The sequence below is a fragment of the Scatophagus argus genome, chromosome 4 (assembly GCF_020382885.2).
Source record: "Scatophagus argus isolate fScaArg1 chromosome 4, fScaArg1.pri, whole genome shotgun sequence".
NCBI classification, from domain to species: domain Eukaryota; kingdom Metazoa; phylum Chordata; class Actinopteri; family Scatophagidae; genus Scatophagus; species Scatophagus argus.
The window spans coordinates 11595036-11702806 of record NC_058496.1 but is presented as its reverse complement, the minus strand read 5'-3'; the positions used below and the strand labels follow the sequence as shown (position 1 = coordinate 11702806).

Genomic DNA, 107771 nt, shown 5'->3' with positions numbered 1-107771 from the left:
CATATCCAAATGAATTTGGACATCCTCTGACTTTCCCTATGGCACCACCATGAAGCTGAGGTTTGAGGTTTAAGAGGAAAGTCAACTGTTATGACATTTGGTAGACACATTCCTCTGCCCCACAGGATCAATTTGAATCACTTAAACTTTTTTTAATCTGGTGTCATCATCACTTCAGATATTTTGTACTTTGGTTTATGACTAAATATGTGCAAAGCTAATTACATTCCAGTCAACCTGACATTGTAATTGTGAAAAATCATGTTAATATTGTTACACTCAGCATGTCAGCAATACAGACATTAGCACTTTGCTCAAAGCACCATAAGTGCAGCCTTGCAGCGCAGCTAGCATGGCTGTAGTCTCTAGTCTTTCCCAAGTCCCAGTCAGTTCACTTCCCTCCCCTTCTCCGAGTACTTGCAGGCCATTTTTCATATTTTTGCAGTTACTATTCTGCAGCCTCCCTCCCGTGACTTTTTCAAGGGTTACTTCCAAACTGGTCACACTTTGCATGTCAAGGATACCACCTGTACAACCCAGCAGTATATGCTAACTAGAACTGCACTGCTGCTAAAATACTTTAAAAAACATTATAGATAGGATTGTTTTCAGTTTAATTCATCATGAAATCAGGAAAGGAAAAAGACAGGCTGATATTTTGGCTGATTGCTGCACTTTATTGAAGGCTTTGGAAAAAGCAACAAGGATTATATCCCATCAAAATGTAACCAAACTTTTAATTCAAAACCATCTCTCTACTGTGCGTTGTGTTCTAAACTTCATTATTACCATCATTAACAGAATACGAGTACAGAAATCCTCTACTGTTAGACTAGTTAAGAAACGAACATAATAGTAAGAAAGGTCTATTGAGTTTCAAGGATAAGGCTGAAAGCATAAGGCTGTAATTCTGACTGCTACTCAACTCTATCACAGTGTCAAAGGAGCTAATGTCAGGATTATCTCCGTCCCAGGGAGTTTGACCAACATAATGAGAGCAAATAAAACCATATTAATCCATAAGTGCCAGAAGCATAGACTTTAAAAGCAGGGTGACCCAGAGAAAATCTGTCATTTTTTCCCCTCTACAGGAGTTTCAAACTGCAACCAAAAAAAAAAAAAGATTCTGATGAAACAGATCCAATGCCAATTGTATAAATGTATTTCATTAACTATTAAAGCCAAAATTCAATTATTTTTTAACTTATTAATTCCAAATACTAAATAATTCAAATAATAGTCAAAATAATTAATCCTTCCAGGAAAACCTGCAAAAAAAAGTTCTTCTGCCAAAGAATGAATATCAAAACTTCATTTTTACCACTAAAACAACTGGCGAAAAACTGGCAGAGCAGTTACATGAAACAATGTATTTGACTCATAAAGCCACGGCGGCTTCACATGTGTGACTTCTTGGGTCAGAATTCATCCAGTTTTATGCCTTATCCAAATGGAAACGTAATGTCAGCTTAGTGTTTTGCAGTTAGTATTTTGTGAAAGGTAGCAGTGAGACATGAAATACATCAAATACTCAAGATGAGGGTCTTAATGCAGCCTAAGCCCAATTTGCCACAATCCTGCTGACCTGCTCCAAGGCCTTCTACCACTGTGTTAACATACAATGAAGTAAGAAAAAGATGAAAACATGTTAAACAGTTTTTGGTTATTAAAGTGCTCCGACACACCATCAAATAGCAGCAGTATGTATATACATATAAATGTGGTTCAGCACTCAACCATTTAAAAATCACCAATTTTACAACCAAGAAACAAAAATCCCTCAAACTCAAATCAAAAAGAAAGAAAAACACTTTCTGCTTCTCTCAGTAGTTTCTTCAACTTCATCTCTGGTTATGACAAAATTATTATTCTTTTTAAAAATGGAAGAGAAATTAACACAAAATAAAAAAAAAAAACAACAACTAAAAAGTAAAATATTATCATGCAGAATATCATCCATACTGTACTTTACATACATACAAAATTACATGTCTTTTTTTCTCTTTTTAAGAATAGATTCTGTAAACACTGCTTTAGGTCCTTTAGGTATGGTTTATCCACAATTCTGCTACAATCTGTATGTTTTTGTCTGTAGAAAATAGTCCAAGGCTTCTGCTCTGGCACCTGCAGATTATTTTTTTTTCTTTTATACGCCTCTAGCCCCTCAACTTTCCTACCATTTGTCCAATTTTCTACCCGTTCCACGTTGAAACCACAGAAAGAGAAGAAACTAGAAGAACTGAGTGGAAGCTCTAGACTGGTGATGCTTTTATGTGGGTCTTTTAAAAAACGTGAAGTACATTTTTTTTTAAATACCCACATGGACCCCATCTTGATACAAAAGGATCCAGATGAAAGAGAAAGGTACAAGGGGTGTTAGATGAAGACAGTAGACAAGGCTAAGTCTGAATATTGATAAGGCATAGCATGGGTAGAGGTTGGGAAGGTTTGGATTAGGAGTCCACACGTCGGGCAGATTGTTAGCCTTTTTCAGTACATTTTCAAAAATGTGGGAGAGGGTGTTACTAGGAAAGGTTTAAGGTCGTGAAGGATTGTGTATGTGATTCAGAGTCCCTGGAGGAACTCCTGGAGCTGCCTGACAAGCTCTGTGTCCACCGTCTCCATCAGGACCGCGAAGCCTTGGTCCCCCATTAGGGCCTGCTGTGCTTTTAGCTTCTCATAGACAAACTGCTGGAGGGAAACACTGTGCACTGGGTCCTCGAGGGCCAACTGCAGAGGGGTAAAGAAAACGGAAAAAATTACAGTTAGGATGCCATCTGAGCAAGTGAATCCAACTCTGACCATTGGCTACAAAAGATAGAAAATTCACTGAGAGCAGACTGCTCTTATTCTCGCATGCACTGTTGAAATAAAATACTTTTCTTTAATAGCAAATACAGGAACGTTCAGCATTTTGGCAGCAACTAAAGGTTTGATTCTCCTCGCATAAGTCTGCACTGTTGTGGCAAATATGGATTTAGGGATTTCTGTTTCTCCCATTCTTCTCTACAGATTTGCTCAAATTCTTCAAGTTGGAACGTAAGTCTGGTTTTGACTTGGTCAGTATGGAATTGAACAGTTTTGTAACCATTTCATTAAAATCTGACATTTAAAAGTCTTGGATCAACTGGCACCAATTTCAAAGTGACCAGCTCTGGTTGCTGTGCTGGTATGGAAGTACTAATTATAGATTATGTCTTTACTTAATGCTCTATTTCTTAAAATGTACAGAATTTGCTTGTTTGACTTCAACTTTTCAAACTGGAGCACAAAAACAGATGAGTGCATGCATTTCTTGATGAAATAATTGCTAAGAAAAAGATACACTTAAAAGCAATTCATAGTAAATGACAGCCTCAGCTACGTAAAGCAAGTTCATACAGAGGTGCATTATCCAAGCAACAGTTATTAAGTAGTAGTAAGATAAGTCATGAATAATTCTTAACCCTGTCAAATGTAGCTAAAACACTCAGCAGTAACGCATTCACACTGCTCCAGAGACACGTATGACAAAAAGGGAAGGAAAAAGCAACTCAGACATGTTTTCCACTCCATTTCATACAACTAACTTGCGCTAGAACAACCACGGCCATTCATCTTATGCAGAAGGCTGCACAGGAAAAATAATCCTTGACAACAGAGTAAAAAAGCAAAGAAAAGCTGCATGGCTGACGAGAGCAGACACATTTCTATGGGCAAGAACACGGTCATTTATTTTCTGTGGAGTGAAGCAAGGGTAGAGGCAAACATAACGGCACAGAAAAGTCTGAGGGCCTGCACAGTTTGCAAGTAAACTAGAGGGGAATACGAGAGCAATCAAAACTTTTAAACAGCGTATCTATCTTTTGAAACAATCTGTTGTGTCAATCAGTTACGTACTTTGTAAACACTGAATGCTTTTAGGATGTTATTTGTATAGAGTATGAGTATTTGTATGCGTGTGTGTGCACCTGCAGGGTTGCTGCTTGGTTCTGGCTCTCTCATTTGAATTAGATTTCCCTGCAGATTAATTATCGTCATCATGTGATGTTGCCTGACCCTCCTCCTACAACCTTTTGAAAGCAGGTCAGTGAACTGAACGCGAACACAAACTCTCTCAGTGACTGAATTCCCTCTATAATTTATCATACACAAACATCACATTTGGGTAGGCTTTGCACGCTTCCTCATGCTGTCACAAAACCTGCAAACCCTAAAGCAAAAAAACCCAAATCAAAACAAAACCAAAAAAAAAAACAACTTTGGGTCCTGCGAGAAGCAGGATATCGTAATGACAACTCTTGGTCTCAAGCCAATCACTGGAAAGAATACTTGTCATGCTAATTAGTTCTTTGTCATTATAGCGCAATCAAACTAGTCAAGAGTGGCTGTTGGAGAGCGGCTTAATGGAAAAGCTGTCTTCTAACCTGCATAATTACATCCAGCACAAGGACCTGTTAGAGGAGTGTGTATGACTGTTTAGGACGGTATCCTCTATTCCCTTGTGTGTTTGTGTCTGTGTCTATGTAATCCTGGTACAAATAACCCAAAGTGTGTGTGTGTGCAAGATTGTGTGAGTGTGTTGGGAGCAAAATATCAAGGTCTTTGTAAGCATTTCTTAATCTATGATCCTCTTAAATATCTGATGTAATGGGGGAAAAACAATGATTCACATCTGCATAAATCCCAATAAATAACCTATTAGTCTCTGAATTAATGAAGAAAATGGCAGTTAGGCTCAGTGTTTAACATCTCAGCAACAATGTGTCCAATTAAAGGGGACATCATACTGAATAACCTACTACACATTGCCTAAGAAATAAACCAATAAAAGGATGAGATGGAAAAAAAACATATGCAAGTATATGACAGTGTGCATTGATGAGCACTTCTAAGAATGTTTAGAATAATACAAGATACAAAATACAAGGGATGAAAAGACAGTTCAGTTGAGAGGAACAGCAGAATGTTAACAGGATGTTACGGGTAGACAAGAGCTTAAAGACAGAATGTTTAAAGCAGCCAATAACAGAGCACTTGGCTCAGAAACACGGCTCCGATACAAACAAATCTAATGGGTGGAAGCTACTAATATCAACAACAAGCATGATCCATTGTAATCCAGAGGAAGATCAGAAGAGGAAAGAGAACATGGCAGGAGGAGGTGAGGATGTTTGATTGCTAGGCAAGGGAGAAAGGTGAAAAGTCATGTAAAGAAACTGGTGACAAGGAAACACAAACAGACCAAGAGAAAGAAGTCCTGGTTCACACGAAGAGATGCTAGCAGGAACTGACACGATGACGCAGGCCGCAACCTAAAGAAAGTGTCTGATGAAAGAGAGGGGACGTGGAACCCAGAGGACAGGCAATCACATTGTTTGTCTCGTTCGGGACTGAGAGGGGGGGAAAAGAGAGAAGTGGGCAACATGAGAGGACGCAGAGAATGATGACAAGGGACTTGAAAGCTCTCATCTCTCATACAATCCCTGGACTGCTGCCGACCTTTTCCAAAGCAAACAGAGACAAGTCCCAATGTCATGACTGTAAAAACACGAGTTGTTTAATACCGGTCTGCGCCAGGGATTTTAAACATCTCCCATTCACAACACTCACACAAGCAGTGCGCGCACACACACACACACACACACACTCTCTCTCTCTCTCTAAATGACAGGCCCACACAAACCCAAAGGCAAGCACATTCACATTAAAAACCAGCTACATATCACTTCTGTTGCATTAGGAAATCTGGGATTAACCAGCGGACACACATTCACTGATTATCAATTCACTGAATTAACACCAGCAGGCCTACTACCAGCGCTCATCATTTTCTCACCACACTAGGCTACACTCTTCAGTGGAAAAGCACATTTGTAGCAGCAGCGGACCTTAAAGGAAGTCAAGTCAGGTAGGGAAGTGCTAACTGGAGTTAATGATGAAACAACTTTCCAGCCTTTATCTCACATCCTGTGGCGCCTTGTTCTGACTGCAAACACACAAACACAGCACTTGGGTGTGTGAACACATAAGCTTAGGGATGATGTAATGAGCTCTGAGGCTTTATGATGAACTGAAGTGTAAACTAAGAACTGCATTGAGTAAGGGGATGTTAATGTCATTCAGAGGATCGGACCGCAGGCAGATGTTAATTTCATCAGATAATTTACGTCAATGACAGTCATCGCCACTTAGTCGCTCCTAGAAAATGCTGACTACACTTAAAAGCTTTTAAATTTGACTCAAATGATCATCTTGTTCAAGACAAATGATTCTCAACCCATGACACAATGGCTTCATATCTACGTAAGACAATTATAATCAGAGTGCTGCTTGAAAAAGCAAAATGTCATTTTTTTATATTTTGATGTATCAACTGAGCGGCTGTGCAGCTGGAAAGAATCTGTTCCAGTGGCGTTGAAGGACGAGTTGCTACTATGATTGTCACTCAAATGATTTTAAACATGTTTGATATTTACAACTTCAACGTACAAGCAAACATCACATAAGTGAATGGAAAGAAAGAAGAAAAAAAAATTCTCCTTTCACCAAGTCATCCAGTAATTCACCTGTATCTGTCTGACTTCCACACATGTTGTGGAATTAGCAAAACAAACAGTTCTTGATGAAAGTCCACCTCTGTTTTGATAAAAGAACATGCAAGAATTTGTTTCTTGATGTATTTAAGTGGGTGTGAGGTGAGACTAAAATAGCATAATAACTATAATAGTATAATATCTAACCTATATAGAGAAAAGTATTGGGGCTACTGATGATTACACCTACATTCTAAATAAAGAGACAACTATGCAGGTATGTAACAGCTTCCACTCTTCTGGGAAGGTTTTTCACAAAGTAGCTGTGAGAATTTCTGCCCATTCATGCAGTAGAGCATTTGTGAGGCCAGATGCTAAAAGGCCTGGCCCACAATCTCCGTTCCAGTTCACCCCAAAGGTGTTGGATGGGGTTTAGGTCAGGGCTCTGTGTGGGCCGGTCAAGTTCTTTCACACCAAACTCATCCAACCATGTCTTTATGGAGCTTTGCTTTGTGCAGTGGGACACAGACATGCTGGAATAGAAAAGGGCCTTCACCAAACTGTTGCTACAAAATTTGAAGCATAGCATTGTCCAAAATGTCTTGGTATGCTGAAACATTAATATTTCCTTTCCCTGGGAAATCAAGGGGCCTTGTCAAGCTCCTGCAATACGGCCTCATGTCTGGATACTTTTGTCTATATAGTGTATGTATAGTAGCATTCCTGTCACTCAGTGGATTTTCTTTATATTTACTCAGTTGCTGTGTATTTGATTTCTGTGTAGTTGGTCTGATGTTATTTCTCAAAACATTTAGATTAACTGTAGACAACATCCAAAGCACCAATCAAATGTGGTCAGTCATGTTTCTAAGAGCTAGAACCCGGGCTGTCTAGGTTTTCTATTTATGTCTTGTAAATGGACTTGTCTCTCTCAAGCACAAATCAATTAATCAATTGTGTAATTGAATGACAGTGTGACCCATAATACCTGCTGCTGTCATGCATGGATGCCATGGAAACCATGGTGTCTACACAGTCATTTCTCCAGTGTCACTCGACATAGAACAGATACTGGGTCAGGTGCGTTCAGTTTCTCTTCACAGGGCATGAGGTTGCTCTGATCAGTTCATTCTTTTAGAGATCTCATGTAAGGTTAATGTGGATGTAAGGTCTGATGCAAGGTTAATGTGTTGAAATTATACGTTCACAAATACATCTGCAACAGCTCTACTGCATACTGAATATATCTCTTGTTGGAATTTTTCTTCTAGGTTGAAAAGCAGGTATGTGCATATTTCATTTAATTTGTTTTGGTGTACAGGCTCTTATAAAAACATGAGACCTATAAAAATCCTGCAGAGCTAAAATTTCTGTCGGACTAAAAATTCTATAAAAAGTCATTAAAACAGGAACTCTTCATCCAGAAATGACAATTCAGCCATCATCTAAATTGGGTGAAGCTTCTTAGTCACTAACAGCATTTCTGGAACTTCTCTGCCGAAGATGGGTACTCGCTACTACATTTAGTCTAGCAGCATAAGTGGTTTTGGCTTTTAAAAAGATGTAAATGATGACCTTCAAATTAATTTGGGATCTTGGGCATTCTGGAGACTTGGACCGGATGAGCTGCATGGAGCCATATTACATTTTCTATTTATTTATTTTTAAAGCTTTCAAACTAGGAGAATGTTGTGACACTATTTTGATGTAAAACTCAAGAAATGTTTTGTAGACAAAACGAAACAAACAATAATAATAAAAAAAAAACACCTAAAAAAACCCTGCAAAAACAGCTGGCCACCCAGAAAGCATTAAAAGCATTCTCTGTAAGTCACTTCCCTTTCCAGCAAAAGTATGTTTCCAAGATAAATTATCTTGGCAAGAGGTCCTGTCCTGACACTTACCTTAATATAGGAACCAGAGAGACAAAAAATGATATTGTGTGTTGCATAACGGATGTTAGATATCCCATCTGAATACAAATATACATTTTAAAGTTTTGGATTGTCCGGATAAGGAGACAGAAGATAAATCTGGGAGGGGGGGATCCATGAGGACAAGATAAAGGCAACAGAAATATAAAGGAAGACGTAGAGGTGCGATCAACAAAGAGAAGAAAGTGGAGTGAAAATGACCAAGCAATGAACTGAAAACAAAAGCAATCAGCATGAAGATAAGGACAACCAGCCAGATGGTGCACAATCCAAATATTCCTGTTAAGGCAAAAGGAAAGTGAAGAGGTCAGTGAAGGCTTGAGGAAGGAGAGAAATGAAGTGATGATAAAAGGCAAGAACAGAGGGACAGTGACATGCCCCCCTGCTGTGGCTGACTGATAAAGAAGCACTGGTCCTCATGCCTCAGAGAATGAGGAAGACAAATGAGGGGAAGGATGAAAAGAAGAGTGAGACAAATCAGAGGTTTGGTAGTTGCCCAGTGAGCAGATGATGGGGACAGAGATATATATGTGTGTATGTATGTATATATATGTGTGTGTGTGTGTGTGTGTGTGGTGTAAATGTGACAATGATGATGATCGCCCACCACAGTTACCTCATGCAAAATGCCCATTAAAACAATTACAAGGAATCATAAAAAAGCCTCAAGTTAATACTGACATCTCTATATGATCTACATAAGAAAACAAGACCTGCATAGTTACTCCCGATGCCTTCATTCCTCGTGAACTCAGTTATTTCAAAAGAAAGGAGGAGGCAGTTCTTCTATCGACATTTTTTTTTTACTTTCTATTTTCTATTCTATCTATTTTCTGGATATGATATATATATTGCAAGATGTGGTTCTACATAAACATGAATGAACGACATAAATGAACGACTGTGGATGATGTTCTACAGTAAAAGATGACTTATAAAGTAAAATTTGATGTTGGTCTTGCTACTGAACTATATCTTTCTGAATTTTTCTGAGGATATAACTTTAATTACAAAATTCTGTAGATTTAGCATTCTCAACAAGATCATTATTAACAAGCAACAAATCTGTTAGTAGCAGTTCTGTTGGTGAACTATCAATGATTGGTTTGGCAGAAGCAAAGGACGTAGCAACCGTAACGATAGAGTGGGCTACAGCAGCTAGGAGTGTGGTAGAGCCTAATCAGGGTAGTTGTGCAAACTGCTGTCATGAGGAGGGACAGTTTTACAAATCCATGCTAGTAATAAGCAATGTAGCCTTGAACTCAATTTACTTGCAGGCTAAGTGTGTTCAATCGTCTGCAAATTAAACCTATTGGCGCCAAATGGCCTGAGAAGAATCCAGCATGAGCACAGGCTCTGAAATGATCACACTGATCTCGATGTCCCCTCTACAGTTCAAAACTGTGCTGGTTTGACTTACAACAGAGCCTTATTCAATATTTTTACTGTGGTTACACCTGTTTTTTGGTTGGAAGTGGCTTGTCCAAAGAGAAGGCTTAGTGTACTTTCAGGAGTTGGGTTTATCTGAGCAGCAGACCTCCACTGTTGTCCTATTGTTTCCTCATGACCATGAATATGAGCAGTGTAATTCATCTTGAGCCAATCCCACACACACCATCGCCCACAAGAGATATTGATATCTACACCACCATGTTTACTCCTGGTTTGAGTAATATTTGCTAAAAACTACAATGTAGACCTTTTTGAAAACCATTCAGCCATTTTAAAACTGCATACACTCATGCTCATACACTCACACACCAGTTTTATATCTTATGTATAGTTCATTTTGCTCTATTCTGACTGTGTGATCACCAGTGTTATAAAGGAATATTGTATGCAAAGGATTGCTCAAAAGCATGTATGCCAGCATTTGGGAGAGTGTGGCTAATGGACATTATGCATGAGAACAACAGCCTGTGTATTTGTGTAGGCGTTGGCAGAACTGAACTGGCCTGGTGGGAACAGGCTAATATCAGCTTTCTACTGTTGTCCCTACATACAATGCCCCAACTGCAGAACATCTGCATATTTTTACAAACACATTTATATAAATTTGTTATTTCTTTATGTATTTGTATGTATTGTATAAGAATGTACACACAAGGTTGCGTGAGTGCGTGCTTATCCTCATATCTCTTAAATTTTAAATGTGAAAGGTCACACAAACATCTCCAGCCTGATATTTCATCCTAATGTTGCTCTTAAAGCATAATTTCATTTTCAGGATGATCATAAAAAAACTCTGATCCCTCATTATTCACGTTCAGTTGGAGAACAAATCAAATCCAACAGTGTCTTGCTGATCACGGACTCTCCAAACTCCCTCTGGAGGTCCTCAAAATATCTCTAATCTGGAACCTAGCCGCCATGTGGAGGGAATTCATTTCAGGCACTCCGTAATCTCATTCTTTTGGTCACATCCAAAGCTCATGCCGATAAAAAGTCAATGTAAAGTCAAACTCAGTGCAAAGCGTATTTGTGCAATTTGAAAATAGTCAGTTTCGGGAGAAAAAGTTGCGCACATCGCCAGGTTTCACAGAGCATTGTGTGGGGAGGACTGAGTGAAGCAGAGGGACGGAGTCTCTGCTCAACTACTGAGACCCCGGAAGGTCTGGGAACAGATCTGCTGGCAGAGCTATGGCTTTTGGGGAATAAACTGTTCTGATCTAGAGCTGTTTACAAGCGGGAGGAGAGCTCAGAGTTGACTTTTTTTTAAACTTACGGAATTAAAAAGTTAATTTATCTTCCCTTTCATTGTCTGTAGCAGACAACTATAGTATAATATTCTGTAATTAGTCTCTCTTTGTACTACTGACTGGAGGGGCAGCGTTCCTTGGAGAGTGTTTAAGTGTTGCTGGACCGCCATGCCCAGCCTGCTATTTGTACAACCCAGACTTAGGTAAAAAAAAAAAAAAAAAAAAGCGTATGTGTGAAACTAACTATTATACAATTTCAGTGCAGTCTCCAAGATGACATGATGACAACTGATGACAATTCAGAGTCACAGAAGACTTGATACAACTGTTTTCACAGGCCAAGTAGTGCTACCTCTAAACTACCCGTAAACTGATCCTACTCTGCGAAATTGACAGATTTCCACTTATAATTACTCTTAATTACAATAAGCATCACTATGACTGCATTACATGGCTTCCAAATAGGCCCAATTATAACTCAGATTAACATGACTGAGTCCATGATTATTTAAATGACCATAATTTCAACTAATTTGACGACACGGACGTGTTTTTGGAGATTAAATTTTGTGTATGTGAATGAGTCTCAGTGGGTTATTAAGATTGAAAGGAATATGCGTTTTCCTATTTAAATAAGACAAGTAGAGAGGGAGAGCAAGATGAGAGAGGAACAGGTTTAAATGTACACTGGGTGGTGGTAGGGAGTAGTTCCGGGGACCTTACCCCAACACTATGAACACACTTAAGAGCCACGCAGAACAGGAGGCAACAACTGCAGGACTGCCAATGCTCCTGCATACACTACCAGCTGCTGGGCCTTAAGCAGTAAATTAATACCAGGATAAAAAAAAAAAACTGTGTTTTAATTCCCTCTCTGGTTGAATGTTTCCAATTTGCTGCCTAACTATCTTTCTCCTGAATCACTCACCTCACCTTTGAAAAAAGAAGGCCAAAAGAAACACCCCTTAAAAGACAGTAGGACATACATCAGCAACAACACCAATAATTCTGTGATTGGTTACAAGGAAACATAGAACAAGTAAACGCACAGATGGAGGCAACAGATCAAAGCTTCAAACAAGTAAGACTAAGCTCAATAACGACCCGAGTCTATCAAAACACCCTTTCACATCTTCCAATCCCCTGCTCTCAACCCACATAGTAGTAACGATACACAGCACAAGAGCAGATATTTAACAATGCTTCAAAAACACTTTGACAGTGTGGATTATTTGAATGCATGAACAATATGTTCAAATATATTCACATTAGCGTGGACATGACCAAATAGAAACCAACCCACTGTGAGACAGAACAGTCAACTGAGAGATAAGGTCATGTTCATTTGTCAGCATTATTTTATTCAGGAATGAAGATTAAGCAGCCATACAGAAAATGGACAGCACCATTAAATGGTCATCAAGAAAGACGCAAGTGGAATTTAAAAAGTACAAGACAGGAGAGGTCAGAGCAACTGTGACAGGGAAACAAGGGCGAGAACAGAAAGAGAGAGATTATGATTAACTGTCATGCCCAAACACAGACCTCTCTCCTTTCATGAGTTTTCATTAGTTTATGATCTCTTGACTTAGAGGGAGGATTAGAACTTGATTGCAGTCATTTTCCTCATCAAATGAGGCGGAATAAATTGTAATACCCTAATTAGTATTGTAGTAGAGGGCGTAAATGTAAGGGCCCTTCAGCAGTCTGTCATAAGAGTGTGTATTACCAAATGCTTAAATGCATGCATGCAGACAAATACACACAAAATACTTATAAAAACATGAAAGAAATTTACTGTATGTCTTGTTTCATTTTCATCAATCACTTGTGCACATGTTGTTTGTTTGGGGCAGGATTGATACAGTTTTATTTCTTATCTGTCATTTCCTATCATCATCAAATTCTAGTGCCTAACCGCATGTTATGCAGCACATTAAAGTTTCTAATGTGTTCATTTATGTTCTTTGGTGTCAAGAGCTCCCAAAGAAATAACCGATTCTAAGTAGTATTAGTACTGCAAATAGACTGCATGTTATCAATACTGACTAACAGGCAGAGACAGTACAAAAGAGAAACATCATGTAAAGCAAGGATTTAGGGTTGATTACTGTGGGACTGTTGTCATACACTTTTTAAAGGACTTAACAAACTTACCAAGCGCACAGAGAGAAAAACCCAAATAAACTACCCCAAATGAGCAAGGTGCGAATGCACCCTTCAACAAGTTTTTTTATTTCTTACATGCAAACCCTCACAGCACTCTAGTGGATTGAGAGATTGGCTGTGACTTGGAGGACTCTTGCAACAGGGGGTTTGAGTGATAAGCCGGGTCCAAACAGTGATACGCAACATCCTGTCTGAAATCTGCTGGGCCATCTGGCAGGCACTGACAGACCAATTTATGCATTTGTAAAAAGGGGTTCAGGAGTGGAAGGATGCAGTCATCAGCTTTTGCAAAACTTCTTAAAATGCCATAGTTAAAAAAAGAAAAGGTTGTTTTTTTTACTACAAAGAAACTCTTCTTTGTTAAATGTTGTTAAACAAATGCAACAAAAACTTTAAATTGAAGATCAGTAATGATTTGAGTGAGTGTAATGCCGTTTATGAAACACTGGATGAACCATCTTGTTGCTAAATTAATTCATTTTAATTTCTAATCTGGGATTTTTAAGTTTTGCAAACATTAAATATTCACAAAATAAGACAAATTTAATGAGTGACATCTTAATTTTTTCTGAGTATTTTTTTTTTTTTTAGATTTATTTTAATACTGTTAATACCGCCATTGGGGGGTGTGCAGTTGTAGAGCTTTGCATGAATAACTTTCTAATTCTTGAATCAACATCATGAAATGTATGATTTTATTTGGAATACTTAGTTATGCAATGCAATTTATTTTATTAATTAGTTTTAAAATAATGATGTGCTATGACATGTAGCGCATATGAAGTTCATTCAAATCAAGCCCAGTCAAAAGGGTGCCTCAATGTTTCATTTAATTAACTTTTAGCACCTCTTGAAAATACAGAATTTTAAACATCCTTTTAAATGTATTATCAGTCAATTGTTCACAATGACCACAAAATGTAGAACCAATACTGTTCTTTCTCTTCAAAAAAAAAAAAGCTACACACTGAATTTCCATGAGGGCTTGTTACCTTCTGGAAAAGCATGCTGAGCACTTAGTGGGAGATGCTGATTTGTTTTGGCTATTGAAGCAATGAGTGCTATCTGTTCCCCTTCTTAGAGTTGCCTGCAGTTACAAGCCAAAAAGCCGAGAAAAGTTAAAAAGTGTCAACAAAGTCAAAGAAGAAGACTTTGTTTATCTTTCATGCATTATGAGGAAAGAAATGCACTCAATGTCTTTGTGAGTTTTACAGAAAATAGTTCAAACAATGCATTACATAAACATAACTTTCATTCCAAGAAAACTCCACACGGTACCTTTAAAGTGTTGGCTGTTTGTGATGTTGATGTTTGTGATGTTTTCACTACAGTAACATCAGCAGGGTTTGTTCTTTCTGATTTGAATCTATACTTGAAAATAGATTTTTTTATTCATTTAAACTGTGACAAATGGTAGACATTTGATAGTGTTTAAAACGAAACTTACTGATATTACTATTCAATTGGTGCTTTCAGACCAATTCCCTTCCCTTGACAATGCCACCAAGATATCATCTTTGTTACATGATAAGGTCATTTCCTAGAGAGACTATTGCTGCATTTGTTAGTCTTATATAAATGAGATAGCTTAGTAAAACACCACTTAATGATACAAACAGAAATTCCATCCACCACTCACAAGACTTTGGTACAACATTTCTACAGTTACAGTTTCACAAGTTCACGAGTCAGTCCTGGAAACATCTGAACAACTAGTGCATAAATAAGCACAATTTCTGAGGACCACTTGAGGTCAGCGATAAATTGCACTGGGGATTCCACAGCATTGGTGAATAAAACAAACATTTCATAAGACTATCACTGCTTTGATTTTAGTGAAACATATTGTGAAGCGTGCATCATACTGTGCTCAGACAGGGCTGCGTAAAATACATCCCCGGTGCCTCTCACCACTACAAAACAACTAATAAAACAGGAGTAGTTTTTCAGCTCTCTAAGCAACCAATCAAAATCAAAGAGACTGGTGCAGAATGAATAGGCTTCACGTTGTTAATTAAGATGCATTGTGATCAATTTAACAACTGAATTATCAGACCAAAGACAAATTATTTTTATTACCTGAATCAGCGTAATCAACTCCCAATAAATCCAAAGAGCCAGGTGAAAAAATGAAACATACTTTGGCCGCATCATCATCTGATCTGCACAGCTGCCACATTAACATGAAGACAGGCAGCTAACATTCCCTGAGGTAGATGCTTTAGATTTTAACACCAGACTGCTCTTTACAACATCAAGTTGAAGTCTTGTTAAGATGCCAATGAGTTGAGCTGAGTTAAATGATCTTAATGATCTCAGTGTACTTGGAACAAGCAGAGACCCTGTATTCACGTGCTCATCAGATGGTCCCATTTTCTGAGATATGAAATTGTTCTTCAAACTTTGGTGTGTTCAAGAACTTTTAAGTTCTGAAATGCAAAGAACATGGACAATGTAAAAAGATGTGCTCTAGTGTTTCTGTTTTTCTTGGGGTTATTATTTTTTCTTTTTTTTTTTGCTGTGAGCACTGACAGTTTATGAGATGTTTCAAAATAAAATCAAAATATCTACTGTTAAAAAGTTCTTTATGATCATGAAGAAAAAAAAAAAAACCTCATGGTTGCGAAAATGTAACACATAGGATTGGACAATACCTCCTTCTACCTTTCTCCCAGTGACATTAAGCTGAAGACTGCTTGCTTTTCATACTTGTAAATTTACAGTAAACCAATCTGTATTTCTTGACATGCCATCTGACATTCTTGACATCTCAATTCAAATAAATAAAACATGAAAAATATGGGTCAACAAGTTCTTGCAAGCACTTTATTTTGCATAATATTGCCATCCCTTTACAGGGGAATTAAATCTAACTCTACTGATAAAGCTGCCAGGCCAGCCTTTATAATTGAGATAAAAGCCTCCAGGTCCGCTCATGACATAAACAACATATATGAGTAAGCCTACTAACATGCTTGACACATTGTGGTTAAGTTTTGGTTAATTCAGGAACATTCAACTCCCCCTGCACTCTCTTGGACGAATGGCTGTCGAGCTGAGAAGCGACACAGATGGAAACTAATTTTGATAGCTCTGTACGCCTTAGGCAGCACAAAGGCAAATCTTTACATCTCACACTGCAAAATAACACTGTCACAGAGGTCTGTTATTCAAGAAAACCAAATTATACTGACACTGATGGTCTCCTTGAGACTAGGAGCAATAATAAAGCAAGAATGGCAAGTCTTCATTCCTAATGCTTTGTGTGGCCCAGAGTGAATTGATAACACGCTGAAACTCATTTCCTATAAATATATACCTCTAGGGGACCTCTGAAGTCAGTTTGATTGTTCATTAAAATGAAATAATGAAAATGTGCTGAATGACAAAAACAATTTCATGATTAATCGGTAGTTCATCAAAGCATCAAAAAGCATTTTCGGTTCACTCTGAGCAATGAGAGCCCCTGGGTATTAATGTAGAACTATCATTTAGTATCATTTTCGTAGAAACGTACATTCAACTGATTTGTTGTTTAAGGCAAATAAATCATAGCTTATTGCTAATCTACACAAAATAATGTAAATGAAGGGACAATTTCATTACTAACTAATAAGTGTGGAAGAAAATTCCCTGAGCAATAACAGCCACGGGACAACAAAGTAATAGTAGAATTCTTTATCTTCCTCTTCTCAAATTTTAAAGCATACACATTTAATGGGATGCCCTTTCAAAGACCCATTCAATCTGCAAATGTTTTACTGGAGGAATTTTATTGGAATTTTACTTAAATCCTATTTGGGAAAGGCAGGCAAATATTGCCCATGCTTCACTCTCCATGCTGGAATTGGGTACTGCTTAAATTACAGCAATTCTGATTCTTCTCAAAACTTTGTTGATATTTTTTATATTTAAGACGAAAAAGTACAATATGTTGAAAACACTATATATCCACTATATTTTCTAAAGATTTAAGCTGTCAGAACAGGTAATTCATCATCAAGTATTTTAAGTTAAGTTTAAGTTAAGTTTCTAAATATGAATATAGCATTTATATACCAAAATAACAATAAATACTGTATTCTTGTACCATAACACGGTGAATTCTTCCTCTGGGAGACCAACTTCCTTTTTTTGTGTGTTATTTAGACAGAAAAAAAGGTCTACAATATCAACATGTGTCAACACATAAATAGCATGCAGTGCATTCACAAAGAAGATTAAACAATCTTAGTCTCCAAATACACTCATTCCTGTATCTCTGTTTTTCTAAGTTATAGGCTGAGCTGCAGCCAACTTCTGCTACTTTCAGAATTACCATATGTTCAGTATAAATATGTGATTTTTGTAAAATTCAAAACTGACAAGATCACTTTTAAATCTGCAAACAACTGTTTTAACTGTGAGCCTAATGTTTATTATACTATCACATGTACCCACTATTACCAATACCAATCGCAGAAAAATGCAATTCAGAAAACCAACTCATTAGCCTAATTGTCTGGAACAAAAAAGCTCAGTCACACATGCTGAGCAAATGCTATAAATGACTAAACCAAGCATTCTAAATTGAAACTGGTTCAACAAAAAACAGTACACCAAATGGGACTTAAAATGAAAATATGCAGCTGTGACGCCGCAATACAGCTGTGATACAATAAATCATAAGAAGCAATGTGTCTGATAAAGTTTAATGCCAAGACTTGGTCCTACAGTGTGACTGTAGCTTCTTGGACAAAGAGCCACGTATTTAGTGTTTTGTCAAAGGTCAGTGGAAAAGAAAACAGAAAGGGGTTACAATTACAAATTTACAGGTGTGAACTATGGAGAAACTGGTGGTGGCCTCCAAATATTCATTTTATCTGTAAAACTACTCACCCAAATAAAATCATATTTTTTAAAGCAGATTTGAGGCAACTGGAACTTCAAGGCCTATGAACTATACCACAAAATGCTGTGTATGGCGCTGGGTTGGGCATGGGAAGTGTCAAAGGTATAAGGGTGGACCCTGTCACCAAATGATGACTTTAGATTGAATGGATAATTCTGCAATTATTTATATCAACATCAACATAGTGATTCCTTAACAAATGCTGTTGATGTGCTATTGACAAAGGCCCTTGCTGGCTATAAATAGTCAAAGGGGCAGACTATTGCATGAACGGAGTTCTGGATAATTTGCAGGGTTTTTAGGTATGCACCAGTAGCACTTTGAGCCCTCACCAACATGTCTTTCTAGGCACAAAAAAACATAACAGTTAAGTCTGAGGCAGTAAATTATTTAAATATCGTGTTGTCAACAGTTCACACTTTTCTTTTAAAAGACTAGACAGGAAAAAGTTTCTGAAATGAAATTAAAATAAATCACAGCAAGGTCTGATTACCTCAGCAAAGCAGAACACTATTTGGACGACTGCCTGCTGTAATTTTTCTGTGGTTTCCTCGTCCCAATTTTTGACATTGTGATAGGACTGTACGAGAAGTTTTGAAGGCCAATCTCTCAATACTACTGCTAAGAAAAGAAAAGGCAACCTAAAACTATTTGCGTGGCTGCAGAAAATACCACCAAAGGTGTGAAGAACATTTCTGTTTATTTATTATTGCTTGAGTCAAATCTCCCCATTCAATCAGATGAGACCTGCCTTCTAGCTTACACGAAAGTAAACCATAATGTAGTACAATAGCTTGAATTTGGCCCATATCAGGCCTCTATGACTATTCAACGATCACGTTGAGCAACCCGCCCCCTCATTATACCCCATTTTTCTCACACAATTGCATGTAATGGGACACCTTTATCTTCTGTTTTTTATGTGGGAGACTAATCAGTCATTGGCAACTACTCACACAAATGCTGCACAATAACCTGTATATGTGTTGCGCATGCACATTAGTGCGTGGAGAGAGAGAGAGAGAAGGTTCGAGTGGGTGTGTGCCACAACAGCACAACAGACAGAGCCCGCGTCATTAGTAACCAGTGGAGAAGTCTTTGATGTCGCCTATCCTTCTTCTTGTTTGATGGTGCTGGCCTTGTAGATGAAGCACAAGAATCAAATGATGCATTATGTACCGAGGCCCAAACACAGCATCAGTTAGCCTAGTCTAGCTGCCTGGAACACTCAGATCAAAGTGAGGGACCCTTACAAATCCCAGACAAGACAGAGTGGAACAGTCAACAGCTTCCAAAACACAAAACAAACTCTCCCTTCATGCGCAGAGAAACATGACAAGTCAAATTTAGGAACAAATCAGACGATGGCAGCAGTGATGAGGCAGGGGCTATAAACCTCACAGCTCAAACTCAAGATAACCTCTGAGGAGAACGACAGATCAAGAAGAACACTGAGCTATTCATAACATCCTAAAATAAATCAAAGTCAAATAATTAAACAATCATTTACACATTTTATGTTTTCCTTCATTTTTGTTTTATCATACTCCGTTGCAGGTTTGATTTGCATGAATGTGCAGTGACAGACGAGATAAACACACCTCGTACCTTGTCCTGTTAGTCACATCTGACAATATCAGTCTCTTCCACCGCACAGGTGTACAATGAATGTGTTTGTGTGAAAGAATGATTTCATTTAGATTGTTATAATCAATGACGCATGAGCATCAGCATAGGCTGAATTTGCCTAATATTAACATTTTCGCTTTCTTGCAAAATAAATGCTGTCTTTATGAGCCTGTATCAGTATGAACAGTCTCCTGCCTGAGCAGCTGATTACACAAACTCAACATATAATAAGAAAGACATTCAAACAAAAACCACATTTAACTAAAACACTTGGTTTAATTTCTTAACTTTCAGGTAACTATACAATGAGCGTAATCAACATCATGGAATCATGGTAAAAAGAAAATTTATACAGTCAGGACTTTTAAGGACACAGTCAACAGGGGTGCTTACACAAATGTGCACTCACACACACACCTGAATGTTTGACAAGTGCTAGAGAGACACACCGACACCACATAAATTTCAGGCTTTCAAACTTAGCAGTTAGGTGCCACTTCCTGCACCTGCGATAACAGCTGAATCACCTTGTCACTTCTGGGTTTGGAACCAAAAGGATGCTTTACCCTCTGCATAATATTTTACAAGACCTTTGATAACATCTTTTGTTCGATTCAGAGGTTTCACTTGGATTGCAAATGAACAGGGAGACATTTCATATTGGACAGTGAAGTAGTTATACAATCAAACAGCTTTTAGTATGTGTAAAGACATAGTCTTGCAAACATTTTTAGTTTCCATTTTCGGAATAATCGACACCTGCACTATCCAAAACACACCGCATTTTCCGGACTATAAGCCACTATTTTTTTCCCATGCCTTAACAACAATGGGGCTAATCTGTAGATTTTTACGGGCTAACGGCCTCCAGGGGGGTGATCTAAGCAGAAAGCGCAATGGCGAGACAGACAGATGAAAGAGGTGATGCGAAGAGGAAGACGCTAGTTTTAAGCGTAACTTTTAACAGTCATTTTGCATGTCATGCACACACGCTCATCATGGAAAACACTGGAAGAAATGCATATGACGCAGCTTTTAAGTTAAAAGCGAACTGGCTGTCCAAGAAGGAAATAGAGCTGCTGCACCTAAGCTTGGCGTAAATGAATCAATGGTGAGACGTTGGAGACGGCAGCGTGAAGGTATGAGGCAATGCAAAAAGACGACAAAAGCTTTCAGAGGTAATAAAAGGACACCTCGGCTTATAGTCAAGTGCGGCCTGTATATGTACAAATATTTTTATTTATTTATTTATTTATTTTTTTTAAAAGGAGGTAGGATTTAGTCTTTGGAGCTAATGGTAGCTCAGCAGCTTAAAGAGGCTGAGACATTTTTTGTGTTGTACGCAAATAATATCAATACTTACAAGCATTATGAGGAGAGATGGTGTCAGACATGATCAAGTCAACACATGGGAAATTAAAAACAGCACTATTTAAAGCTTAACAAGATATTCAAAGCTGATGAACACTAACACTAACCTGTGACTACACATATATACACCGGAGCTGTAACACAGGGACCATAGATGTCCTGATGACTGTCAAAGCTCCACCAGACTCCCTGTCTTTCCAGCAGAGATACAGTGAGTCTGACACTAGCTCCTTATGGCTGTTAGCTCTGGCTAACTCTAGTTCTTGTTTACTGTCCATGCTAGACTGAGCAGTGGCCGGTGTCTCCCCGTGTCCCCATGACTCACACGTGACGTGTAGTGCATATAAATTAAGAAAAGAGCTGCCAACTGTTTCAATTAGTGATTGTCAGTCATCATTAGCTTGAATATTGTCATACATGACTCACTGGTAATTTGTCCCCATTACCAGAATGTCAATCTGTCATCAATAAATACAGCCAATGTCAGTTTTGACTGTTCAGCAAATTATTTTTTAATTAAATAATGTCTAGTGTGATGCTTATTTACGTATTGTCTTAAATGAGAGCTAAATTAACTAATAAAGATATCTTATCAATTCCTGTCATCTCTCCTTCAGCACCTTAACAAGGCCCAAAAATATCATCACAAATTTTAAATAAAATACTTTACCTACTTATGGACTAATACATTAACGTCGTTTAATGCATCAGCCACTGAAATCCTAGTACCACGCCTATATTATTTCTTTAGTATTTTTAATATCAGCATGAAAATAATTTAGGATAAATCTTTATCATAAGACTGCTCACTGACACATGCAACACTTTTTAACCAGTAAAAATAACAATTACAAATTGTTCATTAAGTTTGAAGCACCAAAGGGGCAAAGTCCTACTGCGAGGACTGAAATTGTTTTTAGCACAGCCACTGATGTGTAACAAACATTTGTCTCACCATATGTAAAATTTACCAAAATGAACACAGACAATCTTTGGATACTAGAAATTTACATTTCAGATGATGTTCATATCAATCAGTGAGCCAACAAGGATATTCAATATCATCCTGTAATCTGGATTGTACACAAACCTTTTTCTATTTCACTAAATGTTTCATCAAACCTGCAGTACTTGCACACGCAATGTTGTTGCTTCAACTTGTGAGGAGGTGTGCAGTATCCTTGGCTCCTCAGGAACGCAACCATAAGTCACTTTGGCTGGAGATACAAAGATCAAAAGTACTAGTTTCCAACAATGTGGCAATTTATCTCTGAAACTTGCCATTTCCACCTTTAATTATGAGCATTTTAAGAGCCTGAACCCGCAAATTTCGGCTTGCGGCTATATTTTTCTTTTTGCCTTTGCAGCACAAAAGATCTTGAAAACTATTAGTTTCTAACCAAGTCAGCAAAAAGAGTATCGCTTTTTCTAGGGTCCAATTTAATTCAAAGTACATACATATGCAATGAGACGTATTTGCACCTTTGAAAGTTGGAAATCACTGCCTTTCAAGATTGTGAACCTGCACCTTTAATATCCAAATTGGAGTCATTTCATAGAAAAGTTGTGAGCTGTAGTACAGTCACTGTCATCTTTAAAGCAAATTACCTGGGCCAGTGTCTCATGAGAGAAGCCAGACGAGGTAATAACCACCAGTGGAGAAAGGGTCCCAGGGGTCAAACTGGACACATAAGTCAGGGGAAAAAGACACTAAAATAAAAGAGCTACTACATGAATTTTAAACTACTGAAAACTACTGTGTGTTATATGAGGACCAATGATCATGGGAATATCTTTTCCATGTATTCGCTCTATGCATCATTCGTGCCATTTTGTCTTGCTGAATTAGATTTTGCTGCTTCTTTGCAGACACCTGCAATCTTGCATAATCATACAAATATTACCTGCAGGCAGAGACTGTGATGAGACTGCCTGATGAGAGGAGGCAACACAAATAGAAAGAGAGGAGGTAAGATAAGGACAAATCAGGGGAACATACCAGAATATACCAGAAAGTAGAAGGAAGGTGGAAAGTATGGGTGTGGCATTGAAAAATTGTCTTTTAAGGAAGTGAAGCGTCCATATTTGTTTGTTGCCAAGCCAGATATATCAGGGCTTTCAGAGGAATCAGTTTTCCCAGTCTTAATTAAGACCTGGACGTCGTTACTTAAAAGTCATAAACTGAGAATTACCGGTCAGATCAGGCCAGCCCCGCTCAGCTTGAAGTTTGTGCTCTGTTTTTCAAAGTAAATTTCACATTCACAGCAATACAGACAGGAAGTAAGTACTCCACAGTGCAATGCATTATTCACATGCACTGTATATAAAAGGGGAAAAACTCAAACATAGAGTAGTCGCAGCTCAGTCAGGGAATCGTGACTATCCACACACCTTCTTTGCTTCTAAGACCAGTGATGTGCATGAAGGTGAATCCAGCAATATCTATTTGATACTGCTTCACCATTCCCCACTCACTCAAACTTCTTCATTCCCAGAGAGGTGACATTTTACATCTCAAGTGCCAGTTTTCCTACCTGCTGCCTGATTGGCAATGCAGCAGACTCTGACACATAACCATGCAGATGGTGGACATACATGGCAGCTTCTGATGAAAGTCTGCTCAAGAAAAGCTGCTTGCCACTCAGTGCAAGGACACTTATCAGTTAAGCAATGTGGATGTGACTGCTTGGAATTCCAGCACAAAATTTCAGCTGGTTTTGATTGATTCATCACTGATGTGCAGGGTCCATTGTCTGAATATATTCAAGGTGACGGGACAGTTTGAGGTCTGTATTTACTATGACAAAGTGCTCATAGCCTTTCATTGGCTCTTTCAGACTAACACAAACGTACCATACACATAAATACTTTTACAAAGACATGCACACACCCACCAAAAAGAGAAGGCGTAAGGGAGCCAAAGTGGAGTCAGGAAATTTTCGAAAATTCCAAGAGTTTCCTTCCTCATTAACTTTCTCCTCAAACTGAAAACGGTTTCTCATGGGCACACCCGTCACAGGCACACGTGCATTCATGCACGTCACCAAAGCACACACACACACACACGCCCACACACGCATTAAGAAGCAGAAAGAGGTGCGACTTTAAGTCTCCTCTTTTCTATTCCCTAGAGCAAAAAGTCAAGGTCTGGGCTGAGGTGATAAGTGCACTGGGATACCGCCCAGCAAATACACACATACTCAACACACAGAGGAAAAGTCACACAAAGTCACACTAGAAAGTAAATACAGCTGTATATCTCCATTCAAATACCAACGAAATTAAATTTGTGTGTAAATGTAATGTTGCTCAGGCACTCATTGAGGGAAGATAGCTCACGGACCGACACCAGCATCATAATTAAACAGTACTTTTAAAATGTAAAGCAGTGTTTCATTTCTGAGCTTCCACAGCATGACAGAGTAGCAGAGGAATGCATCTTCATACCGAATGCATGCTCAGGCATACATGCATCACTGTACTGTTTAATTGGTATACATCCCCCACCTGGGGACTATTTATAGGTACTCAACATCCACGCTTACCTTAAGTGACTTGAAGCATGCCACAATGACACGTGTGTATACAGAGGCTGCAGTTAAAAGTGATTATGTGAAGTGCAGCATGAAAAGCTGTAGGAGCTACTGAAGCTGAAAGGTGGCTCTAAATTGGTGCGTGACTAACAAGTGTATGAAGTGACCACCTTTCTCTGTGCTTACTGGAGGAATACATCGTTTTTTTTTTTCTAAATCATGTCATTTATTTTCATTGAGTGTTTTTATCTTGTAACATGAGTGCCCATGTAACAAAATAGATACGACAAGGGGAAATAACTGCTGTTGTGATCACAGGAGTGACAGAAAGACACTTCAGTTAAATGAACAGAAAGCACCACATTATTGAAGCCATTTGTGTAAAATCTAAAATGCGGGTAGAACAAGAGGAAGAATTTAGCAATTTCAGCATCAGATCTTTACTGTGGGTATATTTGACTGACCAGTTTCTTCCTCTTGTCCTGCTCAGTTGGTGGCTCTTCATCATCACTCAGCTTGGGCTCCTCAAAGTGGCTCATCAGCATGCAGCTGTGAACACAATAATACTGTACTCAATATTAATAACCACACATAAACCTGCACAGCAGGAGACAATTTCAACACAGACGCACAAAAAAGGCTGAACCCTCTGGCACTGTAGTGCACAGCTCTGTTTGGTATTCATATTGGTTCATCTGCACGCAGAGAGAATTACGAGCAAAACCTTTGTGCTCAGTCCAAAGTCTGTGTATGGTCTTTTATTTCCTTTGTCCTTGTTACTTAATTCTTATTGTGAGTCAAGATAAGCTAGTGGGGCCTTGAATGTCATGTTTTGTGACTTTGTCCAGCAGCATTTGATAGCTTGTGATCACATATTTTAACTAAATTTTACCCAAACTCTGACTAGTGACATTCAAATTCACATTTTTTTATAAAATGCAATTTAGTAACTACATGCCTTTAAGGCAACTACAACTAATATTTTTAGAACCATGTACCAAATAACAACAAGAAAATGAGCTGGAGAACGGTCACGTCAGTGTGAAGCTCCGCTCAGCTGTACAGTTTCCGCTTGCAACTACATGTACTGTTTTGGATTTCTCTCTCTCTCACTAATCTTATATCCGGGTTTTTGGACATTGCTACAGCAGCCAACTGCAAAGTGGAAAAACACCAAATGGCAAACAGACACAGTTAGAGACTAGCTAGTTCTAATATTGGAGTAGAATGAACTTAAATTTTAACTACAAAATTTCTCATTCCTACTTATCTTCCCTTTAGTGTTAGCTATCAGTTCCTTGATATTGGTCCTGTACAATGAATTTACTACTACTATTATTTTACTTTATGGCAGTCAAGTGACAAGTGATTGATCTTCTACAATAACACAAAAGTACCACTCTGAGTTGGCGTGCCAGCTGGCATATTTTTTGACTTTCATTTTTTATTCCACACCATGCAAGATCAATTCCAAAGCACTTAGGAAGAAAAAGGTAAAGTCTGTTTATTTGAAACTTCACTTAATTCATAAATACAGGAAGATTACAATACCCAGTGCTGTCTGTCTCAGTTGATTGCATCTGCAAACAGCTGAAACGTGAATCCAAGTTACCTGTTAGCAAGGCTGATAAAAAACTAGCAAATTAACATTTACACTAACCTCTATACCAATCTTTTCAGTTCAGACACGTCTTGGGAGAGTGCATTTTTGACAGCAGAGGAAAAGTGTCTGCATGTAGGTTAATATCAGCTAAGAAAAAGTGAGCATCACACTGCTAAGACAGAGGGCCAGAAGGGAGAGTGTTGGAGCACATTCAAGGCCGTCGGGGGCTGTGGACAGTGTCTCCTTCCACAGTGAGCAAAAGTTTTCTGGCCAATTTCACAGGTCATCATTTTTCAAGAGAAATGGGTCCTGTCCCACACTTCCACTCTGCCTCCTTCATCACACTGTCATGATCAGTGAGTAACGGATTGCTTTTGTATCATTATTTATAAAACTTTTTTGAGAGGTTTGTGTTTGATAAATTCAAGCTTCAGCAGCACATCTTCAAATAAAATGACGTGCAAGTAGTTTCATGTAGTAACACGTATTTTGACTCTTAGTCATCATACACAAGCTTATGTTCAATTACAAATGGAGAAAACAATGACTGGAATCATTTATAAGTATTAATGCCTTATTTGTTTTCAATTAGAAAAAAATATATGCAGACTTACTCTTTGAAGGTGCCTGTTTCTGGATCTTCTGTCATTACGTCATGCAGCGCCTCGACACAGATGTTGATGATGCCACAAAACTTGTCCTGGATCACACTGATAACACAGAGAGCACATGCTCATTACTCAGTATATCACCAGCTGTGTGTCTGTGTGTGCCTGTACATGGAGAGAGATAAGTATTTGTCCAAAAATGGTCATCGAGAGCAACAACAACACAGTGCAACGGTCCAGGTTAAATCTTGGCAACGCTGTGAGTGATAAATTGTCTGTCAAAAAAAAACATATGGCCATCCATAGAAAAGGGCATCTATGCCATCCATCACTTCATAGCACATATTTCCAGATCGTCCTTTCCTTATGTATCTTGCCATCAACATTTCACCTGTAGCTTTTGGATTAAAGAAACATGGTGAGAACATTATAACAGAGTACAAAAAGAGAGAAAGGCAGAGGGTAATAATAATAATAACAGTAATAATAATAATGATAACAATAACAAACTATCATGCAGTTAACAATGCAATGAAAACCCCTCTCTACCTTTAAAACGTTCCTGTTGCACTGATCATCTTATACAATAAAGGTGATTTTCCTGTTGTAAAGGAAGTTTAACTGTCTTGAAGCACACAGTCAAGTGTGAAAAATAAAAATCAATGAGGCTTATTGTCTTAACACACAGCCTTGTGGGCTTACACTCTTTAATTTTCATCACAGCAACCGTGGTTGCTTCCAGTAGACTCTAGGCTTAGTGAACCTGAGATCTTTGAACAAAACCCGTCACCATAGCTCGGAGACAAGCAGCAGTCATTGATGAATTATTTGAGTCATTCTTTGAACACGTTGGAAAGGAAGTAGGTCTTCCCATGTTGATCGGAATAAAAAGCAGGAAGGGAAAATAATACAAAGACACAAAGAAGAAGCATGTGTGGGTGTGGGCACTGATGCATCAAAGGTTCTGTCAGTTCAAGTACTTGGTTAGGTAGACCCCAGGCAAAGCTGCATAAAGCTTACTGAGCATAAAGTCTGGCAAAAAAATGGAAAATCAGTGCATGACAGACACATACCCAGCCAGCTGATATAGACCTGTCTCTTCCTTCGTATGTGTGGAACCACTACTAAGTATCTGCTCATACTGTAAATATTGCTGTCAAGACTCAAATAATGTAAAAGCTGAGCAACAGCAAAATGGGAATGCAACCTAGGCAGCATACATTACAGAACTACAATCCGATTTTCTACACTGACACGCAAGAAAATTTATCCAGCCTACCAAAAAACTTCCATGCATGCATACACACTCACATAACCAAATATATATTCATATAAAAGTAGAAAAAGCGGTACTGTATATTTAAGGGCAATGAAATGGTGAGTAATTCTTGATTTGAAAAAGAATGGAAAACTGAATTTTAAACAGTTGTTCCTTTCAGTCAGTAACATTTCACTACTAATATTCTGGGACAGTAAAATGCATCACTGAACTCCTCTGCCACATATTTCTTAATAACAGCCTCAAATTGGCAGCCACGGCAAAAACTGGATGCTGGCATCACATTAAAGATTCTTTATCACACATTGAAACATGTCTGTCAATTCTAATTCTATCCAGCCCAACACCTCTCCAGTGATTACTTTCTAATGGCTGACTAGTGCTGCTGCTTCGTGTCTGCCATTCAAATCAGCCTAAGTGAAAACATGAGCTGAAAGCTGACGAACTACTTCCAAAAACTAACTAGTCGCAGCCACAAAGCCTTTTTCAGAAGCGTGTCTCTGTGTCGTCCTCACTCCATAAACAAAAGGAGGCTGCAGGGAGGCAGTGACCAGCGAAGGCTGCCTTCGAAATGACACTTTCAGGGTGATTTTTTTCCCTGCGCAACATTAACTGAAAACCAAGAACTAATTTTTGTTTTTCAGCAATTACATTTTGAATCATATTAGATTGGGCTTTTTTTCTGTCTCTGGTAAAGTATTTTATCCTTATAAAAGCAATTCCACACACTGGATATGTTCCAGTTGACCTTGTTGCAAATGCATTTCAAATAAGCATCACTGATTACACTTGATGCTGTTCAGCATCATTGATTTGGATCATTAGATCATTGGATCATCAGTAGACTTTAAATAGCACATGCATAACTCAGGCCAGAACTAGATGGCATAAAACATCTTCAATTTTGCTGCAACTGCTGCATTAGCAAATTAAAAATATAAGGTATGCAATTAAAATCAATTCCAGTGATTACATTAGTTAATATTCTGATGGCAGCACTGGAAAATGATCCATATGCACAAACATTTAAGAATTCAAAGACTATATATATTAGATAAATATATGTGCAAATAAATAAAAAAACAAACTTAAAACCAGGAAAGTGTGTCATCTCCAAATAGAAAAGATACAATATACAATGGTACAAGATACAATGGTATACAAAAAGAGAAAAGCACACATACAGTATTCATGGCATGGATGAAAGCCAGCCAAATGCTACATTTTATTCTTTATGGGCTGCCTGATGCTGTTTAATTACAATCTATGTTTGTAGTCATCCAGTGCTACATAAAAGCAGAAGCCAACAGAGCAAATCAAATATCTAAATTAAACGAATCGAACCCTTTCATGAGACTTTATCTATGCAAGCAGAATATTTGAGCTCACTGCACATAATGTGACAGGTTTGGGAGGATACTGCTATAACCATGATTACACAAAATCTGACAACAGCAGAACCAGGAAAGAAAAATGTGCATATTAATTTATAAAGGTCCTTGTTGAAACTGACATTGAAAATGTCAGTGTGCAACTGCCATCGAAAAGCAAACTGTCAGATGATGATGAACTGCTGATGATGAACTGGCACTACAAAAAGAAAAAAGTAGTCTTTGGTGAGAATGACCTCATGGCAGTGCATGCTAAATATGGAAAGAACTTTAGTGCCCTTAGATTCCAAAAGTTTCATAAAGTAAGAAGCAGATCTTATCAAAGGACAAACAGGACATTGCGGTGTTAAAAGACTGAAACCCATCGGTTAGCAAAAAAGCTGCTGACGGACTGTATGAAAATCAGTATCTAAAAAGAAAAGTGACATTTGCAAATGACTATAACAAGCTTAACTGACACTCATGAACAACAATGCAATCATCTCAAAACAGCAAAGAAGTGATTTTCACTGTCAGCACCGACGCTATACTAAGTTACATGATGCTAGGGATACACACACCACTTGTTTTCTCACCAAGTACAAGTACTTACAAGTACTAACATTTGGTTACTTGCCAGTACAGAGTACCGACACCAATATTCTCACTGACACTGAACAAAGTATTTGATTATGGAAAACAGCGGTCACTAACTGCATGGGGCCAGGATTCTTCTAAGTGGTGTGGGGCTGGACAAATAAAAACACATATCACTTTATGCCTTAAAGCAAATTCCCAGTGGTGTGTCCTACTGTTCAACTAAGTGCATAATACTGGTTTAAATTCTCTCTTTAGACCAATGGCACATTTAAGTTTTTAGAAAGAGAATTACAGCGTTTTTACAAAAAAGTACAGTGTATAGATAGAGCGTCACACGGTGCAATGACAATCAAAACATGGATGCTTCATGAATTATGGTTGTTGAATAACGGCCAGGAAAGTGTTGTTGCAGAGCATTATGGGAGTCATATCAAAGGGAGATGACCTTTTACGTTTTGGATATAAAATGTCATCACTTCATTTTATCCTACTAAAAACATGCGTGCAAGACTTTGGAATAATTAGTGTGAATTTCTGAGTTAGGGCCCAAAATGTGTTGTGTGCCCACAAAATCTGATCAGTTCTCTCAAGGTGTTGCTGAGAAATCATGCTCTCAAGAATAGGACAGATAGCTTGAAAACATAATGCCTTCTGTCATGGCTGTCACCAGTGCACAGGCATTAATAAAAGACTAATATTAAGGGAAAATACGGAGCTCTTTTTATTTCAGTTATGACTGTATGTGAGAAAGTTGATTTGCTATGCAGCACTTAACCAGTCGAGGCTGTCGTAATCAATTGCTGTTGGAGACAAAGGATGGGGGCGTAACAAAGGATTTCATGCCTGTCTACATCTCTGATTACCATATCTGGTTTGCAGAAAACTGGGTTTCCCAAAATCTTGATAAAAAGCTGCTTCACCATACAGTGAAATGGGACATCACAACACAAAAGAAGTTTAGCATTAAACTCCAGAGTAACTCTCCCTTGAACCATGCCAAGAGAAGTTTGACAGTTTGAAAACTCTTTCGATGGCAAGTGAGGAACATATTTTGTTTAAGTTTCGCTACACAGCCTTGAGGTGTGATGAATGAATGATCTTATAAACGGTTGGTTTAACTTTGGTATTTGATCAAGTGCACAGTGTAATGTTTTTACATCCTGTAGAACTTTGAACAACACTTTTTAAACAGCTGCATTTTGAGCTAAACAAATTATATATGAAATTAAGCCACTGAATTTAATATCAACATCCTGTATAGATTCAGAGGGCCGATGGGTCCCACTTGCATGCTCAAGTTACAAATTTTTGGTACGGAAAGTAAGTGTTTTGGTGGAAATTCTCTGGTACCGCAGGAACAGCAATGTTTCTAATTCTCACGAGATAAATAAGCAATTACAGCTCCAAAAACAAGCCCAAAATCAATTATAGTCTTTTACGGCCAGAAAAAGGCGCATGATTAAAATGAAAGATAAGATAAGATAACATAGGCCTTGATTAGTCCTGCACTGGGGAAATTCACATAAAACCAGAAATTTGAAAATCAAAAAGATAACTCATTTATATTAGTGTCAGTGGTTACTCGTGTTTTTTAGGGTGATGCTGACAACTTGGAAAACATTATGCAGATTTACAATTTAGCCTGACAGAAAATGTCAGTGTTGGATTACTCACAACCTGGTGGGTTAACAAGTGGTGTGCACAGGCAGAAAATTAACAGCCTGATTTAAAGTCAACAAATCAGACTAGTCAATATTATTGGTATAAATTAAAGGCAAATCAACACTGATAATGGCTATAAAAATGCCCTCATTCTAAAAAAACTCATGAGAAAGGTATAGTAAACACAGTAAAGCAATAGCACTGCATTCAAATGTATCAGAAAACTATTATTACAATTATTTCTTAACCAAAAATGTCTGTTTAACATATGTATCTACAATAAACACACTGGCTCGTACTGTGTTCTTTTCGTCTAAAATTGAGAGAATATTGGGACTGAACTCATAACTGTGCTCATTAGAGAACAGTGAGATATGGGACTTTACCCTACGGACAGCAGTGCAATAAGAGTGAGGAGGGGGTGGGATAGGTCCATGTGGGAATACGTGGGAGGTTGAATTACAATGCAGCACTGAGAGTATTCATAAGGTTATGAGCAGTCTCTGTCAAGAGACCATAAATGACTCTTGAACTCCACACTGGGCCTTCAAGTTCAGAAACAGAAGTGCTAAATTAGACAGAATATATACCCATATAACGTGTTTGTGTGGTCGTTGTAAGTGTCCCCATTCTGTTTGGCATGAACTTGTCTCTCTCATAATATACTGTACACTCCATAAGCATCAAGTAAAGCATGTCTGGAAACCCCTCTACCTCCACATGCCTATGCTGTGCGTGTACATGGGTGCTGTGCTGCTGCCACGTTGTTGAATTTGCGCACCACATCGGTTGTCAGTGAGAAAACATCAAGCAATGCAGGATAACTTCCACAGCTATGGTACATACAGGTAAACAAAAGCTGAATAAATCATTTGTCTTCACTATCCCCTTCTTTGCCCTTCTGTCAGCAGAGACCAGACAGGGTGAATACTACCCACTTTTCACCAGTTCAAAGCCCCATCTGCACATAAATGAATGATGAATGCTTCTCACCTGTTGTCAGATGGTAGCAGGGAAAGCAGAGCCAGCGATGACAGCTTCCTCCTCTCAGGCTGAGTGATGTTATCCATGCGGTCGACCCACATCTCTATCACACTGCCCAACAACTGGTCCATCTGATGAGGAGACACACACACACAGATGATGAGAAAAGAGGAATAGAAAAGAAGTAGAAGAGAGAAGGGAGGTTAATATAGAGAAAGAAAGAGGAGATAAACAGAGAAGCAATACAATATAGAAAGAGGATGAGAAAGAGTGGCTTAAACAGTGTCTGACAACTCAAAACACAAAACCTGATGTCTATCAGTGTCATAAAAGTCAGCGAGACTGACCTTCCCTACTTGTTATGGCTCATTTACCTCCCTGCCATGTCTTCTATCAACAAAAAGGATGATCAAGAGACATCTTGGAGAGACATCTCTAGGCCTTTCGTTTATTTAGATTAGACAGTAATGTCAAAAGAAGGCAAAATCAATTTTGCTTTGAACTCGACAAAAAACAACATTGTCTAAGTTTCACAGCAGCTGGGGACAACTCAGCTTTAGGGCCTGAGGATGTTACCATTTGCACTTCCTTGGCTCATTACTTTTAGCCTCGCTCAGAATGATTCCCTTTTAACAGGCACTTTGCAGTTATGTCTCTCACAAACATAAACCAGTGACAGAACCTGTGCTGAGAAAACAGAAACGAAGGGCAGACAGCAAGTCTCACCTTCTGGCTGCACTCAGAGGCCATTTGAGTGAGCAGAGAGGAGAAGAAACTAGAGTTCTGGAGCAGCACACGGCCCATGATTCCCAGATAGGTGGACATCACGACTGGATATCTCTGTACACCAACAAACACACACACAGTGAATACACAATCACACACGTGATTGTAGAGAAATAACCACACACTTTTACACAAAGTAAAGGACATAAAGCATGATAAGTGAAAAGACAGAGTAGAGTTTTTGGTGCTGTTGCTTCAGCAAAGCATCTTTCATTCCCTGTCTGCAAGCCCCTCCAGCCCTTGCTGCATGTTGTATGTATTAACTTAAAAATATACCAAACATTCTCTGGGGGTAGCATGCTCCTAACCCCCTGAATGTGTCCGAGGTCCATCCACGACGGTCTCATAAAACCCAGTGGTAAACACTGATTACGGGTCCCTGTACTGGATATAATCGCAGTCCAGATCTGTTAAAGAATCTAAGGCAAAACTCACCTCACCGTCCAAAATACCCCTGAAGACAGCTGGCAGCAGCGGCTGGAACATGTGGGCTCCAAGTATGGGGCTAACCTTTAAAGCGATCTCTACCACCTGCCAGGACACAGGGAGAGGGAGGATGAGGGACGGTATTCAGAAACAGGGTGTAAGGAAAAGTAGCAAGGAGACACAGACGAACAGACAAATAGCACCTTTGGGTCAAAGAATTGTGCAAAAACAGAGACAGGAAGTGTCCGACAATGGATGATGTAGACATTTCAAAGGAGGACACATGGAAGTGAAAGGGGGTTGGTACAGCACACAGTATGAAACCATGAACTGTTTAAAAGCTTCCCTTAAATGAGGGTAGCTAATGCCCTCTTGTAAAGGCCCCCTTTAATCTGAACCGTGCCCAGCTCTGCCAGCAGCCCTCTCCTGCACAGCTTCCCGAGTCTGTAAACCCGGGATCACCTTTGCATTGCCATCATAGACAATACTTTCAAATGAAGGCACAGCTGTTACCGAGCTAACCCCATTTACTTTTCCAACACCAGACAAGACCTCAGACGCTGAGGCAAGTATTAACAGATACACAAAATTTACCCATGGCTATAGGTTATGGTTGACCTTGAAGTCCTTTTAGGCCAGCTGATATCACAACTTCCTTTAAGCCCTGTGTGTTTCCTCTGATGAAAAAAAATACCTGAGTTGTACAACATATCTAAATAAATAAGGCCAAGAAACCTTATCTGGCAGGACAAGGCCTAGGCTTCTGATGAAAGGACTGCAGCACAAATCCAGACCAACATGATGATCTAACACTAACATTAAAAATGGCATTTTCACAAATTAATGCCTCAAATAAGAATATTTTCCTCAAAGGTCAGCAACCAAACATGAAGCACTGAGACAGACAGTGAAATGCTATATCTGTCTATATCACGCATATGAACTTTTCAAAGAAACGCATTCTGATTACTCTGATCCCTCTGTCCTCAGTGTGGTGAGCTACTGTGTATTCATGTTCTGTAGGTTGGCAGATTTATTGTCTGCTGGCTCTCCTTTCCTCAGCACAAAGGATTAGCAGGAGCCAAATGTGCAGCAAAGACACTGAGCGTTATTAAGCAAAAGCTCTGTGGTCCTATGGCCATTCTGAGTACATATACTGTTCAAGCAGTGCAGACAGCACAAACACAGTCTGCTGCAAAAGACAGCAAACGCAGATGCACAAGTGCACACTGATATGTGCACACATACAAGTCTGAGAGTAAACCAAGAGAAATGACAAACCTACAAACATGGCAGGGCTAAATATCATTTTGAATTACTATACAAAATTGGGAATTGCTAATCACAGAAAGGCCCTAGAACTATACTCTGAGGGACTCCACCGACATAGTGATTCTCTCAGATTTATAGCATCACCCCTGCTTTTAAGGTACGAACCAACTGGGGATATTAGATATCATGACCTAAATATCTAATCTATCTGTAAGTATTTATGACACAGTCTCACATCAAAGCTGATATCAGTGCTTAGATGACAGACATTTAGTACCTTTGTCAGGGCAGTTTTGGTGTTATAGTAGCCTGTTGGAGGCACCCTCTAAGACACTTCTCAAGTAATTAATTAGAAGTTAGAATATCAAGGGTCCTACTGAATCATAATCTGGTGTCAATTCACAAGCCATCTGTTTACGTTTGTGTATCCGTGTATCTAGTGCTCTATGCCACTGTTGCTGCACCTTTTACTTATTGGGTCACACAGACAAAACAATCACTGTGTTGGAACTTGAGGAGGGTGGGGGAATTAACCATGAAATAAGAGAGGCAGAGAATAAACAGAAGTAATACAGTTGTGTGCATGAGAGAGAAGGAAAAGAGAGACAGTACCTTAAGCACTTGGACCTGCCCTTCGTTCGTGATGTCTTTCAGCAAATCACAGAAGGAGCGACACAATGATTCTGCATAATTCTGTGAAAAAAATAAAATAAGCAAGTAATCAAAAAAAGGGGAATTTCCAAACAAAGTATGTGGATTTCTGTTCGTGTGCAAGTGTGCATATGTCTCACCTGCAGGAACTCTGTGGCAGACAAGTATATGTAGGCATTAACGATCTGAAAGCAAGTTCGCAGGTTCTCGGAGCTCAACTCTGGAACAGAAAAACAAAAGAAAACTGTTCAATTTATGAATGCTGGCGGGGACAATAAAAAAAAAGGCAGGCTGAGTAGGAGGACAAAGACACTTATTGACAAATGATACCGCATTTACTTAGCATTTCATTCTGGACAAATCGTCCTACTGGCCTTGCTTACCGAGAATCATTAAATAAATAAACATGTGTTTCACTAATGGAAATCCTATTTATCCACTCAACTAACTCATAACTGTATAATAATGCATTAAAAACTTTAACATGCACTGCATATCAAATGACTTTTAGTTTTGGTATAGAACAAACTTAACCTGGAGAAACTCACAACTAAAAGTAAATACTGTCATGTCCAGGAAAATACCATCAAAGACAAATACTGATACTTTAATCTGTAGCAGGTGCTTCTGATGTATTATTAAAACATCCCTTTGAGGGTATCTGGTTTTGCTCTCGCATGTTGAAAGAAATTTCAACTGGCAAAAAAAGAGAAAACGCTTGATGAACTTTTTAGCAACGAGTCCCTTCAACACATCCAAGACCCACGAATGCACAGTGCAGTAATCACTTTATGAATGGCTACTTGTAATAATGAGAGTTCATGAGGACCTATTCAAAAGAAATACAAGCTAAATTATTAAGCCTGCTGTTGCCTCTGCAACATCATTATCCCAGAATTAAATATATTCTAGTTTGTGTCTGATGTTTGTCTGACCTTTGCTGTCTAAGTTCACACTAATGAAGACAGAGTGAAGCCTTATATCAGTACTGGATGAGATGAGACCTGTGGATTTGCTTTATATACAACATCTAAGAAAGCTGTTGAGGTATTTTGTCCAGGTATGGCGATGTATTAAGAGGGTTAAATGCCCTCAACACTCAGGACCATTTGCAGACAATTACACACTGGAAGCTTGAGTTCAAAGACATGACCTTTTTTAAGTGTGTGAGTCCTCAGTCAGCGCACTACCACAGTGCTAACTGTTAATGGCCTTGTGATCCATGGAGCGGAGTGAAAACTCGCACTGACAAGATCAGTTGTGCAACAGATTTAGTCCGGACACTGAGTAAACAAACAAAGCCACACAGAAATAGGAAGTGAAAAGACAAACTCCATCTCACTCTGTTTCTCACAATCTAACGATGTGTGTGTCTGAGAGACAGAGAGACAAAAAGAAAATTTGAAGATGGACTGACGCACGTAAAGCTTTGCAAGTTATTCCAAAACTTATTAATAACCTCGTAAAGCTGATTTTTCACTTACTGACATACAAGCCCGAAAGGCATACAATCCATAACAGCACACAGTATGAAACTATGAACTGTTTAAAAGCTTCCCTTAAATGAGGGTAGCTCATGTAATCTTGTAAAGGCCCCCTTTAATCTGAACCGTGCCCAGCTCTGCCAGAGTTTCAGGAGACAACAGTGGTTGTCCATCCACTCTGTCCTCCCCACAGAAACACTCCAAAGCCACTGCAACACGAACAACTTTTCTGCTCACTTTGAAGATTTTCAGCTTGCAATACACCCAAGTTGGATGTGAGTACAAATGTGCCATGCAAAAAATATGCTTCATGTTTGTGAACATGAGGAAATATAACAGACATTATGACAAGAGAGTTTTAAAATACCGGACTTCAACAGAGGTCCCTGCGAAAAAAAACGAAAACTTACAAAGAATATAGGTGTGACAGTAACAAAATGGTAATACACCTTAAAACCTGGAATATGCACAGCACTTGAAAATATCTTGGCAAATACCTACACGAGATACAAAGACAGGTGAGAGGACAGGAAGAAGAGTGGGGACTGAGTGGCACTTCCTCTGCTAGACAGACAGATGGGAACTAAAAGACTCACACACACCTGCAAACCAACACAGCATCTATACATACAAGGGTAACATCTGCATAAATAGTTTGAAAGTAATAAGGGCTAACTGTAGCTCACTAACACCTAGAGCAGTTGTTTACTTCATATAAATTTTCAGGGAAGAATTTTAACACCCAGGATAGCAGTGCAGAAACACAGAGGCCAGATAATGTGCATGTATAGACCTATGAATACACACACGTACACAACATTATTTTAATGGTGAGTAAAGAAAGAGGATTACAGGAATGGGATATATACACACATAATTATGTTTTGCTTTTTCTCTTTCTCTGTAATAATGGGTACTTCACAAGTGATGGAAAAGTTAGTTTGCTCCCATGTGCCTGTAGACTGAGTCTCTCTCCATCTTGCTTGCTCTCTCAATGCCTTAAACTTTCTAAATCTGAGTTTCTCATAACACCTTCTTATAGACACAGCATGTCCTCATCAAAGTTTTCATGGGAGATGGTTAGAGGTCAGTGGTAAATAGCAATACAGGAGGTTCAGTCTGACCACGCTGGTTCATACAGGAGACATCAATGCCAATGTTTGCAATATGTTTTCTCTGGCCATCTGCTAGCCACAGTAAGTTAATGAAGATAATGTATGCTGCCACCTGTTTTCTGTGCAGGTACCTAATGTACTCCAAGGGCCTGTTTAGTCAGCATATCAGTCTGCATGAATATACAATACTCCAAACAAAACATGGAGAAACATTATGCTGAACGCATGCAGTGTGCAATGATTAAGGATGCAATCAATGACTGTTTTATCTCAATTACTGATTTAATAATAATCAATTAAAAATCAGTTGTTGGAGGGATAAAATTTCAGAAAATGGTGGAAAATGCTGATCAGTTATACCCAAAGCCAAAGATCACATCCACATATGTCTTGTTATGCCAACAAGTCAGACATAATCTGTCAGTTTACTAGAAAATATTAAACTGAAAATATTCACATTTAAGAAGCTGAAATCAGAAAATTTTGATTTTTTTTCTTCCTGAAAAAAATACTCAATAATCAGTGTTTCCATACATTGGCAATACAACTTATCAAAATAGTTGCCAATTAATTTAATAGTTAACAACTAATCAATTAATTGTTGAAGTTCTAGCGATGATGTGAGCGCAGTTCAAGAGAAGACAATAATTGTTTTCAAAACCAAATTTGACGGTCACAAGAAGTCAAAGTGACATCAAATGTGCGGCAAAGCCCTTCTCCTCCTGTTTATTTTCTGCTGTCATAATGTGCACTACCCTGTAGCATGGGTACTGGAACGTAGAGCATCATGAGGAAACGGATGAAAGCTCCACTATAACAAATGCTGTCCTGTGGTCAGGTCAGAACATTCATTCTTCCACAGGATAAAGCAAAGGCAACAGATTGCTTAACAGTGGGTGATCACAGACACACAGTGTCATCTGACAAGGAAAGCACAGCAGGTCTGCAGTGCTGCAGAGGAGGCGAACGAACGACCATGGCTCTTGTGTAGGCTGACAGCACAATCGCTCCTAATGACCCTAAAGCGGAATATATACAAACTGGGAAGAAAGACTGAGTGAGTACAACTTCTTCTTAAAATTTAGAGGCAGCATAATCAGCACCTGGAGTGCATTTACATATTTTTTTCTTCTCTCATTTAATATGACCAGAGGTATGTACCAAGCCACCATTGTTTTAACTTGACTTTGTTTACTGTGAAATAAAGCATAAAAAAAATCACTTAGACCAGGATGAGACATTTTTTTCAGAGTGTCACTTCCAAGTACTCCTGTATTAGGACTTTGAGGTGTCCTCTGTCACTTTAATGCAGTTTTGCAGAGTATCTCACTAACATACTGTACTGCTCCATATGTCTCTCAAAGTGACAGAGTTTAAGTTAGTAATACAAAGAATTAACTCCTGGGTGGGAAATTGTCATTTAATAGAGGGTGCAACCTCAAGGATGTATTTAGGCCATATATTCCAATCCACTCAAAAGGGACCGAGATCCTTTTTGTTGACAGTATCGACAGCAAGATACTTCTAAGTGATTGACTATTGAGGCAAATCTGAATTCTCCATACTAAAAAAGCATGAGAGCAAAAAGCAGAAGCTGACCACAGTATGAGTACGGTAACCTGAAAAACTCATTCACACTGTGATGAAAATCTGCCCTGAGCCTCACTGTGTAACTGAAACAAATCGAGAGACTACATGAGGAGGCGGCTTTAAAGCACCAGTGGCTTCCAGCTGGTGGCATATACCTGAGCAGCTTTCACAGCAACACTCCAGCGACTGCTTATCAGCATCTCATATCATTGCTCTGAGCCGAGATGCCACCAACAGGACTCCACAAGCCAAGAATGACACAAATGTTGAAGGAACGTCATGAGGGAGCTCCGAGCCCGCTCCTCGAATACAGAAAGAAGGCAACTACAGTTCAGACAGCAGTGAAACTATATGAGCCTGTACTGACAAAGGGATAAAAAAGTAAATCTTGAATGAAAACCTCACACTAGAAGCTGTTATATGAAGAATGGCATTTGAGCTGTTACATAGCTACAGTAACTTTGACAATAAAATAGGGTTTTACCAGCAGTGATCTTTCCCCAGAGGATGAAATAATATTTGTAAAAATATTTTGGGGCTGGGGGAGGGGTGGCAAGGCAAACGAATAAAGCATGCACTTGGAGACAACACATCCGGAGCACAAAGACAAACCAGTTAATTTCTTCAAAAAAAAAAAAATTATTTCACTTGCTTGCTGTAGTTTATATATGATTTAAATGCTTTTTACTTATTGTTTCTTACTTCTTTCATTTTCCCTTCAACAAATGACATTGCAGGTATCCCTGGTTAGAGACAGTCTGGTTATTATTCCACTCTCACTCTCATCTTGAATATGGTAAAATAGGCATTGCTAGTGTAAATACTTCACAGGAAATTAAATAGGGAAACATGTGACCTTTAGTCCACACTGGAAACTTTTACTTGTTTTCACTGCGTACTATGTACCACGTATTTTGTGAATACGTAGGATTGGTCTTAATTCTCCCCCCAACACACAAGTTGATTTGTGTGTAGCAGTGAAAATAAGGAATCTTAATCCTTCATTCAGACCATAAAGAGAACAAAGCACGCACACATGCACGCACGCACGCACGCATGCACACACACACTAAAGGAGAATGCGAACACCAATATACAGAAATACACAAACAGAGTAATTTGACAGACTGACCTTAAAACTAAGTGAAAATTTCTCAGAGGTTAAACATAAAGGCCAAGAATAAATTGAGGACAAGAATGAATGAAAACAAAGTGTAGAATCAAGCAAGGCAATTACTCAAAAGTTTACTATACCTGGCAGAGCAACTGCAGGCCAAATACATCTAGCTGTTTCTTTCTAGAAGTGGTACACATATAAGACAAGTAAGGCTTGTTTAGCAACTGCCAATCAATCCGGGAATACTACGACTGCATAAACTGAAATCCTCTAACTGTGGACAAAGCCTCATAGGTCAACCCTTACAGACACAGGCCATGTGCCTGTGAAAATAGTGTCAAATATTTTATCACATGTCAGGGAGGCAACATTACTTTCAGCACTTCTTAATCTTGTATCTGCAAGTTACGCATGGACTACTTGCTTTGATTCCAAAGGCAAGAGGGAGCTAAATACATGTTTTTGACAGCTTTCCAATCTCTGGCCCTCCATAACACAACAACCACAACTGTTGCCACTACCTGCCTTGCTGATAAGCTGCACACATACTGTAGCAATATCCTCTGAAGGAGAGTTTGGTATGAATAGCAATACAAGAGGAAGCAGGGGTACAAGCATTCATATAAAGAGGTAAAAATGAATTGGATTCTCATTCTGGGCTTGCGGTAGGTCAGGCAGCTCAGAGCACTGAGGCCCGGACTTGATAAGACTTTCATCATCTGCCTCCCTCACTACTGCAAATGAACACCAGGCTCCCAAGTGTCCATATATGAATACAAACGGCCGGACAAAATAACACTGCATCTGGTTATTGGATGTAAATTCACTTCCATTTCCACGCACTTTTTCTGTGTGACACTAACACGACAATGGGGACAACAGGGAGGTGGCTGTGACGCGACTCAACTCAACTTCTGCATCGCTTGTCTCTTTTCTGTAGCAATGTAATGTCCTGACAAATGCAAGTCTTACCATTGCTGTTCCAGAGTGTCTACCGGACTCTGTGTTGCAACCAGTCTCCTTTTCACAAGTGAACTATAGTAAATAAACTGTAATAAAAATTTAAATCCTACACTGGTATGCTGGATTTTTAAATTCCCTTCAAAATATGCACTCAATATCCAAAACGGTAAACAGGATGGAAAAAAAGTGTATAATATAAAGCAAACCATTACAATACCACTTTCATAATGAACAACTTACAGGTAAATAAGCATCAATAAAATGTAAGACACACTCAAAATAAGTCTAAATCAGAACAGGCTGCTTTGCCAGATCAATACTATAAAAGCAATTACATTTTCACAAAGACAAGACAAGTGAGGACACAACCACCTCCTCCACATCCATCCACACACAAACACCATCTTGTGCTATAATCAAACAGTCACAAAACCAGCTGCTGAAGCACTGATTAAACTTTAGTCAGTACATCCTTCATAGCCCTTGGCTGCACAATCCGCTTCGGCTATCAACATTAACACAAAAAAAGCCTCACATCTGACTGTGATAACGTCCTCTGATGTGTCTATAATGGTTGTTGGGGACACTGCTATAATTTGGTCATCTCCCAACCCAATTGCTTTGCAGTATGTGATGGGGTTGACAATGTTAGCTAAGAAAGGAAGGAAAGTGACAGCCAAAAAAAGCAATGCCAAAATCTGTGCCAGTGTTTGATGGGGACATTCAAGCCAGCCAGCTACAAAGAGTTCAAGCCGAGTACAGCGTGAAGGTATGCGTTTTAACAGCTATAAAATATATATACACATTAATTGCATTCCATTAATACATTAGAAAATAGAAATCTGATAAATGTAATCTGAAACCTGAAGAAAACTTGCACAGGATACCCTTGAGAGTGAAGTCAAAATATATTTTATTTCAGAATGCCAATGACAGCTAGGTTATTAAAGCTAAATTCCTTAAAGCTTTTAGGAGTAAACAAGTACTCCTGCAGCTCTATGGAGACAGCTTACTTTGCCAGGGTTTACTGTGCACAAAAGACTTGCAGCAAAAACATAAAAACACAACGTGGCCAACAGGAGCCTCAGCTACAGCTGCAAGACAAGAGGCCAACTCCCTTAGGTGGTAAGTGACAAAGCCTTTGGAAAGTTATGGACAAGTAATCAAGATTGTGAGAAAAACTCAGCAGGGGATTCAATGAAGTGCCAAAAATAAACTATATATGCTGTCACCTCACACATATAGTGTGAGGTGACAGCAATGATTAGAAACCTCAAAGCACCTTGATGAGAAAAAATCTGAAATCTCACTTTAGTTGATTCAATATCAGCTTGCGGCAAAACTGGTAAAAAAAAATATATATATATATATCAAGATTTACACCGAAAAAAGTATACAATGGATTATTATGAGATGAAATTAAATATTAAACCTTTCTTCCGTGTCAAATATGGTATGTTCAACCAGTTATAACTCACAGTCAGAAGCCTGTGATGAAAAGGTTGTCCTCTGATGGGGAAGTCCAGATGGATCAATGAATGCAACATTAACTGGGCAGGTCACTGTGGGACCCCATTCTGAGGACTGATAGTGATTTCTTCCCACAGCGTTCACAGCAAAAGATGAGGCTGAAAGTTCTCTCAATACTGTATCATTGATCTTTGTGGAATGGTCAGACATCTCTCTGGCTGTGCCATCCAGTAACTGAACAGATAGGATTTTCATTAAGCAATGGTTTGCACATCCTAATTTTGTTCTCTTATTACTTTAAAGTCACTTTAGCAAGACGATGTTGCAACTGATTATTCTCATTTATCTTACAATGTAGAGAGGAAGATTATTTGTATGGAAATGATTGGTCAAAAATTAATCAACTGTTTTGATAATCGGTCAACATTTAAATCAAGCATTTAGGGGTTCCAGGTTCTTAAATGTGCAGATTTATTCATTTTGTTATATTTTACATCTTTGTGAACTGGTTATCTTTTTTTTTTTTTCTATTTGGGCTGTTGGTCGGACAAAACAAGCTATTTGAAGGTATCATGGCAGATTTCTTGAAATTATGAAGGATGTAACCATTTTTATGAAACTTTATGGACAACACAACAAAAACTGTATAACTATATTCGAATCTCCTGTGTTTATAAGAATATTTTAGCAGGTTTAGTAAGAAACTCCTAATGTTTTCTGATATTTATTTTCCCATTGTTGTGTTAATTTGGGTCTGCTGCGCTTTGCTTTTAAAGCAAATTCAACATTGCCTCAATCTGTTTCAGACTGTGGCCCTCTAGCAGCTCATTAACCATTAGGCCTTCCTCTCCCTGGAAGACTCGTACTGTGAAAAAGTAAGAAAAGTTGAGTTTCTTAACAATGAAGAAAAACAGCAAAGAAATACAAAATGGCATTTAAATGAATGGATACTTTAGCTCTACACCTGCTCACATTAGTCGGTGTAATGCCAACAAGGACAAATTTGCCTTCTTCCTCCCCATCACCGTGAGTCAGTGCGCCACACTCAGCTGAAATGTGTCCGAGTTCAGAGCATGGTGGCTGTGATACAGAGCACAGTGCTAGTCTAACAATTTAGGCAAGGCAAGGCTCTTGACATTCTAATTAGGGAATTTGCTGCTCCCGTTTAGCAGTGATGGAGCGGGGCTCTTTATCAGGCAGACCAGGCCACGCACCTGGCAAGCTGCGACACCATACAGAGCCAGACTCTTTCAATGGCCCACATCCCTCCGCTGCTCTACGCGGACTAAATGAATGAACCACCGAATGTTCTGGTGGAAATCAGCCAAAGATGATGACTGACCAGAGTCTGACGAAACAGACAACAGCCAAGTTAAGTGACTCTGTAAAATTATTCTTAATTTATGTGAAGAAATGTTTAAGTGTTGACAGTGAAACGTATCTCCACCTATTTTTGTGTTTACAGTGTTAAAAGGACACCGTGCTGATTTGTTCTTACCTGAGACCATACCTCAGAGTTTTCATCTTTCATCACAGCAGCTTTGGATTCTTCCCTCTAACGCTTGCACTGACAACCATAACATTCAGTGCAATTAATGTGCATTGAATGTGTACATAAAGCCTTAAGAAAAAGGTGCTTTTCAAAAACAACTTGAGAGACAAAACCAGGCAGAAGGAGCAGGGAGTACTAAGTGCTGAGAAGTGGATGCAATGCTAAAAGGGACAACTGGTCTAAACAAGTGGAAGATAGAGAAGCTATTAATGACAATAAAAACAAACGTACTAGAGTTTATTAAGTATGAGAATAAGGGCTTGGGTTCATTCTATGTCAGATCTCAGATTGGTCGTGATACAACCAAAACAGATTCCGTGTTTGAGTTATCTTCTCATATGCTGTTTGCATGGCCAATAGGGGAAAAAAACAGATGAAAACAAAATGTAACGTTTACTATCTGCAATGTGATAAAAACGATAACAACCACGAAACAGAACCAAAAAATGCTCCCTCAGTTCTCTCATACAACTCGTATGGCGGAAGTAGTTGATGATGTGCCGACTAAGACTGCAGATTACATAACATTAAGGAGCTTAATAGATTTTAGGCACAGAAGCAAATTAAAATAAGCGAAAGTGACAAGATTTAAGGTTGACATGATATTGACAAACAGTATTACACTAAGTAAGCATGACGGAAGTACAGCATCAGAGCATGCGCAACATGTTCAAGTACTGGAAGGTGTTGCTGTGAATAGTGCTTAATAGGGGTTCATGAACATACAAAATCATACTTGTATAAAAAAGTAAAACGAGGGAGAATGGGACAAAATATCTCCGCCATGCATTTACCTGTCATTTTGTGCTTTTCTGCTTTACTAATGGAATGCTCTTAGCCTGTACCTTCAGACGCGTGAAAGCTTTTTCCTTTTCTTTACTTTAATGTGTCTTTCACAGCCAAAGAAAACAGAACTCATCTCCACTGAACCAGATATTGAAAGGGGAGAGGAATGTGACAAGTCTCTATAGTAAACACAGAAAATGATAATAATAGTAGGCAAAATGAGGTCACAAAATGAGCCTGTTTCCATGATGTTATGTAGACCACGATGGATGTGGGCACAACAGGAAATCATCCACACAGACAGCAATATTCTGTCTCTGTTCCCAGGTTTGATGAGAAATACTGTGTGACAGTCATACCACATTTGGCTGCTGTTTGATCACTGAGAGAAAACACAGGTTACATACGTCAACATATTTCAAGTACCAGTTAAGTTCATTATCAATTAATCTATTGGTTATTTTCTCAGTAACTCATTTGTTTTGTCATGACACAGACATCACGTCTTGTCTTGTATAGTCAAAAGCCCAAAGACATCCAGTTTACTATAATGTAAGACAAAGACAAGGTAAGTGCCCCCTGTTTGAGAAGTTGGTATAAATGATTTCATTTCTTCTTGCAAGATTACTTTCACAACTAATAAATTATCTAATAGCTGCCATTTAATTTCTGAACAATTGTTCCTGCATCTGTGTTTTGTATCAGACGTGTGAGATAAATGGTGCAGGCAAATCTTCAGCTGAAGTCATATTTTCTATATATTCTTCCATCCAGGATTCTGTGCTTTCACCCCCATCTGTCAACCACTAACCCTAGATGATCTTCTCCATCCACGCGTTGCCATCTTTAATTTCCCTCAATCCAACTGTTCATTTTCCCGGTTCTTCAGTCTTAAGCCCTTGTTCCAATTTTACATTCCCTCTCTACTTCCTTTGATTTACCATTAAAACAGCCATTGACAGCAGTAATATGGTAACAGCTGATCACCGAGCACTAATTATATGACAGATCTTCAATCATGTTGAAGCAATGAGGTGCGACAGTCTCTCAGTTCTGCTGTCAGACGAGTCTATACGAGTTATTCACGTTAAACGTTAACTCTTTTATTTTTAGTCGTCCTAGGTTCAGCTAAAATTTTATAAAAATACCACAGTACTTTTTGCCAGAACAGGGTTTCAGTGCGTCTTTTTGCAAAGGTTTCTTGGCTGCAGCTTGTTTTTGTCACCTTCCAGCCCCCCTCTGTGTAATAGTCTGTGACTGGTCTAAAACTTAACATGACTGGATGCGCCGCTTTGTAAAAGCTTGTTTGACTTGGTTTACCTTTTCGGCTCAGCACAACTAAAAAGAGCCTCTATCATCTTTCCATCCAACCACGTTCAAGGTCCTCAGAGCACATCTTATATACAACATAATGATATACATCAGATATATAATACACAAAATATGTTATGCTACTTCTTTATTAATTTTCCTGTTGTCACTTTTTAAAATCATCCATTTTCATCCACCACCTCCGTTGTTACATTTCAGCAGTCTATCCCCTTCTGCTTCATCCTCTTTAAATCCTTGCTCCTCCATTTCATTGACCTACAACCATCTTCCTGAATCCTTTGCTCTTTTGTGTCTCATAAATTCCCTACGTACACTATATGTGATCAAATGCTCCAGCAGGCCAATCAGGCTACATGAGTGTTCATATTAGTCTGACTCACTCATTATGTGTAGAAGCACCAAATGAATACTGTTCCCCATCACAGTGAAGGCCACACACATTCACACCTCTATACACTTCGGCAAGTGTCCCAATGCTCCAGGCCTGTGATAAATCATCCAGCCAGCTTCATTCAATCTGCCACCACTCACAGCTGCCTGCAGACACGGAGCAGTGGCCCTGATGCCTTGAGGCTACTGCAAAGCCACAACTGTGATCTTTACAAGCTACAGTTAGAAGTGACAAAAACATTCTTTCCTCACTTCTCTGCACATTATTTGATCATACAGTGCTGGTTTGCTATTTCAAATTGTGTGTTTTTCCCATCACACAGACGGTTTTCATATGAAATATTTTCTGTGTCTCTTAACAACCTTCTGTGTCTTCTAAAGCTCCCAGACACTCAAAAACATGTCATTATTACACAGGACATAAATTCATTACATTTATTCATCCATTCTCAGCCTTTTATAACTGACCTGAATTGTTCTAACTTTGTTTTGTGTCGTTTTAACTTCTCTGTACAGCACCTTGAATGTATCCCAGTGCATGGAACATGCTTTTTTTTAAATAAAAATGTGTTTCCTTACCACTAATTCAGTTTCTATGATAATGCAAAATGCAATAAAGCACACACAAGTACAAACACACGCACGCGCACACACACAGCCAGAGAGACCATCAAAGAAATCTCATGCATGCTCACCCATTAAAGCTGACATGTTCTGGAAAATTCTGAGCAGCTCTGGAGTGATGGCTGGGCTGTTCTCCAAAGTCACTAACCTGCATGATGAGAGGGAGGGAGGAGAGCAGGAAGAAGGGAAAGTGAAGAAAAAAAAAGAGGAAGACAGAATCAAGAAGGGAGTGGGGGGAATCATGAGAAAGGAGTACAGAGGACATAGATTAGAGGTGGCAAAAGTAAATGGGAGCAGAAATACAGCAAGAAAAATTGTAGAGACAGACACAAAAAAATGGCAAAGTGGGTGTAAAAGGGAAAAAGGATACGTTACATAAATCTGTTCATCTACTGTACATGAAAATATGACAACATGAATCCTCCAGACCTCCTCCTCCTCATCTTTACTCACATGGCAGTGTATTGTTCAAGTAATTTATTCATTAAGATTTACTGACATGCTCGAAGCTATTTTAGGTGTGTGTATGTAAACTGGCAACCTTTCTGAAGTGGTAGATTCAATGCTTAAAGGAAACTCTCAGTAACCAAAACCCCCAGGGCAAATGTAGGTGGAGAATGAGACATAAATGATGGATTGATGCATGCTCTACAAACAAACAGAAAAAAAGTGGGAAAGTCAAATAGTGAAAGGAAAACCAGCTGATAAAAGATAAAAGCAAAAGAAAATAACAGACTTTGCAAACAACACAAACAAATATTTAGGATGTGGTTGATTCTCAGGCAGGATGAAAGACAGCAGAGAGACACTGGACTGTGGCTTTGTGCTTCAAGCTTATATCCTGAACACTGAGGCTCTCCACATACAGAAGGAGATTAAGGAGGGAGGGAGGGGAAAAAAAGCAAAGATATGATGGAAAAGGAACAAAAGGTAACCTGAAAAATTCTTTTCTGTGGAATCAAACCTTTTGTGAATGTAAAGCATTTGCAAAAACAAGTGCACTGTTAGGCAGCAGATTTTTGAGAAAGTGGCCTGTGTCCAAAATAACAACATAAAAGGAAAGATTAAGCCACGTAATTTATCAACCGCTTCAATGCTCACCTAGTGGTTGTCTTTGAAAAAGCAAATAAAAACAAGATGTCACAGTGTCCCTGTTCACCACTACTACTGCAAAGTGTTTGCATTTGGTTTTCAATAAGTCAGTAAATGAGGCTGATGACTAATATGACTATAAAGGACCCATGAGTGATTTCAGTAACAGAAAAAAAAGGAAGACAGAGACATAAAGACAGCTATGGTCGTTGTATGGATGTGTAGGTGCGTATGTGAGTGTGAGCTGAAGTGAGAGGGACGAAATGAGATCACCAAGCGCTTCATAAGCTTCATAAGCACCTGCCTCGGGGAGTTTGGGTTGGTTTTTTTTTTTTCATAACTTACAAATGTGTAGCTTATATGCATAAGAAATGTGAATGCTTATACCAAAGCTCCAGTCCATCCTCCAGCAAATACACATGTGGCGGCTGGGAAACGTCTGTGCTCAGCTGGATTACAGGAAGAAGGAAAGGGTAAAGATTCTTACTCTCTGCCCCCAGGCCCTGTGAGAACAGAAGATACAGAAAGTCAACAATAAATTGGAAAAGTCTGACAGAGAAAGCAGACAGGAGAGGTTTTAAGGACAGTACTTGATGACAGACTCATAGAAAACTTCAATATACTACTGTTCTGACTTATCTCCTTCCCATCAATTCACACTTTTGTCCCCATGCTCACTTGCCCACGCTGCCCCACTTTCACTAATAAGGAGGTGTTATCAACAGCGGCTTTTTGTACTCAAATGACTTATATTTGGCTGCAAAATGCAAGAGATGTTTAAAGATTTATAAAAGAAGTTACTTTTATGGCTTTTTTTCCCCACAGCATGGACCCTTCTACTTCAACAGGCTGAGAAAACTGCAGACTCTGACTCACTGTCCACGTAGTGATCATACACATTTCAATCAAGTGACATATGGTTGAGTAGGACATGATGGAACTCTTGTTTAGGAGGAATTGCTCTTCAAAGGGTAAAGCACGAACCCATTTGTTATACGTCAACATGCATTGGACATGAGTGTGTGTATGCTGTAAGAGGAAGAAGTGTAAAACGAGCAGCTGCGCAGTGTATCATCTTGAAACATTTCAGCTGCATTCGTCTGGTTGCATTGAGAGTGACCATTTGTAATTCTGATTCTGCATTATTTTGAAATTGTTGAACAGAACACAATTCTCTCTTATTGCCCATACTGTTGCTCCATCTCTGATGTGTGCCAGTGAGTTCCAGCTCTGTTGGTGAATTTAGTTTGCAATGAGGTTGTATTATTCTTTATTGTTATTATTATTATCTTTATTATATTATATGTCTGTAATATTTACATAATATGGACAGACCATATGGTAATATGAAGTATACTTTTTGTAATTAATTTGAAAATGACTTTAGAACTCTAGATCAACCACACTTTTATCCCTTTTTTAAAGTCAGCATTATACTGCGTATGTTAAAATCAAAATTAGTATGTGGTTACACGACTTGCAACTCCAAACCCCTTCAGCTATGTACCTTCAGTGCCTCCCACGGTTTGCCAGATGTGTACTTGTGTTACTTTCTCAGACGCAGTGCGTCTCCATCACCGAACATTTCATTTCCCACAGTGAAGTAATACAGAAGCAGCAACGTGGGGGTCCAAATCTTTCTGCAGGCTGAGAGAAACAGCATCTTTGCTTTAGGGGATTAGAGCCTTTTATCTCAGGCTGTTTTATTCACTTCACTTAGTGTTAATCCCAATTGATAATCAGGCAAATGATTAAAAATAAAATATTAAATAAGTTGCCCTGCAAATGCTACCGCACCCGACACTGCTGTTTCGATCTGTGGCTTAAACCTTGCGTAATTATGTCAGCAAGAGAATCTAAAGTGAGCATAAGTTGGAAAGACAGAGTGTCTTCCCAGGTTGATTTATCCGGTGAAACCATGTCTCATCAAGTTCAGGCAGGTGAAGGCAAAGTAGAAAAAAGGTCTGACCCAGGTCTCCATTGCAGACATTTTGGATCTCAGCCTCAGTGACATGTGGCTGGGCAAGTATAGGCACACTTATTGCCAGATCCACTGAAAAGCACCACCTGTCAACTCCAGAACACAGTAATTTGACTCAATGAAAGATAAATGTAAGAAACTTTAAATGAGGAAAAATGTAAAAAATTATCAACACTTTGTTGTTTTACAGCCAGTAGCTGAATGACATTTCTTTTTAAGTGGTTGATATTTATTGGAGTTTATTTGTGACACAAAGACGTGAAGTGGTTTGGATGTCAAGTGTGAAACACACACACACTAAAGCACACGAGAAAAACAGCAGTTGTAATGTTCATTGCCAGTAGGTGGCGAGGGTATTACAAGTAGGGAGCCATTGCTTTTTTTGCAGAGGTAACGTTTGCTAGGCTATACCTGCAGTTCTAAAGTCCTGCTGCTGCATTCCTGAAGAAGATACAATTTGGCATGTGTACAACTCATCCAAGCAACTTCCCTTCTGTGCAGTTTACAACCTGTTACACGCATGTGAATTTGTGGGGTAATTAAATCCCAGTTAAACATGACACTTCAGAACACAAATACACTTCAATGTTTCACATTTTCATCTTAACCTACACACACCATACCTGGACCAGGTGGATGAGTGTAGTGAGTATGGCACATCGGAGCATGTTGTGCTCCTCAGACTGCTTCCAGAGCAGGGGCAGGTACTGGACCAGGCAGCCCACGTATGGCCGGATCTGAAGCAGGAAAAAAAAATGACAACTGACATGCAAAGCAAATAACACTGAATTTCAGCCTGCATTATCCACAGCAGCCAATATGTTTAAATACTATCAAACTTGCGTCAGTCTACTGTGGATAATGCAGAGCATAAATGGCTTATTTCGGCATCAGTGAAAGGGAAGATGGTGTTCTCTAAGTTGTTCCCGTCTCTCTGTATGTCTCTCCAGATACTCTTCATTTGGCATTGAGAGGGCATTAACATTGAATATACAGGATAAAAGAAACATGTGCAAGTACACAATTAGTAGCAACGCTTCCCCTCAGATCCTTGTGTTTGATTTTTTCCAGCAGCACATTCAGAGCCAAATCCCAAATCCCTCTTCACCTCTGTCAACCCCAATAAGCTGTTTCAAAACATGCTTCAATGGAACAGCTATGTGATGAAAATATGAGACAGGTAGTTGAAAGTACAGAATATAAAGTATGAGAGTGACAGTAAAAATCAGAACTCCCCTGAGGTGATCCATCGACAGTCTGCTTATCGAAACCAATTTGGCCAATGCGTGATTTGAATGAGTGTAAATACACAGCAGCAGCAACAATCAGAGCTGCATTATTGTGTAGTTTGACTTACAAGCCTGTTATATTATACTTGATGTGGATGGTTTGTCTGTGGAAAAGCAAATTAAAACAAGATGTCACGGTGCACCCATTTACCATAGTGTCTGTATTTGGTTCCCATATAAGTATCAGTAAATAAGGCTGATGACTATGACAACAAAAGGACTCAAAAGTGATTTGAGTGACAGGGAAAAGGGGAAAAGATAACGACAAACACAGCTGTAGTCAAAGTATGGATGTGTAGGTGCAAACGTTAGTGCTCTGAAGTGCAGGGGAGGAAATGAGATCACCAAGGGCTTCATAATTGACTGCCTTGGGGAGTTTTTCCTCTCTTACTTATAATAAATGTGTAGTGTATATGCACGTGAACAAGTCAGTAGGTGACATGACCCCCTTCTGAGGAGCCAGCTGACCAAAGTGTGGAGAATATAAAAATGAATTTTCATAGAAAAACGTGACACACGTGCGTACAGCTATCCCAACTTCAAAACAGCTTTTTCAAAATACATATATTTGATAAAAAAAGGGCTTTATATATTATTAATCTCTGTATCCTGACTTATGTATTACCTAACTGTCTTTACTTTACTTTTTTTTTTTTTTTATTTAAACAGTATGAAAATTTGAATGGTCAGACACCAGATGGATGCCATCACTCTCAGTCCTGTGTGAAATTGGAAAATGTGATGGCACACTGTGTAATTTAGGTGCAGTTGCTGTGCAGCCAGCCAACTCTAAGACATCCGTTAAATTGTAGACCTCAAAAAGTTTTCTGCCATTTTCGTGTGCTGACTTGTGCTCACCCTTAGGATTCCCTATAGCGGCTATGTGACTGGGCTGTAGACACCACACTGGGATTTTTTTGCTCGATTACACCTTTATCAAAAAAAAAAGCTGGCTAGCAGTAGAAAAAACAGCATAACGTACAGGCCTGAGGATAAAGATAAAAAATGAGAAACCCCTGCACCCTCCTCCACCAAAAAAAAAAGAAAAACAGTCTGGGATGACTGATAAAAGAAGAAAGAACTTAAATCTCATCACATCTGTCATCATGTTCATTTCAACTCAAGCTAAACTTGTGGTTGGATTGTCTAGTTTACTCAGCTGCTGCCACTCTGAAAGGGGTTGGAATATTAATGGGACTTCCACTAAGTGTAGATGTTTAGCCAGGGCCTGGGTCTGACTGGAGCAGACTTAACCAGACTGACAGTTCACAGGGATGAAAGCCATCTCTGTGATAGATTTAAGTCAAGGGATCATTTAAGTGAAAAAAGTGCTTAACACAGATCTGAAAAGAGCCTGAGGGGGTTGAGAAGAAGGTCAATTTTTTAAGAGTTCACAGTTAAGTGGATTAGAACGACTTATTGGATGCTCAGGAAAAAAATAAATAAATAAATAAAATCCATATGGCCACAAAAGTACTGCACTGACAGAGGGGAGACTGTGCCATCATGGTAAATGAGAAAAGACATGAGAACAAGGGCTGCCTTAGGTCTTGTGGTTTACAAAAAACTCAAGAACTGGACTCGCAGTCACTTCTGTCAGTGCCAATATGTCAAAATGTAAAAACAAAATCTATCTCTCCTTGGGGACAGATGGTTGTTTTACCTAGAGCAGGGTGACAGGTGTTTTCTATATCTGTATAATGTTTTTTAACGGCTTTTTGACATGTCCCCTGCAGAATTCGAGTTAATGACTAAAATTTGTGCAGCAATACAGACGTAGTTTGACTCCACTTCACTTTATATATTGTAGAAAAAGCAACATGTGACCTACATTTCTAAGCACTTCTTTGTTTGATGTCTCAAATCTCACCTGGATGTTGACTCTCTCAATGACACAGGAGATGACATGGAGGACCTGCATTTTGGTGTCGCATTCGGTCACCTGCTGCAACAACTGGAAGAGCAGCCCGAATATAGACTCGAGGTACTAAACAAACAGAGGAGAATTTAAGAGTCAGAACAGGTGGGTAATGTACAAGTGAAAATCATTTATTCATTTTTATTTTATACATCAGTGAATTAAAAGCGTATGCATGAATTTCAGCATTAGTGCTACATGTACTCACTGGGAGGAACTGCTCTGTCCGGAACTCAAAGTCATCAACAGGTGGTTATGAGTTAAGGAGGAAATCAACTGTGCATAGAACAGGTACACATAGTGAAGCTTAGGATATATACTTATCCTATAGACAGACAGACAGATAAGTATAGGATATTGAGCTTCAGGGTTGTAGCTGTCTCAATCCGCACCTATAGGGGAACAAAGATAAACAGAGTTTACTGTAGACATTAGGGATCATGATTTTACCCGAGTGCATATGAATCATTAGCAAATCAAAGCTGCACAGAGAAGACATGCTGACTTCATAAGGAACTAAGTGAAAAGAAAAGAGAGAGCAAAAGAAACATGGAAACAGATGAACATGAGCAGAAGAAGAATGCCACAGCTGCACGTGCAGCAATACGACCAAACACAAAAACTGTAATTACATGAACACTCAGCACAAGTGTGCACCTGGAGCAAATCAGCTAAATACAAGCTGTCTATTGTTATAAAAAGAAGCATTCCCTTCACTCTTAGAGACTAAAGCAGTGTAATCTAGCAGTGTCAGAGTGATGGAGGTGGAAATACCCACCAGGGAGAAAGTGATCAGATAGAGGAGATTAAAGAAGGTAAACGAGTGAAGAGAAAGACGAGGGACTGAGAACTCAATTACAGCCGATCCTTGCTCTCACCAATTTCACAACACATCTGAAGTACAAAAGGCATGAGTCTCTACGGGAGGACAACTGAGGGTGGGTGGGTTGGTTGAGTGCATGTGTGTGTGCGTGTGTGTGTGTGAGAGAAGAGTTGCAAACAAATGTCTACAGTACTCAATCTAAGAAAGGTCTTTTTCAAGCTTTTTCATGTAATTTTAGTCCAAATAGTTTATCGGTATTATAGTGGTCAAAAGAATTTGTGATAACAATATTATCACAATATCAGCTGAAAGCATCCAGTCATATCCTGGTCTTTCCAATAGGTATGTTTATTCCTTGCCACAAGAGTCAGGACACAAGAAAAGAGTTTGGGAGGCTTTTTGTAACAAGTTCATTTGAATAACCCACTGCAGATTCACAATTGCTATTTTTTATTATATTTTTGCATAGCATAACCCATTCTGCTATAAATAATACTGCCTGGAAAAACAAATCATCTAAATACTTGTTTTCTTTATGTGCATATATTCACATCTATTAAACATGAGAAAGCCTAGCAGCTAGCTTATACTTATGTTATTTTGAAGGAGAGCATATCTGCAAAGAAAATGTGTTTGTTAATAAATTATTTATTTTTCAGTACATAAATGTTTAATATATCCATATTTGCAGCTTAGTCTCTTGAAACACACAAGTCATCTCCATTAAAGCTGGAGCTTCACTGTTTGGACTCTACTTAACTTATTTTGCACCATGATTATATTTAGACATCAAACCAAAGCAAAAGCTCAGTAGTACCACAGTTCATTGGCTGGTGCGTTTTTCCAAATTTTAAAGTGACTTATTTAAATAAGTGGCAAGTTTTCAATAAACTTTCCACAAAAAAAAAAGAAAAAAAAAATACAAATTACCACATCTTTAGCACAGACCTGTCATCGCTGCAGCAAAGTTACTGATATCAGATTTAAACTCAATGATGACATTTGTACTTTTTTTGGGTAGTTATGAATAGTTTGTGTTTATGAAGCACTGAAAAGCAAACAACCTCCAAGGCTGCCATGATAATATTCATCTAAAATAAGCAATACAGTTATAATCATGATTATTTTTGTCATGAGTGTATGAAATCAATATTTAACATGCGCAACAACAGCACTGATTTCCCTTATGATGGCTCAATATACAACATAACAAACAGACAAGTAAAACAGCATCTTCGTTTCCATGGAATCAAGCATCCATTACATGGATGAAATTAGTTGCATAATCCACCTCGAATGATGATTTAATCTGTGTAACCTTTATATTAACAGGGTGTTGCTTAAGTAATGTCTCAGACAAAGTTTTATCTTCTCTCCAAAAAGAAGAGAATAAAAGAAAATTTCCAATTCATTCAGAAAGACGTGGAAGGATATTTCACTGCCATTATGAACCTACATAGGTTTAAACTGACAAAACGGCTCCGTTCACAAGAATTTTAATCATATCAACATGAAGAGAAGCAAAAACACTGAAACAAGATGTGGAATTACTTGAAGCAAATATTCAAGATGAACTTGGATTTAGAGTTCAAATGATCCATCCCGTGTCTGCAAGATTATAAAATACAGATTCACATTCTAGTAATGCTGCATTCACTACATTAACAAAGGCAGCATGTTATTAAATGAGGTCCATCATGTACCATCAGCACGGGCCCTCAAACAGTAATGAAAGAAATTATATTTCAATCCCATAGTAAAGTGTAGAATAGATTACTTGACATAGTACTCAGATGGGTCACATCAAAGGTGCAACACATAATGCTACAGTGATTCAGCCATCAATATTTAGTTTCAAACTGTCTTAAAAAAACCGCAGTGGAATAAATAAATGCCAGGTTTTACCTCAACCCGAAATAAACTTTAATACAAACGGCATCTGCTAAAACAGACCAGGAGTGGCTCAAAAAATTCATAATGGCTTCAGACGCCACCAGTCAGGAAATAAACAAGTATTATCTGTAAATTAGTATTTGAGCAGATAAACAATAATTTGCAAAAATTCTACAGCCAGCTTATCTCATATCACTGGAATGGGAGAGCTTTCTTATCATAGGCTTTTTGGAAGAGAAAAGATTAATGATTTCTTTTTTCGATTTACTTGTCACTATCAGATAATTTATTATCTATTATTACACTGACTGTAAAAGTTACTCTAACAATGAGGAGAAATAGCCTGATGTAGTATGAGTATCTGAGACAAATTCCGATTCCAATTTCATGTTTCCACATCCTCTTCTTGATTACAGGATGTGATCTTCAATTCCAGTATTAACTTGCGGTCCAAAACTGATGTCTGTTACGATACTGCATTTACTGTACAGTAACGAAAAACATGATTGAGTGGGCTTATAATCATGAGGTACAAATCCATATTTAACATGACTAAAAGCCTCCCAGCAGTCGAGGAAAAGTGAGCGGAAATGGGGACAAACTGTTGACTGAAACATCACAGCTTGACATAATCAAAGCTGGCTTAAGAGCAAATTCTAGAAAATGTTATTACCTCCCACTGGGAATGCAAATGGCCTGAAGTCAGAAGGAGTTAAACTTGCCACCAAGATTATTTTTAGCCTTCACTCAAGAGTCTGTGAGTAAGTATCATAGAATAATGCAGCTGTAGAGGCGAATGTACTAGAGGAAATGAGGATTCAGTTCATAAATGCTACTGATAGATGCCAATGTTACTGTTGATATGTGTTTGCAACACATGCAAAGCTCCCACAGAGTGTAAAAGTACCACAAAAATCTGTCTATTGGAGATATCTGCATTCTTCAAAGGAACCACAAATATAGATATATTAGCATCTAACTGCTCAACTAAAATAAGTAAAATCAGTCTCCATAAATCATCAAATAAAATCTAAAATTAAACCATTTCTGTCATCCACTTTTGTAACCACCCTGCAAAGGAGCAGGATGGCTACAAAAACAAGAATAAACAAAACAAAACACTTGCAGCAATAGCATTAGGAATTTGTGTTCTCTCTTCCACTCAACTAGTTTTAAACAGCTTTTGACATTAACTGATCTCATTCAAGACACGTAAATTAAAACCAAAACCCATTTAGCCCAGATGTAGTCAAATGCCAGTTTTGGTAAAAATAAAACTCTACTCCCTCAACAGTTTTTCTGATAAGACAACATTAACGAAGAAATCATTATTTCTGCCACTTCTCTCCTCACCTGTCATGGTATTACATTTCCTAGATTTTAAAAAAAGGAACCTCAGAAGACAATAAAGCAAGCCTAAGTGGGTGAGCTGACGTATGATCATAGGAGCAAATCAATAAGTCGCTCTTGTCCATTACTACTTTAAATGAAGTACAGAGACCAAAAAAACCTGTTAGCCTCTTATCCATCTGAACAACAAGGACCACAGAATAGCAGATATTGATAACCAACTGGACTGATTGATAGAAAGTTTTAACCATTAGGCCATGCAAAGTTTATGATCAATAATTAATTCTGCCCAAGAGGCTCTAATTGTCCCAGACAATATTGATCAGGTCCGTATGATTGGTGATCTGCTCAGTGAACTAAAAGCAAGCTTGTGTGAAGAAAGACCACTGAAAATCTATGAGCCGTTATTCCCCTCATAAAACTTCAGTTCTAGATCCAGATCATAAAAACTGATTTTACATATTACAACTCTAATTGTGACTGACTGGTTTGGTAGTAGATCATATGAAACCAATGAAAAATGTATTTTTTTTTTTAATAATCACCATTTGTGGCTTCAGTAGGGAGGAAATAAAATTAAGGTGAAATGGAAAATCAAGCGATGATATAAGCCTACATTTAAATAAGCTCAATAAGAAAAATTAAGTCATATTCATTGAGCTATCGAATTTGCAATGTCGAATGTATATAACACTACATAAATCCATATGACCTGACACAGGCAGTGCTGTTAACAAACGAGGAAATGTTCTAAGTTTTATTCATGTTATGTTTAGTTGTGTTCACAGGCTTGTTTCCTCTCTCTCTGATTCTGTTGGTAATTATAACAGGTGTAACACACTATTACTTTGAGCACAATTAGATTTCTCTGGGTTTGAAAGTTACTGACAACAAAATAAATCTCAAATGCATTATTTAATGTGGAAATGCCCCTTATTATGTCTTAAAAGAAAGGACACAAGTTTACTGTATTATTAGAGCATGGTGTTTGTGTGGGCTCTGGATTACATGTATCATACACTGTTTATACTATATATTAACACGTTTTTGAAAGTTTCCCCTGACAAGATGCCAAGATGGATTATGAAGTGAGGGAGGTCATAAAACATAGGTACACCTTTGGGTTCAATCCAATGGCAAGATTATGCTGAATTGGACTGTAAATAATGCATTGAATCTTTCACATTCCTTCATATAAATTCTGCTGAAAGAAAACACATCAATCAAGCCCATGGTTCATGAGGCAAGAAGCCCAAGGATAGCGAAATGCAATTTGAATTGAGGATGACTATGGCATAATAATACCCACTTTCCACAAATAGGATCACACAGGGGTTTATTAAGGTCATGGCTGAATGAAAATGTCAATGAATAAATAAATGGTTTGGATTTTTAGTTTTGACTATTCAAGCAAATTATCTGTTCTAAAAAAGAGGGGGGGGGGGGCTCTCCAATTGTGGAGAATCAGTTGACAAATCCTTCCAACTGTGCTGGGTTTTGTGTGCAGAAAATGGCAGCATAACAGCTGAGGCCCCCTGATGTGGGCAATTAGTGGGCTAGTAGACCGGTATATATTTAGGAGCTATTTCTAGAGCAAAGCATATGTGCACCACACTGGTCCAGTAGGTGTCACCTTGGTGCTTTGCGGCACTTGCAGTATGAACTGTCACTCTGCAGTCAAGCCTTGCTGGACAGAGAAGCACAACTAACATTTGAGTACTATGGCAGGCGATTGCTGCGTTGTTATATTGGTGTAATGTTTGATTCTATGGAGATTTATGGGCACTTGTTGTTGAGTCTTGCCTGTAACAGGTTAAATGGCAAGCAGTAAATACTGCTAGACACTGCAAAGTGTTGCTATGGCAAGCATGTCAATCATAAGCCTGTCTATGCAGCCCTCATTCGCTTTAAGTGTTGGGTTAGCTGCAACAGTACACGTTTAAATTACATATTAACAAAACTTGAAATTGAAATGTCATGTTTTCCTAGTCAGTTGTTGCTTAAAGAAATGATCATCCATTACTAACGTTAACAAAGCCAATTTACCGTCTAATATGTTACTGAAGAATGTGGCTCTTACAATATACGCAGTAGATTCTGGACAATGTTTAATCTTATAAATTAATTTGCACTTGTGAGTGAGTGTTTTCTCACTTTTAGACTATTTTAAACTTTCTGCTTAAATGTCAGAGCAATCAGTCATTAGGATCGTCATGAATCTAGGATCTATCATGTAGCTGACTGTGCACTAACAGCCCAATTCAGTCATTATGAGCCCAATGTTTTCTGGGAAAGCTGACAATCCAGTCATAACTGGCAATTTACTGGGAAAAAACCAACAAACAAAAAAAAACAAATTGAAAAGCCACAGCTGCCTCACCACCAAATCAGGATCTTGCATGAGGCTCAGGATGACCTCGTACAGTAAAGGTCGAAGATCAGATTTGAACTTGACAGAGATCCACTGTCCTATTAGCCAGATGACTCGTCGGCGGATCAACTTGTACCTGGAGAGAAGAGGAGAGGAGTTAGTTATGATGGCACAGATGTGCTTTAACAAACTTCTTGTATGCATCATCAATTTAGAAAACTAAACCATTTTAACTCCACAATGTAGCTATAATACTAATACTCAAAAACAACTGGGCCAGCTATGGAAATGATGGAATCTCAGCTTGCTTACGGCTCATACTGAAGAGGTTTTATCACTAGCTTACATATGGAGGAGACTGCAGTATAATTTGTGCTATGAGGAAGAGAGACCTTATCATTGTTTCTCTATTGCGCATATCCAACTCCAAGACTAATTTAACCCATAATCTGGTTGTTCATTTTAGCGTGCATATGTATGCCTCCAGATTCCAGTTTTCACAAAGTTTTATGCATGAAAATAATAACTCAACCCAAGAGACAAAGAGCTAGGTGTAGAAAGAGTTGTGTTGTGTGCGTCTTTGTTTAGATGAATGCATGCGAGCAAAGCCTGGGAGACACAGTGACCAGTGACAGAAAAACTAATTAAAGGAAATAGCCTAGTTCAAAAATGATGTGTGAAAGAGTGATCACAAATCCACATGGGCTGAACTGTGTGTGATATGAATTAAAATGTCTGGTGTTTTGTGTCCCAAATGTGAGGCGCTGCATGTTGAAAACTGATGGTTTTTCAACAGTTGAATTGGGTGGGCAAGAAGTGTCCCTCAGCATCTGCCCTTGTTTGTATCTGAAGCAGAAAGTGTGTCTGAGGACCGCCTTGACAGAGATGAGCTGATGGCGGGATGGAGGAATGGAGAGAAGAGAGGATAAAGGATGGGGGGTGACACTCTTGTTGGCTCCTTGTCAAATATCCACAGGGAGCCAGAGACCACAGTCTGGACCAATAGCCAGAAGATACTAAACAACAGCATGACTCAGGACTTGGATATGGCAAACGACACTGCATGTGTCTGTGTGTGCATACGGGTGTGCAAGAAAAAAGGAAAAAGAGCTTGCTTGTACAAATAAGCACAAGAGCTGGTTTCTGTGTTTTGTTTTGATACGTTGTTTAATTGATTTCTCAGGTCATTTCAAATAAATGTTAGCCAAAGGAATTTCAAAAACTAAAACTGAGCCCGAGGATTAGCATAACTAACAACATTAAGCTAAATACAGTTTGGACCTGATTTCTCATCACCTTAAAAGCACAAGATGGCACTTCGATGCTCCTGAGCTAAACTGCTCAGAGGCAGTGATGCAAGGAAGGAGAATGAACTGGCATCCAATTACTTCTAAAGGCAAACAAAAGCAGCCAGACCAATCTGATTTTCTACAAGCTTTTATGGAGGCAGAAACATATGGGATGGTTCCAACATGATAGGGTAGGTACAGCAGTGCCAATGGACAATGGCCATGGGCTTATTCCCAAAGCTCTCTCTGTATTCAGGTTCCAAGCACCAGCTTGGCACCAAAATACTGGCACTCAGATAACAAGCTGGTGACATCAAGAATAAATAATCAAATTACAGATGATTATCTGTTGTCCCAACAATGCTCATATGTTTTAAATCTACAGGAAAATTATGCTTTTTCTGGTGTATTTTTCAAGACAAATTAAAAAATACTTAAGTTCTTTTTCATGCACAGTGCAGCAAACAGCCATTGGCAAATATGTTAAAGATTTCATGCTAGGTTAGAAATAAATCAATCAATAAATAAATAAAAAAAATAAATCCTGACAACTGTCACATTTTTTTTCTGATGTTAAAATCCATATGCTGATTATTACTCACTCGTGGCATCTGCTGAAGTGACTAAAAGATTAGTGTTCCCAACTCTGTATGCAATGTAAGAGTGGCACACATGTCTGTGACTGACAAATACAGATTATCTGCTTCAGCTGGGGAGACTACAGCTGGTAGTGTTTATTATTACAGTGCTGGAAAGGTAGAAGAAAAGGATGGAAAGGCAGATGGACACACAGGTCGACAGGGGCATTTGTCCATCAGTCAAAGGTTAGATATGACTCATCTGCACCAAACCCGCTCATCTTTGTGGCAAAATCAAGGAAAATCCAGGTGGACAAAATATGAACCAAAAGAAAAGCAAAATCCTAATTACCGTAGCTGATAATCGAGTTACAACCTCATTACTGTATGCCTCTACACACTGGCCAAGATATCAAAACACCAAAACTGTTTGTTTAGAATAGGATTTTTGCTTGGGATCAAAGGGCGGTACAGACCTGGTATAAAGTTTTAATGACCAGAGGGATATTTATACTACTTTCTGAACTCCTCCTCAACAGTAATTGTCAGTTTATTCAATGCTATTGACTTAATGGTGTCCACAACAGGTGAAAGATCTTGCGAGTCAAGGTGGGAGCAAATGCAAACGAGTTACAACGAAGCAAGTCTAACTAAGAGGATAACCACCAACCAAACATCTTTTATGATCACACAAACTGACTGGAAGCCCTTAAACCCAGAAGCGATCCATTTAGCTAGCCAGCTTGTATACACTAAGCAATGAAGTCTTTCATCTCATGACCCAAACATTTTACTGAATGAACATGCCAAGTATGTGAGGAGTATGAAACCAATAAAAATCTATCCATGGTGGCAAATAGTAATAAGGAAAAATTCAAGATCCCTAAAGCGCAGAATCATTTTACAGCATCTATTGGCCACGTAGAAGAGGGACTGAGTTTTCCCACTAAATTCCACACAAAAGGTCAAGACAAACAGGTAATGTCAAAATGCCAGTGTTTCTATGCTGGCAGTCTGACAGCCAAACGAACACACTCTGTATCTGTATCTCACCATTTTGTCTAGGTGACACAAAAGGCTCCCTCCGGCTATTCTGAGACATCAGTTAATACTGAGGGTGTGGGTCGCTGTGTCATGCGTTTTGTATGTGTGCATGTGTGTGTATATGTGCTCAAAGATGACTTGCTGTCATCTCTGTGCTCTAAGACATGACAACTCATCACAGGTATGACAGCTGTTTTGATTAAGGCAGAGAGAAGTGTGAGTACTGAAGTGAAGTGCCTAAGAATGTTTGTGTAATCATCATGCCAAATGTGACAGCCAACTTTACTGATGGCCCAAGGCTCAGCCACAGGTCTAAGTCACACAAAATAATTTTGCGAACAGATATGGTTATTAATATTTAGTCTGCTGCATATGAAGTGGCACCTACGGACTTATGTATGGCTCAAAGATAAATCAGTGAAACTTAAAAGAGGCATAATGACACCAATGAAGTGCAGTGGGGAAAAGATTACCAAACCCGTAAGCTAGGCTTGAACAGTTTCAAGGTCGCCATTTTTGCGAGCAAAAGTTCTTTGGTTTACATCCCTTCGCGTTAGATACGGTGCAGGAAGAGAGACACACCATGAAAAAATGGACCGTACAAAAGAGACAGGCAATATTCCGTATTGAGACAAGCTGGACCCTGTTCCAAAGGCTCGGGTACATCGAAAAAATTTGTAAAATCAGTGGAATCGATCTATATGAGCACATGCAGTGATATTTATCTGGGTTTGCACACTGTGCCTCATTTGCAGTGATATTTATCTGTTTGCACACAGTCTTTTGTCTGCTGGCACCTTATTTGCACTGTTACTGGAACTTTAACAGTGTCACTGCACTGCACAAGAGTGTTTGTAATAAACTGAAAAGACTTTAAAACAAAAAGTGTTCAGACATTATTGCTTGAGTAAATGGCTCACAGAGGACTTCTTATGGCTGAATTAAAGTAGCTGGAATATAGTTTCATATATTGCCACTGAACTACAATATTTATTAACACCATCAGGCATAGTTTTTATTAACTTTCTTTGTAAAGTGTGGGCCTGGTGTTTGTCGCCATGTGAGCAAGTAGCAGGTGAGATTTTCCTGCACCTGACATATCAATGACATGTTAAGGATGAATAGAAATAAGCAGACCAAGATCAGCAGCCATTCATTTTATTTTCAGAAAACACAAACACCAACACCAGTCTGAAAATGCCCTAAACACGCCAATATGTCTCGGGTGACTGCGTTGAAAGTGATGTTTGGTCGTCTCACGGCTACTATCCAGGCCAATCGGCATCTCCTTGTTAGCTCACAGATCCAAGGTCCTCGGCTTTGTTTGGAAATGAGAAAATTTGCACCCCATCGCCCCATCGTTTTTTTTTTACCAAAGCGATCATGTGAATGTTTGTGGCAGTTAACGACACAGCATGTTCTAACTTGTTAAAACAAAACAATACAAGAGCAGCGCCACGTATGCAGCCGGTGTAAACAAACTTTTCAGTTGTCCGTAAAGCGCACAATGCATTGCGGTTTTCCCACTCCGTCACATCACCTTTTCGAGCCCTATTAAGAACTCACAAAGTTCTGATTATTCAATACCATCAAAAAACACACAGGCTCCTCTTTCTATTAAATGATTCAGATATCCTGATGTAGTGCACACCACCAGTAGACGTCTGTCTCTATTGATGGCGCTAAGCAGAGAAAAATGCTATTTCCCCAAAAAAACAGAAAAGTAAGTTTTCAGTGGCCATCGTTTAAAAAGTAGGTTATTTTACAGAAACAAGCAAGCATGGGTTGATACTAAAAGCCACTTGACTGTAAACTGCATCATCACCTCTTTTAGCTTCTCTCTACTTCTTGCAAAGGCTGTAAGGTGAGTACCATCAGACACAGAATGATGCACGTTTGCAGTGCATGCTGGTTCACAATTTATTTACATGCTGCAATACATCGCTTATGGCCCAAAAAAAAAGCTTAAAATCTTAGTTGATATCATGTATCTGCAACTCTGATTCCGTATTATTTAAAAGTTTTATTGAAACCGTGAACAGAGTATCGTGCAATGCTTTTGTCATTTGTTGAAAAAGCATAGCTACAAGAGAAAACTGAATTTACCACCTGTAGCAATAGTGCCTGATTGTTGCTGGGGAGAAGTGAGCTCTTGCAACACAGAAAAAAAAAATCACAAAATGTCCCAGGAATTGATTGAAAACCAGGATTTATGAGCATAATCAGGATCAATGAAATCTAAATGATACTGTACCCCAGGGAAACACTATGGTAATTGACATAGACAAATTGGAGGCTGAGAGGTAGGAGAAATTCCTGCAGGTGTGGGAGCAGGTGGGTGTAGACTTGATCTTGTACAACCCCAGAGACTGTCAAGGACAAAATCAATTTATCTTCTCTAATGACACTGGTTTCCCAATAAAAAAGGACTTTTCCTCTAGCTCTCTTTTTTTAAAACAGTAAGCTATAAACTGAGGCAGGTAGCGCAGCATGATGTAGAAATGCGCAGTAATAAAGGTGCACCAAGCAAGTGTGTTAGCCAGAAAATCTTCTCTGAATGTGGCTTGTCAGACAGCAACCTGTTAAACAAGAGCCACAGCCTTACAGCAACAGCAACCACTCATTAGCTGTCCTGCTAATACAAAATGAACACCCATCTTGTCTGGCACCTTAATTTATTTCACAAGCCACTACACAAACATTCATGAAGGAAAGTTGCACCACTAACATCTGCAGACTGGATGGAAAATCTCCAACAGCATGTACACAGACCCGCAAATATCTCTTTGGTCAGATTAGACGCTGGTGTTGTCCTTACTTTTCAATATCATAAACAAACTGTAGCCTATCTATGACATGTAGGCTAGAACTCAAGCTTTTCTACTTTGTGTCTGCATATAATGTCTGCATGGCCAGCTTTGATACCAAGAAGAGACAGGTCCCTTGTTGAGTCACTGCCACAAAGCGTGAGAGCTCTTTCAAACGTGGATTGAGAGTGTTATTGAGAACGCAGCACTCAAAATATATACGCATGTGTGTGCAGATGACGTTTGGATGCATACCTACACAATTTGCACATTGTTATATCTCAGTTCTATTCATGCACCTCCATCATAGGATTAGGAATGACTGATATCCCTAACTATTGTATATTTGTCTTTAGTGAATTATTAGTGAATTCAGTTTGTTCAAATACAAAAAAAAAAAAATCACGTGAAACGAAGTATGTAAAATCAAAAGTAAAATAGAAGTTGCAAAGTGTGGAGGTGAAGTGGACATAAAAGACAAAAAAAAACAACAACAAAGCAATAAAGGACCCAGGCTCAAAGTGGAGGGTTATTCACACCTGCACTGCGTGGGAGAAAAGCCAAAGTGACATCAGCACGTCTGCACTCTGACGTCAGCGCCAACCTGAGTGGCCGACCTTTTGAGTGCTGCGTGCTTTCCGTTTTGATTGTCTTGGGGGCTGTGTGTGCAGGGCACTTCTTTGTTCTTCATATCACCCCCACCACCTCACCTCTGACTGCCTTCTTTCCCATCACTTTTCCAGTGTATACTTCAGCTCACTGTTTATTGTTACTGCATTTGTCTGTCTGTGGAGTTTGAAGTTTGCTTGTTAAATGTTTTTCTGGTTAAACATGTTACAGTGCTGTTGTTGTGACATGACTGCTGCTTGCAGAATGATGAATGCCATGTGGTTGTTAATGTGCCTATGACAGACTCTAAGTATCATCTGTAGCATCAGCGGGCTACTCATGAGCCTTCTGGCATGCATTGACTGTACTGCCGATTCTAATCAATAACTGAACAGAGGTTAATAGTCAATTAGCTTGAGTCACACTGAAAATGTGTGAGATCTGTGGAATCAAGCAGACACCACTCGTTAAACAAACAGCAAGAGTCAAGCTTCACTACCACTGTTTCAAGACCGATGAGACAAAAAATGTAACAGTCGAGAGTCATCATCTTTCAGCAACGGACTGCACTGGCTGCACACCAAAAGGTTAGAGAAAATTACTGAAGACCCGTACAGTACAATGCAACTGGAATTAATAGAGGTTAAAACACTGGGAGGTGTTATGTATGCAATCCGACTGCAGTTGAGCTCTTCTATGCTGGTTTCAGCAAAAATGCAGAATTAGAAAAAAGCTTCAAGGACGTATTTGTATTAGATGTTCACGTTATTTTGCCAACCTAGGGCTGGTATTTTTTCTTAAGCGAGAAGCATTTTAAGATTCTGTGTATTTTCCAACATTGTAAAATATAAAATACCATAACAAATTAAATAAACCTGTGACAGTTTCAAAAGAGATGCAACATTTCTAACAAGATACCTGTGATGGTTGACTTGCAGCTCTCCAAGAAGCTGATTCTTGAACCACTGGTCGAAGTCCACATTGTCAAACAGCTCATAGGCTGCCAGTCCCACTGCGTTATATACTGCAAACAAAATAACCACAAACCACAGTCAGAAAGTGAAGTAGACAAAAAAACCTTAAGTACTCTAAGTTAGGATACACCAAAATGTTTTAAAAAAATGCCTTATGTTTCTGAAATGAGCTGAACAACACTAAAACCTGAGTCATACAAGGTCACTGGCTACATTTAAAGGAAAAATCATTGTAGTTTGTTAGTACAGGACATTCTTGTTTATAAGTCTAGTACATTCAATCACAATACAAAATACTTGATAGTTCCTTTTTGATTTCAGTGTTTAAAATTCACTTGTTTCATGTGGGTTGAACTTTTAAACCCGGTCTCTCCAGTGCAGCTTAACAGTGACAAACTCACAACTGTAGAATGTAATTTGTAAAGAAATCGTGACGAGAAAAAGCTGTAACTTGGACTGCATTGTTGGATAAATGGCTGGGAGGTAACAAACATATTCTAACTGAGGTCAAAACTATTTTCTCTCATGCTTGCCATATATGAAGGGAGGCGGTCACCTGTATTAACAGAGTGGTACGCCAACAATCTAACAGCATCATAAATGATATTTCCACAATCATAACCACATTTATCAAAAAAATCTATTTTGGCTGTTAGCCTTTCCTGCTCAGCTGGCAGACCTTAGTCTGGGAGCACAGGAGATGTTTGTTTTCTTCCCGGGACAAAGTCGATTCTTGCTTTCTTCACATCACTTGGGAACTTTATTTTGGCCTTGAGAAGCTGGAGCCTTAATTTACTGACAAACTGTAAACTGCACTGTTCATTAAACTAAACCACCAACTTTATGCTTTCTCTTTCCTCCCACTTTGCCTCATTCATCTGTATTTTCTTGCCGCAAGCCCCCGCTCACTTGCTCAACCACACATTGAAAACACTATAAGGTGCAGATCCATTTCACATTTTAATTAGTACGTTGATTATCACATCATGTGCTGTTGTTTATAGTGTTTGTTGTTATTGACACAGTTAAGCCTCCCTCTGAGGTATAGTAATTTATTGTTTACAACATTATTATATTTTTTTTGACTGCCCAAAATGAGATGTTGATAAATTTTCAATTGTGTTTTTTCATAGTCACAAAAAGGCATCTCAGACAGCTAATGTTGCAATAAAATATACTTACTCAGTTTTAATGTTGAATATTTCAGAGAGAATAAGCAAATGCTGCTGCCAGTGCATACAATTAAAAATAGTGAGACTGATAGAGGCAATGAAAAAAGTAAAATACTGCAGCAAGAGTGGTGCATACTTGACTGAATGCCAGGCAGGAACATTTGTCAGCTATAAAAAGGATCTAAGCATGTGGTTCTTGATTTTGTCTCAAATGTGGTTGTTGGTCGTTAAGTATTACATATGACTAATAGCACTTAAGACAGATCAATGTGCCTGTTCCAGTCTTGAGCTCACTACAGCAAGCTCAGGCACATAATGTTGGGTTTGGAGCTCTGAAAAATACTGGGATCTCTTTTTACAGCAGTGTAATTAAGGCCTCGGTCAATAATTGTACCAGGATCATTATAATTACTGACTTATTTATTTTCTTGAAAATAAATAAATAAGCACATGCTGTTATCAAGCTCCCCCCTTGGTTCTTCAACTAGCTCCCACAGCCACAATTATCAGTCACTGTTGCAACCGCAGCACAGCTTCATCATCCAGTGATGTCTGCTGTTTTATCAACACTGTCAACAGACCACTGAGATCTCAACGGGCATCCAGCTTTAACAGAGGCCCTCTTAGCAGTCAGTTCCCACTCTCTGTGATTTAGCTGTGTATGCCATAAAGCACCAGAGTGGCAGCCCTGAGCTGCCAAACAGCTATAAATACTAAAGAGATGTACAGAGAGGAAAAACAAGAGGGTATAAGAAAGACAAAAGAGGGGAGAAAAAAAGATGTCCATGAACTTGATAGAGCAGCATATCAAGAATGGATCACATCATAAAAATGGACTGAATCTATAAGTTGAATTATCATTTTCACGTGATTATGTATGTGACTTTGTATCTTAGCATAAAATGATTTTTATGCATCCTCTATGTCTCAAGTTAGCCAGCTCTCCTATGAGTCCAGAACAGATCAGTCTTTCCGCAGTTATTTAACTAACATTATTTGACGCCTATGACTCACCTGCATCTTTCATTAACAACTGAACAGGGTCTTCCACGTTGGTTGGACCTACAAAAACAGAAACATACTCTGGATGTAACAGACTGCATTTGGAAGAAAGGTGTGATAGCAATGTGCATGCAGCTAAAGCAAATGCAACTAAAGCATTTTTCAAAGCTAACAGAAAATCAGTGGGGTTTAATAGACCCAGTGATCATATCATAACACGGCTGCAGAGTTTAAGAGACCTCCACTGTATCCGTCTTGTTGCAGTTATTTTACTGGTCCATACTTTCTCTCTCTATTAATCATTGTTGCGTGTTCAGGTCTCAAAATCAATAGCTGCCTCCCTTCAACCATAGAATTACCCCATCTGGAGTCTTCCTTGCTCTGTCCGAACCCATTTCCACTCTGTCACTTGAAAACGAAAGCAGCTTGGGAGACAGGCCTGAATCAGACCCTGTAATCTGTCTGTTTGAGCAACGATGCAGCTAATTCAGCAACAGATCAAGAACTATATACCAGCACCACCCGGAGACCTGGGGCAGTGTGGCGTGAGTATATACATAGTTGACTTACTCAGGAATTGAGAGTGGTTGTAATGTCACATCGGAGAAAGTGAAAGTGACGTCAAGCCTACAGATTGCATGCTACACACACGGTGCCTACAAAGGGCCAAATGAGCAAACGCGCATCCTTTGCTTGTTTTGTGGCATACAAAATAAGTATCACTTAGTATGAGTCAGGGCTACAGAGATGATGAAGAGATCTGAAGCCCGTTTTGTGTTATTAAGACATAATATATATGCAGTGAAAGGCAACTGTATCTATAGCTTTAAAACACAAAGGCAATTAAAAGCGCTTTGCATAAGGTGAATAAATGCATTAAGAAAACAGAAAAATACATCTTTATGATATCACTGGGATGGACAAATATGAGACATTTCAGCATAATACAAGAAAAAACAACAGCACCACAAACAGCCCCCAGAATGACCATAGAAGTGAATCCTAATGGTTGAAACAAAAAGTGAACTTTCTTAACCTCAGAAAGTTTGAAGACTTATTTATTGTAGAAATATAAGCCTGTACACACCATGGATGTTTTTTCATGTGACGAATTCGCTCATCAGTAATTTTACTATTACTTACTTTACTATTGTTTGTGTCATGAGTTTATTCATTTTTTGTTATTTTATTTATTCATTTATTTATTTATTTGGAACAAGGTTGAATTTCTCAACTTTCGATGAGAACTACCTTTGGATTGGAAACAGTTGTGACAGAGGTCCAGTCCAGAATGATGCAGAGCAATTCTCAGTTTCTTTCTAGCCTTCCTCAAATGTACACAAAATCTCCTTCTTTTGCTGAATCTTTCATTTTTTTCTGAAGAAAGCGGCGGTGCAAATATATTTGAACCTTTTATTGAACAAGTGTTGCGACTGTCACAAATTCACATCGCTGCCAGTAAGAGCAGTTCTGATTTCATGTCATGACTCAGAAAATGAGCTGAAGATAAGCCACTGCCAGCTAACCAGACGCTGTCACAGAGACGGGATCCCTGAGGACCACTAACTATTTTATGATGCTGCAATACAACATGCGGTTCTGTCACTACATAAAACACTGTCTTGAATTCTTAAAAATAGAAGAGGCCCTAAAAATATTTTGTGAGTAATGTTATAGTAATTCCATGACATTGAAATCTTTTCATTTTTTGTCTGTGTTGTAACTGTTGCAAATTCACACTGCTGCCAATACAAATAATTTTTGCTAAGTATTTCACACTTTCAGGTTGGTATTCATTACACCCCTGGTGTGTAAAGACCTTTTAGAAAACAAATGTTTTAGCTAGATGTACCCTATAAACTGAGTGCTTAAGGTGAGGGGGGGAGGGTAATTATGGTGAAAGATAGCTGATTGATGAGTCTCGCTAGCTGGGAATGATACTCAGCAATCAGTCATCAGAATCGCTTATCCCAGCCTTAAAAGATTTGCTAAAAAAAAAACGAGCAGACTCTGCTTTACACATGTAAGAAAATTTCAATTGACATTCAACTGACCCTGAAGATTCTGAACCATGTCCAGTAGCACTGGTGTCAGTGTCTGGCTGTAGTTGTGGAAGATATCCAGGAACAATACTTCTGTACAAGGCTAAATAGAGGAAAAGAGCAGACGAGACAAACAGTTAGTGTAAGTTACAACAATCATTCATTTCTCTCAGTTTCATTGCTCTCCGTATTCTTAGCAGCTTGCTGTGGTTTTGCTTGGCACTCAATGGTGGAGAGAGGAAATATCAGATGAACAAATGACATCAGTGAACACTCTCTATGAACACAAAGAAAAATGTATACAAAGAGGCATATGCACAAATACACTACACGAACAAATGACTTGAGCTCCTGGTCAATAAAAAGTCAATGTGAAACTGTCAGGGGATTTCCGTGTTTGTGTGTGTTCAAATAGAGACATGGTAGTCCACCTACCCTGAGCAGTTTATTGGCTTTAGCTGTCACAAAAAAAATCAATATTAAATAAAGGTGTAAATCTCAAAACATGGGCTAAGCCAGTTCTTCAATACGCGCTCTGTGCTTCAGCATGTGATATGTCAAGGTATGTAGATTTGACCTTTCTGTTTGGTGGCAAGAGGTTAAAGGTCAGATGACACGTCTGAAAAGTCAATCCAGCACAAAAGCCTTTTGTTTTATAGAGAGGAGGTAAAACTGACAGGTGAAGGTAATCTATAGTCAGCCATTAGTATTGATGAGCATGGCAGAATAAATAGATAGTGACATTAGATCTATGAACCGTCCTGTGCACCACAATGCACTACTATGGAGGTCATAAAAGGGTGTGTGGAAAAGTTCCTGAAGTAAGCTATACATGCACGAGCAGGAGTGTGTGTGTGTGTATTAAGATGCTATGATAGTACTAAATATAAGCTATAATTAGCCTCTGTAACCTTCGCAGTTAGCCTTGTTTGCACTGAGCCGCAGAGGTTGTGACCTGAATGTTCTCAAATATGCAGCCTCAGGAACAGTGATCATTTCCACATTATACACCACTCATATCATGATCATAATTTAAAAAATGATGTGAGAAAGCAACAGTAAAACTGTTTAAAACTCTTATGCCACAACAATTTTGAATAAAATCCGTTAATTGGGCGGTGGTGGTGTCAACACTGTTAACACTGCTTTAAATTATTAAGATCTTTTACAACAAGATCTTGAGGTTCGATGAGCAAAAGCTTTACTTTACTTCAAAGAAACAGCAGAGCAGACGTTTGTCATCTGAAGTGATGAAAGTAAGTAAATGGGGCTGAACACGAAGAGGTAAGGGAAGATAAATAAGGGAAAGACAAAAATAATAAGACATTGGATAAGAGATTACGTAATGACTCCAAAAATTGTAAGTGACTGCCAGCTAACTAGACGCAGCCACAGAGAGAGGATTCCTGGGGGGCATTGACTGCTTTATGATGCTGCAACGCACACAATCTGCCTGCTGTGCCAACACACAAAACACTAGTTTGAATTCTTGAAAATACAGCACACACTAAAAATATTTATGACAAGTAATATTATAGCAACTCCATAAAACAAAAATCTTCTGCTTTAATCTACATGTTTACGGGTTGTTTATGGAGGCATCAGATTTTTAGGAGAGAAGTTTTAACTCTTCTAACTGCTCTCCTGCACGCTGTCAAGCAGAGGACATCAGCGTGGACACGTTATGGTAACTGTTTTGTGGGAATGGTCAAGGGCTGCATGTACAACTCATCATCATCATCCCCCCCCCCCCCAAAAAAAGATCATGAAAATTAAATAATATTTCTTCGTGTGTGTCCGTGTCTTTACTTACGCGCAGACTGTATTTCCAAGAGTCCCCACCTGTTTCCTCAACAGCTGGGAGAGAGAAGAGCACATGTTATAATGCCTGATACACAAAATAAAATGCTTTGCTGCTTTACATGAGCAGACAATGACGTTAATCTCAGTGTGCAGATATTCACATACAAATCATAATTGAAGAAATCACTATAAGGGATATTACTTATGTGTTCAAAGCCCAACATAACAGCATGAATTTAAAGGAACATCAATACATCAATTCAAAAAAAAAAAAATATACAGTGAAGCCTGGACCCAAACTGACTTCATGAACTGTACAGCTGAACTTCCTAAGAACGTGTCTGTTCACTCTGCCAGTTAGCAGGTCCAGATTAGCCTAGACATTTGGATTCAGCCTGTGTGTCTGGGGATGTGCTATTACCAAAGCTCTCGGGATCCTCTTCCCACATTGCCAGCTCTTCCTCTGTGAGAAGAAAGTAGTGCGAGACGAGCCGACGTCCAATCTCTGTCAGTGTGGGGTGTGTGAAGAAGGCTGTCTTGATCTTGTGTGCCTCCAGACTCTCCGGTTTACTGTCTGAAGGAGAGGTAGGAAGAGTAAGAGGGGAAAGAATGAAGGAAAGAAAGATATTTAATCTGTCAAAAAAATGTGCTAATGTGTCTAACGTGCTTTTCTACAACAATCCATACATCATATTCAAGAACAAATAATACAGACACGTTTAGTAATCTTTAAGTGAGTCATCTTCCGTAGAACGAATGTAAACTTTAAATCTATACAACATATTTTTTTGTTTGTAGTGAAAAAAAAATTCATTTTGATTCTCATTTAAAATGTGAATGTGCAATAATCTTTATTTAAACAAAATAACAATAAAGAAAATCTAACTGTACTTGGAGAGCTTAGTCACATTACTCTGAAACCTACACTTTACCTGTGGTCCCTGACTACTCATGCAGAAACAACAGCCTCGTTCTGATGCTCTCAGACACACATGGGTCTTTCCTGCCTGCCCGTCTCCATGACTGACAGCATTCGCTTAATAAATAAGTCAGATGGCTGCTCTGAACTAAGCAGAGTCAGGCAAGGCTCAAATTTAGCTATGTAACCTCACAACTCAAAATATTTTTCATGTTTGGAAGGAAAAGGAAAGCCAAAGTTTGATTTATGCCTCGCTGTGGCACAATCAAACATTCAAATAAACCCAAGGCTTTAATGCAAAAACCACAAAACCATGGCTCCACACACTCTGTCAAGTAACGACTGCAGGAGAAAGTTCTTCTGTAAAGCATAGAAAGGACCATATTAGTTGACAGAACAAAGTCGGAGTGCTGTGCTCCAGTGCTAATGAAGCACTGGAGGCCTCTGACGGCTTGAAAAACATGAGCCATGGTGAAGTCCGGTGACACTGATGGCATTTCAGCATTGTGCTTTTCAAAACATTGAGTAATTAGCTTGAAGACTTAGCGGTGTTTTCTGATGGCCTCTGAATCATATACCTGATGCAATTCTATCATTCTTCTACCATGCCTTTTTTACTACCTCGTTATCATTTCATTCATACATTATTTTTCCATAGGAGCAGGTCTGCTGGAGTGCACTTCTAGGATGCTGTGTCACTTTTTTCTGTGAGAAATAGTCACAGTTTGCATAATATGGTTGAAAGCAAAACAAGCTTTACAGAGCGCTCGTCATAGCTGTCCTATTGTCCTCTATCTATTAGTTAACGTCAACTAGTAAAGATGAAGAGGCAGCAAAAACATCCTTTGATCATTCACTCTCCTGAAGGTTTCTTTATTTGCATCTTTTGCATTGCAAAGAATCATTACAAAACCAGTGTGTTACACTTGGCCAGTTCGTGCTGCATCCCCAGTGTCAGCTGGAAATAGCCAGGCCCATTAGAGGAGTTTGACTCTGCCTGCACTGCACAATGTGATTTCATTTGCTCAGCACAAGTAGGCTAAGTGGGCAAATTAAATAATTCGAAACACAAACTTCTTGTGTTAATATGCCTATACTGCTTAACATCACCCCAATTACAGTCTGGTAAATCCATGCTATCTAAAGAGGGAGGTCAAATATAACCAGGGTATCTGGGGATGATTTTGCATGGCAAACTAACTTAATAATCTTTTTGTGCCATTATCAATTAAAATAATGGCACAAAAGCTTTTCGTCTTGAGAAAATGGAATGTGACATGACATGAGTTGGCAGACCTACATTATATTCTAGAAAATCTATTTATAAAGTGAATCAACATTTGATCTTATGGTCACTTATACTTGACTAATGTATATAAATTTGCCACCACAGGAACGGTGGTTACAAGCAAGAGCCACAAACTAACCATACGTGTGCACACGTGCGTTTGCGTCATAGCATTAAACAAACGGCACCACACCTCTGCTTATATCCTACCATCAATGTTCTTGGCAGGTTTGTAGGCATCGTTCTTTACAATCATTTTGATGAGGTTCATGCACTGAACGATGAATCGTTCAAAGGTCACTCCTTCCCCTGCAGGGGTGAACACATAGCTGACGGCAAATTCCAGAGACCGCTGGATTAAGGGTATAAATGCACATGGGTGGTACTCCAAGAAATCTAGCAGCTACAGGGAAGAGAGGAAGAGAGAGGACACACATGGGGAAAGAGGAGGGAGAAAGATAAAAAAAATCATCAGATATAACTATAACTGGTCCACAAAGGTCTTCATGCAAAATATACAACCTATTCATTAATAAAAGAAACAGACATGAAACACTTGACATTATTACATTTGAGTCAACTCACAACTTTAGTGTAGAGTATGATCGTCTTCTCCAGCTTTTCTCTGCATGTGTTATCTGGACCAACCTGCCGACCTGAAACACACACACAAACACACACACACACACACACACAAAAACATTCAGTATTGTTAATTAATCACAGCAGGATACTTTACACCATAAAACATCCTGAAGTAATCATCAATAACATACAGCATCATTAGGTAATATAAAGATGGTTCACAGTTATTTAATCTAAATCCAAATAAACACTTTCCAAGTCAGTTTGTCAATAATATTATTTAATACTGAGTAATAATATTAACAATAATATTGCTTTATTGTTCCAACATTAACAAATAATGTTCTGATCCCGAATAAAACATTCTTTCAATGACCACAAACAATCAGAGTCAGCAGCTTTGGTATTTAAGTTTTATTTTAATTAAAGGAATAGTTTGACATTTTGTGAAATATGCTTTTTTTTTTCTTTCTTGCACTTTTTTTAATCTGTGGATGGAGCCAGGCCAGCTGTTTTCCCCTAAGGCCTCTCCTAAGCTAAGCCAATCCTCTCCTAAGCTAAGCCAATCCTCTCCTGGCTACAACTTCTTGTTTGATGGGCATAAATATCAATCATGGTATGAACCTCCTCAGCAAACTCACTACAAGACTGTAACTGTTCCTTCAATGGTTACAAAAGCATTTTTGCCCAAAGACACCTGAACATGCCGGGGATCAAACCATGAACCTACTGCTTAGTGGACGACCCGCTCTACCTCCTGAGCCACATCCAAACAAAAAAACAAAATGCTCAGGAAATGCAGAAAAATTAATTTATTTTTAGCCAGACTTACTAGAAGAAACTTCAGGGTCTTGTGAGGGTCCCAGGGGCCCAATATAAGCATTGGTGTAGATAATAAATGCACTAATAAAAGAACACAAGAATGACCATGAATGAGTCACTCTCTCTGATGTAAATTTTGGCGCAATAAAAAACACTCATGATGCTAGAGCCAATAAAGGTGTCCCATGTAGTTTACTTCCTTGTCAACCTCAGTGATGAAACGGGCAGAGACCATAACGGTGTCTGGCATTGCTCCAATCACAGCCAGGGTCATTGTTTCCTCTCCCCTGTACACACTCACTTCTATCAGCAACTAAAAAGCTTAAGTGACAACAGACTGAATGAAATTGCTAATTATCAGATTTTGGACTAATCTGGGGCTATGTTGCCCTTTTTAGATATATATATAAAAAAAAGACACACACAGAATTTTAATGGCTTTGTGTCCATGCCATTGTGGGCTCATTTGCATGCATCATGTGACAGCTGGTAAAGTAAGCAGATGTCGTAGTCATCAAAGTCACTGAGGTCACACCTCTGAAGCAACAAAATCTGGGAACAAAATCCATAGACAAACACTCAACAAAGAAAATGAATGGGGAAAATTAAACAAGAAAGAAATAAGAGTTTTCATTATTTCTGACAGATATGTAGCCTGGATAAAAAGTTGTCAACACTTTAGTGACTGACAGAAATAGATAGGTGACCTCACTTGGAGGACCAACATCTAACAGGAAAAGCTAGACATCTGAGTGGACCACAAAGACTGTCCTAAAAACACCAGTTTATACAGCTGACCTTATCAGGTTGTGCAGAGCTGATATTTCTCCCCAACTCGACTGCGCGCTGCCTTGCTGTTTCCCCTATCTGCCAGGCCCAAACACCAACAGCACCCTGACCCTGTCTCCACTGCCATCAGCAGAGTAAATATTGGAAGTGATAGTTGAGGCTGATATCTCTGATGATATTTTTTGCCGCAATGGCAACTCATGGAATTGTGTCTGAGATTTATCTCTCACTCTCTGGGTGTAGATATGACAAAGCTTTATGGAAAGGAACAAAGGACCACTGGATACTGAGATTAGACTGGGTGGGTATCACTCATTTGGCGTATTCACTGCAGGAATTTTCAAAGGGCACAAGGAACCTTTTAAAGAACTTTACTCATGTTTCAACCAGAGACTAAATAATGTATTATTTTGTCAAAAAGCTCCCTGCTTCAGGGTTGTTTCCTTCTGTTGTTCCGAAGGTTCAGGAAATACAGGGTCAGAGTTTGCATTGCTACATGTTTATACACAACACGGCTCAATAAACTTTTGTACAGCAGCGATTTAAGATTGCAGCAACATAGTGAAGAACAAATAACTAACATTACAACACTCAGATTCTTTTCTTTGGGGAAAGGTGCTCTGGAGCTGAGGTGCTCTGGAGTCTCTCTCAGTTTGCATGTTTCCTTTGCATTCATTCTTTATCACATCGACTCAAACATCAGTAAATACAAAAGACCACAGGTTGATGAACAGGATGATGGAAAAAAAAAAGAAGCTCTGATTTACCTAATCTTCATGGGTAATTGTTTAAGGTTGGAACACCAAAAAAAAGATGTTTAGTACCTGGAACAATGTGGTCAAGTCTAATACCTGCCAATGAAGGGAGTAGATACTACACAAAGGGTGTCATTAAGTAAAATACGGTATGGTTATATTCCTCCTACATTTCTTTTTCTCATTTCTTGATATTAAGGACTTCCACAATATTCACTTAGCTCCTTACGCAAGTGCAGAAGAGTATCGCATCTCAAGATCAACCAATACGTTTTTTACAAGGCATTATTATTATTAATAACCAAGGAGACTGACAACCAATATTCTGAACTAATACATACATATATGTATGGTGAGTTTGTTTACTTTCACACCACAAACAAAATGTTGCAATGTGCCAATACCACCTTTTCTTTGACGATGTTCTTATTTTGCTTTGCATCTGATTGGGACTGCTGTGTCCAAATATGCCCCAAACTGTCTGATCTTTGGAAGGAAAATGATCCCAGTTTTGAAGCCACTGCTCCAAGTAAGCCGAGTGTGAAAACACAGCTTTACTTAATGTTATGCTATTATACGATCTGGGCTATAATACAGCATCTTGAATTCTGATGTTGCCACTTTCATCATGCATTGGATCAAGCTACTGTGTTTGTTTACTGAAAAGAGAATCCTACGATCCAAGATTGAGGAGAGAGATAAGTACTCACAGCATTCCAAGAACTGTTTTAGCCTTTCAAACACTGCATTCAGGAAACCCTGAAAAGGAGGAGATGAAGAGAGGGTGAGATAAAGTTTAATCTATTTGACATTTCTGCAGTTGAATCATTCATGATTGCTTCATCAGTACTGCCCAGAAGCAGACATATTAACAAGGGAATAACTTATGGTAACTTATGATATGGACACATAGGTATGTGTCTGTATTGTGTATATGGGTGTGTGGGGGTGTGTATGTGTTTGGAGGCACACTTGCCTCTGTACTCAGGAATATAAATAAAAGTGCCAGCAATACAAAATGAAAGAGAATCAATTTTCTGCAGCCTGGTCTAGATGCGGCTTAGCATGGGAAATTAGATGATAGATGAAGATGCAATGCGTTTAGTTCTGCATAAACGTTCAGCCGTGAGGTGAACAGCACTGTCATTAATCACACAACACAGCCCAGCCAGCAACTACAGCTCCTAACAGAGTTAGTGGAGAAAGAGGGGGTCAGAAGATGAGCACAGATAAGAGGGTGAGAGATGATGAAGAGCAAAGTTCACGCCAGGCATTTGTTAAGCTAATGGTGGGATTTAGAAAAAGCAAGGGAGGCAACGAAGATACAATAAAAGGAGGAGAAAAATACTGAGATACAGCATGCAGGAAATTAAATACAACTAATGCAAATGGGAAGGCGAAACTGATGGTTTTCCGCTGAATCAGTCATGATGAAAAAGGACGGCTAAAGAGAACGAGATGCAATGCTCATGGTACTGTCGGAAAAGAAATACACAGTGCTGGAGTAAAAAGAAAATGAATGTCAGCAAAATGAATTGAAACGATAATAAAAAAGATGGAAAAATAGAGACAGCCTGGTGGACATTAAATGGGCATATCAGCAGTAGTGTGAGAAGTAGTTTGTAAAGAGAGATGACAGCGTCAACCGAAGAAGTGACTTCATTTGAGAAACAACTGAATGAACAAACAGTGACTTTAGTCTAAACTTGGTGAATGTTTTACCTGTATGAGGTCAAGTATATGAGCACAAAGCTTCAGGCTTGAGAAGCTCAACAGAATGTGCCTTTAAATGCTTGTCAATTCCCGGATGTCGGGAAATTACCAAGATACCAACTAGCGAGGACATATATCTAGAAAAATAAACCTTTTGTTTCTGAAGATTCAAGGATTCAAGGAGCTTTATTGTCATTTCACACATGTAGAAACATGAGGTGGAACGAAATTAGTTTCCCCAGTCCCGGTATAAGCCTGATAACCTAACAAAATACCTAATGCTATAAATATATAAAACAACACTATTTAAATATAAAAACAATCAGAATAAAAGATAGAAACAATCCCAATAAAAGATATATAAACAGTGAGCATGGAGCAACAATATTTACAGCAGTAAATACTGAACATTCTTATTTAAGTAAATAAGAACGATATCTATTGCGATGACTATACCAGCCTCTCTCCTATAGAGACTCTTTGACAGGTCAAGGAGAGAAACAATCATTCAACTGCAAAATAAGTTTCAGAAAGTGTCACTGTGGCAATGGTGAGAAAACTGACAATGCTCCTCATCCTTTGTGTCAGTGTTTTCCCAGCACAGTGCCATTCTCCAGCAGTGCTGTCACTGTGATGATTAGAGAATAAACCCAATCTATTCAAAATGCTCATGTTGAGTGTGAAGACACTGAATGGTTTATAATCACAGACCAAAGTGTGGAATATATAAACAATTTCCTTAAGGCCCAGAAACCAAGCAAAGTTCAAAGAAAAAAGAAAAAAAACATCGTGGCTGCACCGGCGATGCGTCTTCTGTAAAAATTATCACTAGAAAGCACATACTGGAAAGACAAAATGTTTGGAATACAAATTGAGAGCATTCTGAGCGCTGACATGGGGAAACTCACCCCGAAGAGACCAGACCTACTAAAATAAACCAAGGCATGAGTTTGGTTTGTAAAACTCAGCAGCAATGCCGTCACAATGGGTTATAAGCTGTAGTTTCCACAATAACCACACCGACCTATCGGCTGTTGCAGTCCCTCCTGCTCTGCCCGCTGCTGCCCCTTGTGGAATCACTCCTACACCACAGCCGCAATAGTAAACTTGTGCCCACAAATTATCCAAACCTGGGAACCACTTGAATCTACTGAACAACAGAATTTGAGTCGATGCAGCTACTCTTTGCTACTTTCCAAATGTAGCCTCAGTTTATTTCTTACTCTCTCTCTATGGTAGATCTGGTTTACTTAAACTCTAATTTAATCATATCTCAAAACACTATTATTACTTCATGATTTCAGTTAAAAGAAAACATGTTGAGGGTCCACAAAAAGTCCACACAAACAACAAATGAAGTGGTTAACAGAAATGCAAGCATATTCAGAATCAGGATTCTATTGTATGTGAGGCCTAATTAGCAGATATGGGGCAGGCTTTTACAGATCAGCCCTGCTGTGCTGCAGGTCTCTGAGATACACACCATGATTTAGTTACATAGTTTCTCTTACAGATAAAGTTATCCAGTTTGTTGCAAGTTGGCAATCTGCATCCTACTCTCCAATTCAGAAATACAACCTTGAAACAGATTGATAAAAGAACTATTGATAATTCTGATACAGCTTTAAACCACCAGGAAATGTTTGAAAATGGTTGCAAGCATTTTGTCCGTCCAAAACAATTTGAACTGAAAGAAAATATCAGGAAATAGTTAACAGTCAGAATGATGTGAATGGGGGTTCCAATGACCGGAGCTTGCCGTGCGTAATCAGAGATTTTCTATTGAGGAAAGACAAAATCAATAATTGAACTTACATTATTCCTGTCTGACTGATCTTAACTCTTTTTATTGACAATAATTTACTTTCTTTCAGTTTAATTTGTTCTCAGTCAGGCGAGCAGATGCAACACACACATCCAGGTTGAAATCTGAACAATGGTGATTTTATTCAAACACATGTAAGTCAATGGAAAGATGAGAGTAGATTCACTCTAAGCATTGTCAACAGAGGCAAAAATGTGTCTTTTTATATGAAACTTTGCTGTATCAAGAGGCTACAGGACTCAACAGGAGCAAAAAAAGAGTGGCAGGAGGAAAGAAACAAGAAACAACTGGAATCATTTTGAGACAACTAACTAGATACATGAAGGTATAATGTTACAGCCAATGAAAAAAGAAAGCCACAGCCTTAGTTTTGCTTACAAGATGACCCTACCTGCTGTTATAAGCAGTAAAATAAATTGTAGTGAAGCCTCCAAGACACCTTTTGAAGACATATAAATACTTAATAATACTAAAATCAAGACTCTATGAAGATAAAGATGCTGCGTTAAGTTCAAAATATTTATTACACACAAGAGATTTCCCTCTTTACAAAGTCTATACTCGGTGTATGTGCAGTGAGGCCTCATGTTTCTACACTGCACATTGAAGTGTAACATACAATCTGCAGCATGACTGGCTTCTAAATGAGTTCTGATCCTGTAAAACTGCACAAAGACAGAGAAACTTTAACCTTCCAACACATGAACATAAAAACAGGCTTCAAGTATGAAACACTGCACATACATAACTCCGCACAGCGACATCAAGACACCACAAGTGAAGCAATAATAAGCAACTGTGAGTTTATGATGCCACTATAAGAACAAATGACTACAAAAAAGTATAACATATAGCTATGAACTGAACACTGGGAAAGAGATGCAGTTGAATAATAAAATAAACAGCACTGGTATGAAAGCAGTGAGCCTGAGATAATAACAGCATATACATCTAAACTTGAAATGTTAGCTCCAAACCATTACCTCTGCTCATTGAGCTGGAATAACCAGGGACAGCTCAAAGCAAGCAGCATTCTGTTGTGACTGTTTCAATCATTATACAACATGCAGCCTACAAGCTAAAAGTGGCCTCATTTGAGGAATAATAGAGCATAGTGAACAGAACAATTTCTGTCGTAAAACGATCAATTCAGTCTGTAAATGTCAAGAATGAAACAAATTATACAAAGCAATGCTGCAACAACGGCATCCTCAAACTGTATATTATGTACAACAAAGTAAATAAAAACTATTCAGTATGTAATGATATAAAACTGTCCAGCAAATCCTAGTTTTTCAGCCATCACCAAGCGGTTGATATTTTGACTTCCATTAGTTAAAGATTACTCACATTGTCATCAATTACTCCACTAATGCTAATCAGTTACTATAGCTTGATTACTACACTGATGACATTTCTGACAAAGGTGAAAAGCAAACACATAAACATCTTCCTACCAACTGCACCCCATCCTTTGTGCTGACATCAAGATTTTACTCTGAAGATTCTTGAAAATAAATCGCCGCAATCTCCTCCTATCACGTCATGCAGCCGATCAATACCTTGCTAGTATAGTTTTGCGACCACGTTTACGTAAGTGTTTTGTTTTTGCATAACAAAGCATTGCGAGCATGAGTACAGAAAAAATGCAGAACTTTTTAACAGGTCCTTTTAATTGCACTTTTAAAGTCTCTCACTTACTAGCATTTTTTTTTACAACTATTTACTACTATTCTTTCATCAAACCTTGACTCACAAGACAAAAGCAGCCAGCAGTCAGCCAGGGTTCAAAGGACTGGGACATTTTATGCAAATGATTCCATTAACTCTGAGCCGCAGAGGAACCAAACCCCTATCCAAACAAGCACTGAAGATTGTTTTTTATCCACAAAGATTTAGACTAAAATAAATTAACAGTTTCATGGAGTTGGACTTTCCTTACACTTGAGAGTGGGAGAAGAGCTCATACAGAACTCTTGACTCTTTGAACCGAGACAAGGCTTAAGGCACTTTCAATCTTCACGGCCTTCCACATTTTGCACACTGTGATTGGAGTCATTTTCAACTCAAAACATCAACCGAAAAAACATCAGCTTTTCTTCAATATGAGCGGTTCTACAATAACCACAACGGAAACAACTTAAGACTCACCATCACTTCCATATTCTGTTGTGGCTCTTGGAATCCGTGGACTGTCAACTTGCGAAGCACTGAAAGGGGCAAATGGGGGGGGGTATCAAATTAACACACAATTGTTGCTAATTGCATATTAAAGAAACTCCACTTAACAGACGTTTCACAAAAGAGCAGCACATATGAATATTTCCAGAAGGTCACAAGTTGTCTGCTTAATTAAGTTTTTGTCAAAAGGTGTAATCTTGATTAAAAAACATTATGCAGTATGCAGGCATTTATTTAAGGTCAGGAGTTACTTACCATTTTGTATTAATAGATAGCTGCATCGCTTTGCATGAGAATGCAGTGTTTGTGTTTGTGTGTGTGTGGGTTTGCATGTGTGTACATGTTGCTACCTTTAAGGGAGAGCAGCGTCCTCTCCAATGAGCTGAGCGCTGCAGCCTCATCTCTGGCATAAATCTGCTGAAGGAAGCAGTCGGTGTGATGGCTCCACAGGGAGCATGCAAAGCTGTAGATGCCCGATGCCAGCTGCAAAAACACACATAAACAGCACAGTCAGTCACACACAGATAAAATTACTCTGGATCAGTGGTTCAACAACAGGGCATGTGAGGCGATTCTGGTGAACACATGAAATTAGATATATGTGCGTCTGCACAGCAAAAGCAAACTGCACCTATTACGTGAGAGTCACAGTCAGTTACACTTATGACGACACAATTACAAAGGCCTACTCCCTAATATACTCACACACAACAAATACACACTGGAAGCAAAAAGGGAGCCCTGAGTCACAGGTCTAATTTAGCTTTCAATGAACTTCCTATTACATGCAGTGCCTTAACATTATTTGAGTTCAAACCCATTACATTTTCTTTTCAGTGAACACTCTCCTCAAGGCAAAACAAAATCATCAAAATGTAGACAAAAGTAGTCTCAGCTCCATCAGCTGCGTAGTATATAGTCTGGCCCAGTAGCTCAGACAACATAACAAATCTCCCATGGCACAGTAATGAGGTTTGGAGTGTGAGTTGGTTGGTGTTTTCATAAAAAAAAAAACTGAATATAAAAGAGGTAAATATTACAGATATTGGAACAATTCTTAAGGAAAACTACACACCCAGATAATATTCTTACACTGATAAATATGATGTTTAAAGACATTTCTGCTCCCAAAATTGTGTGGAAAGTTTAGATAACAAGACTGCATCTCAAAAAAGGACCTTAATTCATCAACAAGAAAACTTTGTGTTGACTGTCCTTAATACTGAGAAATCTGAGAACCAGCACTTAGGCCGGCGATGATGTATACCTGCTGAAAGAACAATCCCTACTTTGACAGCACAACAAAGGCTTTGATGGATTTTTTTAAACAGAAAATTGCAAGATTGGTGAGCTACTTCTTTGTACAGATCTCTCTACCACATGGCACTTTGTAATGCACACATCCAAAGACTAATCCAGTGCATGAAATCCAAAAGTAATGAACCAAACAATATCAAATTTTTCTTTCACAACAAGTGATGTGCAGGTCTGACACACACACACATAACTCAACATATAGACTCCTCCTGAGTCACATGCTGAATACATTCCCCACTCCATAAAATAACTGCAAAAATAACTGCAAAAACTTCACAAGGTACCTTTAAGCAGCCATCAACCTCCCTTATATTTCTCATGTGCCACACAGCCCAGTCCTTCATATACACAGATTAAACAAGAGAGTGTGTATATTACACACACACACACACCTAACTATGACAAAATATGTTCCTCCAACAAAAAACAATCCACAAGATCAAAAATAGACCATAGATAATATTACTTATTATTAATATCGATATTAGATAGATAGACAGATAGATAGATATAGACAGACATTGATAATAAGTTCCATGGCTGCTTAATAGTAAAGTAAAAAGGCAATGAAAAACTACAATCACCATCCCACCAAAGATTGCAACGTCTCATCCCTGGTATTGGTAAGCCGACACAAGTTTTTATAAATATCTTCGACAAGAACTTTGTCCTCATACTCAATAACATGATTAAAATATATTATGTAAAATAGAATAGAATTATATAGAAGTAGATTATATATCAGTAGATTAGTTTAATTTAACATGGACTGTTTTTCTCAAATAATCAAATCATCTTACAAAGAAAAACAACTTTATATGCCCTAAGATTAAAACAACTTTGCAACAATGTCACTTGTCAAAAAAAAAAAGCTTAAAAGTGTTTTAGCTGCTGACAAAAATAACCCGTCACATGTCACATGATACCCGCACGATACCCATTTGATTCTTTTTATACCTAAATCTTTAGAAAAAATGACTTTTTGCAAGGTTTTGCTTGCAGTCCATAACTGAAACATTCTTTATTTTGATGTGATATGTGATTGGACCAATAAAACGACAGCTACAAGGCAGACAGTTTGTGGTGTGGTGAAGCCAAGCGCTGTGTGTTTGACAAAGCTGCCAGTTCAGCCTGCAAAGATGTGAAATGAAGTTGGTATCAGTATCACTACAAAGGTACTGGTATTGGTACTACTGTTGTAATTTTTTTAAACAAAATCCAGCCCAAACTGTAACACATGTGCAAGAAGCATCCAAGTATTTAATGTAAGCTAGCAGCCACTGGTGAACGAAGCAGTCACACCTGCTGTTCACTACCCAGCACAAAACAGATAATCACAACAGATGTGTTTTCCACAGGTTCAAAAAAAAAAAAGTCTTGATCAGCATTGCTGAGGTTGAAGCTTTTCTAAGCTTCGAAGCAATTTACCGAGTCAGGCTACAATCCCTATCATGGCCCCAGGTGGCACGCCGCTCTGAAAAAGCATTATGAAACGGTACAATAATAGCTACAGGGACAGATTTCCACACCTGAAAAAGTAATCCACACAACAAACTACTGATGTCCCCTAGCAGAGGATTACATCTCCATAACACATTATCAGTCCACTTCCTTGATAACCAACAGATTGTTATAGTTTTAAAAGAGTCAGCCAGACAGTCTGAAAAAGCAGTTATTTCACTCACTGCTAGTGATAGGCGGGGAACCGCCTGAATTCCAGTTAATGACTTTTGTGAATTGTTGCTGAATTGGTAAACAGAGAACTCAGATGCATCCAAGAATCAATTATTTTTTACACCCATGAGGTGCATGAATCTTTGTGTGTGTGTGTGTGTGTGCTCTTTTGTGTATATACGTGTTTGTTCCTTTACACAAGAGCAGACAGAAACAACAGAAAGGCAAATTCTTAAAAAGCAAACAATTTCCTCCATCTGCAAGCTGATTCTCTATTCCTGCAGGAAGGACTCGCAAACGTAAACCATCAAAGGCAAGTGCTGTTCATTTCACCTGGCAATCTGTTTATGAATACCCATCCTGTGGGTTATTGCCCCTCTACTGCTATTGAAAATCACAAAGCCAGACGGTGGTTATCACCTGCCCCATTCATCTCTGAACTTACTGCATGTTTGAGAGTTACAAAAAGCAAACAAAGGCTCAACGCAGCATCTTTAAAACAATGCAGTCAGTGTATTTATGGCTACCCAACAGGGTTTTAAAAACTGAAATGTTCCTGTAAAAGCATTTAGAAAATGGTTACTGGCACTGTAATTTTTTTAAAAGATACCCAGTCCTACTGACAGCCCAGAGGATCGATACAGCACAGTTTCAAAGTGGGCACCAAAGATTAGTGTCAGTAACTTACAATGTGACCAACTCTGAAACATGGTCATAATCTCACCTTCTATTAACAAGTTATGGTGTTGCATAATGGACAGTAAAGTGTTTTTGCAGAACATGATGATGTCACAGTTTCACAGACCTTTGCTCTTTTAGAAAAAAAGGCATCACTTCATCATTTTATCCTATTAGCCATGTGTGAAATTGTGTCAAAACTTTTTTTAAATTTTGAGGAAATTCTTTTTTGACCAAGACATTCATGAGAAATCGGGTTCACACAAATGGGAATCACTGAGCCATATAAAATAAATAGCCCAAAATGAAGTATCACCTTTTTAGAGAAAACATTCTACAATGCATTATTGTCAGAAAAAAAACTTTCTTTGTCAAAAGAATGCGGTCTCATATAAGCCCTGCACTATGTGAAGAACGGTGAAAAAATGTTGAAGGTCTGCGTTGATGATACATAAATACAACTGCTGTGCTCTCAGTGGCAACAAAAGTACATTTTTTTTGTCGATCCTGCACTTATTCATATTATTTTGGACAGAAGGAAACATATTCTATTGCTGCATCTCTCAGTGTGCTTTTAGGTGCTTCTATGCTGGTAAATTCAGTTAAGTAAAAATATGTGGGTTTTGCAATGCACTTGCGCACATATGATGCATCAGACTTTCAGGAAACTCCAGGTAATGAAGTACGTAACAGTGGATCACGGACATAAACCGGCCTGGGATCTGCATTGACCTACATGTGTTGAGATGTACTTTGAGGTGCATAACCCTGAATAATATTCATTTTGATATGTCATCTTGTCTTCCATGCTACTGCCCAGCCCAGTCTCATCAACAGCTTAATTGTAAGACAGAGACTGCAGAATCATCCTGTTTAGAGGCAATAAGAATCCATTACTTGATAATATAATTCTCAATATACAACTATATTATAAAATACAGCTTATTTTGCAATGTGGTATTGTACTAACAGCTCATGGCACCTGTTCATGGATCAGTTTCTAGATTGACTGTTTTTAAATAATTTTTGCAAATTACACTCCATTTGTTTGTTATATTATGAGGGAAAGAGTACTCTTAGAAATCCCTGCAAATTCACAGTGTCAGTTTGAACTTTTCACAAATAAAGGCAACAGACACTGAGCAGTTCTCTTTCATCCTATTCCCTCCTCACTGTCTCCACACCTGCAGAAGTTGGGAAACAAGAATCACTTTTGAAGGTGTCCTCATTCAACCTTCCTTTTCCTTGAATACACACTAGCCTTTATCTTTACATCTTTGCACCTTTTCTTCTCTACTTCTCAGGTGATCCCTACTGTCATCAGCAGCCCTTGATTACTTCAGTCGTCCCCATTTTCCTTTTTCTCCCACTATCTGTTTAGCTCTATGTACGGATAATTGGTTCAGCTCACAGCCTAAGAGCAAGTGGGCTACTAAAACAAATGGCTACTTAATGTACTGCTGTGAATGTAGCATCTCCCATGATGCAGTCAACATGGTCTATCAAATGTTTTAACTGAGACAAAAGACTCAAGAGAGCACACTCATCAAGTACAAGAAAACACTCCAATACACCCTCGCACATGTTAACAGTACTTACGAACACATAATGGCTGAACCAAACAGAGTGAGAAAAAGAACAGAAAACATGGGGGGTGAAAGAGATACTCAGCTGTGACTAAACAGCAAAGGTAGCATTCTGAAAACTAGTGACTAATCAAATTTGAAACATATCCACTTTAAAACTACAGCTCTCTTCTTTAAAAGTCTTCTTAGCTAACAAAAATAGCTGAGGTCATGTTATGTCATGGTGACACCTCTCCTAAACAGTGTATACTAATGATGCATGCACATATGCATAACGCATACAGCTACAGAGGTAAATTAAAATCAGCGGACAGTCCTACAGTCCAAAGTTAATTTTGTTCACAAAAACTATGACGAAAAATATTTCTCCAACAAAAACAACAATCCACAAGATCAAAAATAGATTACTTATAATAAAAATTATGACAAAATTTATGTTTATTTTTTCATTAATGACACAAGACTAAAATGTTAGTGGTGGGCTATCAAACACTCAAAAAATGCATGACAGTTTCCCTAAGTTGTGCATCTGTCAAAACATAAACAATGCACCCCTGTCCCCCCACATCAATTAGCGTGGGCAAACTCATGTGTTGTGTATAGATTCTGCTGCTCTCCCAAACCATTGATGACAATATCATGATGAAAAAAAGAATACATCTGTGGACACATCATTTATAGTTCAGCAGCAGGGAACACAAAATGCACTGTGGTAAAGGGAGATGGGGAGGACCTGTGGCCTAATGTTAACCAAGCATATACATTTACTAACCATAGTCAGTATTACTGGGCAAGTCAGCTATGTCAGTTTGCTAACAAGCTGAATTTTGCCAAGCCTGATAAAAAGCCAGTCACTCCCACAAAAACATTTTCAGCATTTCAGCATTAGCTATAACATCAGCTCACTAGCTTTAAAACCTGCGAGTGAAACATGTAGGGATGTCAATTAACAGCAAAACTTCAGTGAGTGAAACATGTTGGTGAAAACAGTGTTGGCACCTGCATGTCTATCTGTTTATATATTTGGACAAGTAATTTTTAATTACTGTCGATCCATTCCATTTCACTTACTTATCCCTTGCCAGAAAAAGCCCTGAACATGGCATGCACAGGCAATTATTAACTAGCCAAGTTGCTGCTTCTAAGATTACAAAGCAATTTATTTGGAAGACATACATGTATGAGCTCTTAACACTAAGACCAGGTAGGTATATTAATGATCTAACTGCTTCAGCACCAGTAATATTTGTAAGCGTAACCTAGAGCTTGATCAAACTGTTTGGCATGTTAAGAAAGAAATCTGCAAACACAGCCCTGATGATGATGCTGAGGCTTCTGGTCACTTCAAATGGTAATGAGTATCATCGACTTAAACCACACACAAACTATAAATGCCTAAAATGTGACTAAAACTAATAAACATTTCTGTGTAGAAACTAAATCTAAATTAGCTGCCAAACTCAGCACAGGGAGACTTAATATTAGAAAACACAGACTCAAAGGGTGAAGCTGTTGAAACTGAAATTAAAACAGTGTTGCATCGTCCTTTGTCTCATCACCTTATCGTAATGTGTGGTGTACGTACGTGTGTGTGTGCTCGCGTCTGAGACTGCGTGGCCATCGAGCCATTTAATGTCGTGACAGGGGAGAGAGAGAGAGCATTGCATGGGCCATTTAGCGTCAAAGTCATCAGTGCATCATTTAAAAACTGCACTGTTTAATGGGGCTCAGACTGCCTTTGTTCCTCGTATTGCCTAAGGGCACACATTCTGGCATAGAGGGTGCCTCTGCACGACATCCAACTATTTGGTCTCAGTCACTGCCTTTGATGTCCACTGGTACATCTCTGTCACTCTCTTTCTCCCTCTATTGGTCTGTTTGATCATCTTATTCCCTTAAACCCCTTTTCTTCACGACTGTCTTTCTGCTTAAGTCGTGTGTTCTTTAAAGCCAAGGAAGGCAAAAAAAAGGCATTTGCTCTGATTCACTGCCTCTCTGAAAGATGCATTAACTCACACAAGCCCTCACTCTAACACAATTTCTCTTACACACACGACGGCAACAAATCTATTCCCAAACATGTCAGTCACTCTCGCGTCATGCCTGAAAACAGACACACATGCATGCACAGACTATCCAGCTGCCATAAATCTTGTCTCTTTGACATGTCCCATATAGTTGTTGAACAGCATCTCCTTCAGGCAAAATATGAAACTAAAAACCTGCATCTCTCAATAAAGTCTCACTATTCCTTCATTTGAATTCAAAATGCTTTGCAGCAAAAAGAGAGTGAAAGAAAAATGTAACATGGCAAGCTGCAGAGGGCAGAACCTAAGAAAAGAAAGAAGATGGAAAACTCCAAAAGCACCAAAGTTCACATTTTATTTTTTTCCTTCACTTGTTGACCTAAAGTCCCCTTTATTCAGCTGTGCAGAGGTATTGCATCAAGTGCCAACAACGAAAGGCAAGGGAAGGATAGTGAAGGACCAAAGAATGACAAGCATTGAGATAAAAAAAAAATAGGGTTGTAAAGATGTCAAACAACTGACATATGACTAAAACTGTGGACTTACATCCTGGAAAAGCCGTCTGTCCTGCGCCAGACGTTTGGACGCTAGGGTTTTTGTGACATGATAGAATGTTAGCAGTGCTCTGTGCTGCTGCAGACCATCCTGACCCTTCACAGACTCAAGCAGAATGGGAATGAGCTCTGGCCATTGCCTCGGGCAATCCAGACGGGCCACCTTGGCTATCAGTACTGCAATCTGGGTCGCTATCTGTTGGAGAAACACAGAGGAAAAAATAAAGATGACCAGAGGCAAAGCATCAGCACAGCAGTATGTGGTTGCACCGAACAAACTTTTCTACATGCAGAAAAATCGCTCGACAATATATTACAATGTGTGCTTTTACAGTTGTAAATCAGTAGGTTTGGATGAGTGGGACATGAATTAAATCATACAGTGTACATACATATCCTTTATCCATTTGCTGTTAGAGATGGAATCAGTTAGATGGATTAGAGCTTGTTCAAGCACGTTACACATTCATAGCCTTTTACAGTACATCTGAAATGTGGCACGTGACCTTGTCACAGCTTCAGGTGTCATAATACCTCTTGACATGACACAAAGTTTATTTGCTGAGCAATTTCCATTCAAACATACCCATTGATTTGACAATGTTATGGATGTGACAGCTAATCCCTTAAAATAATCAGTGAAGTCAAGTGTCCAGACTGACAAGGGTACTTTATACCTTAGCAGTTAGTGGGCAGTGAGTTTCTGTTACTATTGAACACCACCTTTAAGAGCAGATCTTTTCACACCATATAAACAATATGCTTCGTTTGATTTGACAGCTGTGGTTCACACATCTTGCCCAAATGGTCTTCACAGTTCTATCATAAACTTATATACGTATAAATAGCATAAACATTCATTAGAATCAGCGGGTGTAGTCTATTTACAGTATATCTACATATTAGAGACGTGCTGCTCAGTAGTAACTGATATACACTGAGTTACCAGTCAGAAAAATCCTATACATAATCACTGTGCATGCAAAGTTTTCATGTTTTCTAAGAAAGTCAGATAAAGTCACACAATTTGCTTGGATTATACAAATTATAAATGTAAACTGTCCACACATACAAACACACACTTGCATGCAAGAACATGCACAACCCCTTCTGGATTTGATTGAACAAGGACAGGCTGTGACTGGTGAGACATATGGCGTTTAAATGGTATTCATTGCATGCCATATGGACCCTATCAGTCCTGATGTTGGAGGGCTCGCCCTCAGGGATATACAAGCTGTAGACACCAGGATGGATGGCCGCCATTCAGGGCCACCTTCCATGTCCCCTTACACAGATGTATTACACATTACGTAATTCCCGAATTATCTGTTGTTGCAGCATTCCTCATAGAACTGTGAAAGTAACTGCCCGGCTCAACAGGCTTTTTGACCCTTGAATGAAGTCTTCATATGTCCAATTAGTATTTTTAATCATCTTTCCTAACCCTACAACCTTAATTTATTGTGTTACATTTACATGTTACATGTTTATTGCTGAAGACTACTTACAGGATTTTGGGAAACAGTTTGAGTTTGTCTACAGTCAGTTAGTAGACAGCTTGTAGTCACATACAAGCATCTGTATTACTCTTTGATGAAATAATAAACTTAAATTACGTTTCCATTACATGATAAGATAAAAAAAAATGATCAGCCGGTGACTGCTGCATTCATGTTATTCAATGCATATATCATTTGCTTTAGTTGGCAATAGTCCCTTGTTATCACAGAAAAAGTTACTGCATTTTAACTCCTGAGGACAAGAATAAAATCTGCAGATTTTACTTCTGTCTTAATCGGTGTCTGTGATGGGAACTGTTTGCTTGGAGGGAACAGCTGGGTCTGATCTAACTCAGTCTAAATGCCAGTAGAAAACAATCACAATAGTCTTAGTGTCAATATTGGCCACGTTCTGAACACTGTCAATGTACTTCACATCAGCTGCCTTCACACAACTTCTTTACTGAGAACAACTAAAAGGTTTTTCTCCCTCACACTTCCCTGAATGCACCGGGAAGCAATGGAGGAAACAAAATCTGGTTAGTCTTTTTTCAAAGCCTGCTGGACCAAATTAAACAGAAACAATGATCAATCTTCAATACAGTCTGACATCACTGCAGGTGCAATTATAGTGGACTTGACTTGTATATTTAAGCTAAATTACTTTAAATCATGTGCAACATTTCTTGTCTGTTCTTTCTTTTCTTAAATTAGTGGATTCTTTAAATTTTCTGAAAGAAAATCCATCATGTGAGCATGATGCTGGTTATAGTTATGTTACAGGGTCAGTTTACACTTATAACTACATCACCACAGAGGAGTCTATGGACTTTGTGTCTGGGCAATAGAAATGAAGCTAACCTGACTAGATAACACTTAAGTAGATTTGATGGCAGAACTGCAGATATAGATCATTGTAATTCCATTGGATATTATATTTCAAGCAAATTAAAGCTTCAACCACCTACGAAATGTAAAAAGTGGTATAATGCTTGGAGTCCATTTTTGGCACATTACAGGTGAGTAATCTTATTCAAAACATGGAAATAGCGCATCCCAATTTCGCCACCAACCTGATTAACAGGTTCATTGAAGTTTGTGATGAGACCAGCACGCAGCGACGTCTTCTCCTCTTCTGACAAAGCACTGTGAACAAACCAACCAGAAAGATGTTCAGAGAAGGGCAAAATATATGGACAATAAAGGAAAGATCCACACAAAAGCAGCAACTGAAGGAGCAGTTAACAAAAGGGACATCATGCATAATTATATTCACAAGAACTGATCTGAAATGAAGGGCACCAAAATACAATAAAACACACATTACTTCTCTGACTAGTTAACACAGTTAATTCTGTTGTGTACCGTACAACAGGGCCAAGTTTTGAACCCAGGACCCTCTGACTGCAGGGCGAGAGATGCACTGAAGCCATCATGTCGCATCACGATGGCAAGCTGCCAGTCAAAGTGCCATCAATGCTGAATGCAGATCATATCGTAAAAGACTTATCGTGACTTCATTTTCAATTTCATTTCAAAATGTGGACATACAAACCTCAAACTTTAATATGGTAAAGACATGAATGTGATCTGAATCTGCCTTGTTGATAGGGAATCGATTAAATCCCTGTATAACACTCTATAGAGCACAGCCTGCTGCAGTTGCCTGATTTAATCAGTAAGTGTTGAATAAACCCCCTGCTTTCCTCCAAGTCACATCTTGTAGTCTGCAATATGACTCTAAGTTATGGCAAAGAAAGTAAGGGTTGTGTGCAAAAGCGTGACAGTGTGAATCTGTTTTTTTTTTTTTAAATTTACCCTAATTTACCCTGTTCTGTGTACTTCAACTGCTTCTGGGGCTAGATGGAGTGGGAGAGTGTTTGATGTGGGGAATGAATCATGCTGTAACCTTGGGCAGAGACAGAGAAGAGATATGGGAGCAAGACAAATTACTAGGGGGAAGAGCGTGAATTATTGAAACGAGATTTAAAACACACATATTTCGGGAATGTGGGAGCGAGGCAAGCTAAGTATGGATAGGAGATTAAAAGATGTATTAACTTAAGCAAGTGTTTGCCTGAGCCTTGTTTTGTGTTTGTAAGCAAAAAAAAAAAAAACAACAACAGAAACAGTAAATCTGATGGCGGGGTGAGACGGGCACAAAGATGATTCACACAGTGTAAAGTTATCCCAACACAAGAGAATGAAAATGGCAAAGACCCAAATTTTTTTTGGCAGCAATCTTATTTCAATTCTCCAACTGCCGAGGTGGGGATACATTTTAAACCATTTTAAGCAGCATTATACTTCATATCTTCATATGAGACTAGTCTAAATATTTTTGATGATCTGGGTCAAGTTTCAGTGATTTGGCATTTCTTACAGTTGACAGTTGCTTGTTCTGAAGGGTCATTTTTGGCAAAAACATTTGAAAATATGTAGCCATTCACACACCAGAGCCAACTTTGCTGTGTACATTCCTTGCAGCAAATTACTCTTATTCTTTATTTCAACTAGCACAATACTCTGACATAAGACATTTTGCTTTTTTACTCCATTAGTTATGTTCACAGCTTTTTTTCAGGTCATTCTAAGCAATGCAATGAAAAGTGCTTAAAATCCCTTTCAAGGAAAAGGCAGCTCAGCAAACATAAGTGAGCACGCTTGTCAGTCTTTTGACAGAATTATGCAAATGCCTGCATTCTGAACCTGGCTTATATAAACTTGTGGTGTCTGGTAAGGCTGTGTGGGCTGGGCATGGTTTTATGCATGACACATAAACATTAACAAAAAACATTCAAACTATGGCACATTACATTTGCATAACAGACTGATACTGCATTTGGGAAATGCGTTACATGAGTCAAAAGCCAAGATGCATGCCCCATTATAAGACATGTATAATGAGATAAACTGCAATCAAGCGCAACAACAATACAAAATACACTCACAAAACATTTATCAGCATGTCTTAAAAAAATTGCGCACTGCCTTGTCATAGCTTTCATAAATTCTTTTTTGTTTCATTCTGACAGATTTAGATGAGGGATTTTCAGGAGGGTCTAAACCACAATAACAAACCTCCAGTGCTTTTTGAAAACACCAGCTTTGTCCTTTTCAGCTCAATTCAGTCTGAAAACCTCCGCATTAGATGGCACAAACGTTAATAAAATTGTGTCTACTGTATATTCCATTAAAAAAAAAATATTAAAAAGCTTTGATGAGTGATGATCCATTTTGTCTGACCACAGACATCAACTGCTTTGATGACTCATACACAATCTATATTTATTATCATTACTTCACCTGCAACGTTCAAAAAAATGTCAATTTTAATAACTGTATTTTTAACCTAGCCAAAACCTATGAACCTTTCTGAACTGAAAGTTAATGCAGCACAAATCAGAAATGTCCATTTGCTACAAAAATGTCTCACAACTGAAAGGAAACGTGTCAGGCTAATTCTGGCACTGACAGTCACCAACACTAACAGTTTCACTAGTATTGTATCAGTCTTTGATTCAGAATTTAAAAAAAAAAAAAAACTTGCACTTGCAAGTGCTGTCATTTCCCACATCTCCTAAAATACCTTGAGTTACATACATATATGTAGAAAAGACACCAAAAATAGTGATAACATTAAGACTATAACATTAAATGTTTAGTGATTTCCTCCGTCATGTGGCTGTTGGAGATCTGTAGTGATGCAAAGGGAGACTAAAAAATACCTCTGCAAGGACAAGTCGATGGAAAGACAATTAGTTGTCAACTATTTTTATAGTCAATTTATTATTTCTGTAATTTTGTAAGTGAAAATGTCAAACATTTGTTGGTTTCAACTTCATGTAAGAATCTGCTGCTTTAAAATAGTGACAGAAGAGTCACTGGGTTTGGACTGTTAGTTGGACAAAAGAAGCAATTTCAAGACATCACGTTGGTCTGGGAAACTGTGACAATCATTTTTCACAATTTTTTTGACGTATTATAGATACTAAATGATTAACAGATTAATTGGGAAAGTAACCAGCAGATCAGATCACCTTTACAGACCTGAGATTTATCTCCAAACCTGGCAAGAATTTGCTGACTGTTTATTTGTGCTCATTTGTGCTTCATCATATGAAATAAGGTATGTGTTATGGACAGCACATTGCCTACAATGAAACTATTAGTAAATAAAACCACTTAAGTTTTGGCTTCTTTTCTGTCACCCTCTCCATTGTATTTGAGTTTATTCCCTGAGTTTGAGTATGAGTTTGTTCCACTGTTGTTTAAACATGAATTACAATAAATTTAACTCCAATCTTACAACTGCAGCATAATGGACAACAGGCAGGCCAGAGGACAGTCCTGGATAGAATTAATAAAAAGACACGGGGGGGATACATTTTTTAAAGCTATAAAAAAGAGCAACTGACCTCTTTCAAAGCAAACCTTTGGGCTTGTCACAGCAGAAAAAGCAAATGTGGAACTAATAACATTAATGGTAGGTCCATTACTATTAACCACGACTATCTTAAGATAATAAATCATTTAAATTTGGCCAGAAAAAAATAATATAATGATGGGCCAAAGCATTTAGCATGGATGTCTAAGGATTTTAACAATATTTTTCTCCATTAGACTGTTGTTTACTTCCAGTTAAAACAAAGAAAAAACTATGAACTCTGTTGGACACGCTACTGTAGATCACAGTAAAAACACAACAGAATAAAAATGCTGTGTAACGTGGCCTACTCTCTGAACAGTGACACCGCATGCACTGTACTGTCCCACGCAATATCCAGCTCCTGGATTAATGACAATAGACCAAAGGAAATCAGATAAATAACCCAAGGGCTAAACACCTTGCACAGCACTCTGGCAAATGAAATTCAGTTTACTGATCTACTGAAAAGAGTAGAACAACTCAAGTACGAAGAGAAAACTTTAGAAAGAAGAGAATAGCAATAATTTGAAGTGGTCACAGAATGGCCACAGAGTGCTGAGGCAGAACTGATTACCCCTGGCCAACTGCTGTCCTGCAAATTTAAGGGTAAATGTTCAATTCAAATCTAACAAAAGGCAGCCAGTCAGGTACCCAAGGACATATTGTAAGCTTTGAATACTCAAAGCCAACCGACCACCAGACAAAAAGAGACACAATAGAATAAACTGAGTATAAAATCCGAGCACAATGATATGAATAATCAGGATAAAAGACAAAAAAAAGAGGAAGAGGACAGCTGGGAAATGTGGTGGAGACAAAACTACAGACGTAAGCTCTAACTGGTAAAAGACAATGGGGAAAATGATGGAATAGAAACCTAACAGGAAAATGCGACTACAAATCCATGGAAAAACAGAAGCATCAAAAACAGACAGAAAGATTAAAACTGATGAATAGAGACTGAGTGAAAGAGACAATGAAGGAGAGAATAAAGACGAGCAGTGGAAGAGCGAAACTGTGGAAAAGTGAGAGCAAGGCTGACAACAAGAACGAACAAGACAGCAGACACTTACTGAGGCGCTACTCTCCTCCAGTATCTGTCAATACCATTCTTGAAGTACAGCACAGCCAGCCACCTGACGTTCACATCCAGCATGTGGTTATTGAAGATATTCTGTGGTGGGGAAAAAAAAAAAAAAACATATATGCTTGGCTAACTTTGTTTTTGTTTACTTAACTGGTAATACTATCCAAGTCAGAGACTGACTCAGTTTAATGATGTGTCACTACTCAGACTACGGAAAAAGAATAACCGAACCGAAGAATAATTAGGCAGACCTGTGATGTCATAAAACAACACTTTAAGGGGTGACTGCATTCAAACACAGGGTACGCTTACGCTAACATATACACACTTGTGCAGTTTTAGGTCTCATAGGCGCTAACATTTGGAGTTGTAAAATGTAGCAGAGAAGATCTAAAGTATTGTCACAGTGTTTTCAAAGTCATTCTCCTATTCACTGGAAAAACAAGAGCTCCATAAAGAGCAGCATAGCGTTATCAGAGATTGGAATCTTGACTCCTGCTTTTCCAGTTTAGGAGATGTAGGTAAAAACATGAGTTGGAAGACACTTTACACAGGACTGCACGGTGTAACTACTGACGTGAATCTGCAAGTTAAAATCTGCCCACCGCAGCTAAACTTTTATTACATGCTTCAGTGCAACTTCAATTTAGTTTGCCTGGCCGGCATTTGATTCATTGACGCTGTCCTTGCTGTGCCATCTTAGTGGTGATGTACAGAGACATAATTCTCCTAAATGAAATGAGGCAAGGTGCACCTTTTGCTTAATTGATATGGGCTATGGCAGCACAGGCAGCTACAAAAAAGAAAGCAAAAACTTAACTTTATGTCTGCAATAACACTGAAGTAAGGGTCAAAAAAGATCTACAGGGCTGAAATTTTCAGGAATATACAAACCATGAGACGTAAAAAAAAAAAAAAATTGAAAAGACTGATTACATAAAAATATTTGCTTAATATTACGGAGTGCAAGTGAGTTAGCCGTGGACTACAACAAAAACCATTTATTTAGCTCCTAGTAGTTCACATTTTGACAAAGTGGCACCATAAAAAGTATGGCAAAAAAACTACCTATAATGCATCCAATCATAGTATAGACAAACAGATTACACTGATACTGAAAACACTTTGTGGTTCTCAGGCAAGTTGAGAGGTTTTAAGGAGAATCCTTTATTCTCTGATTTATAGGCGGGTACAAAACACAGCCTTTTAACTTCTATATTTTAAATGCAGATATTGCATAAAGACTAGACAGCTTGCCAGACAAGTCAAACAAATAAAATGCTACACAAGCTACATTGGTTTTATTAGGAAATGTGATTTTTTGGGACATTCCTTGCCTTAAACAGGACACTGTTTGGGCTGATTTGTTTCTTCCCTTTTATGTATTCCTGACAAAAGTAAAGTAAATAATACATTTTCCCGTGAATGGAATAAATCTTTGTGTTTGGCTGGGCACAACACATCCAGGGCCAATTTCTCAGAGATAAAACTGAAATCCATTCTCATTTAAGCCTGCCTGGGACAGGAAACAAATGTAACTATTAAATAGAGATTTGTGTATTCTTCTAACACAAAAGCCTCTCCCCTCAAGTTTCCACACCTTTCACAATCTTGTGATTTGTTGATGTGACTGCAATTATTGTGTAAAATTGCTAGGATAAATACTCAGTCATGAAAAGCATATATAACTCTGAACTGAGACTGAAATATATTTCCTTCCTATTTTAGAATAAAAAACACCTCCTATAGTTGTATGAATTAAGCTACTTAAAAACAAGCTCATTAAAAATTCACCATGACTTTCTTTTAGAATAAACTATATTTATCCTCTCTCACCAGAAGGACAGAGTAGAAACCTGGCTGGGTCTCCCACTGTCTAAGCTGCTCCTCCGCAGGCTTCAGCACAGCTGTGTCCTGACTGGTAGCGTGTGTTAAGGCCTGCAGCACCACTGAACTGGCACCGTCCATATCCATAGCTGGATATATCTGCAGGGAGAACACAACAGGGAAAGGGGAGGAGAAAGGATCAGAAAAGAGAAGAATTTTATTGCTCTTGTTGTGAAAGTTTTGGCTGACTTGGGGGAGAAAAAAAACTTTTGAAAATAGTTTCACCGTAGGGAAAAACAGCATAATAAAACATCAACTGAAAGCTGCGGCAGTCAAATTACATCTACAAAAAATGTCAAAACAAGGAATCACTGGAATCTTTTTGGCTTTGTCTGGCTTTATCCCATTCTCTCCCATTTTTATTATAGATCAAGCAGCGCTGAAATCACTGTCAAACATAGGGAAAAAGAAACAAACCCTTCTGAATAAAGAAAGGCATACCACAAAGAGTCGTTCTATGTCCCAGATAGTATTCAAGCATCCCAGCTTCACAGGTCTAAAGGTGTTTTTCAGTTTCAAAGGAAGCAACTAAGTCATTCACTTCTATGGCTAAAAAAAAAAAAAGGGGTTTCTCAGAATAACAACCAGACCTACTTTGGGATCATGAATCCTTCCTTGTGAGGTCATATCTCAACATTTCCAGAGGAGTTTGTCAATAATAGGATAACTGAGAAAAAAATAACATGGTTGTTTATTTCCTTCCACTGCAAAACATAGCCAGCTTCATTTTTTTTCAGCACTGAGAGCAAGTCCAACACTTTGAGAGGCTATCTCTGGCACGCAAGATATGAAAGACTGCAAAAGAAATACATTATGGCTGTTAACTTATCATATCAAGATACTGCAGTCAGGAGCTGAACAAAGCAGTTCATTTCAGATAGAAACTAGGTCTAAAGCACACTTATCTTTTCACAAAATGGCCATTTTATCTTAGTAAACAAACAATTCCGGCAAACGACTGACTGTCTGGAGAGACTGTCACCTGTGAGACCAGCAGAGATAGCATGCTGGAAATGAGCTTTCATTAATACATTTCAGTAAGTGGGGAGAAATACTGAGAAAGACTGCCATCTACAGCCCAGAAGCAAATATTCAGCACCATGAAATGTATGTGTAAATGGAATGTGCATTAGGGCCACCTCCACAAAAGAATGCAGCAGCAGTGCTTTAGCCATGACTGCTGTCACATAACGAAGTCTGATTCTTTCTGTAAAGAGTCAGTGAATTGTTAATTCAGTAACAAATCAATAAGGGAGACTGTCAATGGGTTTGTCTGTTATAAGGATCGTACCAGCAAACCACAACACAATAGTGAGCGCATTAAATAAGTGAGTGTATTTATGGTATATGTATATTAGTAGTTCAGTATGATCAGGTATCCAGGTTTCAGAGAACCCAGATATGATGGATATAATCCTGGTTTTGAGACATTAAAATATGCCAAGATGATGTACTCTAGGTTTTTAAAGACTCTGCCATGTGCACAGAAGGACCATCAACTCAAGCTACATAATGGATAGTCACTGAAACCAAAATAACATGATGCAGTCATCTGCATGTTGCCATCATTGTCCGTTTGCAGGTAACCAGACGTCAAATCCAACTGAAAGATGTATAACTGCAACAGAGTCCTGAATACCCACAACAAAATTGTGTTCAACAAAACAAAAGCTGGTACAAAAATGACACAGAGATGCTAGAGCAGCCAAAGACTGATCCTTGCAATGTTGCATAACATTAAAAGATATGTTCCATGTGAGTTGAACCCCATACGATCAAAACCAGGATAAGATTCAAAACCTAAATACTACACATAAAAATACTCACCGATGGTAAGTGTCAACCATGTCCTGAGCTGGTAACAATTACTCGTTTTGAAAAGTTCGACAGCAAAAGAGTATGATCATCCCTAACTGACAAATTACAGTGTTTCCCACAAATCGGTAATGTTGCTGTTATATCAGCATTGCTCGCCACATATGAATTTTCTATTTTTGGAGCAGCGTACACTCTCAGTATGTGGAAAACGCTATAGATCACATTTTGATATTTTCTCAAGCAGCACTAGGCCAAACTCTTATTTTATTTATTATTTTGATATTAAGTTTAGAAGAAGAAAACTTAAGCTGAACGGTTGTTGGAAGAAATAAAAACACATAAACACAATGTGACAAACAGTTGTCCAGATAGTGACGCTACTACACTCTTGTGGGCCCTCATTACGTTCCACTCAGGATGGGGTAGTCAAATATGACACCTAGTGGTAAAATTCAGTATCACGGGTCAGGTTCAGTAATTGGCTTAATATCAAAGCGGCTCAAAATTTTTACATCAGACCGACCCTGTGAAAATGATATGTCAAACACCATTCTGAGCATGTGTCGAGTGGACGGATGCACACAATTAGACAACTACTTATTCAAATGTTGATAACTTCGCTAGCTGGCACCAGAAACACTAATCAGATAAACTTATTATTCTATTAATGTACATGTAGGAGTCACTTCCAAAGCTAAGTACGTAAGACAACAAATTAGTCCAGTAGGTGTCACCTTTGTGCTCTGGGTCACTTACAGTATTGGTAAGAACCTTCACTTTCCACATCTGGTCTCATACCAGAATGAAGTTTGCACAAACCAGTTTGCCTGCTGTGCGCAAACTGCCCTGTACTTTTGTTTTCAACAGCGGCAGCAGGTGAGCCACACGTGGAGTGGTGCAGCCAAATTACAATGCACCAACCAGGTCCACTTACAAGCTTTTACTAAACAACTACATAAGTAGTCCTACATTAAACAAGAAATGGCACACTACAACCAGTGCATTCACATGAGGGATACTGGAAAACATGTCTCTGTTTGTGTGTGTTTCTCTGCAGAGCACATGCAATTGTCAGTAGGCAGGAGGGGCAAAGTGAAGGGAGGTCATCAGCTAGTTTATCAAATGCAGATGGCACTGTACTCTCAGACAGAGGAAAAATAAACACTATTAAAATGAGTAGCCAAATATACCTTGGTGGAATTTAATATACCTGGGCGGACCACCTAAAAGTCTATGCGTGGGAAATATTAATACCACCATCTCTACGATTCATCTGAAAACACTGGAGACATTCAGGATTGCTCATGATATAAAATCACAAGATCGCCCACCACTAAGATTCACACAGCCAGACCCATCTCCACATTTCATTTTAGCACTGTGCCAACCTGCCTTTTCTATTAATAATTTCCTCAAGCTGGCACTGATGTGGTGCCACATGCAGAAGGTGAAACCATACATCTAACCTGTTATATGATTGTCTGTTTGTCACCTGTAGCAAGTTCCATTAAAGGATATGTCAGGCTGTCTGTGAGCCAGGGCATATTCATCATTTGTGTCCCTTGTGATTTGCATTCTGGTGAATCAAACTTATTATCAAAATTATGGGTATTGCTGTTTAATCACCCATGTCAAACCCTTCTTATGTTTTTTTTCATATACTGTTAAACATTTACCGACTCAGTCATACTTTCAGCAATAAAGACCATTCAGAAATAATGCCCAATATCTTTCATACACTATGGACATTATTCAACTTTTATAGCCAGCAATGCAGTTTAGAAGCTGCGGCTTAACATCCAGCATTCAAATCGCAGTTTTCTCTTACATATGGCTTTCCTACTGTGATATATGAAAACGTTCTCTGTTAAAAGTGCCTCTTGCCAGATTTTATATAAAATATGCTGTCTAATTAAAGCCCTTGCTGCTAAAATGTCGCACCTGTTATACCTGTTATATACCGTGCTTTAGCCAGATCAGAAAAAATGCATACTCTTACCACGTATGCTAAAGATTCACAAGAAGAAATTTGCTTGTTGACTGTCTGCTATTGTAAATCCACAGAGCAAATATGCAAACTCTCTAAGAGGTATCTTGCTAACAGTTCACCAGTGTTGTATCGTTTCAAGCTGTTTTTCTTCTTGAACGAACCCCTCAAGGCAGCACTGTGACAGCTAAATGTCTGGTGTTTTGCATATGCCCTAGTCTCTGACGGTAACACAGCCAGCATAGTTGTCAAGTGCTGGGTGACTGAACATGTAAGCTAGCGGCAACCTTATCCTCCAAGTCTGTGAAGCTAAGTGCTGAAAGCGTTAGCTTTACCGACTAAAACGTTATCTACGATGCGAATAAGACCGACTTGCATGAAGCCAATTAATTCTCTGCCTGGCACTACTACAATATTGGCGTTACAGTTACGTGCGCCTATAGGCCTCTGTCACAGCATAGAAACGTCGCTATGGTAAAGACTGATAAGAAACGTTACCTATGAAGTGGGTTAGTTTGTTGTTGAAGTGCAGGGAGAACTACGAGCTCAACTGCAATGGGTCGAAAGGGAGCAGAAACCGAACCACTAACGTTACATTTATATCAGTTTGGGTCACGATTGATTTTCATGACACGTGCTGCTTTATTGACCCTCTCTGTGAGTTATGTACTAACAAAATCAGACAATCGCCCATTCACACGGGCGACAAACCGTGCATACCTCAAACACCAAAGCTAACTTTGAGCTAGCCAACGAGCTAAACTTACTCAACACGAAACCACGGGCCGACAACGTCGGTGATGCTAAATAATCTTTCCTCGAGCAAATAAAGCAAAACAGAAATATAAAACCAGACTTACCTAGAAGACTGACGGTGGAAAAACAGAATGCAGGCTTGTAACAGTGGCTACTAAAGCTTTGGCAATGGTAATGTAATGAGAGATGGAAACACACGCTTGTAGGAATGGCGCGAGCAACACAGCAGGCGCGCGCTGATGACGTTGCGATTTTGGTAGGTTTTGACATCGTCATGAATGAACGAAGCCAGCTGCTGTCAGTGGTGGAAGAAGTATTCAAAAAAGCATCAGTACCACACTGTGTAAATACTCTACTACAAGTTCACTACAAGTCCTGCGTTTTAAACTTTAAGTAAGAGTATGTAATTATTATTATTAAAATGTAGGCTACTTAAAGTATCAGAAGTAGAAGTACTCAGTGTGCAGAAGGATAGTCCATATCTTTCACTGTTATAGGCTTATTGTATATGACCTTTTTGGCATTAATGTTACTGATGTATTAATGTGTATGTTGCAAGGTTGAGCTAATTTAAGCTACTTTATGTTGGGCAGTTGAAGCTACAGCAGTGCTTCATATTCTATAAGATTACCATATGTTTGCAAGGTAGCTTTCTTGTACCACACATTTCTAAAAATATCCACTGTCCATCAGCTCAGAAAAACTGCCATGTTTTCAGCTTTGTGACAATGTATTTTCAAGCTAGTCCAAGAGGGTTTTAACAGTTCATTTATTCTGAAACTGTTTGTGTGTTTGCACGGCACCAAAGTACAAGTGCAGTTGCAGCTAATTCATCAGCAACAGAATTCAAGGGCATGCAAGGAAAAGGCAGGAGATCAAGTTAGAAGTGATGAGAAAAGTGGCTCTAAATAACCTGGTTCATTTTGTTCCATTACCACTGATGAACAAACTCATGAACGACTCTTTTGGTTTTGTATTTTTTTTTTATATAATTTTAAATAATGTGAATAGTGAGTTTGCTACATTCCACATGTTGTTTATGTTTTTGGTTATTTTTGTCAAACAGATAAACAGCTGTGCCTTTTGCAATCACACCTCTGCTAAATCAGCAAATAGAATGGCAATTGCTTCTCACTTTTGACTCAGAGGG

General features: G+C 38.6%; 1 protein-coding gene across 1 annotated transcript; it reads right to left on the bottom strand.

Moving 5' to 3' along the window:
* Positions 1-656: 656 nt before the first annotated feature.
* ipo11 (importin 11) lies at positions 657-106882 on the bottom strand. Its single transcript, XM_046387719.1, has 30 exons — positions 106726-106882; positions 102010-102159; positions 100160-100260; positions 95731-95803; positions 93148-93351; positions 85670-85802; positions 85290-85348; positions 80311-80359; positions 77235-77305; positions 76860-77052; positions 74864-75016; positions 74453-74496; positions 72652-72742; positions 70610-70657; positions 68368-68473; positions 61132-61258; positions 55044-55077; positions 54894-54934; positions 54638-54754; positions 52102-52215; positions 49885-50000; positions 48477-48553; positions 36123-36202; positions 35944-36024; positions 34069-34164; positions 33574-33687; positions 32857-32978; positions 26959-27054; positions 25206-25290; positions 657-2730 (listed from the first exon to the last, which is right to left on the bottom strand). Exons 2-30 carry the CDS (start codon positions 102145-102147, stop codon positions 2566-2568), a joined length of 2928 nt encoding a protein of 975 aa, XP_046243675.1. The 5' UTR covers positions 102148-102159; positions 106726-106882; the 3' UTR covers positions 657-2565.
* Between the last annotated feature and the right edge of the window lie 889 nt (positions 106883-107771).

Bases quoted from the DNA above. Each gene is read 5' to 3' on its own strand.
- ipo11 (XM_046387719.1), bottom strand. From the start codon at position 102,147: ATGGATATGGACGGTGCCAGTTCAGTGGTGCTGCAGGCCTTAACACAC. The intron at 33,688-34,068 runs GTGAGTTTTGCC...GTTGGTGTACAG, and splicing joins GGGGTATTTTGGACGGTGAG to AGATATCCAGTCGTGATGTC. The intron at 25,291-26,958 runs GTAAGTCTGCAT...TTGTGTTCACAG, and splicing joins GAAACAGGCACCTTCAAAGA to CTGCATGCTGATGAGCCACT.